Here is a 144,179-nt window from a genome sequence, read left to right as displayed (position 1 = left end):
ACCTTCGGCTATATTTCGTCCTGTCACGAAACAGCTGGCTTTTCGCTATTTACCCTCTGATCGGCCGCCACCCTTCTTTGCGCTTTTGGGAATTTGTGGGGCTTTGTGCGTATTACCGCCTTTTTGTGCCCAATGTTTGTAAGATTGCTGAACCTTTGCAACAACTCATCAAGAACGACGTCACATTTGTTTGGGGCCCGACACGATCCGACGCCTTTCACGACCTTCAGCAACGTATACAGAAACCACTTATCCTTGGTCACATTGACACAGAGGCAAACGCAGAAGTGCATATTGATAATAGTAACGTTGGTCTCGAAGCGACACCCGTAAAATTTCAAGCTGGTGTTGAACGCGTTATTGCCTATGCCAGCCGAACGTTGTCTGCTGCTGAAGAAAACTACTCAGCAACTGAAAATGAATGTCTGGCAGTCGTGTGGGCTATCCAGAAGTTCCAGCTATACTTGTACTGACGCCCCTTCCGCGTCGTCAGCTATCACCACTCTCTCTGCTGGCTGGCGAATCTCAAGGATCTTTCAGGCCGTCTCGCAAGATGGAGCCTTCGGTTGCAGGAATTTGAGGTGACTATCGTCTATAAGTCTGGCCAGAAACACTTGCACGCTGAATGTCTCTCCTGCGCCCCGTCGAAGCCGTACCACTAGATACTGACGACGACTATGGTTTTTTTTCTACTCTTCCGTCTTGAGATCTAGCTCTACAGCAACGCCAAGATTCCGAGCTCCAACCCTTGATTGAATACCTTGAAGGAAGCCGCCAACAACCCCCGCCGCAGTTCGCGCGTCACTTGTCCTCTTTCTGCCTACGCGGCGACATCCTATACAAGCGGATCTGTCACCGCTTCTCTACACGACGACGTTCTATGTGCATGCCACGACGAACTCACGGCTGGGCGTCTTCGTTTCACGCGTACTCTGGCAAGGATCAAGCATACGTACTACTGGTGAAAAGGCACAGAAACCGTGAAGCAGTACGCCAGAAGTTGTTGAGATTACCAGTTGCAAAGTTCCACCAATGAAACCAACCGGTCTGCATCAGCCTGTACGACCTCCTCGCTCACCTTTTGAACAAGTCGGGATGGATTTATTTGGCGCGTTTCCTAAGTCTTCGGCTGATAACAGCTGGATCGTTGTCGCCACCGATTCCCTCACTCGATACTGCGAAACACAAGCCGTTCAGCGAGCTACTGCTTACGATGTAGCCGAATTCTTTGTCCAATATGTTGTCCTTCGACATGGTGCTCCCGCTGTTGTCGTCACAGATTGTGGTACTGCCTTCATCGCGCAGTTGGTCCGAGATATTCTACAGCTGAGTGGAACAACGCTCCGTACGGCAGCTGCGTATCACCCGCAGACTATCGGGTTAACTGAGCATCTCAACAAAACGATTGCAGACATGCTTTCTATGTATGTCACCACGGATCATAAAAATTGGGACGAACTGCTCCCGCATGTGACATATGGGAGCAGTTCATACACTGCGCTTCAAGAAACCACCGGGTTTCCTCCTTTTCGTCTGGTCTATGGACGCGACGCCACCACTATGCTCGACGTAATGCTCCTACCAACTTCATCTTAACCTACCACAACATATACAGACGCTTTTATTCAGTGTGCCAAAGCAGCACGGCACCTTGCACGGCAACGAATTCTATCTCGACAAAGTCAAGATGCTCGTCGATACAACATACGCCATCGAGACGACTCATACAACCTGGGAGATCTCGTATGGGTTTGGACCCCTGTACGTCAATGAGGCCGCTCAAAAAAATTATTGCGCCGATACTTTGGATTCTACATAGTTTTGCATCGCCTAAGTCCCTTCAACTATGCAATTATTCCAGCCGAAACATCGCACTACTCCCGTAGATCACGTTCCTCTGACCTTGTTCACGTCAACAGGATGAAGTCCTACCACTCGCGCTGACTCCCATTCGTAAACTTTGTGGTGCGGCCTCTGTCGTCACGACCGTTATCCATCACATTTGTTTTATTTCCCCCTTGTGGCCTTTAACATCTCCCTAACTTCTTTTTTTGCTTAACTTTCGTCTAGTCGCATCGAGAAGTCGTCTTTCCTCTTTTTTGGGGGGAGGGGGAGGGAGCGGGGGGTAATGGCACGCGCTAGTAACGCTGGAAGCCGAGGATGAAGAAGTGTATGTGGTAGCTGCTGCAGAAATGAACAGTTCGCGTGGAACTGTCCTTTCGCGACAATGTAAAGGAATGCTCACTTGGGAAGAGCTTCACTAGCCTCGTTGTCCCCTTCGGGGGTTAGTTTCAAACAACCTCGCAACTTGCAAAGATGGTATCGCTATAGGTGCGGCTCGGATGACACTCTTGCACTGGTACTCACTGTGAAAAGCTGCTGCGAAGTCGTACGCACGGCCAGTCCAAGCGCTAATCGCAGCTTTCCGTGGTTAAGCACGTCAGTAGACCGAAAGCAGCACTTCTAAAAAAAAGATGTTTGGACTGCTCACATGGCGTTCATTTTCCATAGGACTTCCCATTTAGGTGGGGACGTCCTATGGTTGGGGATGAACACTTCTTTACAAGGGTTGATCTCCCATATTGACCGAGCACCTGGCCGGTAGCGCGCTTCTACCATACTTTACGGGTAGGTGCCCGGGTGCAGCTCCAGTCTGCCTACCACAGGCGCGGTGGATGCTCTTCAACAAGGCCGTCTGTGGTTGGAATAAGCAAGCCATATGACCCCGTACACAATTCTTACAGGCCTTTTTTTTTGAGATGCGAACCCCCCAAGTCGCCAAAGTGGTGACTAGGGACATCTTTGCCATCAGAAAAAACAGCGTGTTTTTGGTGGCGCGGGGGTTGGAACCCTTGTAATGGGAATAACCATTAGATTGATATTCCCCATTAGAACCCGGGAATATCCGTGCAATGGCGGCCAGCATCTTACCTGCCATTTTAGAGGTAGTGCTGTTGCCGGCAGGTCAGAATAATCGAGCGGGTCCGAAAAGTAAGGCTCTGATAAATCGCTCGACGATTATGCGATGTATTTGCATTCTGTTGATACCAGTTCAGTCCTTGATTACCATAAAATTACCTTAATCACCGCTAAAGAAAGTGGGTTCGAGTGTTTTAATAATCTATATCTTAACTAACTGTGCCTTAATTAACTTCGCCTTGATTAACACCAAAGGCCATGGGTTAGACTTCAACCAGAGGTTGAGGGTTCGTAGCTTTTTTGGACCATGGCGTGGTGACGCCAACAATGCCGACGCCGGATTTTCCGTCTCATGAGCCATATAATGCTTTTTTTTATATGAGCCATATAATGCGCGCTTCGTAGACGCGTTTAGCGGATACGAAGCGCGCAAAGGCAAGAGCGGGAGCGACCGTGGCGGCGAAGCAGTGTGGTCTGTCTGGGCGCTATGCGGCACGTTAGGTGCATTGTGCTGGGGATGTCATGTCCCTTGACGGGCCATTTGCGTGTGCCAATATTGGAAGGTCGACAGAGCCCATGCGTTTTCATTCAAGCCGGCCTTGAGAATGTTCAATTTGAAGATGAAGTAGGGTACACGTTGTTCCCATTCGCGCAATCCCGTAAGTCCATGTTGCAATAAATTATATTGAATCTGTCAAAGCAGTGGTTGTCTTCACTGGCATGTAGGAATACGGAAAATTTTGGTTGGGATTTCTTGCGTGTCTGATGGTTGTTGAAGCGAATGGAGAAAGGAGCCTTAGTCTGGCCAATGTGCTGTTTCTTGTATGCGCCGCATTCGAGAAGATATACCACATTACCGGATTCGCAGGTCAGGTTGCCGCAGAGACCGTAGGTGAATTTTGAACTTGAACTGCGCGTGGGCTTGACAGACCGTTTTACATAACCACGAATGAGGCTAAATAAGTGCGGTGCCTTGTTTCGTAGTTCCTATATAAACGCGTATTCTGGACTCTAGCGGCTCGAAATGCCTTTTCGTGAGATTTGTGCTGTACGGAATGCTTCTGAGACAGGATAATGTAACGCTTCTTTTTTTCAATGCCATTCCTTCTTGGCTTTTGTCAGCGGTACGAGTGAAACCCCGCACCACTTTTCGCCGTAATTGGTACGCCGAGTACCGTATATGACAAGGAATAAATGAAATAGAGCAACAGGGATCCTTACTTAATGCAGGAATCAATTGTTCAGCCCGCAATTTGGCTGGTATCGCTAAATATGCGGTGGCATAGAAAGGGTGCTGAGCCACTTTTAATCGAATTCGAGAAATACATTTGACATCCGTACACAACAGACTATTTCAGAAATATACTTTGCGGAAAGGTACTTCGACACGTTCACCATATCTAGGCCGCAGCCGCGGTATCTCTCGGGAATCCCTACCGCGGCCGCGATAGGGATTAACAAACCCTCGGTAATTCAAGCAGCAAGCTACACGGGAAAATAAAGCTTGCAAGACAACAGTCGGAACATAAATATGAAAGCATAGAGTTTATTTACATGGAAACATGGATAGAGGCGCCACTTTCACTGATTCACATCAGATGCAAGCGGAAAATAATCTTATCAAATAATACTTTAATTACATTGCGATAATAGCCATTGCTTGAAAATCAAAGTGTAAATTTTATTGTCCAGGAATATATTTATCGAAAAGCAAATAAAAGTATGTGGCAACGACTAGCTGCGAACTTATGCCTTTTCCATCTGCAACTTATGAACTTATGCCTTTTCCAAATTGCTACTGCGACACCACTGGGACTGCATAGCAATATTTTCCCAAGGGACAAGAGTGATCGGTTCTGAATGTGCATACAAGGCATGCACACAAGGCCCGGGCATATGCATACAAGGCCTGGGCAGCAAGCACGAATATTTTCACTTTAAGTGGTTTTCCTGCCCCTGCTAGCCTTAATTCTAGTGGCGGTGATGAATCACTGATGAACCGTTATGGCACATTCGTGCAGTCTTGTCTAATCACTGCTTCATTTGAGAAAAAACATATATAATCCGTATGATGGAAATAACCGAATATGGCAGTGATATTCTGGCTTAACTGTCAACATTGGAGCTTTGCTAGCATTTTGCTAGCAGTTATGCTCAGTTGTTCTATTACTTGGCGCTTTTAGCGCTGCCAGAGTACTCTCAAACGAACAGCCGCATATGAAGTTCGGCACATTCCCCACGCATTCCCAGCCCACGATGCTTTTTGTGCAGTTCTCAATTTCTCATCCGCCCACGCTCTCGCAACGGTATTTTGCAGTCCTGGTGAAGAAGTAACACGAAAAGAGTGAGCTTAACTGTAAAGATAAACTGACCTTCTGGGAGTGCCCAGGGCTGGTGGACAAGAATATGGTACGTTCACCACTTACAGCAGTAGTACAGTGTTATAATCATGCTGTTGACAGCACGCAAATATACGCACCTTACGCACGTCGAACGATATATATATATATATATATATATATATATGAACGAGAAGGAAGGGGGTTAACCGAGGGGCCCGATATTTATTAGTCATATGATTAGAAGCCAACAAACACCAAGGACAACATAGAGGAAATTACTTGTGCTTGATCAATGAAATTAAGAAACCATAAATTAACGGAAATATGTTTATGGTTTAATTATGGTAAATAATTTGTATATATATATATAAATTTAGATATATAAATTTTATTCTGACGAAGGCCGTGGCACGACCGAAACGGTAAACCATTAAACATGCAATTTTCGTAAGTGTGCCCGTTAGTTTCTTCAAATATATATATACATATGGTTAATTATTATGCACGTATATTGCAAGCGGGATAAAGCAACATGCTACGTCCCAAGTAACGAATTCTGAGAACTACCATATCAACTTTATTGTACGCTAATTTGCATTCTGTATATTTTTTACTTGATGAGTGCCAAGGTTAACACGAAATTTAAATTTTAAATTAGACAGCCATGGGGCGTATTTAAGCGTCAGTTGAAAGAAAGCGTTACTTGGCCTATGTACTTGTACTCCCGTTACTCAGTCTATAGGTTCTCGAACGCAACAAATGATTTGTTTACACAACTCAGGGCGAGATATTTGGCCATCTTGGCATGCCAACTACATAGCCTCGCAGCAAGCATTATGGGCGTCCATACAGAAATACTCATTGACTGCACGGGTGGACACGATCTTTGTCACCAGCTGATGCTATTTTAGACTGGAGCCAGCATAAATGCAGGAATTTATTCACTTCGATTCTATTTCTTTCTAATTATCCACAGATCACGACTGCCGCTCCTGGTTAAGCTGGTAACTACTGAAGACTGCGTAGAGGAGAAGAATCGTACTATATTAGTCGCATTATCGCCGCCTATCTGGTTATTTATACATTGACACTACCTCGCGGGCTCCTGAGGGCATTGCGCAAGAGCAACATACAGAGACGATGACAAGTACTCTCAGGTATCGCATAATGTACAATACTGAGGACTGGCAGCATAACAGTGGCACACAAAAGGCATAAGGAAGAGGCTGAGCAACAAGTTCAACGTTTCTGAATGTACGCATGCAAAAAGTTCGCATTGTACAAGTGAAAAAAACTTGAATGTAAAAGCTTATGAAAGCGAATCAGCACCTACGGACGTGTGCAACGGGGTGACTTAGATATTTATGTTGACGGTGATCAATTACATCGCGCTTTTGAACGCCGGCCCTGTAGTCAGCAGCCGCCGGGTGCAGGTGTCGTGTAGGGTCAAGAAAAAAAGTGAGGAAGCCAGCGAAATGCGAAGACGACGACGTGATTCTCTAATTGAACGCTGGCACTGGCTCCGTCTTCGATGACCGATTTGACAGTGTCTTTTGACTCAAATCGCAGTTTCGTTGTTACCAGTGTATTTGTGAAGGCGCTAGGAATCGCCCGATACCCAACTTTCAACGTAAGGCAAGTTTTTCGCCGTTTTCTGGAACTTGTTCGCCGTCGTCGGTGCGGTGGTGTGCTAAGCCTAGGCTTGCTTCGTGGCCGCCGGGATTGGGCCTGACCCCGGCGTGGAACCATACGACATGGCGTCCGAGATGGAGACGGCCACGTCTCCGCCGACATCGAGCCCTGGCTCCGGCCAGATGTGCGTCGAGGTGCAAGGGCAAGAGATTTCTCCTGAGGAGTTCCACACTGGGATCGGCTGGTGGCAAGTGGGCCAGCGCATAACAGCCCCGGCGAGCGAGGGCTCCGCCGCTCACCAGTCGAGGTCTAAAACAAGAGACCACGTCAACAGAAAAGTGATCGCAACGACAACAAGGGCAGCGAGAATGCCAGACGTGCTGCCGAGAGAGGACACCAAAGTGATCGTGAGGCCGCGCGGAGGCCTAAACATCGTGAGAACGCAGACTGGGATCGTTGCCTCGGCCATCATGGCTGCGGCGAGGGTTTGGAGAGAAGATGGTGCGGCGGATACCTTCTGCCCCAACCTACACCAGAATATCATGGTGGTGAGTACCCCCGATAAGGGGCGTGCTTTGACCTATGCCAAGATTCAGGCCATCCGCATCGGGGACAAGATACACGAGGTAGGCGCGTACCAAACCACACCATATGGCACGGTCAAGGGGATCATTCGAGGCATTCCCATTGAAGATACTCCGGCGGAGATTGACCGCAACGTTGTTAACTCAAGAAATCCATTAGCAAGAGGGGCGCAAGGAATTGGCAATACGACTACCGTAACTGTAGCTTTTGAAGGCCAAACGGTTCCAAATTATGTATGTTATGGCCCTGTGTTAACGAGGTGCAGTCTGTACCGCAAGCATTTCGATGTCTGCAAACAGTGCGGCAAAATAGGCCACAGAAGAGACGTTTGTCCTAACCCAAATATGAAAGTGTGCTTCGATTGTGGGGCCAATAACCCTGTCGATGGCCATGAGTGTACGCCTAAATGCAAACTATGTGGGGGACAATACCCAACGGCCGATAGAGAATGCAAGAACAAATACAAAACTCCCTACGTAGTAACGAAAAGGCAGTGGGAGCGCAAGATGGTGGAACAGCGCGTACAGCAACAACTAGCATCCGGAGAGTTCCCACCGTTGATGACGTCAGCAGGAGTGAGCGGCACAGATGGTCGCCACTAGTCACGCTCGCGCGCGAACAACAGCGAAAGTCAAAGCAGAAGCATGAGCCGCCACCGCCGATCCCAATCCAAAGACAGAGTAGCCTGGGCAGACGTAGTAAAGTCGGGGGTAGCCAAGAAAGAGCAGCAGCAACAGCAGCAGCAGCAGCAGCAGCGACAGCAGCAGCAGTGACCGCCATTTCGAGGTGGTGGAGGGAAATTTAAAGACGAAAGTGAGGCAATGAAGGCGCTAAGAGAAGCAAACGAGGCGTTGCGGAAGAAGAACACTGAACTAGAGGCGACAGTCAATAAGCTCAGCAAGGAAATGGTAGAGATCAATAGAATGATGACGGTCCAGCTACAACAGCAGCACGCACAGCCTTTATCGCCACAACCACAGCAGATGGCAATGACCGAGGATGAACCCGAAGTAGCGGTGAACCCGAGGACAGAGAACGCGGCCTCGGCGGGTCCGGCACCCAAGAGAAGAGCAATTGAAAATCTTAAAGAGCGGAGACTCAGCGATAGGGTAGACAACCTTGAAGATAGGCTCACCCACTTTGAAGAGTATATTCGCACGACATTCACCAAGACAATTACCGACGGTTTCATAGCAAATGAACAGACTTGCCAGCAATTAACGACGACAGTACAGAATTTGGCAACGCAAATGGCTAACTTTCAGCAAACATGGATAGGACATCAACCACCGCAACCACAGCAGCAGTGAAAGGCCTCCTGGTCTGGCATTGGAATTGCAGTGGTTTTGCTGGGAAAAAGGCTGCACTTCAGCAACACTTAGAACAAGTATCAAGAAAGCCAGATATTATCATGTTGCAAGAGACCCTCATTGAGGAAGTAAAACTCTCAGGTTACCGGCCCCACGCCAGCCCACCAAGCTTCCGGACCGCGGCCGGCAGTAGCGGCAGGGGAGTTTGCACTTTGGTGAGAAAAGGCATCACGTACGTCGAGCACGAGTTACTGAGCAAAAGCCCAATCGAGCACACCATGGTAGAGGTGGTTACTGGGAAAAAGCAGAAGGAAAACTCTTTTCTGGTAAACGTGTACAGTAGCCGTTCACACGGAAAGCAGAAATTCAAAGCACTGTTACACAAAGCGTGCAACGTCGCGGGGCCCGACAACAAGCTGGTAATCTGCGGGGACTTCAACGCGCCGAATCAAGCCTGGGGTTACCCCAAAACATTGGCAAAGGGCAGGGACCTACTGCAAGATGCTACCGACTTGCGACTAAATCTAATTACCGACACAGCATACCCTACAAGAATCGGCAACTCGATCACCCGAGACACAACGCCCGATCTCACTTTCGTAAGGAGTAATGGCGGTGGTATGGCGGTCTTAGAATGGCGCAACACGGGCCACGAATTGGTAAGTGACCATTACATTGTGGAGGTCGCTGTCCCGCTCGGTGGTACCGACGAAGTTGGCAGAAGCCTTCGGAAACATAGATTTACTGACTGGGGCGTGTTTCGAGGATTGTTACCCGAGGAGCAAACCGAAAATACGGACATTGAGAAGTGGTCCACTGAGATTGTAAACAAGGTAGAAAAGGCAACCAAGGAAGTCGAGACGGACGAGCGTGTCCACAGGGTCGACAGCCGCCTCGCCCACCTCATCGAAGCCAAGCAGTCCATCCTGTCAAGGTGGAAGACACAGAGGACAAACAGAAAGCTACGTAAGAAGGTCGCCGAACTCAACCGCGAGATCGAGTCCCACAGCCGAGTGCTATGCACACAGCAATGGAATGAGGTTTGTAACACAGCGGACGGCCAGATGCACTGCGGCAAGACATGGAGTATGCTGAGGCATCTTTTGGATGCGACCACGACCAAGTCTCACCAGCACCACAACTTGGCCAAGATCATCCACAGGGCGCTGACCGAGCACGGGGAAGACGAAGTGAAGAAACGCCTCGACGACAAGTACCTCCCGGTCACTCCCACAGACACGCACCCGGACTACCTAGGCGAAGCAAACGAGTGGCTAGATCGAGACATTGAAGTATGGGAAGTACGGGTTGCCCTGCACGATCTCAACAGCAACTCCGCCGCTGGTCCCGACCGCGTTACGAACAGAGCGCTGAAAAATCTTAACGAAGCGGCGATAGAGAACCTCACGGCATACTTCAACACTTGCTGGCGAGCTGGATCATTACCTCGGCAGTGGAAAGCAGCCAAGACCATCTTGATTCCCAAGCCGGGCAAGCCACCCAACATTGAGAACCTCCGGCCGATCTCGCTTACGTCCTGTGTGGGCAAAGCGTTGGAGCATGTACTCATGAACAGGTGGCAGAGGGACCTGGAAGATTCGGGGCTCTACCCAAACACCATCATCGGGTTCCGAAACAAGCTCGGAACTCAGGACGCCATGATACAACTGAAAAATGACATCCTCGATGACACTACCAACACGAAAGACAAGCGAGCCATCTTGGGTTTGGACCTGCAGAGCGCTTTTGACAAAGTAAGACACTCTGCGATTCTGGCCCAGGTGTCACGGCTAAGCATGGGCAAGAGAACTTATGCGTACATCAAGGATTTTTTCACGGAGCGGACTACTGAAATCATCGCCGGTGACCTGCGGCTCCAAAAGAAGAAGCTCGGCAGTGTCGGGACCCCCCAGGGCTCAGTCATCTCGCCATTGCTTTTCAACCTTGTAATGATAGGGGTGGCCGAGCGCCTCTCACGAGTCGCGCGGGTCCGACACACCATCTATGCCGATGACATAACGCTCTGGGTCCCAGGAGGAAGCGACGGACACATCGAGAATACATTGCAAGAGGCGGTTGACGCTATCGAGGAGCAGCTGTACGGGTCTGGGCTCGTCTGCTCCCCAAGCAAGTCTGAGCTGTTGGTGATTCCTACGAAAAGGACAGCTAGGAAGACGAAAGGCAACGAGCCTGCGAGAGAGCAAGACACAATAAAGATCAAGACGAGCGGTGGTCACATGATCCCGGCTGTCGAGAAGATCCGAGTGCTGGGGATGCTGATTGAGCGCAAACGAGTCAACGGCGAGACGGTCAACCGTCTGGCGGCCAAAGTCACCACGGCCATCCGCCTCATTAAGAGGGTGTCGCACAGAACAGCAGGCATGAAGGAAGAGAGCCTCACCCGGCTAGTGGAATCCTTCGCTATAAGCCACATTAGATACGTTGCTGCTTTCCACAACTGGAGGCAGTGCGAACGCAATAAGATCAATGCGCTCATACGCAAAGCGTACAAGGCTGCGCTCGGACTTCTCGACTGCACAAGCACCGACAAGTTCCTGGCCTTGGGAGTGCATAACACCCTGGAGGAAATCGCCGAGGCGCGGAGGACCGCTCAGCTCGCGCGGCTATCAGAAACAAGAACGGGCAGACAAGTGCTGCGTGTCCTAGGCCTGGGACCAAAGGAAATGGGACCCGAAAATACAGAGGTGCCTGTACCGGACGCAATTAGTAGACGGCTATGGGTATGTCCGGTACCAAGAAATATGAACCCTGAGTTCCACAAAGAGCGGCGGGCGGCGAGGGCCAAGGTGCTCATCGATCTCCATGCCAGACAGGGGTACCGTGTTTGTGGACGTGGCAGAGTATCCACATGACAGAAAGGCATTCGCCGCTGCAGTCGTCGGGGCATCGACCGGTGCAACTAGAACAGCGGCGAGTGTGCGGACTCGAGGGGCGCATCAAGCCGAGGAGGTGGCCATTGCTTTGGCCATCGCCGACCCCGAGTGCACGACTGTGCTCTGTGATTCTAGGACGGCAGTGAAAAATTACGCCAAAGCAAGGGTGTGTGGTGAAGCCGCGCGTGTGTTGCGTGTGGTCGATCTCGCGAGTGAAAGTCGGTGTGTGGGGATAAAGTGGTTTACGGCCCACATGGGCAGTGATGTGCCGGATCACGGCAACGCTAACCACAACGAGACGGCGAACGCGGCGGCGCGAGGACTAACCAACCGTGCCGCTGCTACTACAGCCGACCCGTCGTGGTGGTGGGAAACCAAGGACAAAATGACTTCCTACAATGAAATTGTGAAATGGTACCGACTAGAGCGAAGGACTATGCCGCCACCTCATCCGGGCTTGACACGTAAGGAGGCGGTTTTATACCGACAACTTCAAACGGGGCCGTTATTCACCCCGGTGCTGATGAGGCACGTGTGTCCAAGTGTTTATGAAAGTGATCTGTGTTGTGTGTGCCGAAAGGAAAGAGCCACTGCAGCTCAAATCCTTTGGGACTGTGCTAAGAATCCGCATGAAGCTGCAACAATAACAACGATCCCGCCGCGGCTCGAGGCCGCAACGAGATGCTATGACCAAGATGTGCAAACCCAGGCCGTCCAGCAGATCTCGGCGGCCCTCGAAAGGCAACGACCGAGCGAAACCGGAGGGAGGCTGCCACCCCAAAGGAGGGGCAGGCGCGGTCGACCAAAGGGAATAGTGCGGCCTCGGCCGAAGTAGAGGCGCCACACGCCGCGAAGACGTCATGGCCGCGTCACGGTAACGCCTCCCTAACAGGGGAAGGCTAACCGTTCTGCAGGCGTTCACAACAAAGTTTCGTCACTCACTCACTCAGGAAGCCAGCACAATCCTGACGAGATTGCTTGACATGTGGTCAGATAAGAAATCAATAAGCCTTTTCCTAGAGGCAGTATCTTCCCCTATGATTGTCTATAACTGCATATTTATTTCTTATATCGTAAATAACCCAATGCTGCTTTGTACAAACCTTCCTTATGCATTTCAACATAAGCTACAAAGACACTAGGGTTAACTGCAATGCTCCAGAAAAAAATTAGTGTTTATTTTAGACAAAGCACTTATCAATTGTTCTGCTCATGCAGATGATCTCTTCTTTATATATTGTAGGTAACACTAATATGGGTGTACAATGTTGAATGTTAAACATTTGAATGTAAGGTTTACGAAAACATGCAAAAAGAAAACTCAAAGGATACTGTGGCCAGATCGCTGTGCATTTAACGCAGAGACAACCACAAAACTAGAACTATATTCCATTTCTATTCTTGTAGGCTTGGATTTAAAGCATAACCTGCAGACGGCAGAGTTTTTCAGAAATTTAAATGCGTGAAGTCAAGTGGCGAGTACTAACTTGGGTTTTTGCATTTGTTCGAGCCGTGACAGATTGGAACGGCCCTCCTCACGGTTACCATTTTCTGACCATATTTGATTTTACAAAGAACCCACGAACCATTAGGGGCAACATTGTCTGTACATCATTTTCCGTTGCACTAATTTTCTGCTTCTGCATTCTGTATTTCGACCTAACCGAAAGGGGTATTGATGAAAATAAACTATACCTATTTCGTACGAGTATGTAACAAAAGTGGGGGATCACGATGAAAATCTCCCCTGAAACGAAGGAGATACGTCAGCTATGGGCACCTGCTTGGTGCATGCGGGTGCATGGCAGCTGCATACTTCGGTATTTTAGTCTTGGTTTCATGGTAGAAATTAGCCAGCGTTCATTTCTCCGCAGAAGCAAGCAGGGTCACCATTTTTTCTAGAAACGGTTACGAACATTACGGACGACTTGATTCCATCGTCGCGTTATCATCCATTGTCTGGCACTATCGAATGAAAAAAAAAAGTTATTTGCTACAGGTTCTTGCTAGGCTAGTGGCTTAGTACTTTGTTATGATGTGCAAAAGATGCGAAACAATGTTAAAAAACAATAAGAAGAGCGAGAGCGTTTTCCTGTGCTGTCATTTTTTGCCATGAATAGTCTCGCGCTTGCCACTGCAAAATAAAAATTAAGTTAGTAAAATTTTAATTGCTTTACTCGTTGCTACTTTGAGTATTTATACAAAACTGAAGTGGCCTAGAGAAAATTACAAGCATCGTCTTTCCTATATTTATAGGTATTTCGAACACATTTTACTCAACACTTGCGTATATAGGCTTCCCATGTACACTACTAAATGAGTGGCAAGCAAGTTCCAAGACATGATGGTACCCCGTGTTAGTGTAATAATAAATAAATTATGGGGGTTTTACGTGCCAAAACCACTCTCTTATTATGAGGCACGCCGTAGTGGAGAACTGCGGAAATTTCGACCACCTGGGGTTCTTCAAAGTGTATTTAAATCTAAGTACACGGCCATTTTAGCATTTCGCCCCCATCGAAATGCGGCCGCCGTGGCCGGGATTCGATGTCGCGACCTCGTGCGCAGCAGCCCAACACCATAGCCACTGAGCAACCACGGCGGGTTAGTGTGTTAACCGCGGGTTAGTGTGTTAGTGGGTTAGTGTGTAATTCCAACGCAGTTGATGCGAACCAAACAGCGAGCCTCTCATGGAAGAAAGGAAGACACTAGGCAATAAGACGTCAGGCAGCTAATCTCGGTGAGCCAACGTTCTTCGGCAACACCTCTCTATTCCCCCATCCACTCCACGCACTCGGCGGATAGAAGTTACTGCTTGCCTATGATGTGGTGAGGGCCTATTCACCATTAACCTTCCGTTTACATTTTTTATGACTAGGCTTCACAACAGCCACGTGATTCTTCTTCCTAGTAATTGTTGCCTTTCCACCACGGAGCTTCCTCAGCTTCACAGCGTGTTCACAAGTCGGCTTCCTCCTCTTGGAGTGTCGGCATCGGCTCCGGTACGAAGATGAACGCTTCCGGTATGACGATCGTCGCCTTTCGCTCTCTGAATTTGGAGCGGCCGGTGATCCAAAGGCCCACCGTGAAGAGGAACGAGAGTGTGAACATGCCACCCATGAGTCTGAACAGGCCGTCGTAGCTGCCGTAGTTGTCGCGGAAAAAACCTGCGGTAAGCGACCAGCCGTTAGCAGTCGGTAGAGTGCTTGCTCACATTACAACCACTCGACCGTTAGTATAAATGTCTATCGTAACTGTATGGTTAGCGCTACTAGAGTGGCCCGCTCAGCAGCTTTGCAAGTGATACAGCCAAAATACTCTTTGTGGATACACTTGGCGTGGCTGAGCTAGCGTACGCTAGAAGTTTCTAAGGTGCGTTTTGGCGTGCGATTACGAAGGAGGCAAAATCTGTTCTAACGAATGGGTGGGCGAATGTGGTCTCGTTGTAACGTTTTCGGGTTAGGTAAAGAGCTAGGGGGGAGCACCTATTGTGGAGCATTTTTAACCCGGAACGCTGATAAATTTGCCGCAGGTTTTCTTTCGGATAAACTATTAGAAGTTCGCTCTTCGGTCAGGACAGCTGAGAAACGTACACCAAGCCACAGTAGTTTATGGACCACGGGATCTCAGAAAACGTTTAATTCCAAAGGAGCCTGTAGCAGTAGCCAGTAAAACTGTATACGAGAATGTTGTTAGCATATAATAGTCGCGGCCTGAAATGCAAATACCAGGCTGCTTTGCGAGGTTGCGGAGATATTGATTTTTTTCTTAGATTTCATGGTCCGTAATATTTTGTGGCCGGGTGTACATAAGTGGAGTACTAACCTTCGTAATTCCAGAATGGCAGCATCTGTAGAAATGTATACTTTAAATAACTTGCAATTTTTCGCCACTACTTAGCTGAATAAACTGACGAAAGTGCATTAGCATATTCTTTATTTCTACTGCTATACCTATGCAAATATTTATTTTCAGAACAGGCCAGAACTAAGAATTTACGTGGAATTTATTATAGCCCATAACCGGCGACCTCTATTCACACGATCAAGGAGAAAGATAATTTCAACACAGATCCACACATGCACGACGTTGCCTCCAAAATGTTACGTCTTAAAATGGCATTCTTCACGCTACTCTATGGCCTTTACAGGAATTATGCCAAGTTAACCAGATTTATTTCAAGCCAAGTCTAATTCTGGGGCACACGGTTGCAATCGTAAGAAATCAACCGACACGGAACAGAGAGGCCACATATTCTGACCCATGTGTAATACTGAACGGCTTCTTTAACAGTCTCCACAGTTGCATAACGTAATATATTCGCATGGGATTCTATACGAAATACAAACAGCCCATCGATTTCTTGACTGTGAAATTTATTGGGCCTTTTTATTAGAATAGGTGAAGGGGGAAAATTTAAAGGTACAAAATAGGATCATTGTAGTTCCGATGAGATACGATATCTCTGGTATAACTTTGAGGTTCAGTGGTTTTTGCTGCGCCGGAAACGTCGGCTCTGGCTAAACTATAAACAATCAGCTTATTGGTGTTTCGCTACTTTTGTAAGATATTTCAGCCCGTATAGTAGTTTCTAGTTTGATCATCTATCACAAGCTTCCATGTACACTGCAAACACACAATTTAACCGCTATAATGATCTGGAGCCTCCTGCAGCGATCCGGGACAAGAAATCGCATGGCACTATTTAAGGGGAGGGTGGCCAGCGCAGCTGCAAGATATATTTGGGTGTGTTTCTGTTGCTGTATATTTATTTTTATTTTTGCCTTGAAGGTTTTATTTGTACTGCAATTTGCGACCTGCAATAACGCAACAGACCACATTCATTTAGAAGAAAGATTATGATCTGCGGCGTGTGAAGTGGGCGTTCACGTGGACATCTTCCTCTGTCCATAACATGTTACAAACACAGAGGGTACTTCTGCCATTTTCTGATTTTAAATAGCTGAGTAAGATACAGGAAAAAAGAAATTTGTCATGGTTGAGCAGACTTTCCGAATGGAAAACAAACGGTGTTAAAAAATTTGGCTAGCACAGCCACTCTGTCAAAGAAACGTGCAACGTTGAGCATCATATGGCACCAATCCGGGAAAGAAGTTAAACTGAGCATGCAATACTTCTATTGTAAAATTCAAAACCGTCTAGCAACATAGGGAGCGTATGTCAACCTTAACGCTAAAATAATGGCCCCGCGGTTTCCAAAGCCGATGACACTCGTGCAGTTGAGGTGTTGCACGATTAGCAGGTGGAGTCTTCTCGAAGGTGCCAGCAGTGGCTATAGTGTAATAAAGTCTTTGGGAGGTAAATAATTTGTTAGAGCTAAATTTCATAAAGCTTTCATAGCCCAAAACGGTGGCAAAGGGATGCTAGCGTAAGAAGGCTTTGTATGCAAGGCCTTATAAAGCTCAACACAAGCACGCCCTTGTACTCACCGATGACTGGTGGCCTCGCAAAGCCTCCAATAGCCGTGAGCGTTGTCATGAATCCGTAGGCAATGGGGAGGTTCTTCGTGCCGATCTCGGTAGAGAGAATTTCGGGAGCTCCAACAACGATGTAACCAGCCGGGAGACCCAGGACAGCTGACAGGCCCCAGAAGGCTATTTTCCCGTGTATATAAGGCGCCAGCTGCTGCAGTAGTGCCAGGGAAAAATATGCAATGGTGAGCAGGCCGCAGTTAGAGATGAGGCCGTAGTCGCTCAGAAAGGGTACGAGCAAGCGTCCCATGGTATCCGTTGCCGAGAACAATGTCAGCGCGTGCACAGATTCCGAAGGGGGCACCCCGATGTCTTCGGCGAAATCGAACATCACCGTCAGGTAGGAGTCGAGGAAGAAAGACCACGAAACGAAGCTCAAAGCGTGGAAATAAAAGCGCGGAGCCCTCAGCACCTCCAGGGCATTCTTGAGCACCGATTGCGAGCTGGAGACATCTTCCTGAACTACGGGAAGGTCGACCCTGAGTGCATCACCACGCAAGGACGAGCAGTCGAGGCGGCAAGAATTGCTCACACTCACCAAGGTGCTTCTGCGTGCGCACTTGGCGTCGACTGTGGTGGAGCCCCTCGCGATCCTGTTGCTCATGAACAGCGATCCCGCCACGCTTATCATGGTGCCCCTCCTGGTGCGATTCTCGTTCAAGTCGGGAGCCATGAGGATCGAATCACCGCCGTCTCCCATGATACTCGTGACAGTTCCTCGCCTGGACAGGACGGAAGGGTGGTCGGACACGAGGGTGCCGCGCCGGGACGTCCTTGCGTGATCGCCACCGAGAGTTATGATGGTTCCCCTGCGGTTCCCGATGACGCTCTCCCTGTCGTTAACACTGATGATGGTTCCCCGTCTGTAGGTGCCGGTTCCACGGTTCGAGATGCTGACCAAGGTGGCTTTCCTGCTTTGCGGAGACGCCGTACGCGACGGCTCAATTTCCAAGTAGAGTTTGTCCTTGTCCTCTTCTGTACCACCGCACACGACCGACACTCGGCCGTTTGCCGGGGTGTCGTAGGGTGCACGAGAAGATTCGTTGGTTTCCAGACCCACGGGGCCGCGCTCGCCTGCCTCCTTCTCCCACGGAGGCGGGTTGAGGAGCATGGAAAGGGCCAACACGTTTCCCAGCGAACCGCCAATGATGAGGAGAGTGCCGCGAAGGCCGTACTCGGCGATCAGGAACTCGTACAGATTTGGGAAGACGAGAGAGGCCACCGTTGCGCCGGCCATGTTGAGGCCAAGAGCGGTGCCTCGCCGCTTCTCGAAGTATTGGCTCACGCACACTATGATGCTGTTGAGAATTATACCCTGGCCGGCACCTGAAACAAAGATAAAAAAGGCAAGTTTTCACTCAAAAATGAACGTGAATGTTGGAAGCAACCGATGTTTAAGAATACGATTCGAAGTAAATGTCTGCCTGCAACTATTCAGGGACACCAGTACCAATAACGCTGAAACCCAGCGTATTTCGTTTCAACGCGATAAGATGAAGAGGTGGCTAAGAAACACACAGTCTTCATCTGTGAGTTTTCGGGCTGCAACGAAACATTTTGTCACACCCCTTCGTCCAACTCTCGATGCTGGTATAATATTTAACACCATCAAATCCCATTGCATCATTCTTCATATATATAGTTTGATACCTTAAAATTTAGGTTTAGTTCCGATAAAGGTCACGCGGAGTCCGTGGTAGCATTTTTGATATCTTGAAGCGGCACTTCAGTCGTAGGTAGATCATAAATCAATGACTGACTAAACAGTTATCATGTAGGTTAATTTATTCCTTCAAATTATTTTACAGCGTTTTCTCTACGAATGTATCTTCAAGCCCAGAAATAAGGATTAGCAAGTGATTTTAACTTTACGTGATGTACGGTAAAATGGTGTTCGGGCTTTCTAGAATTATTATACAGGGTGATAATTTTTAAGTCTTACGGAATTTTTAGGAGTCGCCTGTGGCGGATAGCACAATACTCGGCGCTGAACTGGATTATTCGAAGATGCGAACCTAACACGAAAAATAGAAACACATATTAAAAAAATTAACGAAAATTCAGGAATTAACTTCCTAAATTACTTTAAGACCGATATTGCAATTTACGAATAGTAGCCATTGAGCTTGCTGGACGTATCCACTTGAAACGAATTTCCAGGATAACACCAGTTTGGAGGTGTTTCCGAAATGTGGGACGAAATACATGGGCGTGCCATTTACTTTTGTGCTTTAGTGTATAAAAAGGCGCTTCGTTAAAGAAAATCTAAGCGGAACAACAGTGCATTTCTATGGACAAGTTTGATGGCGCATATCTCCAAACTCGCGGTATTCTGGAAATTCATTGCAACTGGATACGCCTTGCAAGCTTATCGGCTACAATTCGTAAATTGCAATATGTGCTGTCATTAATTCAAAATCTAATCGGTGAATTTTCGTTAATTAGTTTAATAGACGTTTCGAATTCTTGTGCAAGCAATCCAGCTCGAGGGCGAGAATTTTGTTATCTGCAGCAAGCCATTTTTAAAAATTCCGTAAAGCTTAAAACTGATCACCTTTTATTACTAAAAAACGAACGCTGGGACACGATATTTTGCTGCCGCACAATGCCACGTTCAACTCTCTTCAGCAGTTTATTGTTTTGGTGTACGCGTTCTAACCTCATGGAATCGTTCAACAGCAGCATGCAAAGCATACATCTTGCGAATGCAGGAAGTACGTTCACTAGGCCTGCTTGCTAGACTTTGTTGGTGGAAAGACGAACATTTCATGAATTTGCGCGCTGCATGGGATGAAAGTAAACGCAATCGCACACGTCACGTTAGTTGCATAGGATTTTACACACAGCGCTTGCCTAAAGCTTCGCTTCACATAAAGTTGAGCAGGTGCGATGTATCTGCAGAATTTTGTCGTGATTGTTTATTATTCTTTTGCCACATTCCTCAATAACTTCATTTATTATTTTTTTTGTGATTGCAATAGACGGTGCATCGGTGACCAGCTGTTTTACTTCAATACAACCTGCACCGGGAAAGCATTGTCGCAGGGTAATGGGTACAGTAGAATCAAATCCACAAGTAAGGAAACAGTGTCAACAGCAGTTAGTACATTGTATGATGACAATGTGCAAGGAGGTCTACGTTCAAAAATCACTGATTGCTTGAGAAAATACAGCACTATTGGCTGCCACCCCAGTTGTAAATGATGTTCTTCATTCCGTAATTGTCCACGGAAACTAAAAATAAGGGATAACAACAAACTTCATCTAATTTATATGGCATTGAATAGCCCTTATCTTGAAGGTGCGCTCACGCCTGTATGGAGAAGACGTAATGGGGAGTTTTTAGGGATTCGTTTTCATCAATCCCAGCTGCATTATTAGAAATCGGGTGTAAAATTTTTCGCACTCTTTGCTTTTCGTATGAAGTGGCTCAATGGCGATGCTGTTTTTTTTTCATGCATTACACTTATTTACCATGAGTACGGTTGCGCTATAAACCTAGTGGCACGATTTTGTACACCTTCAAGCTTATCTATGGAACACTGTTGGTAAGGATCCCGTACCGCATTTGTGCATTCCAGATGGGGCCTATTCAAAGTATGGTAGGCTGCTTGTTTCAGCCCATGAGGGGCATCTGTAAGTGTCCTAATGACTAGGCTTAGTATTTTCACAGTTTTATTCAAAAGCATGTCAATGTGCTCGCTAAAAGTCAGGTCCTGATGACGTTTTTTCGGGGTGTGCCACTTGAACTTTTCCTTGATCTGACCATTCATAAAGCATCAACAACAACAGCAACTGCCACAATAGTGCAGCTCAAACAAATGAAAACGCATCATTATCAAACAATGTAAAACGTAGGCGAAAATTGTTTGGTGAAGCTGTCGACGATAGCAATCGTTTAGAAGTCATGAACCAAAGTATCCCGGAGAAGGTCACGAGCATACACTTTCCCAACTATTATCATTAAATTTACGTAGTTAGCTTAAAACAAGACTATAGGGATGTTGCAATTGTGAGCGAGGTAAGCAAATACAAAATAAACGATTTTACGCTGCACGAAAGAACAGTGATCATGCTGACTACACTTAAATTGTTAAATCGATTCCATTCGTTGTTCCTGCAATGTTATTGCGGCACTGGAACTTCTTGAATGTAGGAGAGTTCATTGTGTCCTGATGACCCTCGTAATGGTATAAAAAATAAATAATATAGCGAACTCTTGGAGTACTTGTGCATCAAAATAAATTGACCCAATTGTTCCCTCTATGAGTGTATTTCAACACTCTCTTAGTACATATAGTTATGCATGAATTTTTTTAGACATATATCACATAATTGTTTTCACTTCGACTGTATCACGGGAGCCTCCGCTTCTATGGTTCTGTTCTGTATTGATATTCGTTGGACACACCCGGCGCATTAATTTCCCCTATAAGTGCGTTGCGACGTTGTCTTATTCTCTAGTTTTTACTAAATGTGTATTTGAAACTTTTTCAACTGTGTCCTGTTATTTAGGCAACTGAGTTTTTATGGATACTAAATAAATAAATAAATAAATAAATAAATAAATAAATAAATAAATAAATAAATAAATAAATCCCTATAGCATGGTCTTTCTCCTGCCGCTTAATTTAATGCGGAATAAAGAACAGGGATATTTTTTATGTAGGTGCCGGTTCCACGGTTCGAGATGCTGACCAAGGTGGCTTTCCTGCTTTGCGGAGACGCCGTACGCGACGGCTCAATTTGTATGCATCCATTTGTATGCATTACATGTGCAGGTTATCGGAGCTACCACTTGGAAGTGGCCGCACGTTGCTTTTTAATTAACGTTTATGCTTCTCTCTCGTTTCCGCTCACGCAAGCGCGCACTCTCACCCATCAGGAAGCCCGCCGAAAAGGCGAGGAAGATTGTTCCGTTGGCGAAGATGGAGATGGAGAGCCCGACGATGGTCAGGGCACTTCCGATGGACGATGACTTGCGCACCCCTAAAGCCTGTATCAGGGCGCCGGAGATGAGGCCTGGAAAAGGAAGGGATTCAAGTACCGAGTATTCCAGCGTAAACAATGTGCGCTGGAAACACGCTGCCTTTCTAACTTCGCATGGCCCCAAATAATTGCAGCGAGGGTTGCCTGTGATTTAGAACGTGGTAGGTTACAAGGCTTGCCTGTCCAGTTGCCTGCTTCTACATTACCCGCATTTCTATAGATGATATAGACAAGGCTGCACATGATTTGAAACGCGGTAGCATACCAGGGTTTTGTGGCGGGTTGCCTGCTCCTCAGCTCGCATACTACGTGTTGCCTGCTGTATTAAGCATGCTCCGAATCGGCCGCCATTGCACTGGGTGAAGCTGGATAATGCTCCTAGGGCTGCTTTCATCCATTTAAAAGGATTTCCAGAGGGCCCAGTTGCTGCATATTTGAGGTTATTGTAGGACGCAAAGAAAAAAAAAGAAGGAAAAGACAGACACGGCAAGAAAGAAAACAGTAGATATGGGACAAACACTTCTTCCAATTGTGCCGTTTTCTTTCTGCCGTATCTATTTTGTTTTGAGCTGTTTAATCACACCAACTACTCTTGTGCAGATGCAAAAATACCCAAGGAAGTCAACTGGAGCGTAACCACCGCGGCAGCCTAATTGCTAAAGCTGCGCACACGTATTATGGAAGGTGTAAATTCGACCCCTCCCCCCCCCCCCCCCTGCGGCAGGTTTTCTTTTCGTTCGCTTTCATGGCGCTACTTCTAATTATTTCTACAGTCCGAAAAGAAAAACCCTTAAATTTTATTTTACAGAGGCTTTTGACACCATCATTGTCTGTCTTCTTCGTGGACTTGCAAGTAAGAAAAGTTGTCGTTTCGCCCGTAACGTGAAGCTCTGACGCGACACTGGTCGCATTATTACACTCAGTAATTCTCGCACTTGTTTGTGTGGTACCAGATCGTTTGAAAACGTTCCGAGATCTGCTCGAGATATTTGCCTTCGAGAAGAACAAAACTTTGCCCAATCTAGGTCTGTCGGATTTAAGTCTCACACCTGTTCTCTTCCTTTGTGGAGAGGCGCGCCTCAGTTGTGGACAGGAGACACGGCTTGCTTTGCGTTCTCTATCCAATAATGCTTTTAATATCTTACTACTTGACTCGCTTAGCTTCTTTCACTTCGCTACTGGATCACGGAACAGATGTCGAGCGTGGCGTCGGAAAACCGTATGTCTACAGCTGCATTATTTTTATCTGCTGTGCTTTTTCTTTCGTCTTTCCTGTCCTTCTTCCTATCTTCCACTTCTACGTTTCTGTTTCCGCTTTTCTGACGACTAGGGAGGCGTTGTGTCCCTTCCGGTAGTTTTGCCAGCCTGCTCCTCGCTTTCCCTTTCATGTTTCCCTTTCATGTCATGTGTTTCCCTCTCATGTTCATGTTTCATGGTAAATGTTTATAAGTATTCAGAACAAATAATAATAATAACAGCATCCGCAGCAAGGCGATATTATTGTGGTCTGTTTCACCCTGCGCTGTGTGAAATGTTCACAGATTTGGGCCTCTGCGTTCTTCCACGCAGCACGCTGTAGCAGCTTCAAAGGGAAAATAAAGCAGAACACTAAATGCGCGACTATACTCATGAACTATTGTAGGAAAATTGTCGCGAATTTGTCGTGTTTATTGTTGTGAATTTCGCGATCGTAGGTTATATACTAAAAGACAAAATGAAGGATAAAGTTCCATTTCTTGAATGTCGCGCTGGAACCCGACGGCGGTACGTTAGTGTGACATCACTTGTTTTCGAAGTGTTCTTTTTTCTATTTCTTTATTTTTTTTGTATTTGCACCCCGTCGGCTCGGTAAAAGTTCCCGAAACTTCCCATGTTAAGCCGTTCGCTACTTTAGAACACAATGTAGTATATGTTTACCGCCAAAGATTTAACTGGGACTTCCACGACGTCATGACGTCAATCCATGACGTCACGGCGTGGCTGATGGGAGAACTCCAAGAGGGCCTCGACACCCGTCTTTCCTTCTTGCGTCTCTTCTGGATCACCGAGTGTCTTGTCACGGTAGGAGTGCGCTGTGTTTTGGCATTGTAAAACTGTAATTTAATAATGCGGAAGAAATCGATTGTGGCTTTAGCCTCCCTCTAATACCTAAAACGAACGCAAAGGACGGAATCCGTAATTACGGCACGCTCCGTCCTAAGACTGCTCGCCGCGATCTACAGGGTTTGCCAGCTATCATGCATAGCGGTTTTTTTTCTTTCAAGCAGACAGGCCATTTTATGCGAGATAACCAAGCTCATATTGTTCCCAGTCGCGTAGCGCAGCCGCCAGTATTTTTTCTGTTGATGCTTTTAAATAAATAACGTTACGTATTCTTTTTCAAATTACTGCTCCGAATGCCGCTCTGTCAATCCTTAATTTGTAGGAAATTGCAAGAAGCTTGAAGCAGGCGCGTTTTCAGCCAGGTGCTTTTGGTCCGTTAAATTTTTTCCGACTGGCTAAGAACCCCGGCGAAAAATGAAGAAAAAAATATCACGTGACTGCCCATCCGCCGGCATCAAAAAGCGGCGGCCTCAACCAGGTACATGCACAGCAGTTAGTAGTAGAGCTGGCGCTTTGTATGGCGCGTCCCGTAGAGTTTCCTACAATAATTACTAAGTGGAAACCTGGCGCTGCAATCGGTGAGCCACCATTGTGATGATGCGAAGTACATGGATTTGTCTGAGCTTTGTGCTTGTGGATTCGGACGTTCCTTTGCCTTTGTTTATCGCGCTTTGTGTGCTAAATTTGAGAGCAATCTATACTTTTCGAAGTGCAGAAGACGCTGCGAACACGCTCGAACGCCACTAATTGCAACGTTTCATCTTGTCTGGGCGGTCAAATCGAAACGCGCCAAGCGTTTCAAGGCACTGGCTGGCCCGCGATCAATTCATGAGGGCGTTTTATGTCGCTTGCCGATGGATGCGTCCGCGGCATAATGGTTTCAATATATAGGGCTCCCACGCTAAGATCCTCAGTTCGAATCCTACCATGGGACAATTTTATTAATGTTTATTGTAGAATCTATTGTTGAATGTGACGAGTTTACAAAGTCAAGAAGCCGTTTGAAGTCAGGAGGACGATGTTTAGGCAAATCCGCGAACTTCCCATAATTCCCATGCTGGCACCACCGCTCACATCGCAGCTCTCGCCCACACTAGCGCCAGAGTCCTCTCCAATAGTTATCGTATGAAACTCTAGGGTGCGACCCCCCCCCCCCCCCCCACCACGCCACAGCTCGGCGCTTTCGTTTCGATGAGAAAAGAGCGCGGATAACTGATGGCTGATGTATCGTGGAAAGGCAGCGCTCACTATTTCCTGTGGATCGTGCTCGTATGCGTTGCTTTTTGATATCGTTGAGCTTCGGGGTTCATTTGCTGATTCGTAAAGCGAGCAGGAAAGAAATTTAGTGCTTGTATGTCCATACTACCTGGTGAGAGATTATTAAGAAACACCTTTGGCGAATGTGAGTATGCCACTGCGGAGGGCGAAGTGCTATAAAAACAACACGGCTCGTGTCAAGCGGTGTTTCAAGACAAAATAATAAGCTCCACCAAAAACTGCGCATGTTTCGATGTTTGTTGCACGAACGGCAGAAACTAAGCGCATACTGCATACAGCTTTTTAGCTTGAACAACATTTCGGGTGCAGTAAGTGTATCGATACACAGTGACTCCGGTCTCACCCGGCTCCACCAAAAAACTGCAGTAATTCTGTGACCAACATGGCAATAGTAGGCCTCAATCTTGACAGAGAGTTTGCGCCGGTCGCTACAATCACGGAATGAAAATTAAAAATTAAATTGTTGGGTTTTACGAGCCAAAACCACTTTCTGATTATGAGGCACGCCGTACTTTGGGACTCCGGAAATTTTGACCACCGGGGGTTCTTTAAGGTGCACCTAAATCTAAGTACACGGGTGTTTCTGCATTTCGCCCCCATCGAAATGCGGCCGCCGTGGCCGGAATTCGATCCCGCGACAATCACGGAATGAGGGGAATTGTGCTTTGTGAGTAAGCTTTTATGACAAGGGCTTCATAAAGTATACCGGCTGTTTCAGCAAACACTTTCAAAACTGTCTAGTCTATGATCTGTCTAGCACAGTCCTTGTCTGTGAGCTGGTCTACGCGAAGAGGCGGACATTGCTTACACAAAAAGTCGAAACGCATAATCGGCTAACAAATAAAAATCACTAATTATTTTCAACTAATCCCCTTATGGCACATATTGCAATTTAGAAATTCTAGCTAGGGAGTTCGCAATGCGGATCCACTTGGAACGAGTTCTCTCAGGATGAAACTGGTTTAGAGATATTGACACGTGTACTTGTCTTTATCGGGCGACAAGTTTTGCCGCCTAACAAATGTTATCACACAGCGCGGGACGCGCCTGCATGTATCCGAAGTTTCTGGAAAGTTATCGATGCTTCTATCCGCTGTCTGTTGTCGCCGAACGTTATGTTATCTGATTTCATCGCTTGACACGAATGGTGTAGAACATTTTAGAAGGCATGCGGGTCCCAACGTTTAATCTGGAACATTCGATGATTGCTGTATAAAAGCCGACGCGCTTGAACCGCTGATCAGATTTTCGACGATCGCCGACCGTGTTCGCCGCCATCGTTGTGCTATAAGTGTAACCTCTTTTGTGGGCACAGGTTGGCCCAATAAAAGTTAGTTTTGTGTTTCACAGTATTGCTATTGTGTTCTTTGACGTCACGACCACGTGACATCTGGTGGAGGTGCTGGTGCGTTCATGTACCGAACGCCCCCGCAAAGCCGCGATCAGCAAGTCTGGAGTTCGCCCCGACCCACAGAAGACAGCTGCCATTACAAAGTTCCCGCAGCCTATCGACAAGAAGGCAGTGGGTAGATTTCTTGGCATGTGTGCCTACTACAGGCGATTTGTCAAGGACTTTTCACGTATCGCTGAGCCGCTGACACAGGTAACTAAATCTGACGTCGAGTTCAAGTGGGAAACGCCGCAGGCCGACGCATTTCAAGAATTCAAACGACGCATGCAGTCGCCGCCCGTACTTGCGCACTTCGACGAGCACGCCGATACCGAAATCCACACTGACGCCAGTAGCCTAGGCCTCGGTGCCGTGCTAGTCCAGAGAAAAGATGGTCATGAACACGTGACAGCTTACGCTAGCCGGTCGTTGTCAAAAGCGGAAGGCAATTATTATACAACCGAAAAGGAATGCCTCGCCATCGTTTGGGCTACAGTGAAATTTCGCCCGTACCTATATGGCAGGCCATTCAAAGTCGTCAGCGACTTTGAATGGCTAGCGCTAAAGTCGCTAAAGTCGCTAGCGAATTTAAAGGATCCTTCAGGACGGCTGGCGCGGTGGAGCCTAAGACCGCAAGAATATGATATCACTGTAACCTATAAGTCCGGACGAAAACACTCTGATGCCGATTGCCTATCACGCGCCCCCATTGACTCGCCACCGCAAGATGACGAAGATGACGACGCCTTCCTCGGCATTTTAAGCGCAGAAGACTTCGCTGAACAGCAGCGAGCAGACCCGGAGTTGAAAAACCTCATCGAGTATTTGGAAGGGCAATCCGACGTTGTCCCTAGGGCATTTAGGCGAGGATTATCTTCATTCTCGCTTCAAAACAACCTACTCGTAAAGAAGAACTTCTCACCAGTGCGCGCAAACTACCTTCTTGTTGTCCCGTCAGGACTGCGTCCAGAAGTATTGCACGCCCTACACGACGATCCAACCGCTGGGCACCTTGGATTCTCCCGGACGCTGTCGAGGATACAGGAAAGGTACTATTGGCCGCGCCTGACCGGCGACGTCGCCCGTTATGTCAGAACGTGCCGAGACTGTCAGCGACGCAAGACACCACCGACAAGACCAGCCGGATTACTACAACCAATCGAGCCTCCTTGCCGACCATTCCAGCAGATCGGGATGGACTTGTTGGGACCCTTTCCGACGTCAACAACCGGAAATAAGTGGATCGTCGTGGCGACGGACTACCTGACCCGCTTCGCTGAAACTAAAGCACTGCCGAAAGGTAGCGCCGCCGAAGTAGCGAAATTCTTTGTCGAAAACATCCTGCTGCGACATGGCGCCCCAGAAGTCCTCATCACCGACAGAGGAACGGCCTTTACAGCGGAGCACACCCAGGCCATTCTGCAATAGTCAGACAAGGCACAGGAGGGCAACTGCCCATCACCCACAGACGAATGGTCTTACGGAGCGGCTCAATAAGACCCTCGCCAACATGCTAGCAATGTACGTCGACGTCGAACACAAGACCTGGGATGCTGTCCTGCCGTACGTAACATTCGCTTACAACACGGCAGTGCAAGAAACAACACAGATCACGCCGTTCAAGTTGGTTTACGGCAGGAACCCGACGACGACGCTCGACGCCATGCTGCCGCACGTAACGGACGAAGAGAATCTTGACGTCGCTACCTATCTCCAGCGCGCCGAAGAAGCCCGACAGCTCGCCCGCCTGCGAATCAAGAACCAGCAGAGGACCGACAGCCGACACTACAACCTCCGACGACGCTTCGTCGAGTACCAGCCCGGCGACCGTGTTTGGGTATGGACCCCGATACGCCGACGAGGACTGAGTGAGAAACTATTGCGACGCTATTTCGCACCCTACAAGGTCATCCGACGTATTGGCGCACTGGACTATGGGGTTGTGCCAGACGGCATTTCGCATTCACAGCGACGTCGTGCACGACCTGAAGTGGTCCACGTGGTGCGTCTTAAACCATTTTACGGACGCTAACGAACTTTCCTTATTTTGCTTTTTTCTTTGCTATGAGTGTTGACTTATTACTTTCGTTTGTTTGCAGCATCGGGTCGATGCTTTTTAAGAGGGGGGTATTGACACGTGTACTTGTCTTTATCGGGCGACAAGTTTTGCCGCCTAACAAATGTTATCGCACAGCGCGGGACGCGCCTGCATGTATCCGAAGTTTCTGGAAAGTTATCGATGCTTCTATACGCTGTCTGTTGTCGCCGAACGTTGTGTTATCTGATTTCATCGCTTGACACGAATGGTGTAGAAGATTTTAGAAGGCATGCGGGTCCCAACGTTTAATCTGGAACATTCGATGATTGCTGTATAAAAGCCGACGCGCTTGACCCGCTGATCAAATTTTCGACGATCGCCGACCGTGTTCGGCGCCATCGTTGTGCTATAAGTGTAGCCTCTTTTGTGGGCACAGGTTGGCCCAATAAAAGTTAGTTTTGTGTTTCACAGTATTGCTACTGTGTTCTTTGACCTCAAGACCACGTGACAATATTATATCCAGAACTTTGCGGAGATATGCAATGGCGCTCCTGTTACTTTTTTGCTTCAATGCCTAAAAAGACGTTTTATTGAGCAAGTAAGTGGAACTACAGGGCATTTTTAGCGCAGGCTTCATGGTGCATATCTCGTAAATTGTGCCGTCCATACGATTATTTTAAAGTGGATATGCCTTGTAGCCTCGCACGGCACAATTTGTAAATTGCAATATGTGCCCGAATGCAAATAACCTAGTTCGAAACTACATTAGTGATTTTTGTTAATTAGTCGACCATGCATTTAAATATGTTGAAACGCCGCTTCGAGTAGACCAGCGCATGGAGTAGAATTGTGCTATCTGTCACAGACAAAGAAAAAAAAAGAACGATGTCTTCGCTGAAACACTCGGTTTATACTTACCGAGATCACATACGTCAAACACAACGCGGTGGAACGTTCGTATCGCTTCTGAAGTGGGCAGATGCTTGGCGGAGCTGTTTTTTGAACCTTCACTTGACATTTGCACGTTTTCTGCCATTCGTTATTTTAGTGGTGTTGAAGGCACAATAAAGGGACAGACAACCGCTTAGAACATGAATCGAGATAACCCAGCTGAGAGAAAGATTACTTATTGTATTGGCTAAAACGAGCCCTTCTATATGCTTTTAATTGTTCACTAATATCGAAAAAAATTGCCTTTGGCACTGCACGCGGCAAAGACACGAAGATACACAAATGATCTATCACGTTACATCCTGCTAGTGTGCGGTGTTCCTGGTCTTTTTATTGATACTGAAATGCAGTAGACTCTTTTATATTATGAGTTTTTTCTAACCTACAATATGCAGATAAGCCTTCGTTTGTAGTGAGTAGAAAAGTGGCGCTACTTTCGCATTCGTTTTCCATGAGTTCACTTGGCTCGTCTATCAACAGATTAACGACACTGGGGGCCAGCCAGACGTGACGTAGGCGTCTACTTAGGGATACAGTTATTGAGACCAAAACGCTTATGTGACGCGGACAAGAAAAGACGACCTCCCCCCCCACCCCCAAGCGCCGGTTCTTGTCGTTCTTCCTTATCCGCGGCGATTAAGCGCTGTGGCTTCAATAGCTGTATCAAACCAACTAGCTCAAAAATCTGTGGTACTTGGGGATAAGCGCGGTATGAATATAAAAAGGATCCGTACAGCAACGCAAACATATTCTACCAGCTTCTTATTCTCAAAAGTGGTTGAATATGTCAAAATATAGTCGTTTAACTGCAGTTGCACTCACTGCTGCAAAAGCAGAACGATGCACGACTTTCACAATTTGTGAAACGGGCTATCGGCATCGCTCTCACTTCTCAGCGTTGCTCTGGAGGGACTCTTTCTTTTTTAGAGGTTGCTGAGGTCGCAAAACTCTGTTTTCAAAATATTCACGTGTTTTTGGAAGTAACCGTTGAAGGTGTAAAGACTACCGAGGGTGACTCTTTCGTAGCGCCATAAAAAAAGTAGGTCCTTAAAAAATCGGTTACCAGTTTCTTCAAAGACGGGCAATAGATATGGTGACAAGACACTCTTTGAATACTCTATCTATTGCGAATTTCGTGGTCATAGGTTGGTTACTGCAAAAAATAAGAATAGAATGCAGGTCGAGCTTCGGCATTCTTTTAATTTTGCTCAGGTACTTTGGCGCCGGTGCGTCAGTGTGACGTCATGAATGCCTAAGTAGTATCTCGTATTTCGGTCATTTCAGCGCTGTATAGATTTTTTAAACTTGCTAACTTTAGTCTTTGACTCATTTAGAGCAAAATAAATGCCCACCTTTAGCGATAAAAATGTTAACAAATTTCCTGCAGACGCCCTACGAATGTATGAAGTCTCGGTGAGCTAATGAGAGCAGAATAAGCTTGCGTCGCCACGTGTTTTTGTGTTTGCATTATTTATGGCTTACCATACAGATCTTCTCGCAATAAGTGTTTTTTATTTATTGTGGAAGCACAATTTGGAAGTACAGATCAACATATTTATTTAGTGTCCCTTGCATTGCAAACTAATTGCGACCTTGTGTTGCACTCACCGCTCAAGTTGAAGAAGCCGCCGTAGATTGACAAGGGGAGCGAGGCCTCTCCTCGGGGTACTCTGAACGTGGACATGATGGCGTTGAAGAAGAGGCCCAGACAACGGCAATAGCCCGAGGAGAGCATGTTGATAATGAAGCAGACTACGGCCATCGCCCAGCTGAGCCCGCCGTCAGGCACGGCCATCTTCCTCTTGCTCTTCTTCTCAACGTCCGCTCCATTCTTTGCAAATGCCTCGTCTTTCAGCGTGTCGCCGCCGTCGCCAGCGAGAACGCCGCCAACTTTCTCGGCTGCTGTGTGACCGTTTACGGTGACTGGTCTGGCAACACTGTCGCCTTCCGGGTCCTGTTGTAAAAAGTTAGCATGACGCTCAGAGCTCGCTCTTTGACCGTTTGCTATTAACTAAAGGATTAGGGACGTTGCGGACCAATTAGGCATTACTGAATATTTTCTTGACAACAGAAAATTTAATTTTCCAGCGCCTGCCCTGTGAGCTCGGAGCACGAAAGCCTACTCAGTGCGTCATCCAACTAGTAGTGTCACTTGGCAAGAAGTCTCAGTCATCATGGACTCCTTTGCGTCTGGCCTGAAGAATCAATGCTCGTTCCAAAAGCGTCGACACAAATAATGCCCTGTCTTTCCTTGATACCTCCACGATAAGATTATTTTGCCATCCTCCCGCTAGGCCTCCTGGGCACTTGTATTGAGCAGCGGCTGCAAAGCTAATGCACACGTACAACTCTCTGTAGCAAACAACCCCCCCCCCCCCGTCAGTAAAAGCACACCGTAATACGCCTCTTCCCTCTGCCCCCCCCCCCCCCCCCCGTAAATGCGCAGCATTGAATAAGCCTTACCAGAAAGTTGAAATCGCACTCATGCACATGTAACAACTAACAAAAACAGAGCAGGGCTTGCGGGCTCGTCAAGCTGCCTGCGAGCAGATTTTTTCCCAACGCCCTTGCATCTAACATGTATGATGGCGCATAAACGTTATTGTTATTAAAACCTGCCGGATGAGAATAAATCGGTCTCTTAGAAGAAACACGCACTCTCCTGCACACTTTGTATTTATAGATATCTACGAGAACCTGATGATTTCCCAGAAAACACTCCCTCCCCCCCCCCCCCCTAAGACGCATAGAGCTCGTCAGGGACTTTACCATAATACTCGTCGCAAGTCATTCCGTGTATGTCAGTACGGGCGTGAGAGAAGCAACCGTCATTTTTCTTGCTTGCGACAGCGTTGTTTCAAATGGTCCAGCTAGTTTCAAGCTGGTTTCAAGCTAGTTTCAAGGTGGTCCAGCTTTTCGCGTCTGGACAACTGAAGTTTCGCTACGAAATAAACCAACGGCGCTTTCCTCTATTTCCCATGCACAGCCGTAGTGCATAAATTCATTAAATATTCGCGTTCCTGGAATTGAACTCATGCAAGTGGCGTCAAAGAATTGATATTATTCTTTTTTTTCTTTTGCGGTGTGGCTATATCGCAGCTGCTCCTCTATCCTTCTGCTGCCGAGCGACATCCTCGATTTCGTGCAGCAGGAAGAGCACTCCCACACATTCATCACGATGACCTTTCGACTTGCTTTCACATAAGCTCTGTCTCTTTCATCACGGCGATGACGTGCGTAGCTAAAGCGACTCATGGAAGAAAACATTTTTCTTGGTGCAACGTACTCGCGCGATGAACTGCGTGAGCATATATTTATTTTGCTTAGAAACGCCATATTAGGGAACAGAAAATGTTGGTAAGTGATCACAGTCAATATTTTCCCCGCGCACGTTCTTCAGTCTAGAACGATTCGTACGCTCGGTGATATGAAGAAGCGCAAGGAGCACGTCAGCGTAATATATTCCCCATGATGGCTCATAACCTTCAAGAACGGGATTCCCGAAATATGTTTCTCAAATGGTAAATTCCTAAAGGGTCATTCTAGGCCAAAGGTGCTATATATTGCGCTTGACCCTCTGTGATTCTGGTCTCAAAAAATTGTGGTCAATAATTTTCGTGCGCTGTTTGCCGTCATAAACTACTTCTGCAACAAAAGCTTTTCTTTTTCTGTCCTTTCTGGGTGATTTGAATGTTGGCGTGGTTGGCGAACTCTACGTCGCGAAACAACAACCGCAAAAATACAGTACTACACGGAGAGCCTTTAAAATCTGCTGTTTACTGGTGAAGGAATTGCATTTTTTTATTTTTTCCTAGCGACAGCTAGTTTTTCTCATAATGTGCTTCGCGGCAAAGCACTGCGGTGATTCTGCGCCAATTTTTTTACTATGTTTACAAAATTCTACAAATTCCAGAGGCACAATACAACTGCATGATGCGTTTGAATGACTGGCAATAAGCCTGTCAAAAAAGTATTGAAGTCGAGAGGCGAGTAGTGTCGAAGTACAAGAATGTGCAAAATGCCTCATGTTCAGGTACATGTAGATTTGTGATGCGGTGCAAGCAAAAATGCATTCTTAATAACTTTGGACGGGTGTACAAAAGAAATTTACTTCTGAAAGTTTGATAGAAGTACTTTTTTTAGGCGAGAAAAGTATTTTCTTGTTGAGTGTCCGCCGCGTCCTGGGTGCCAGCTCGCACATTTGCTTCACTGCTCCTTAAGCGCTGATTGGCTGTGGCGCCTCGCTGCCGTGGTCGCGCTGCCCTTCAACAGCAGACGAAGCTTCAACAGCAGTCGAAATGAACGTGTCCACTGAGTGGACTCTTACAGAATACCTGCCCTGTGATCTGTGTTTTCACGCTGCTGGCAACTCGGAAACAGTGCGGCTGGCTGGCACGAGGTTTTGGAAGGTCATCAAAGGCTACCGATACGTACTGGGAGCTGATATGTCATTGCCGCGTCACTAGATTGGTACATGTAAGACAGACGCAGTACAATTTAGGTTGTGCGCCTGGTTTTGTATCTTTCACGTCGTTGCAGTTTTTGCTGCCGCCGTTGACGTATGGACTTCGTCACCAGAAACATTTATGCGGCTGAGTCGACGATGATGGTTCGAAAGGGTGAAAGGTGCGTGAACCTTTCAAGGCGATCACAGTTTCAGATCTTAGTGAGAGTTCAACTTTTTTCTCTTCAACACTTCTTTCTAGCACCCTTAGCACAGACGTACTTTGATATTCTTGTTCTTAACATCTAAAAAGTTGATGAAGTGTAAGTGTACGTTCCTTGTAGGGTCTTGCCCTGCCTGCCAACAGCTTCGCGGTTGTCAAGTGCTCTTGTCATGAGATATTTCAAGCTCCACTTTGAAGCTAAATGAAAGCCGTTTTCATTACAGCATAATTTACAAAATATTTCTTGTTGTTCTGTGATCACGCACTGTCGGAAAAATGGCTAACTTTCCTGACATCAGGAAGGTCGTGTTTGAGGAGTTTCAAGACTTCAGCTTGAAGAGATAGCCACTGCAGCTGTACCACACTCGAGACAGTCGAAAACAACAAGTAGTTTTGCACGGAGGGTCCCATTTCCTTTGGAGCGATCGTATGCGACGAAACGATGTAATGCCGCTTGTGCAGTTAACCAGCGATAGGATTGGGGAGCATCTTACACGAGGCAGCTATAATAACCTGCGAAGGCCAGTTGAGCAATCAACTCTTAATGCTTTGTGTTCGTTTTGAGCCCTCTTAAATATTTCGCTTTCTGCTTGCTCTCGAAGTGGGACATTTTTAGCTGTTGTAGCATGTCCAAGGACTTCTCACAAAATTCGGCTGGACTTATGATTACTGTTTCGAATCTACTGCTGAGACCCCTGATCTAATGCTGAACGTGGAAGTAGTCAACCTTATCTGCACGAGAAACGGGTTCGAGCACCATTTCGATGCCATGTGGGAGGTGTATCGTTTCGCGAACATGGTATAGTGATGGTAGCATGCGGTATAGATGTTCCTCGGTATGATTACACCGCAGTTACCGGACCAGGCCATCTGTTTTGCTGATATATTGCACGTTAATATGTGCCGTTGGTTTCATTGTGTAGCCTTGTGGCAATCCGTAGGTTGAAGCGAAAACGCAGGCAGTTGACTTCCTGAAATGCAAGAAATGGGACATGTGTGAAGAAACATCCTGCTGCCATGTTCTAAAAGGAATACGTAACGCACCACCAAAGTTACGCTAAGTCCACCAATATTGCTGGCGCAAGTGGTTTGGCAGGCAGAGTTTTCATGAGAAAGTGTAGTGAACAGATTCGCAAATTGGAAAACTTATTATTTACATTAATTTTCTATCTCGCCATTACGTATATATTTATATTAGAAACTTGAGGACAAGCGTAATGGAAGACCACTTAATTTTATCTGCTAGTTCTAAGTCGTGGAAGGAACTAGCACATCTCGTGAAGACGAATGCATGAGATATGCCTTACTAGTTCATTCGTAAACTAAGAAATAAAAATCGTTTAAAATTCTTGATGCTTACCTTCAGAGGTACAAGCTTCAAGTGGAGAAGTACTGGCAGGTCCACTGCGACCTCTTTCTTCTATCATGTCAGCCACGCTCGGAGAAGCAGTACCATCGTCGTCTAGCCTCCGTTCAAACCTAGGACCGTGCCTAAACGTATGCTGCCTGCAATGCGGTCAGCTCAGCAATTCTCAGGCGGCATCGTCCTTCTAGATATTTATCCCTTCCGCTTTCAGTAGTACAGACCAGCCTGTTGTCACTGCGAGAGCAGAGGCACACCACGTAAAATATGACAAGACGGTAGAGTACTCACCCTTCGCAATCTCCCCTACTCACCCTCCCGCTCGTTCGGCGGTACGATCCCCGGCACAAAGCCCGCCTCTGCGGAAGAGCCGACCATAAGAAACCGCAGAAGCAGTCACGTCCGAGGCACCAATGGAGCGAGTCGCGTTCAAGTGAGCAGCCCCGAAGAAATAAATATTTCTATCCCCAGTGCTTTATACACTTTTGTTACACAACGATGTATTCCTGGAGGAATCGTCTCTCGTTTTCTCTGACACTTGCTTCTTCGGCGGCAAAGCGTAAAACCGGCGCATGCGCGTCGAAACGTGAAAGCGCAAGGCAGACGATTTCGCCAGCCGCGCGGCCACCGCATGTTTTCGTTGCCCCGTAGAAGCGCGCAGCGCTGTGAAGTGGACTTTTGGGTCGGCGCCGAGGGTACGCGGCGGACGCTCAACATGAATTTTTTGTTCTCACTTAAAACAAATACTTTCAGAAAGAAATCAATTTTCTGCAGCCTTTCAAATGGCATCAACCACTCATTTTCGCCCACCTACTTCGCCCACCTACTTCAATACTTTTTTGACAAACTCAGTTCCAAGTGTCTAGTCACGTGATGCAGTTGTGTTGTGCCTGTAAAGCTTGTGAAATTTAGTTCAGTAGTCGAAATTGGCACAGAATCGACGTATTTCTTCACCACAATGCCCATTGTGAGACAATGTAGCGGCCCCCAATGGGTGTGCATATGAAATTGCCATTCCTTTTGTAGTAACCAGCAGATCTTTAAGGCACTTCGTGTAGTACTGTACTTTTGCGCATGTTTTGTCGAAACCTAGGTTTCGCAAACCACGTAATATTCAAGTCGCTGGAAGAGAAAGAAAATAAAAGGACATTTTCTTGCGAAAAATACTTTACGAGGGCACAAAGTGCATCAAAATGAGAGAACACAATTTTTTAAAATAAATTAGGTCAGAGGGCAAGGTTAGTTTCGGTAACGTAATAGATTATTGGCCGCCTCTGATGCGAGATTGTGGTTCACAAATTAATTAGAATTAGATTAGAATAGAAAATACGGCGATAAGAGGATGAATGCATCTGAAAATATGACGACGTTTGTGGCATCGCCTTCATGTCTCGGACATGGATGTCTGAATACCACATTTATAAAAAATATAAACATGGCCTTTTCTGTCTCCACTAATAAGGAACATGTTTATTTTTGAGCGAATACAGGGACACTTTTTAAAGAGTAATCTACCACACGAGGACTGATTAATACCACACGAGGACTGAGTAATACCACACTGAGTGACCGAGGCAGGTTTAGCTGGGATACTTTTATCTAGATACATGAACACGAGAACGAAGAAACTTGTTTTTTCGGCAACCACTGCGGCGAATGTGATTATGTTTGTAGAACGTAAATGAAGAAGTTCAAATCTAGTGTTTGTAGCAAGCGTATGTGTTGTGTAGGCCTTCGCATTGTTTCTCGCAAAGATTGTTTTACATTGCAAAGTTTGAAAAACTCAGGTACCAAGTTTAAGTTAAAAAAAAGTAAATCGAACAACAGTACATTTTCACGGCGAGTTTGATGGCGCATATCAACAAGCTGATGTCATTCTGGAAATCGATTTCACGTGGATACGCCTTGGAAACTCACGTGTGACAATTCGTAAATTTCAACGTGCTGTTTGTAGGCAAGTAGGAAGTTAATTATGTAAATATTGTTAATTGTATAAATATTGGTTTCAATTTCTCTTGCGAACAATTTTTGCTTCTGAATAACTAAACCCATGGATTAGAATGATGTTATCCGCTACAGGCTGTTTTTAAAATTCCACAGAACTTAGAAGTGATCACCCGGTAATAGCGAATGGGATAGCGTAGTGGGACGCGTCCATGCCTCTTTGTCTTACGACAGATAAATACCGAGATGTTGTGAAAGGCCGCTAAACCGACTGTCGCCATGCGACCTTAACATTTAAAGTCAATACTTTTAGGGTTTCCCTAGTTTCTACGGTATCAGGGCCTATAGCCGATTGCGCGTTTAGGAGCCCAGAAAGGTTTTTTGAAAAGCATTTTGACATGTCTATGCTTTTGTAAGCATAATCAGGCAGTATGCAGAATATAGCAGTAACTACGCACTTCTGATGTCTGCGTTAGCTTTCCATGCCTGTACAGTATGCGAAAGCATGGCCTTCAACATTAGTAGTACTCACTCAGAAGCAGCCGTTATAAACTGTGCGATCTGCGCTTAGTGTCTGCAGCCTTTAGCGCTTTAATGCGCTCGTAAGTTTGTGTGCATCAGCAATGAAAATTTCACTCGTTACAAAGCGGGTGCTTCCCAAGCGAAGCGTTTAGTGGAGGGCTCTCTGAGACGAAGTGTCTTTTTCGAAAAATTATTTTGTGGTCATTGACCATACCGACAGGTCCCCGTTGGTGACTAAGCTTACAACGCAGAGCAGCCGCTATGGTCAATGACTGGGCTATTGCCCTCAACATCGAAAACAAGTCTCATGAAGCTCACATAAAGAGCACTGCCAAGGTGATCGAAAGTTAAACGAAAGTTTACAACACTATCCAGTCCCCACGATGTGGGCAAATAGGGCCAAAACTGCTACGCGTTCCGCCATAAGCGGGAAGGCAGCCATGGCGGAACACCCGGACAGCTTCGGCGGTGAGAATCTCCGATGCCGTATGTTGTAAAATCTCCTTTCCACCGATATTATTCATTTGTCAACATCCGCCATGTCGAGCATGTAATACTAGCGATATTGAGGGAGTGGTTTTGCGTGAGCCCAATGACTAAGGCACGGAAGAGAGAAAGAAAATAAGAAGAATCCTTACCACCTACGCCTTTCGAAGACGCAGTGGCCTGGAATACTTCAAGTATTTAAGATTTTTAAGCTATATTTCGACGCTTTCTTGGCGTGGTTGAACGCGCTTGTTGAGCAATTCGGGGGCGATTTGGCAGTTCAGGTCACATCCGTCAAACATAGTAGGTTACGGACACTCAGACGACGGACAAAAACTCTGACTAGCAGTGTTTCAGATAGTTCATATTCTTCCACTAGGGGAAAGAAAATCTCCGAGATCAATGAATAAGAATCGGTCTGCTTCTATTGCAATATATGCTTATATTTGATGTGCCTTTGCAAAGGCGGTTTGTGGTGGTTGTTCCATAGCAGCATGAGCTTTCATGTAAAATAAATAAGTTTACACCCTAATAGGTCAAACAAAGGTGTTTCGGGTTAGTTGTACCCTTGTAAGCACTTTGATAGCACTTTTTTTACCATAAATAAGTTTTCCAATAAGGAAACACCCTTGCTACACCTCCTTTCCTCGAATTTACGCCCTTATTTGACGGGTCTAAATGATTAAGTCTACAATTGTGTGATCACGTTTGACCGTTGGCAGGTGCCATTTTTACATTGGGTGTACATAAAACACGTTACATCATATCAAAAAAGTTAGGCCTTTACAATATGTGCATGTGCTGGCACAAATGCACTGACTGCGTTACTGCAATATGCCGGGCTTATCTATTGTGGCAGCGGCCTAGAGGTTGAGCGCCAGTCTCGTATGCTGGAGGCACTCGGATCGAATACCAGCGCTTTCGGGAAGCCACCGGTTGCCTTTTAATGAGTAGTGGTGTCTCCTCGCCTGCCGCTCGGATACAAGTGCAAATTTCTCAACTAAGAAAGCGGCCCTACAAAGAATGCCAGGTCTCCGCGCATCCTTTGTCCAACCACCGACGGTTTTATAGTAGCGCACCCGCCGTGGCGTTGGATGGCAGAAGAGAGCCGCCGCGGGATGCCTAGCGGTAAAATATGTACAAGCGGCGCTCCCTGCCAGCTGCTCGGCCATTACTAGGGACCTCAACGCTGGGGAAGGACGCACGCCCGATAGACTATTATCGACCTCCCTTTTAATATTCTTTTTTTTTCTGCGCAAGCCATCAATTCAGAGGATGGTACTGTAGCACCATATTGGCCGCACCGCAGCCAATATCTGCTCGGCGGCTGCGCGCAAGACAGACGACGAGGAGCACAGGGGTACGTACTACGCTGTGGGAATGACGAAACTTTCTCAACATTTTCTGTCGAAAGCGTCACCCACCAGTGCCAACTGTTCGACGGGGAGAACAATTAGGCCACGTTTCGGGAGTTCCCGCTGATACTGAACACGATGGTAGGTGGCTCAGGCAATGAAGCACATAGGACAGTCCATATATATAAACCACATGGCTCTAATAAACTCAAAGGTGTTAGCAGGTGCAACATCCTATTGGAAGGGCGCTGTTCATCTTAATGCGTCTACATTTAAGGGTGTTGTTTATTTAAAACATTTATACTCGCAAAAGGGCATTGTCGCTTTAACACCCTTCTTTCTGGGGAGTGCGGCTAAACGCCGTTTGCTTGGGATGTTGCTAAACACCCAAGAAAGGTGTCAACCATGAGACAAATTAGTTACGCCCTCATGGGTGTGAAATTTTTAGCGTGTACAGCAGACAGTTTCTGTGATCACAGCGCGGCTGAGTTCGAGTGTCCAATACAACGGCCGATATTACTGCCACCCTAGCTTGATGGCCTTGCCGAAGTAAAATTGGGAATTCGCATTTGCACATTACGAGATTAAATAATTGGAAAACAAGCAGAAATTATCAAACTAATTATAAAAATTTACCTTAACAGAAATTAAGAAAATAACAAGCGTATCGTCATATTTTTTATGCGCACAGGGACGCCGAGTCAGCATGAGTGAGCTGAACTTTGTTTTATAAATTCAAATTCGGACGTGGCTTTCACGATTGCTTACAGGTTTGTCCAAGCACACTCGGTCATCGATGCCTGTATGCTGCCGTATGGTATGGGAAAAACGCATCATTCCTTTCTTTCTGTGTGCAGCGCTCACGACTAAGGATTATGCGTCCTGCTTTTCGAACGTCACCACAGCTGGCGCGTTGAAAGAGAGGCTGTTGCTGAGCACCTCTGAGCGTTCCGGTGAGACGGCCGCTGTTGCCTAATGAAGGGAGTGCGCAGTTTTCAGATGCTAGCCCGTGCTTTTGGCTTTGGGCGCTTCTCCAATTGCCTTCACTGGGGGCTCGAAGGAAACTTCAAGCAAGAGAATTATGCTTGCGGAATACCATTAAAAGCGTTAATTCGCTATAGTCGAAGTATGGCGAAAGAAACGGACGAGGCGAAATACGCACGATCAAGCCCTAGCCTGCAAATAGCTTTTATTGAATACGGCGCACGCAATCAAAGCTCACTTTCTCGTGCTCAGCGCCCACAAAAGGCCAATCTTTTTTTTTCTACAGCGGCTCAGATAGTGCGATCGCCTACAATTGTACCGCGGTTGGGGCGCGGCATTTATTGTGCTAACAACACGGCCTTTCTATTCATATAGCTGCCTTCTGAAGTGCCCTCAAGCTATTTCTTTGCACAATTAGAGTCATGAGTTCTCCGACGCGGTGGATCAGCGGGTTTGGCGTTAAGCTGCTGAGCAGGAGGCCAAGGGTTCGAATCCCGGCCGCAGCGGCCGCATTTTGATGGAGTCGAACTGCGAAACGCTCGTATCTTCAAGAACGCCAGATGGTCAACGTCAATCCGGAACCCTCCCGTGCGTTTAATGCATTGCGCAGTTTCCGGATGCATTGCCCAACAATTTTGCATTTTAACACTAATGCGGTAATTACGAATCAGCCCTAAACGATAGCAAAAGAACATTATGGTGCCTCTTAAGGCTCAAATGTGCCTTTAAGTGTGCGTAAGCAGTGACACCTACAGAAAGAGTCGCCGTATTGCATAACATCGCGCACGAACAATGTCACTTCATGAAAGAGCCGCGCACGTCCACGTGCTGATTTTCCGGATTGGCACCTCCTTATTGAAAATAAGAAAATATTACTTGAAATGAACGTGCTTTTCTAAACACTTCACGTGGTATTCCTGGTTCTTACTTATTTATTTTACTTGTTTTCATCGCAGTTTATCACGAAGTTCAAAAATTCCACCTCCCCCCCCTCCCCCCCCCTCCCACGACTTGAAGAGTCTCTGACAAGAGGCGGACTGTGTAGTAGTGAAAGCAATATTCTTCGAATCGCTCATTTACTCAACCCGCCAACTGCTACTAATACGGAGGCGCGTTTAGCGGGACGAAGAAATAAAAGAAAAAGAATTAACGTTAGCCTGCTTCGACGCACGAGAAGGCTACGCTACCGGGAACCACACGAGCTTCGTTCGAAGATGAAAATAATAGCTTCGAAGGTGCGGCTGCCAATGCAGGCGAGAGGAAGTTGTGAGCCGCCGCAAACTAGCTGCGTTTAGTGACAGCCAGGTGTCTGTAGGTTGTTTCCGAGGTGATCGACTGCTAGGTCGTGCACTCTTTGAACAAAGCACCGAAGCGTTGTCTAGTTTGTTTATACATTACGGCACTCGCTAGAGATTCGAATGTGTTCTCAATGTATCTATAACAGGCCTCGTTGCTCATTATCGGAGTGCCATAGCTTTTGCGCCCTTTACGACCGTGAGACAACGCACTTCGACGACTGTCTCTGGGCTTCCTTGCGCAGCGTTTCCTGTCGGGGTTTCAGCGTTTATTGCTGTTTCTTTGTTTTTTGTCCTTCGAGCTCGTCGATTTTCTTTTTCAGTACAACGAAGATCCAAACTGAGGGTTTTTACAGGGGGCACCGGCGCAGTTACTGGTGGGTGATATTTGTAAGAGATGAGTGCTGTCGATAAGCACAGGTAAAGCGCACTGATTGTGCGCTTTTCCTTCAAGCTACTGTAGATGAATCGATAGCGCCAGTAACTTGCTCTCGATGTTATTTCTATCACCTGTAATTTTACTTCGTGAGACCTGCATCCCGTATAGCTACCCCCTAGACAAACATTTACAGACTCACGAGGCTGCAAATAACGAACTCTTGTCAGGCAGGTGAACCTTAGCTTGCTCGTTGGCGTAATAGACATCAAAAATACCCTTAAGGATTGCTGGTTAAGGTCTTGAAACATGTGTTGCACTTGTTTAATTACTGCTGAAGGACAGGAAGTGGCTAGGCTATCCCAATACACTATCAACAAATCGAAGCAACCATATTCCCTAATAGCCAGCACACTCAATCCACATGCAGAGGTAAATCACGTCTATTGAAAGAAAGTACAAATAAAATGAATTGTAATTATCAACAAGGCCAAAAAAACTAATAATAATCTAACCAGAAAAAACTGTGTTTATGCACTCTTGCCAGTAAAGGTTCACGCCTCCTGTGTGACAAGAATAATGTACGTCCTACGTGGGCACATCAATATCACATGGTTCTAGGAGTCCATAGAGCAAACACAAAATGTAAGTAGCATTTGCAAGGATATAACAATCAAAAGAAATGATTGGGTTGCTGTTTACAAGAAAATAACTTTGGGCAATGAAGGGACATCTCTCTATAGCAAGACATGCCAATGGACCAAATGATTTGGTTACATAAGAATCACCTTTATCCAAGTGGCTCTACTTATCGCTCAAGTTGACGCCTTAAGAATCATGTTACGGGCGCTTAATGAGAAGGTGCAGAACAACACCCTCTCGGGTGTCGCAGTAGACCAACTGCTTCTATTTTTCCCGCGGGGCCAGAAGCGAGGTGTGTACGCCACGTCCGGTCGTAAACGGTGCAAAGATTATCACGTTGCCAATTTGACGATTACAAAAAATGTTGGGTAAGTTTTACTCAGTATCGTAATGACTTCATGCGCGCACTTCTGTCGTGCTGCAGTTACTTGCAGCTTCAGATGCAGGTAGCTAGCTCGAACAACGTGATAGCAATAAAACTTGGCGCTGGCTGAGCCGCTAGTAGCTACCGTTAATAGACGAAAGAGGCAGTGCTCACAGGAGAATGTTTAGGGCAGCTTACTACATAGATAGAATGAATGCGTCAATTCGCGTTTGCTATAGGTAATCCGCAACTTGCATGTTACGAGAGAAGCGCTAAAACGACGATCTAGCAATGCTTATAACACCGAGCCATAAAGTGTAACACTGCGTTTGGGCGTGACCATGCAGCAGAGTGTTAGTGTTCTAACCTAGTGCAATTGATCTTGTCTTTCCCTGATGTCAACAACGGTTCTAGAACCTCCCGAGTACGAGCCCAAGATTTAAAAAACGCGGTTTACCATAACGCATTGCAAAATAACTACCAGAAAACGCATTGCCAGTCGAGATGCGGATAACCGCGCAGCGTTCACGCGGTGCGCATGCGAGAGCCCACGTGAGAGTCATTCCCCGAACTCTGAGACGAAGGGATTAATGAGGGCGCGCACTCCGGCGAGCTTTACCTACAGGCTTCCAGCTGCAGGCTCGCCTCATGATGCGCACGGTGCGTGCTCGTCGAAGGCGGTGGACGCCACACGCTGGCGTGCGATCCAGCCGCAGCTGCTTACCGCGCTGCCTGCGTTCTCCGCCGCTGCTCGCTCAAAAAGCCACTGTATTCTGAGCGAGAGTGCTTCGGCTGAACCCGCATATCAACACCTGCTACGCGAGGTGCTGCGTGCAACCTCCTGTTGCTCATTGGCTCGCGAGTGACTAGACTTGAGCCCTTCATTGGCGAACCGCTTCCCTAACACATCCGACGTCTGGTTTCCGATCGAGTGCTCGCGGCGGTGGGAAGGATCCGGACGAGACCGGCGCTAAACGTGGGCGTGTAGGTGCCCTTGTGGGGGTATACGGTGATACCGTATACCCCCCCACTGTTGATACGGTGCTTTGGGCAGGCACCCTTTGAAGCGACCCGTGGCAGCGGCAGGCAATGCCCGCAAAAATACGTGCAGAATGCGTAAACATGTCTCGCGTGTCTGAATGCTAACGCGAAGGCAAACATACGGGATTATTTGGAAACTGCGCGACAAAACGGGCCAAGGGCGAGGCAACATGGGCGCAGCTGCTGCCCGTGTTGGGCTCATGATTTTTTTTGTGCTCTTGTGCAGTTTCCCAAGTAGTTGAGTAAACACGTAAGAACAAGTACAGTTCTCGACGGTCCTGTACAGACATAGTCTGTCAGAAGCTTCTCTGCCAGCGATGTTTGCTATGTGTTCGAGCAAGATATACGGGGTGGTGCGAAACTGCACGTACGAATTTGTTTTTTGTTCGAAGAGGGCTGCTTTAAGGAATATAACGATGCAGTAATAAATATTATATAAACGAGTGGAAGCGTGTTTCGTGCAGGAAGTTCAGCAATGCCTTGGGTGATGGGTAATGTATTCACCCCACGTGCCAAATGTGCATGCAGGTCGCTTTAAAGGCCAATTCATTTTAGTGGACCGTCGATCCGCTAGACAAGTGCACTGTAGGTGGCACACATCCACGTTTCGTATCAGAGTCCACGGAAGACGTGGTGAATGGTTTTATTCTGACGTAGGGGAAAGATAGAAATAGAAAAAGGTTTCCTGCTACAGAATAGCCTTATGTGTGTAAGTGCGTGTTCATTACACATTTTGCAACCTTTGACTCCTATCTTTGAATTCCGTTTTCTGTGATTCCATGCAGAAACTTCTATGCATGTGGGGTGTGCTGTTATACACCAACTCGAGGTAAAATCTAGGAAATATATTGATCAACATTGTCGAATAAGGAATGTCCATGGAGCCAACGTTAAGAAAGGCCATATACGAACCTGAGTACCCTTGTGTGAACGTTCGCGCATCATGGGACGCGCATTAAATGACGACTGTTGATAATCTCAAGTCTCTATTTCCGTGTAAGGACCTCTGCCTTGCGAGGAAGTCACTTTGCAAAACGTATTGTTAAGCAAAATAATTGTTTGTTTAAAGCAAGTTTCACATTATATAAGTTTCTGCAGTGCTATATTTCGCCAAGTGACCATCAAGTTATCTCGAGCAACACAGCGGATAGCTGTGCAATGACACTAGACCACGGTTGTAGCGTGAAACAAGGTTAAATATGAGTGTGCCACTTTCTAAAACCATTATACAGGATTTTCGTTAGAGTTGGCATCACAATGCGTGTAGACGGGTTTCCCATTCTGCTCTGATTTTGCGCAGATGTGCATATTCACAGAAACAGCGCGGATTGACAACGTGAGCATTCTTGAGCAATGTTTGAAGGCGCATAAAGTAAAACAGCATCTATAACGAAGTTATTTGGTTTTCGAAAATCCTTCGTTGCATTGATCAATGTGATCGCATCCGATCACTACCAATAGATCAAGCTAAAGACGACATTTTCTTACATGTAATTAAAATGTTTATTTAGTAAGAGAATTTGCTCCTTTTTTTCCTGACACACTTTGTCTAACGTAATATGTTACTGCAGCCGACCTCATGTGGCGTGGACGATCACGACATACTAATGATGCCGCTCCTCAAAGGTGTTCGGCTGTTCGTGGCATAGGGGGTTTGGGCAGGGGCAACCAGGACTTCTGTGGGCTCGGGACACAGCCTCGTTGCTTGTGTTGCAGTGTCGATCACCGCTCCTGACGCGCACCGCTTCTCAGTGGTACCTGCGAAGGGTAGTGCAGCCATGGCTACGTCCGTTGGCTGTAAAGCAACAAATCAGGCATCCAAGACGCAAGAGAACGGAAAAGTGGGCGCGTTGGTGTCGATTCGTGGCAACGGGCCGCGCGAACTACGAGGACCAGGAACACAACAACAGAAGACGAGCGTCGAACTTCAACGACATTTCTTCGTTAAGAGAAAAGGCCTGTGTAAATGCGAACAGCATTACGTAAACACAGCTATCACGCGACATAACCACTGAAAAGGAAGGGAAACCTCGAAGAAAGTTTTAAGAGTATAAGCAAACCTATAGTTGACATCAGGTACAAATCCTGACACATTGGCTGTACATCGGTTTTCCAAAGATTACGCGCGTTACTAGCGCGGTTCCAAGCACGGTTACTTCCCTTTCTAGAGCCGATGCTGATGTCTGGCTGACACGCACATGCCTGCTTTTATTTATGTGCAGTGCCTCTACTAGCTCGCGCGCCCTCTGATTTTTGTGATTTAAAAGCACCTCGGCTGCATCAAAACCGACGTGCATCCAGAGCTCTTGCAATGCAAGGCAAAATGGGAACGCGCTGCACTTTTCGGTGAGCTGTGGTGCTTTCTTAAACGTATACTCACACATCTTCTAGTGTGATCTGTACATACTCCACCGCAGGAAATTAGTAGATGCTACACCACCCCGCGTTTATGCAATGTACAATCGCCATATGTTGCTTTGCTTTGCAAGGGCTATATGGCGGAGCATTGGTGCTGGCAGGCGCTCTCATTACTGTCTTACTGTAGCGAAGCCTTGTCTGTCGTCATGTCAGGTGATAGCTGTATACCTCAGTCTCTCTTCTCTAGCATACAGGACGTGGAATTGCCCTACTCCGTTTATTTCTCAGAATATGCTATACATTTTCTCATTTAAATGGAACGCTCCTCCCACCGATCCATACTTCTCGTCGTCTTTTCAATTCATTTATCGTTGAGCGTCTTCACGGTTCCACTAACGCCTTTACCTCATTCTTGCCTACTGCTATAGAATAATGGAATAAACTTCCAGAATGTATCGTCCTCGAACGTGATTATGTAAAATTTCGTGATTTATTATCCACGCAACCTATGTAATTATTGTATTAACTACAGTTCACCCTTGTATTTGTTCATTGCAATCATGCTTTGTTTTTCAATTTTGCTTCTCTGCACCAAGAGTTCTTGAATTGTCTTTCGCTACAATGTGTTTATGCTGTGTAATATTATTTTTCTTGTATGTCTTAGTGACCCCTGTTTTACCATGGGTATCCTGCTGTTCTTTACAGAATTTTGTTAATTCAGTGACTTCTGACTTTTTTTTTTTCACTGACCAATTCAGTGTACTTTGTGTGTACTACACCCTCCCCCCCCCCTATGTTATACCCCAAGCAGGGGCCTTTTAGGCAATAATAAGTGATGATGATGATGATGATTTATACAAGCATTTTTTGTGAATAAGATGTAGTTGAAGTTTAGTGCTCGTCCTGTGTAGTACTTTCTTTCTTCTGGGCGTTCGCTCTCCTCTTTGGTTGTACAGACAAATGTGTGGCAGCGGCGTTGACAACACATGCGAAAGATAGAACTTCGGTACGGACGTAGGAAATCATTTATTATACATGACACTTCTATGTGGGTGCGTTTGTTGTAGGGGGGTTCAACTCTTTGACGAAGAAATCTGTCTGTTCTGCGCGGTTGTACGCCCTTTAACATCCCAAGGCCTATATGACAATGTGCTTCAAGTTTTACGTGGCATCACGTTCTTAGGATTTCGCAGCCGTGTAAAGGTGGAGCTATGAGTTACTACTCTGAGACACGGGCCTGAATGCGACACGCTAGGGTTTCCCGTTATCAAGAGTGCTTGTGTATGCTGTGTGTGCATGTGTAATATGTAACGAACGGGTGTTTTTTTCAGTTTACCCTTGTCATGTGAAGCAGCAGGCTGAGTGCGTTGCGAGGTAAACATCTGCAACACCCATCATGTCTTTTTTTTTAAACGAAGCTTTCTTTGTATCTGCTCATATCACCTGCTAAGTCGGCTGCAATAGCATATCACCCTAAACAACGCGCTCGTCGAACAATGAGCCGACTGTATCTTGACGAAACGCCTATAAACTGGGTGCGACAACACCGTTATTTGGGGTTAATTGTGGATGATCGCATCTCTTGGCGTCCTGCCGTTAAATCTGTACGACGCAAATCGCACTCCCTACTTAAGTATGTGGCCGCCTTGACTGCTCGAGGTGCTGGTTGCGACCAAACAACGGCTCTTCAGGTGTACCAGTCATCTGAACTCTCAGGCATACTGTACGCATTACCAGTTTTGAACATACCACCTTGTTTGATGGCCCAACTGGAGCGAGATCATCGCGTTGCCCTTCGACTAATGCTAGGATTATCTTGTGAGGCGCAATCTATTGCATTACTTACTGAAGCGCATCAGTTACCCCTGAGGCTGCAAGCAGATCAGAGAGCTCTATATCATATTGAGCGTCTGCACCGCGCATCGAATGGTCAATCGCTCCTTCATCGTCTCATTCACCGCCCATTATCTCGCATGGGAAAAATGGCGGCGTTATTTATGGATATCACTACTATTTCTGAACATGCTGCTTCAGATACGTCTCCGCCTCCAAAAGGTATCACGAAACACGTATTCTCCATTTTCCTCACAATCCCTGACATGCACAAAAAGTCTGATATGGCTGTTTCGGCAATATTCCAATTGGCTCAATCTCACTTGTTCGAAAAGTTTCCAGATTGTCTTCAAGTTTTCACAGATGCATCTGTACACAACGAGGGCAAAGGCGCCTCTGCAGCTTTTTACTGCCCTTCAACTCAAGTACGACGTATCTTTAAGATACCTCATGCAACTTCGTCAACAACTGCGGAACTAGCAGCGAATAATGCTCCATTGAAATACGTGCTAGAGGAGTTAATTACATCGAAGGTTGTCATCTTTACGGACTCACGTGCTGCCCTTAGCAGGTTACAATGCAGTGAGCTTGATTGTCCGCTTGTGCGCAGCATTAATGACTCTGCGAGCAAAATTACATCACGTGGGGTATCTCTCGTTGCCCAATGGATACCTTCACACGTAGGAATCACCGGAAATGAAGAGGCTGATCGGCTCCCTTCAAGTTGCGTTCAAAACAACTGTGACTGCCCAGAAATTTTGTGCAAGCTTGATGACGCTCGTCTGCTGATTCGTCGCCACCTACTCAAGCAGCATCCAGATCAGCGCGTCGCAAATGGAACGTTCCCGCCCCGTGTTCGTGGTCGAGGCTTGCCTCGTCGCGCTAGAGCACAACTGCTCAAGCTAAGGGTTGGTTGCGTGAACGTGCACGAACGTTTATACAGACAAGGGCGTGCGGAAAGTCCATTGTGTACGTCTTGTGGCTGCTACGAGACACTTCAGCACCTTATATTTGAGTGTCCCGCTTTCAGTGCGTAGCGCATGTCGCTAGTGAGAAACTATCATCTCCTTGGCCTGCGGTGTGCGACACTCGAGGAATGTTTATGCCCCAGTGGCTGTGCATCTAAACGTGATCAGGCCCATTGCGCCCTACTAACCTTTATAGAACTAACAAAGTTAGGTTCACGTTTGTAGCATGAACATTGAACATTTTCAAGTAGCATGACCTTCAGTGACCGGCCCTACTGTGTGTGATCAGTACTGTACCCTAATGCTTCTTCCTTCGAAGATGGGAGGTGGCGGGTTCAAACACCTTATAGTGTATATTGTGAACCGACAAACGGTGAAACGGTGATTACGTGCAGCTTTACTTGGCGTCTCATCGTGGAGAACACAATTTTCCGCATAGCGAACTAGCCATGGATGTGGTTGATAATTGTGGAGGCTGTCCGACGCGGCGTCACTTTAATTCCGGCTGCAGAGTTCTACTTTAGTCGTTAGATTTGTCCTGTTGCAGTGTCCTGTTGCTCTCCTTTCCTCTTTCCTTTTTCCTCCCCTCCTTCCTATCTTCTATTCCTGTGTTGCTGTCACCTCCCTTCAGAAGAGTAGGCAGGCGTTGTGCCCCTTCCGGTGGCAGCTGCCAGCTTGCTCCTCCCTTTCCCTTTACTAATACCTGTGTATATGTGTTCAAAACAAATAATAATAATAATTTCCCACTGTTGCTGCTGTAGCTGTATTGAACACCGCGTTGGGGCAGTTCAGAATGTCACACGAACGGAACTGTGACGTCATGACCTACCCACCTCTTGAGTTCTGAAACGGAAACTGATGCGTACAAACATGTATTATACAAAATTATTTAGTGCGCTCTGGCAGTTGATGACACCTTTCTGAAAGTTTATAGCGTTTAGACTTATAATAACATGATATAAATAAAGATAAAATCTCAGATACGGTGGCAGTACTCCTTTAAATTGACCGGTGATTACAAGCGCAGCGAGTGAATGTACATCCAACAGCAGATAATTGAAACTGTTTAAAAAAATGAAGCAACATAAAATAAGATAAACCTTAACGCAGCTGTAAAATAAGATGCATGACAGATGCTTTCTGTTATATTTGCTAGTTGTCTTCGTGTTCTTTCTAGAGGGTAAACAAGCTGTAAAGAAGTGGCTTTTCCCTCGAAATTTTCTTGTTTCATTCTAGGTTCATCAATGTTGTGTTGGTTTTTGTTTTGCTTCGCAATTGCTTTCTTTTTTTTGCTTGTTGTGCTTGTGTACAGTGAGCGGGGCCTCTTGTTTACAGCGCATGGAATCCGTTCCTTGCGACTTCGTGGTGTGTGGACACGATAGAAGCTAGCGGAATCTGCCTCGAGCCATCAATCTCTCACCCACTGTGTCGCCAGTTGAAACGTCGACGGTTCCAGGAATAGGTGCTGGCAACGTGTTTGTCTCTGGTGAGGTGCGCTCCTGCGTGCGTAGTCGAAATTGACCTTTAGTATTGTCGGGCGCACTCGCAGCAGCGACGAAGAACGCAGTTGTGCTCAGTGCGGCACTAGCTAGGGAACCCGCTCGGAATCGCCGTGCGCCATGCAGTCGCACTGTTGACGCGCACGCGTCGACACCGTGACATCACAATTCACGGCGGTTTCGACACCTGCCGCGGAGCGAACGCGCTTCATGAGTTCGTATAACGTTCGTATAACGGAAAAAAATATTTAATAACGCAATAAGCAGAAGCATGTACTCCGACGTTTCAAAGATGGCTAGAGCTTCCCTTATGCGTAATGTGGCGATGCTCTATACTGACCAATGTACGGATGGAGAGACCCTAGTCAGAGAGAGCCATCTTCTTTGGTCTCTTAATCCAAGGCAATGTATGTCTAAATAAATCGAAAATAAATAAATAAATAGATAAATAAACATCAATAACACCGGCAGGTATGAGCCTGTTTCTGAGCCTAGCATAAATATTGCGGTTAAGAGTGTCATTGCGATTCACTTGCAGCCAGGGGTGTAGCAACAGGGGTGGGCCGGGGGGCCGTGGGCCGCGGGTGCAAGGGGCCAGTGGGGGGGGGGGAGGGGGAGTGGTGTCATATACGCCTGAAGACACCCCTCTTTCGCCGGCTTGACTGGGCGCAAATTGCAAACAATGCTCCGGTAGCCAGTAGCCCGAGCTCATGCGCCCGATGCGTTGCGCCGCAGAATTGTCGGCTGCAGCTCTATCAACACCCCACGAAATAATTGCACGAATGTGCGGGCTAAAAAATTTAATTCGCGACATGGCCGCTAAACTACTCGCCTTAGTGGAACGTTTCATGTGGGGTGCGCTCGTGCTGTGCGTTCGCGCTGGGAGCAGGAGACGCTAAACATACACTGAGGCGTTGTAAGGCGTTGGGGCTCTTGGGTCCCTCTTCCGTTCAGAACGCGCAGCGAAGACGAACAAAGACAGCAGCAAGAGGACGTTCAACCATGGCGCCCGGCGCTCGCGTTAACGGCGAAGCGTTCGTTCAGAGCGACCTTGCATAAGTGGGGCCGTCAAAAGTCGCGAGTGGGATTCTCTGAATCGTCTTCAGGCTCGGTTCGGCCGAAGAGTTTGGCGGTGTATGACTCGGCAGGCTGTAGTCGCGGGCCGGCCGCGATGTCCGGCTCGCTTTTACTTCGCCTCTCCCGCTCGCTCCGAGAAGCCGCTGCGAAACCTGCCGTTATGTTTCACGCTTTCCTTCTACCCTCGAAAGTTTCAGAAAACTGTTGTTGTTGTGTGACTTCATGTCACAAGTACAGTGTTTGTATCATCTGCACATAACTTTATAAAAAAAGGTGAATTTTGTAAGGATATTTCCCGGTTGAGATTCTATGAAGTTATGTCCTTTTGTGATTACTAGGAACTCGGTAGCGCGAAAAATATGGTAGATAAGTAATAACCATATCTTTAATAATTCTGTAATTAGTACTTATAGAGGAAGCACTTGAATTCGAGAATTGAGGACTCATAGTCATATTATTAACTCAACAAAAACTTCTTAAACAAAACCGTTTTGGTTTCTACAGCCTACAGTACTTTGGCACTGCTGGCGGCGCCCAGTTTATGGCAGCAGCGAAAGAAATATGAAATAGTGGACCAATGACGTTGACCCCTCAATCCTCTCCATTGCGAGTGCAGACCAACAGCAGTGCAAGCTTTCGCTGGCACAGGCGTCATCGCGGCCTTTTCTTTCATTTTTTTTTATGGTGACGCCAAGAATCGACGTGAAGCGTGCTCCATTCTGTTCCCAATCTTGCGGTGGTACCGCAGCTCGGATAATTACGTTTGTCCGTATAACAGCAAATGAAAACAAGGCTTCATTGATCAGAATGAAGAGAACTCGTAACTGTCATAGCATTGGCGCCCGCGCAGCGGGGAGGCAGGTAGCGTTTTCTTAGAGGGTGGCGAGATCAGCGTCACTGACAAACAATTTAATTTTCGTTTTCGTTCAGGGCTGCAAACAGACAAAATACTGCGTACCATAGTGCCTACGACGATTCTTCTGAAGTTGTTGTTGGGCAAGATATGAATGTCGGGCTTCAATTTTGCAAATGCAATATTGCCGCTATAATTGGTAAATAAAACTTTAATATAAAGATATTTTTGTTACTTGTGACGTGAGCCATATTTACCGCGATGCCGCATTTGTATTGGCCGCCAAGCCTTACAGTCTGGCAGAAGATGTGCACATGGGCTTATCACACGTTATCAGTGCAGCACCCTGTGTTGTTTGGCGTAGGAAAAACAGCCTGTATATCTGCTGCATTCGCGATCGCTGGGAAAGAAAGCGAAGGAGAGGGGGACCCGGGGAACGTGCGCGGTATCCAAGGCGGCTGTACTGGTGCTGAAACCCGGAAATTGTCGATGTCGTCGCCTTCCTCGACTACATCAGGGGGGGGGGGGTGACAGAAGACCTATGGGTCCCGGGGGCCAGACGACCTAGCTACGCCACTGCTTGCAGCACTGCTATGAAGCACAAGCAAGCTTTTATGACAATCCCAACATGGCCTCCAAGCCAATCGACCAACATCATGAGCGGTGCTGGATATATAATGGAGAATATACATGTAACTAAAAGCGAATTCCTGCAGTCATAATAATAATAATATATGGGGTTTTACGTGCCAAAACCACTTTCTGATTATGAGGCACGCCGTAGTGGGGGACTCCGTAAATTTTGACCACCTGGGGTTCTTTAACGTGCACCTAAATCTAAGTACACGGGTGTTTTCGCATTTCGCCCCCATCGAAATGCGGCCGCCGTGGCCGGGATTCGATTCCGCGACCTCGTGCTCAGCAGCCTAACACCATAGCCACTGAGCAACCACGGCGGGTTTCCTGCAGTCATGCTTTTTGTTTCAGAGAAAGCTTTTGACACAAGCACTCGTTCAGTACTATACCAAGAAGATAAGCAGTCGAAAGCAATATGTGGGTCTATACGCAATCTCTTGTTAGTGTACAGCTGTTGTTACAGGTATAAAAGCAGAACATGATGTTTATTATTCCATGTAAAATACAGAACATGAGTAGTTGGAAAATAAAACAAATTTTTGGCAGTTTGAGGAAGCTCTCACCTCCTGTATACCCGACATAGATGAGCGTTAGGTGACTTACCTGTCTAATGATAGCTCACATCACGAACTACGTACAGTGCACTAACAAATATGCAAGGCATTGTCGAATTGAAAAGAGAAGCAAAGCACAGTAGTTCCGATGAATATGCGATACATTGATTAGCATAATTCATTCCATATACAAAAACAGCTACATAAGTTTTGCACAGTTTTCTATGGGATAAGAGTGAATCGATAATGAATTCTGGAGTTTTACGTGCCAAAACCTCGATTTGATCATGAGGCACGCCATAGTGGGAGACTCCGGGTTAATTACAATCCATAACACACACACACACACACGCACACAAACACGCGCGCGCACACACACACACACACGCACGCACGCACGCACACACACACACACACACACACACACACACACACACACACACACACACACACACACACACACACACACACACACACACACACTAAAACCTGAGCTCGATGTGATACTGTCTTGCCTAAGTTGGTCAATTGCGAAGCTCTCCGTGTTTCACTTTTTTTCACATAAAGTATTCATACTCTACGGATGATGCGGTATGAACTATCTTAACGGTACTTAGTTCTACTGTAGCGCACTTTCCAATATTCGAAGCGTCTGGTGTTGTAGATGTGTGTGTTTTGGTTTGTATACATCACACAGAGCGGGGGCGAGGGCGTAAATAACGACGCTTGTTTCATTTCGTGCCACCTAAAATAGCCCAAGATAGTAAAAGTGGTTCAAGCTAAATAGCTATACTTCCGTAGTAAAGCAGACCCGGATGATCGAGACTGGTACTAACAATAATCTTTATTTGTTTTTCATGCGAATGCGCGTAGTGCACGCCGACGGACCCGCCGATGGACGCGTCACTGGTGGCGGCCTTGTGCAGAACACTCGGGAAAGGAGCCAGACGCGCGTGTTAGTTTGCTGCGTCGTTGATCGTACGTCTCTGTCTCATTCACGTTTTCAGAGCACGGTAAGCAACACCCATCGCATGTGTGGGGCGGCCAAAGCTTCAAGAAATGTCGAAGAATTGTTGAACGGTGGGGGGCTCAAATACCGGCAAAAACATGCCGGAGATACGGTTCTACTCATTCCCCGCAAAGCCTCATCAGCGGGAGAAAACAATGGATCACCGTCAGTCGGCGGGAAATTTCTCGTTCTGATCCTTTCCCTTGACGTGCCGGTGTTTTTTCCACTCGATCATATTTAGACAGGTAAATGACGAAGTTCGTCTGCAGTGCAGCATGCGGTTTAAAGGCATTTCGCTAAAGTTCGGAATGCTGTTTGCCGCTTCATTACCGCGCTGCGCTAGCTAGGCAGCACGATTGCACGAGCGCATAGTGTTGTATGTTAAAGCTACTGAAGCTTGCAAGAACTGAAATTGTTGGTTTTATGCGGCCCGGTAAATCCTTGCACCAGCTGTCGCGCACTTCATGTTTTTGCATTTATTTTATGCAAGGATTCGCGCATGTTCAAATGTTGCTAGTTGCTTCATGCATAACTGTTGCTTTTTTTCAGTTACGAGGTTTTCACCCTGCTTTGTTTGTAAAGCGTCTAAAATAAGCTGTGTCTGTAGGAATGATACCGAGCAAGTGCTTCTTTAACAGCTTTATTCTTTTCGCCCGACCGTATCTTAGATATTGTGTTTTTTGGGGAAATATGTTCAGAGTATAGGTAGTTCAGGACGCGAATTGCTAATAGTTGCTGCATATGGTATTTTTGTTCCATATTCGCTCAAAAGTTCACCTCATGCTTTGGGAAGTCATCACACCTCGATGCTGTCTGAGCAGACTTACTACGCCGAGTGATATATTTGTTTCACAACGTAGTGCCTTTTCGCATGTGAATTTTGTACTCAACTGAATTCTTTGTTATTACTCTTACACCGCAGACGACTAAACCCGGGTCTTGCCGCCAGTGCTCATCTACATTGGCGCTGCTTTGCCTTTAAATATATCATGTGGCATCTCTCTCTAGTAAAATTTAAAAAGAAAGGTACTGAAAAGTTGGTCAGACTTTACCTTTGTACGTTTCCAAGTAGCTCCTTTGGGGAATCTAAAATTGCAAAAACTGCAGAGGCAACAGCATAGGCGTAGCATAGACGGCGCATAGGCGTATGCAGCAGAATTGCATCAGTGGCACAACGCTAGCACGAGCTTTTATTAACCCGTGCGTTTGGTGACTTCATTGACTAGTGCACGCGTTTCGATAAATAAATTCGCTATTACTCTTCTTGAGGCGCCTTTGGCTGCACTTATTCACCGATGTCACATGTATTCATCGGCGAAAAGATCACAACGGCATGTGAAGACATCGCGCCATGCGGATTTGTTTCAGATAAAGTCTGCACTAACGACGGGTGCTTGTTATTGAGGTACAGAAGCAGCATTACGGCAAGGGTAGAACTGAAAAAAAAGCGACTGAGACATCGCATTACTCAACATAATTAAGCGGCTCGTTAACATGAGTTCAACTTCATGTAAATGGGGTTCATGGCGTTTGTCTGCGGGACGCACCTGGCACGTATGTGGGCCAGGTTTTCCCATACACCGGTAACATCCATCCATCCATCCATCCATCCATCCATCCATCCATCCATCCATCCATCCATCCATCCATCCATCCATCCTCTTACGCCGTACCAGTGACACAAGTTTACCTGCGTCGGCCACTACGTGCTCAAGGTCGTGATGCAATCGTGGTCGTTCCATTGTCGTCATCTGGGCGTCGTGATGTGTCAGTTTCGTCGTGCAGTTATCGTGCTGTGTTCTAACACGACCCAGGGATCCAAGTTGTCTAATAGGTTGGGCCAAATGGCATGGGCTCGCGGTCTTATGGGGTTGTCGTAGCATCGTCGTCTTCCTACTTTGTCGTGCGGCACATGGGCATGGTTTTAGTTTGGGCAGTTGCTGAATTCCATGCCTACTTATATGGCCTCACATATACTGTGGTTACCGATCACCAGGCCTTGTGCTGGCTTGCCTCACTTAAAGACCCTGCTGGACTATTGGGTAGACGGGCGCTATGGCTGCAAGAATATTTATTTTCTGCTTTAGACAAGTCAGGTCGTTTGCACAAGGACACCGACTGCCTTTGCGGTCATCCTGTTGACCACCGTGAACATGAAGCGCTTGACAATGACTCTTGCATCCTCGCCATTTCTGATCCGCACGACATCCGCACTGAACAACGGCGTTATTACTGTTTACGTGTTCTCCTCGATCGTCTCAATTCTGGACATTCGGAGCCCACGTTAAGCATGTTCGTGCTCCGCGACGACGTTCTCTACCGTCGCAGCTTACGTCCTCAAGGCCCAGAATTTCTACTCGTTGTACCACGCGATCTCCGGACGTCAGTTCTTGGACAGTTGCATGACGCCCTTACTGCAGGCTACCTCGGTGTTTCGCGTACTTACGACCGCGTACGGCGCCGCTCCTACGGGCTAGGCCTGTACCGCTCTGTGCACTGCTACGTTGCAGCATGTGCGCTCTGTCAGCACCGCAAGAAACCTGCTGTGCTGCCCGCTGGACGGCTTGATCCTATCGATGTGCCCTCAGAACATATTTCACGTCGGTCTCGACACCGAAATCTGGCAATAAGGGGGTAGTTGTCGCGACTGATTACGCGACCCGGTACACGATAACGCGAGCTTTGCGCACTAGCTATGCAACTGCGGTCGTAGATTTGCTTTTACATGACGTCATTGTCCATCACAGCGCACACCGCGAACTTCTCATTGATCGCAGCCGCACTTTCTTGTCTCAAGCAGTTGAAAACCTACTTCGCTCTTGTTCTGCCGAGCACAAGCTTTCCACCGCCTACCACCCGCAGACAAACGGACTGACGGAACGGCTCAATCGCACGTTGGCAGAAATGCTGTCTGTGCGCTTTTATGACGAGCACAGTGATTAGGACAGCACGTTACCCTTCGTGACCTTCGGCTATAATTCGTCCTGTCACGAAACAGCTGGCTTTTCGCTATTTACCCTCTGATCGGCCGCCACCCTTCTTTGCGCTTTTGGGAATTTGTGGGGCTTTGTGCGTATTACCGCCTTTTTGTGCCCAATGTTTGTAAGATTGCTGAACCTTTGCAACAACTCATCAAGAACGACGTCACATTTGTTTGGGGCCCGACACGATCCGACGCCTTTCACGACCTTCAGCAACGTATACAGAAACCACTGATCCTTGGTCACATTGACACAGAGGCAAACGCAGAAGTGCATATTGATAATAGTAACGTTGGTCTCGAAGCGACACTCGTAAAATTTTAAGCTGGTGTTGAACGCGTTATTGCCTATGCCAGCCGAACGTTGTCTGCTGCTGAAGAAAACTACTCAGCAACTGAAAATGAATGTCTGGCAGTCGTGTGGGCTATCCAGAAGTTCCAGCTATACTTGTACTGACGCCCCTTCCGCGTCGTCAGCTATCACCACTCTCTCTGCTGGCTGGCGAATCTCAAGGATCTTTCAGGCCGTCTCGCAAGATGGAGCCTTCGGTTGCAGGAATTTGAGGTGACAATCGTCTATAAGTCTGTCCAGAAACACTTGCACGCTGAATGTCTCTCCTGCGCCCCGTCGAACCGTACCACTAGATACTGACGACGACTATGGTTTTTTTTCTACTCTTCCGTCTTGAGATCTAGCTCTACAGCAACGCCAAGATTCCGAGCTCCAACCCTTGATTGAATACCTTGAAGGAAGCCGCCAACAACCCCCGCCGCAGTTCGCGCGTCACTTGTCCTCTTTCTGTCCACGCGGCGACATCCTATACAAGCGGATCTGTCACCGCTTCTCTACACGACGACGTTCTATGTGCATGCCACGACGAACTCACGTCTGGGCGTCTTCGTTTCACGCGTACTCTGGCAAGGATCAAGCATACGTACTACTGGTGAAAAGGCACAGAAACCGTGAAGCAGTACGCCAGAAGTTGTTGAGATTACCAGTTGCAAAGTTCCACCAATGAAACCAACCGGTCTGCATCAGCCTGTACGACCTCCTCGCTCACCTTTTGAACAAGTCGGGATGGATTTATTTGGCGCGTTTCCTAAGTCTTCGGCTGATAACAGCTGGATCGTTGTCGCCACCGATTCCCTCACTCGATACTGCGAAACACAAGCCGTTCAGCGAGCTACTGCTTACGATGTAGCCGAATTCTTTGTCCAATATGTTGTCCTTCGACATGGTGCTCCCGCTGTTGTCGTCACAGATTGTGGTACTGCCTTCATCGCGCAGTTGGTCCGAGATATTCTACAGCTGAGTGGAACAACGCTCCGTACGGCAACTGCGTATCACCCGCAGACTATCGGGTTAACTGAGCATCTCAACAAAACGATTGCAGACATGCTTTCTATGTATGTCACCACGGATCATAAAAATTGGGACGAACTGCTCCCGCATGTGACATATGGGAGCAGTTCATACACTGCGCTTCAAGAAACCACCGGGTTTCCTCCTTTTCGTCTGGTCTATGGACGCGACGCCACAACTATGCTCGACGTAATGCTCCTACCAACTTCATCTTAACCTACCACACCATATACAGACGCTTTTATTCAGTGTGCCAAAGCAGCACGGCACCTTGCTAGGCAACGAATTCTATCTCGACAAAGTCAAGATGCTCGTCGATACAACATACGCCATCGAGACGACTCATACAACCTGGGAGATCTCGTATGGGTTTGGACCCCTGTACGTCAATGAGGCCGCTCAGAAAAATTATTGCGCCGATACTTTGGATTCTACATAGTTTTGCATCGCCTAAGTCCCTTCAACTATGCAATTATTCCAGCCGAAACATCGCACGACTCCCGTAGACCACATTCCTCTGACCTTGTTCACGTCAACAGGATGAAGTCCTACCACTCGCGCTGACTCCCATTCGTAAACTTTGTGGTGCGGCCTCTGTCGTCACGACCGTTATCCATCACATTTGTTTTATTTCCCCCTTGTGGCCTTTAACATCTCCCTAACTTCTTTTTTTGCTTAACTTTCGTCTAGTCGCATCGAGAAGTCGTCTTTCCTCTTTTTTGGGGGGAGGGGGAGGGAGCGGGGGGTAATGGCACGCGCTAGTAACGCTGGAAGCCGAGGATGAAGAAGTGTATGTGGTAGCTGCTGCAGAAATGAACAGTTCGCGTGGAACTGTCCTTTCGCGACAATGTAAAGGAATGCTCGCTTGGGAAGAGCTTCACTAGCCTCGTTGTCCCCTTCGGGGGTTAGTTTCAAACAACCTCGCAACTTGCAAAGATGGTATCGCTATAGGTGCAGCTCGGATGACACTCTTGCACTGGTACTCACTGTGAAAAGCTGCTGCGAAGTCGTACGCACGGCCAGTCCAAGCGCTAATCGCAGCTTTCCGTGGTTAAGCACGTCAGTAGACCGAAAGCAGCACTTCTAAAAAAAAGATGTTTGGACTGCTCACATGGCGTTCATTTTCCATAGGACTTCCCATTTAGGTGGGGACGTCCTATGGTTGGGGATGAACACTTCTTTACAAGGGTTGATCTCCCATATTGACCGAGCACCTGGCCGGTAGCGCGCTTCTACCATACTTTACGGGTAGGTGCCCGGGTGCAGCTCCAGTCTGCCTACCACAGGCGCGGTGGATGCTCTTCAACAAGGCCGTCTGTGGTTGGAATAAGCAAGCCATATGACCCCGTACACAATTCTTACAGGCTTCTTTTTTTTGAGATGCGAACCCCCCAAGTCGCCAGAGTGGTGACTAGGGACATCTTTGCCATCAGAAAAAACAGCGTGTTTTCGGTGGCGCGGGGGTTGGAACCCTTGTAATGGGAATAACCATTAGATTGATATTCCCCATTAGAACCCGGGAATATCCGTGCAATGGCGGCCAGCATCTTAGCTGCCATTTTAGAGGTAGTGCTGTTGCCGGCAGGTCAGAATAATCGAGCGGGTCCAAAAAGTAAGGCTCTGATAAATCGCTCGACGATTATGCGATGTATTTGCATTCTGTTGATACCAGTTCAGTCCTTGATTACCATAAAATTACCTTAATCACCGCTAAAGAAAGTGGGTTCGAGTGTTTTAATAATCTATATCTTAACAAACTGTGCCTTAATTAACTTCGCCTTGATTAACACCAAAGGCCATGGGTTAGACTTCAACCAGAGGTTGAGGGTTCGTAGCTTTTTTGGACCATGGCGTGGTGACGCCAACAATGCCGACGCCGGATTTTCCGTCTCATGAGCCATATAATGCTTTTTTTTATATGAGCCATATAATGCGCGCTTCGTAGACGCGTTTAGCGGATACGAAGCGCGCAAAGGCAAGAGCGGGAGCGACCGTGGCGGCGAAGCAGTGTGGTCTGTCTGGGCGCTATGCGGCACGTTAGGTGCATTGTGCTGGGGATGTCATGTCCCTTGACGGGCCATTTGCGTGTGCCAATATTGGAAGGTCGACAGAGCCCATGCGTTTTCATTCAAGCCGGCCTTGAGAATGTTCAATTTGAAGATGAAGTAGGGCACACGTTGTTCCCATTCGCGCAATCCCGTAAGTCCATGTTGCAATAAATTATATTGAATCTGTCAAAGCAGTGGTTGTCTTCACTGACATGTAGGAATACGGAAAATTTTGGTTGGGATTTCTTGCGTGTCTGATGGTTGTTGAAGCGAATGGAGAAAGGAGCCTTAGTCTGGCCAATGTGCTGTTTCTTGTATGCGCCGCGTTCGAGAAGATATACCACATTACCGGATTCGCAGGTCAGGTTGCCGCAGAGACCGTAGGTGAATTTTGAACTTGAACTGCGCGTGGGCTTGACAGACCGTTTTACATAACCACGAATGAGGCTAAATAAGTGCGGTGCCTTGTTTTGTAGTTCCTATATAAACGCGTATTCTGGACTCTAGCGGCTCGAAATGCCTTTTCGTGAGATTTGTGCTGTACGGAATGCTTCTGAGACAGGATAATGTAACGCTTCTTTTTTTCAATGCCATTCCTTCTTGGCTTTTGTCAGCGGTACGAGTGAAACCCCGCGCCACTTTTCGCCGTAATTGGTACGCCGAGTACCGTATATGACAAGGAATAAATGAAATAGAGCAACAGGGATCCTTACTTAATGCAGGAATCAATTGTTCAGCCCGCAATTTGGCTGGTATCGCTAAATATGCGGTGGCATAGAAAGGATGCTGAGCCACTTTTAATCGAATTCGAGAAATACATTTGACATCCGTACACAACAGACTATTTCAGAAATATACTTTGCGGAAAGGTACTTCGACACGTTCACCATATCTAGGCCGCAGCCGCGGTATCTCTCGGGAATCCCTACCGCGGCCGCGATAGGGATTAACAAACCCTCGGTAATTCAAGCAGCAACCTACACGGGAAAATAAAGCTTGCAAGACAACAGTCGAAACATAAATATGAAAGCATAGAGTTTATTTACATGGAAACATGGATAGAGGAGCCACTTTCACTGATTCACATCAGATGCAAGCGGAAAATAATCTTATCAAATAATACTTTAAATACATTGCGATAATAGCCATTGCTTGAAAATCAAAGTGTAAATTTTATTGTCCAGGAATATATTTATCGAAAAGCAAATAAAAGTATGTGGCAACGACTAGCTGCGAACTTATGCCTTTTCCATCTGCTACTTATGAACTTATGCCTTTTCCAAATTGCTACTGCGACACCACTGGGACTGCATAGCAATATTTTCCCAAGGGACAAGAGTGATCGGTTCTGAATATGCATACAAGGCATGCACACAAGGCCCGGGCATATGCATACAAGGCCTGGGCAGCAAGCACGAATATTTTCACTTTAAGTGGTTTTCCTGCCCCTGCTAGCCTTAATTCTAGTGGCGGTGATGAATCACTGATGAACCGTTATGGCACATTCGTGCAGTCTTGTCAAATCACTGCTTCATTTGAGAAAAAACATATTTAAATCCGTATGATGGAAATAACCGAATATGGCAGTGATATTCTGGCTTAACTGTCAACATTGGAGCTTTGCTAGCATTTTGCTAGCAGTTATGCTCAGTTGTTCTATTACTTGGCGCTTTTAGCGCTGCCAGAGTACTCTCAAACGAACAGCCGCATATGAAGTTCGGCACATTCCCCACGCACTCCCAGCCCACGATGCCTTTTGTGCAGTTCTCAATTTCTCATCCGCCCACGCTCTCGCAACGGTATTTTGCAGTCCTGGTGAAGAAGTAACACGAAAAGAGTGAGCTTAACTGTAAAGATAAACTGACCTTCTGGGTCACGCACGTCGAACGATATATATATATATATATATATATATATATATATATATATTTATATATATATATATATATATATATATATATATATATATATATATATATATACGAGAAGGAAGGGGGTTAACGAGGGGCCCGATATTTATTAGTCATATGATTAGAAGCCAACAAACACTGACACCAAGGACAACATAGAGGCAATTACTTGTGCTTGATCAATGAAATTAAGAAACCATAAATTAACGGAAATATGTTTATGGTTTCATTATGGTAAATAATTTGTGTGTATATATATATATATATATATATAAAAATTTAGATATATAAATTTTATTCTGACGAAGGCCGTGGCACGACCGAAACGGTAAACCATTAAACATGCAATTTTCGTAAGTGTGCCCGTTAGTTTCTTCAAATATATATATACATATGGTTAATTATTATGCACGTATATTGCAAGCGGGATAAAGCAACATGCTACGTCCCAAGTAACGAATTCTGAGAACTACCATATCAACTTTATTGTACGCTAATTTGCATTCTGTATATTTTTTACTCGATGAGTGCCAAGGTTAACACGAAATTTAAATTTTAAATTAGACAGCCATGGGGCGTATTTAAGCGTCAGTTGAAAGAAAGCGTTACTTGGCCTATGTACTTGTACTCCCGTTACTCAGTCTATAGGTTCTCGAACGCAACAAATGATTTGTTTACACAACTCAGGGCGAGATATTTGGCCATCTTGGCATGCCAACTACATAGCCTCGCAGCAAGCATTATGGGCGTCCATACAGAAATACTCATTGACTGCACGGGTGGACACGATCTTTGTCACCAGCTGATGCTATTTTAGACTGGAGCCAGCATAAATGCAGGAATTTATTTACTTCGATTCTATTTCTTTCTAATTATCCACAGATCACGACTGCCGCTCCTGGTTAAGCTGGTAACTACTGAAGACTGCGTAGAGGAGAAGAATCGTACTATATTAGTCGCATTATCGCCGCCTATCTGGTTATTTATACATTGACACTACCTCGCGGGCTCCGGATGGCATTGCGCAAGAGCAACATACAGAGACGATGACAAGTACTCTCAGGTATCGCATCATGTACAATACTGAGGACTGGCAGCATAACAGTGGCACACAAAAGGCATAAGGAAGAGGCTGAGCAACAAGTTCAACGTTTCTGAATGTACGCATGCAAAAAGTTCGCATTGTACAAGTGAAAAAAACTTGAATGTAAAAGCTTATGAAAGCGAATCAGCACCTACGAACGTGTGCAACGTGGTGACTTAGATATTTATGTTGACGGTGATCAATTACATCGCGCTTTTGAATGCCGGCCCTGTAGTCAGCAGCCGCCGGGTGCAGGTGTCGTGTAGGGTCAAGAAAAAAAGTGAGGAAGCCAGCGAAATGCGAAGACGACGACGTGATTCTCTAGTTGAACGCTGGCACTGGCTCCGTCTTCGATGACCGATTTGACAGTGTCTTTTGACTCAAATCGCAGTTTCGTTGTTACCAGTGTATTTGTGAAGGCGCTAGGAATCGCCCGATACCCAACTTTCAACGTAAGGCAAGTTTTTCGCCGTTTTCTGGAACTTGTTCGCCGTCGTCGGTGCGGTGGTGTGCTAAGCCTAGGCTTGCTTCGTGGCCGCCGGGATTGGGCCTGACCCCGGCGTGGAACCATACGACATGGCGTCCGAGATGGAGACGGCCACGTCTCCGCCGACATCGAGCCCTGGCTCCGGCCAGATGTGCGTCGAGGTGCAAGGGCAAGAGATTTCTCCTGAGGAGTTCCACACTGGGATCGGCTGGTGGCAAGTGGGCCAGCGCATAACAGCCCCGGCGAGCGAGGGCTCCGCCGCTCACCAGTCGAGGTCTAAAACAAGAGACCACGTCAACAGAAAAGTGATCGCAACGACAACAAGGGCAGCGAGAATGCCAGACGTGCTGCCGAGAGAGGACACCAAAGTGATCGTGAGGCCGCGCGGAGGCCTAAACATCGCGAGAACGCAGACTGGGATCGTTGCCTCGGCCATCATGGCTGCGGCGAGGGTTTCGAGAGAAGATGGTGCGGCGGATACCTTCTGCCCCAACCTACACCAGAATATCATGGTGGTGAGTACCCCCGATAAGGGGCGTGCTTTGACCTATGCCAAGATTCAGGCCATCCGCATCGGGGACAAGATACACGAGGTAGGCGCGTACCAAACCACACCATATGGCACGGTCAAGGGGATCATTCGAGGCATTCCCATTGAAGATACTCCGGCGGAGATTGACCGCAACGTTGTTAACTCAAGAAATCCATTAGCAAGAGGGGCGCAAGGAATTGGCAATACGACTACCGTAACTGTAGCTTTTGAAGGCGAAACGGTTCCAAATTATGTATGTTATGGCCCTGTGTTAACGAGGTGCAGTCTGTACCGCAAGCATTTCGATGTCTGCAAACAGTGCGGCAAAATAGGCCACAGAAGAGGCGTTTGTCCTAACCCAAATATGAAAGTGTGCTTCGATTGTGGGGCCAATAACCCTGTCGATGGCCATGAGTGTACGCCTAAATGCAAACTATGTGGGGGACAATACCCAACGGCCGATAGAGAATGCAAGAACAAATACAAAACTCCCTACGTAGTAACGAAAAGGCAGTGGGAGCGCAAGATGGTGGAACAGCGCGTACAGCAACAATTAGCATCCGGAGAGTTCCCACCGTTGATGACGTCAGCAGGAGTGAGCGGCACAGATGGTCGCCACGAGTCACGCTCGCGCGCGAACAACAGCGAAAGTCAAAGCAGAAGCATGAGCCGCCACCGCCGATCCCAATCCAAAGACAGAGTAGCCTGGGCAGACGTAGTAAAGTCGGGGGTAGCCAAGAAAGAGCAGCAGCAACAGCAGCAGCAGCAGCAGCAGCGACAGCAGCAGCAGTCACCGCCATTTCGAGGTGGTGGAGGGAAACTTAAAGACGAAAGTGAGGCAATGAAGGCGCTAAGAGAAGCAAACGAGGCGTTGCGGAAGAAGAACACTGAACTAGAGGCGACAGTCAATAAGCTCAGCAAGGAAATGGTAGAGATCAAGAGAATGATGACGGTCCAGCTACAACAGCAGCACGCACAGCCTTTATCGCCACAACCACAGCAGATGGCAATGACCGAGGATGAACCCGAAGTAGCGGTGAACCCGAGGACAGAGAACGCGGCCTCGGCGGGTCCGGCACCCAAGAGAAGAGCAATTGAAAATCTTAAAGAGCGGAGACTCAGCGATAGGGTAGACAACCTTGAAGATAGGCTCACCCACTTTGAAGAGTATATTCGCACGACATTCACCAAGACAATTACCGACGGTTTCATAGCAATTGAACAGACTTGCCAGCAATTAACGACGACAGTACAGAATTTGGCAACGCAAATGGCTAACTTTCAGCAAACATGGATAGGACATCAACCACCGCAACCACAGCAGCAGTGAAAGGCCTCCTGGTCTGGCATTGGAATTGCAGTGGTTTTGCTGGGAAAAAGGCTGCACTTCAGCAACACTTAGAACAAGTATCAAGAAAGCCAGATATTATCATGTTGCAAGAGACCCTCATTGAGGAAGTAAAACTCTCAGGTTACCGGCTCCACGCCAGCCCACCAAGCTTCCGGACCGCGGCCGGCAGTAGCGGCAGGGGAGTTTGCACTTTGGTGAGAAAAGGCATCACGTACGTCGAGCACGAGTTACTGAGCAAAAGCCCAATCGAGCACACCATGGTAGAGGTGGTTACTGGGAAAAAGCAGAAGGAAAACTCTTTTCTGGTAAACGTGTACAGTAGCCGTTCACACGGAAAGCAGAAATTCAAAGCACTGTTACACAAAGCGTGCAACGTCGCGGGGCCCGACAACAAGCTGGTAATCTGCGGGGACTTCAACGCGCCGAATCAAGCCTGGGGTTACCCCAAAACATTGGCAAAGGGCAGGGACCTACTGCAAGATGCTACCGACTTGCGACTAAATCTAATTACCGGCACAGCATACCCTACAAGAATCGGCAACTCGATCACCCGAGACACAACGCCCGATCTCACTTTCGTCAGGAGTAATGGCGGTGGTATGGCGGACTTCGAATGGCGCAACACGGGCCACGAATTGGGAAGTGACCATTACATTGTGGAGGTCGCTGTCCCGCTCGGTGGTACCGACGAAGTTGGCAGAAGCCTTCGGAAACATAGATTTACGGACTGGGGCGTGTTTCGAGGATTGTTACCCGAGGAGCAAACCGAAATTACGGACATTGAGAAGTGGTCCACTGAGATTGTAAACAAGGTAGAAAAGGCAACCAAGGAAGTCGAGACGGACGAGCGTGTCCACAGGGTCGACAGCCGCCTCGCCCACCTCATCGAAGCCAAGCAGTCCATCCTGTCAAGGTGGAAGACACAGAGGACAAACAGAAAGCTACGTAAGAAGGTCGCCGAACTCAACCGCGAGATCGAGTCCCACAGCCGAGTGCTATGCACACAGCAATGGAATGAGGTTTGTAACGCAGCGCACGGCCAGATGCACTGCGGCAAGACATGGAGTATGCTGAGGCATCTTTTGGATGCGACCACGACCAAGTCTCACCAGCACCACAACTTGGCCAAGATCATCCACAGGGCGCTGACCGAGCACGGGGAAGACGAAGTGAAGAAACGCCTCGACGACAAGTACCTCCCGGTCACTCCCACAGACACGCACCCGGACTACCTAGGCGAAGCAAACGAGTGGCTAGATCGAGACATTGAAGTATGGGAAGTACGGGTTGCCCTGCACGATCTCAACAGCAACTCCGCCGCTGGTCCCGACCGCGTTACGAACAGAGCGCTGAAAAATCTTAACGAAGCGGCGATAGAGAACCTCACGGCATACTTCAACACTTGCTGGCGAGCTGGATCATTACCTCGGCAGTGGAAAGCAGCCAAGACCATCTTGATTCCCAAGCCGGGCAAGCCACCCAACATTGAGAACCTCCGGCCGATCTCGCTTACGTCCTGTGTGGGCAAAGCGTTGGAGCATGTACTCATGAACAGGTGGCAGAGGTACCTGGAAGATTCGGGGCTCTACCCAAACACCATCATCGGGTTCCGAAACAAGCTCGGAACTCAGGACGCCATGATACAACTGAAAAATGACATCCTCGATGACACTACCAACACGAAAGACAAGCGAGCCATCTTGGGTTTGGACCTGCAGAGCGCTTTTGACAAAGTAAGACACTCTGCGATTCTGGCCCAGGTGTCACGGCTAAACATGGGCAAGAGAACTTATGCGTACATCAAGGATTTTTTGACGGAGCGGACTACTGAAATCATCGCCGGTGACCTGCGGCTCCAAAAGAAGAAGCTCGGCAGTGTCGGGACCCCCCAGGGCTCAGTCATCTCGCCATTGCTTTTCAACCTTGTAATGATAGGGGTGGCCGAGCGCCTCTCACGAGTCGCGCGGGTCCGACACACCATCTATGCCGACGACATAACGCTCTGGGTCCCAGGAGGAAGCGACGGACACATCGAGAATACATTGCAAGAGGCGGTTGACGCTATCGAGGAGCAGCTGTACGGGTCTGGGCTCGTCTGCTCCCCAAGCAAGTCTGAGCTGTTGGTGATTCCTACGAAAAGGACAGCTAGGAAGACGAAAGGCAACGAGCCTGCGAGAGAGCAAGACACAATAAAGATCAAGACGAGCGGTGGTCACATGATCCCGGCTGTCGAGAAGATCCGAGTGCTGGGGATGCTGATTGAGCGCAAACGAGTCAACGGCGAGACGGTCAACCGTCTGGCGGCCAAAGTCACCACGGCCATCCGCCTCATTAAGAGGGTGTCGCACAGAACAGCAGGCATGAAGGAAGAGAGCCTCACCCGGCTAGTGGAATCCTTCGCTCTAAGCCACATTAGATACGTTGCTGCTTTCCACAACTGGAGGCAGTGCGAACGCAATAAGATCAATGCGCTCATACGCAAAGCGTACAAGGCTGCACTCGGACTTCTCGACTGCACAAGCACCGACAAGTTCCTGGCCTTGGGAGTGCATAACACCCTGGAGGAAATCGCCGAGGCGCGGAGGACCGCTCAGCTCGCGCGGCTATCAGAAACAAGAACGGGCAGACAAGTGCTGCGTGTCCTAGGCCTGGGACCAAAGGAAATGGGACCCGAAAATACAGAGGTGCCTGTACCGGACGCAATTAGTAGACGGCTATGGGTATGTCCGGTACCAAGAAATATGAACCCTGAGTTCCACAAAGAGCGGCGGGCGGCGAGGGCCAAGGTGCTCATCGATCTCCATGCCAAAGACAGGGGTGCCGTGTTTGTGGACGCGGCAGAGTATCCACATGACAGAAAGGCATTCGCCGCTGCAGTCGTCGGGGCATCGACCGGTGCAACTAGAACAGCGGCGAGTGTGCGGACTCGAGGGGCGCATCAAGCCGAGGAGGTGGCCATTGCTTTGGCCATCGCCGACCCCGAGTGCACGACTGTGCTCTGTGATTCTAGGACGGCAGTGAAAAATTGCGCCAAAGCAAGGGTGTGTGGTGAAGCCGCGCGTGTGTTGCGTGTGGTCGATCTCGCGAGTGAAAGTCGGTGTGTGGGGATAAAGTGGTTTACGGCCCACATGGGCAGTGATGTGCCGGATCGCGGCAACGCTGACCACAACGAGACGGCGAACGCGGCGGCGCGAAGACTAACCAACCGTGCCGCTGCTACTACAGCCGACCCGTCGTGGTGGTGGGAAACCAAGGACAAAATGACTTCCTACAATGAAATTGTGAAATGGTACCGACTAGAGCGAAGGACTATGCCGCCACCTCATGCGGGCTTGACACGTAAGGAGGCGGTTTTATACCGACAACTTCAAACGGGGCCGTTATTCACCCCGGTGCTGATGAGGCACGTGTGTCCAAGTGTTTATGAAAGTGATCTGTGTTGTGTGTGCCGAAAGGAAAGAGCCACTGCAGCTCACATCCTTTGGGACTGTGCTAAGAATCCGCATGAAGCTGCAACAATAACAACGATCCCGCCGCGGCTCGAGGCCGCAACGAGATGCTATGACCAAGATGTGCAAACCCAGGCCGTCCAGCAGATCTCGGCGGCCCTCGAAAGGCAACGACCGAGCGAAACCGGAGGGAGGCTGCCACCCCAAAGGAGGGGCAGGCGCGGTCGACCAAAGGGAATAGTGCGGCCTCGGCCGAAGTAGAGGCGCCACACGCCGCGATGACATCATTGCCGCGTCACGGTAACGCCTCCCTAACAGGTATAAACTTTTTTAAAACAGGGTTGAAGTGCCTCAGACAGGCTGGCTGAGGCTGGCTGGCCAGCCTGTCTGAGGCACTTCAACCCTGTTTTAAAAAAGTTTATACCACAGTGTGCCATTCCATCTGCCAGCCCCTTTCTTGTTTTTGGCCTCCCTAACAGGGGAAGGCTAACCGTTCTGCAGGCGTTCACAACAAAGTTTCGTCACTCACTCACTCAGGAAGCCAGCACAATCCTCACGAGATTGCTTGACATGTGGTCAGATAAGAAATCAATAAGCCTTTTCCTAGAGGCAGTATCTTCCCCTATGATTGTCTATAACTGCATATTTATTTCTTATATCGTAAATAACCCAATGCTGCTTTGTACAAACCTTCCTTATGCATTTCAACATAAGCTACAAAGACACTAGGGTTAACTGCAATGCTCCAGAAAAAAATTAGTGTTCATTTTAGACAAAGCACTTATCAATTGTTCTGCTCATGCAGATGATCTCTTCTTTATATATTGTAGGTAACGCTAATATGGGTGTACAATGTTGAATGTTAAACATTTGAATGTAAGGTTTACGAAAACATGCAAAAAGAAAACTCAAAGGATACTGTGGCCAGATCGCTGCGGAAATTTCGACCACCTGGGGTTCTTCAAAGTGTATTTAAATCTAAGTACACGGCCATTTTAGCATTTCGCCGCCATCGAAATGCGGCCGCCGTGGCCGGGATTCGATGTCGCGACCTCGTGCGCAGCAGCCCAACACCATAGCCACTGAGCAACCACGGCGGGTTAGTGTGTTAACCGCGGGTTAGTGTGTTAGTGGGTTAGTGTGTAATTCCAACGCAGTTGATGCGAACCAAACAGCGAGCCTCTCATGGAAGAAAGGAAGACACTAGGCAATAAGACGTCAGGCAGCTAATCTCGGTGAGCCAACGTTCTTCGGCAACACCTCTCTATTCCCCCATCCACTCCACGCACTCGGCGGATAGAAGTTACTGCTTGCCTATGATGTGGTGAGGGCCTATTCACCATTAACCTTCCGTTTACATTTTTTATGACTAGGCTTCACAACAGCCACGTGATTCTTCTTCCTAGTAATTGTTGCCTTTCCACCACGGAGCTTCCTCAGCTTCACAGCGTGTTCACAAGTCGGCTTCCTCCTCTTGGAGTGTCGGCATCGGCTCCGGTACGAAGATGAACGCTTCCGGTATGACGATCGTCGCCTTTCGCTCTCTGAATTTGGAGCGGCCGGTGATCCAAAGGCCCACCGTGAAGAGGAACGAGAGTGTGAACATGCCACCCATGAGTCTGAACAGGCCGTCGTAGCTGCCGTAGTTGTCGCGGAAAAAACCTGCGGTAAGCGACCAGCCGTTAGCAGTCGGTAGAGTGCTTGCTCACATCACAACCACTCGACCGTTAGTATAAATGTCTATAGTAACTGTATGGTTAGCGCTACTAGAGTGGCCCGCTCAGCAGCTTTGCAAGTGATACAGCCAAAATACTCTTTGTGGATACACTTGGCGTGGCTGAGCTAGCGTACGCTAGAAGTTTCTAAGGTGCGTTTTGGCGTGCGATTACGAAGGAGGCAAAATCTGTTCTAACGAATGGGTGGGCGAATGTGGTCTCGTTGTAACGTTTTCGGGTTAGGTAAAGAGCTAGGGGGGAGCACCTATTGTGGAGCATTTTTAATCCGGAACGCTGATAAATCTGCCGCAGGTTTTCTTTCGGATAAACTATTAGAAGTTCCCTCTTAGGTCAGGACAGCTGAGAAACGTACACCCAGCCACAGTAGTTTATGGACCACGGGATCTCAGAAAACGTTTAATTCCAAAGGAGCCTGTAGCAGTAGCCAGTAAAACTGTATACGAGAATGTTGTTAGCATATAATAGTCGCGGCCTGAAATGCAAATACCAGGCTGCTTTGCGAGGTTGCGGAGATATTGATTTTTTTCTTAGATTTCATGGTCCGTAATATTTTGTGGCCGAGTGTACATAAGTGGAGTACTAACCTTCGTAATTCCAGAATGGCAGCATCTGTAGAAATGTATACTTTAAATAACTTGCAATTTTTCGCCACTACTTAGCTGAATAAACTGACGAAAGTGCATTAGCATATTCTTTATTTCTACTGCTATACCTATGCAAATACTTATTTTCAGAACAGGCCAGAACTAAGAATTTACGTGGAATTTCTTATAGCCCATAACCGGCGACCTCTATTCACACGATCAAGGAGAAAGATAATTTCAACACAGATCCACACATGCACGACGTTGCCTCCAAAATGTTACGTCTTAAAATGGCATTCTTCACGCTACTCTATGGCCTTTACAGGAATTATGCCAAGTTAACCAGATTTATTTCAAGCCAAGTCTAATTCTGGGGCACACGGTTGCAATCGTAAGAAATCAACCGACACGGAACAGAGAGGCCACATATTCTGACCCATGTGTAATACTGAACGGCTTCTTTAACAGTCTCCACAGTTGCATAACGTAATATATTCGCATGGGATTCTATACGAAATACAAACAGCCCATCGATTTCTTGACTGTGAAATTTATTGGGCCCTTTTATTAGAATAGGTGAAGGGGGAAAATTTAAAGGTACCAAATAGCATCATTGTAGTTCCAATGAGATACGATATTTCTGGTATAACTTTGAGGTTCAGTGGTTTTTGCTGCGCCGGAAACGTCGGCTCTGGCTAAACTATAAACAATCAGCTTATTGGTGTTTCGCTACTTTTGTAAGATATTTCAGCCCGTATAGTAGTTTCTAGTTTGATCATCTATCACAAGCTTCCATGTACACTGCAAACACACAATTTAACCGCTATAATGATCTGGAGCCTCCTGCAGCGATCCGGGACAAGAAATCGCATGGCACTATTTAAGGGGAGGGTGGCCAGCGCAGCTGCAAGATATATTTGGGTGTGTTTCTGTTGCTGTATATTTATTTTTATTTTTGCCTTGAAGGTTTTATTTGTACTGCAATTTGCGAACTGCAATAACGCAACAGACCACATTCATTTAGAAGAAAGATTATGATCTGCGGCGTGTGAAGTGGGCGTTCACGTGGACATCTTCCTCTGTCCATAACATGTTACAAACACAGAGGGTACTTCTGCCATTTTCTGATTTTAAATAGCTGAGTAAGATACAGGAAAAAAGAAATTTGTCATGGTTGAGCAGACTTTCCGAATGGAAAACAAACGGTGTTAAAAAATTTGGCTAGCACAGCCACTCTGTCAAAGAAACGTGCAACGTTGAGCATCATATGGCACCAATCCGGGAAAGAAGTTAAACTGAGCATGCAATACTTCTATTGTAAAATTCAAAACCGTCTAGCAACATAGGGAGCGTATGTCAACCTTAACGCTAAAATAATGGCCCCGCGGTTTCCAAAGCCGATGACACTCGTGCAGTTGAGGTGTTGCACGATTAGCAGGTGGAGTCTTCTCGAAGGTGCCAGCAGTGGCTATAGTGTAATAAAGTCTTTGGGAGGTAAATAATTTGTTAGAGCTAAATTTCATAAAGCTTTCATAGCCCAAAACGGTGGCAAAGGGATGCTAGCGTAAGAAGGCTTTGTATGCAAGGCCTTATAAAGCTCAACACAAGCACGCCCTTGTACTCACCGATGACTGGTGGCCTCGCAAAGCCTCCAATAGCCGTGAGCGTTGTCATGAATCCGTAGGCAATGGGGAGGTTCTTCGTGCCGATCTCGGTAGAGAGAATTTCGGGAGCTCCAACAACGATGTAACCAGCCGGGAGACCCAGGACAGCTGACAGGCCCCAGAAGGCTATTTTCCCGTGTATATAAGGCGCCAGCTGCTGCAGTAGTGCCAGGGAAAAATATGCAATGGTGAGCAGGCCGCAGTTAGAGATGAGGCCGTAGTCGCTCAGAAAGGGTACGAGCAAGCGTCCCATGGTATCTGTTGCCGAGAACAATGTCAGCGCGTGCACAGATTCCGAAGGGGGCACCCCGATGTCTTCGGCGAAATCGAACATCACCGTCAGGTAGGAGTCGAGGAAGAAAGACCACGAAACGAAGCTCAAAGCGTGGAAATAAAAGCGCGGAGCCCTCAGCACCTCCAGGGCATTCTTGAGCACCGATTGCGAGCTGGAGACCTCTTCTTGAACTACAGGAAGGTCGACCCTGAGTGCATCACCACGCAAGGACGAGCAGTCGAGGCGGCAAGAATTGCTCACACTCACCAAGATGCTTCTGCGTGCGCAGTTGGCGTCGACTGTGGTGGAGCCCCTCGCGATCCTGTTGCTCATGAACAGCGATCCCGCCACGCTTATCATGGTGCCCCTCCTGGTGCGATTCTCGTTCAAGTCGGGAGCCATGAGGATCGAATCACCGCCGTCTCCCATGATACTCGTGACAGTTCCTCGCCTGGACAGGACGGAAGGGTGGTCGGACACGAGGGTGCCGCGCCGGGACGTCCTTGCGTGATCGCCACCGAGAGTTATGATGGTTCCCCTGCGGTTCCCGATGACGCTCTCCCTGTCGTTAACACTGATGATGGTTCCCCGTCTGTAGGTGCCGGTTCCACGGTTCGAGATGCTGACCAAGGTGGCTTTCCTGCTTTGCGGAGACGCCGTACGCGACGGCTCAATTTCCAAGTAGAGTTTGTCCTTGTCCTCTTCTGTACCACCGCACACGACCGACACTCGGCCGTTTGCCGGGGTGTCGTAGGGTGCACGAGAAGATTCGTTGGTTTCCAGACCCACGGGGCCGCGCTCGCCTGCCTCCTTCTCCCACGGAGGCGGGTTGAGGAGCATGGAAAGGGCCAACACGTTTCCCAGCGAACCGCCAATGATGAGGAGAGTGCCGCGAAGGCCGTACTCGGCGATCAGGAACTCGTACAGATTTGGGAAGACGAGAGAGGCCACCGTTGCGCCGGCCATGTTGAGGCCAAGAGCGGTGCCTCGCCGCTTCTCGAAGTATTGGCTCACGCACACTATGATGCTGTTGAGAATTATACCCTGGCCGGCACCTGAAACAAAGATAAAAAAGGCAAGTTTTCACTCAAAAATGAACGTGAATGTTGGAAGCAACCGATGTTTAAGAATACGATTCGAAGTAAATGTCTGCCTGCAACTATTCAGGGACACCAGTACCAATAACGCTGAAACCCAGCGTATTTCGTTTCAACGCGATAAGATGAAGAGGTGGCTAAGAAACACACAGTCTTCATCTGTGAGTTTTCGGGCTGCAACGAAACATTTTGTCACACCCCTTCGTCCAACTCTCGATGCTGGTATAATATTTAACACCATCAAATCCCATTGCATCATTCTTCATATATATAGTTTGATACCTTAAAATTTAGGTTTAGTTCCGATAAAGGTCACGCGGAGTCCGTGGTAGCATTTTTGATATCTTGAAGCGGCACTTCAGTCGTAGGTAGATCATAAATCAATGACTGACTAAACAGTTATCATGTAGGTTAATTTATTCCTTCAAATTATTTCACAGCGTTTTCTCTACGAATGTATCTTCAAGCCCAGAAATAAGGATTAGCAAGTGATTTTAACTTTACGTGATGTACGGTAAAATGGTGTTCGGGCTTTCTAGAATTATTATACGGGGTGATAATTTTTAAGTCTTACGGAATTTTTAGGAGTCGCCTGTGGCGGATAGCACAATACTCGGCGCTGAACTGGATTATTCGAAGATGCGAACCTAACACGAAAAATAGAAACACATATTAAAGAAATTCACAAAAATTCAGGAATTAACTTCCTAAATTACTTTAAGACCGATATTGCAATTTACGAATAGTAGCCATTGAGCTTGCTGGACGTATCCACTTGAAACGAATTTCCAGGATAACACCAGTTTGGAGGTGTTACCGAAATGTGGGACGAAATACATGGGCGTGCCATTTACTTTTGTGCTTTAGTGTATAAAAAGGCGCTTCGTTAAAGAAAATCTAAGCGGAACAACAGTGCATTTCTATGGACAAGTTTGATGGCGCATATCTCCAAACTCGCGGTATTCTGGAAATTCATTGCAACTGGATACGCCTTGCAAGCTTATCGGCTACAATTCGTAAATTGCAATATGTGCCGTCATTAATTCAAAACCTAATCGGTGAATTTTCGTTAATTAGTTTAATAGACGTTTCGAATTCTTGTGCAAGCAATCCAGCTCGAGGGCGAGAATTTTGTTATCTGCAGCAAGCCATTTTTAAAAATTCCGTAAAGCTTAAAACTGATCACCTTTTATTACTAAAAAACGAACGCTGGGACACGATATTTTGCTGCCGCACAATGCCACGTTCAACTCTCTTCAGCAGTTTATTGTTTTGGTGTACGCGTTCTAACCTCATGGAATCGTTCAACAGCAGCATGCAAAGCATACATCTTGCGAATGCAGGAAGTACGTTCACTAGGCCTGCTTGCTAGACTTTGTTGGTGGAAAGACGAACATTTCATGAATTTGCGCGCTGCATGGGATGAAAGTAAACGCAATCGCACACGTCACGTTAGTTGCATAGGATTTTACACACAGCGCTTGCCTAAAGCTTCGCTTCACATAAAGTTGAGCAGGTGCGATGTATCTGCAGAATTTTGTCGTGATTGTTTATTATTCTTTTGCCACATTCCTCAATAACTTCATTTATTATTTTTTTTGTGATTGCAATAGACGGTGCATCGGTGACCAGCTGTTTTACTTCAATACAACCTGCACCGGGAAAGCATTGTCGCAGGGTAATGGGTACAGTAGAATCAAATCCACAAGTAAGGAAACAGTGTCAACAGCAGTTAGTACATTGTATGATGACAATGTGCAAGGAGGTCTACGTTCAAAAATCACTGATTGCTTGAGAAAATACAGCACTATTGGCTGCCACCCCAGTTGTAAATGATGTTCTTCATTCCGTAATTGTCCACGGAAACTAAAAATAAGGGATAACAACAAACTTCATCTAATTTATATGGCATTGAATAGCCCTTATCTTGAAGGTGCGCTCACGCCTGCATGGAGAAGACGTAATGGGGAGTTTTTAGGGATTCGTTTTCATCAATCCCAGCTGCATTATTAGAAATCGGGTGTAAAATTTTTCGCACTCTTTGCTTTTCGTATGAAGTGGCTCAATGGCGATGCTGTTTTTTTTTCATGCATTACACTTATTTACCATGAGTACGGTTGCGCTATAAACCTAGTGGCACGATTTTGTACACCTTCAAGCTTATCTATGGAACACTGTTGGTAAGGATCCCGTACCGCATTTGTGCATTCCAGATGGGGCCTATTCAAAGTATGGTAGGCTGCTTGTTTCAGCCCATGAGGGGCATCTGTGAGTGTCCTAATGACTAGGCTTAGTATTTTCACAGTTTTATTCAAAAGCATGTCAATGTGCTCGCTAAAAGTCAGGTCCTGATGACGTTTTTTCGGGGTGTGCCACTTGAACTTTTCCTTGATCTGACCATTCATAAAGCATCAACAACAACAGCAACTGCCACAATAGTGCAGCTCAAACAAATGAAAACGCATCATTATCAAACAATGTAAAACGTAGGCGAAAATTGTTTGGTGAAGCTGTCGACGATAGCAATCGTTTAGAAGTCATGAACCAAAGTATCCCGGAGAAGGTCACGAGCATACACTTTCCCAACTATTATCATTAAATTTACGTAGTTAGCTTAAAACAAGACTATAGGGATGTTGCAATTGTGAGCGAGGTAAGCAAATACAAAATAAACGATTTTACGCTGCACGAAAGAACAGTGATCATGCTGACTACACTTAAATTGTTAAATCGATTCCATTCGTTGTTCCTGTAATGTTATTGCGGCACTGGAACTTCTTGAATGTAGGAGAGTTCATTTTGTCCTGATGACCCTCGTAATGGTATAAAAAATAAATAATATAGCGAACTCTTGGAGTACTTGTACATCAAAATAAATTGACCCAATTGTTCCCTCTATGAGTGTATTTCAACACTCTCTTAGTACATATAGTTATGCATGAATTTTTTTAGACATATATCACATAATTGTTTTCACTTCGACTGTATCACGGGAGCCTCCGCTTCTATGGTTCTGTTCTGTATTGATATTCGTTGGACACACCCGGCGCATTAATTTCCCCTATAAGTGCGTTGCGACGTTGTCTTATTCTCTAGTTTTTACTAAATGTGTATTTGAAACTTTTTCAACTGTGTCCTGTTATTTAGGCAACTGAGTGGTTATGGATAATAAATAAATAAATAAATAAATAAATAAATAAATAAATAAATAAATAAATAAATAAATAAATAAATAAATAAATCCCTATAGCATGGTCTTTCTCCTGCCGCTTAATTTAATGCGGAATAAAGAACAGGGATATTTTTTATGTAGGTGCCGGTTCCACGGTTCGAGATGCTGACCAAGGTGGCTTTCCTGCTTTGCGGAGGCGCCGTACGCGACGGCTCAATTTGTATGCATCCATTTGTATGCATTACATGTGCAGGTTATCGGAGCTACCACTTGGAAGTGGCCGCACGTTGCTTTTTAATTAACGTTTATGCTTCTCTCTCGTTTCCGCTCACGCAAGCGCGCACTCTCACCCATCAGGAAGCCCGCCGAAAAGGCGAGGAAGATTGTTCCGTTGGCGAAGATGGAGATGGAGAGCCCGACGATGGTCAGGACACTTCCGATGGACGATGACTTGCGCACCCCTAAAGCCTGTATCAGGGCGCCGGAGATGAGGCCTGGAAAAGGAAGGGATTCAAGTACCGAGTATTCCAGCGTAAACAATGTGCGCTGGAAACACGCTGCCTTTCTAACTTCGCATGGCCCCAAATAATTGCAGCGAGGGTTGCCTGTGATTTAGAACGTGGTAGGTTACAAGGCTTGCCTGTCCAGTTGCCTGCTTCTACATTACCCGCATTTCTATAGATGATATAGACAAGGCTGCACATGATTTGAAACGCGGTAGCATACCAGGGTTTTGTGGCGGGTTGCCTGCTCCTCAGTTCGCATACTACGTGTTGCCTGCTGTATTAAGCATGCTCCGAATCCGCCGCCATTGCACTGGGTGAAGCTGGATAATGCTCCTAGGGCTGCTTTCATCCATTTAAAAGGATTTCCAGAGGGCCCAGTTGCTGCATATTTGAGGTTATTGTAGGATGCAAAGAAAAAAAAAGAAGGAAAAGACAGACACGGCAAGAAAGAAAACAGTAGATATGGGACAAACACTTCTTCCAATTGTGCCGTTTTCTTTCTGCCGTATCTATTTTGTTTTGAGCTGTTTAATCACACCAACTACTCTTGTGCAGATGCAAAAATACCCAAGGAAGTCAACTGGAGCGTAACCACCGCGGCAGCCTAATTGCTAAAGCTGCGCACACGTATTATGGAAGGTGTAGATTCGACCCCTCCCCCCCCCCCCTGCGGCAGGTTTTCTTTTCGTTCGCTTTCATGGCGCTACTTCTAATTATTTTTACAGTCCGAAAAGAAAAACCCTTAAATTTTATTTTACAGAGGCTTTTGACACCATCATTGTCTGTCTGCTTCGTGGACTTGCAAGTAAGAAAAGTTGTCGTTTCGCCCGTAACGTGAAGCTCTGACGCGACACTGGTCGCATTATTACACTCAGTAATTCTCGCACTTGTTTGTGTGGTACCAGATGGTTTGAAAACGTTCCGAGATCTGCTCGAGATATTTGCCTTCGAGAAGAACAGAACTTTGCCCAATCTAGGTCTGTCGGATTTAAGTCTCACACCTGTTCTCTTCCTTTGTGGAGAGGCGCGCCTCAGTTGTGGACAGGAGACACGGCTTGCTTTTCGTTCTCTATCCAATAATGCTTTTAATATCTTACTACTTGACTCGCTTAGCTTCTTTCACTTCGCTACTGGATCACGGAACAGATGTCGAGCGTGGCGTCGGAAAACCGTATGTCTACAGCTGCATTATTTTTATCTGCTGTGCTTTTTATTTCGTCTTTCCTGTCCTTCTTCCTATCTTCCACTTCTACGTTTCTGTTTCCGCTTTTCTGACGACTAGGGAGGCGTTGTGTCCCTTCCGGTGGCAGTTTTGCCAGCCTGCTCCTCGCTTTCCCTTTCATGTTTCCCTTTCATGTCATGTGTTTCCCTCTCATGTTCATGTTTCATGGTAAATGTTTAAAAGTATTCAGAACAAATAATAATAATAACAGCATCCGCAGCAAGGCGATATTATTGTGGTCTGTTTCACCCTGCGCTGTGTGAAATGTTCACAGATTTGGGCCTCTGCGTTCTTCCACGCAGCACGCTGTAGCAGCTTTAAAGGGAAAATAAAGCAGAACACTAAATGCGCGACTATACTCATGAACTATTGTAGGAAAATTGTCGCGAATTTGTCGTGTTTATTGTTGTGAATTTCGCGATCGTAGGTTATATACTAAAAGACAAAATGAAGGATAAAGTTCCATTTCTTGAATGTCGCGCTGGAACCCGACGGCGGTACGTTAGTGTGACATCACTTGTTTTAGAAGTGTTCTTTTTTCTATTTCTTTATTTTTTTTTGTATTTGCACCCCGTCGGCTCGGTAAAAGTTCCCGAAACTTCCCATGTTAAGCCGTTCGCTACTTTAGAACACAATGTAGTATATGTTTACCGCCAAAGATTTAACTGGGACTTCCACGACGTCATGACGTCAATCCATGACGTCACGGCGTGGCTGATGGGAGAACTCCAAGAGGGCCTCGACACCCGTCTTTCCTTCTTGCGTCTCTTCTGGATCACCGAGTGTCTTGTCACGGTAGGAGTGCGCTGTGTTTTGGCATTGTAAAACTGTAATTTAATAATGCGGAAGAAATCGATTGTGGCTTTAGCCTCCCTCTAATACCTAAAACGAACGCAAAGGACGGAATCCGTAATTACGGCACGCTCCGTCCTAAGACTGCTCGCCGCGGTCTACAGGGTTTGCCAGCTATCATGCATAGCGTTTTTTTTTTCTTTCAAGCAGACAGGCCATTTTATGCGAGATAACCAAGCTCATATTGTTCCCAGTCGCGTAGCGCAGCCGCCAGTATTTTTTCTGTTGATGCTTTTAAATAAATAACGTTACGTATTGTTTTTCAAATTACTGCTCCGAATGCCGCTCTGTCAATCCTTAATTTGTAGGAAATTGCAAGAAGCTTGAAGCAGGCGCGTTTTCAGCCAGGTGCTTTTGGTCCGTTAAATTTTTTCCGACTGGCTAAGAACCCCGGCGAAAAATGAAGAAAAAAATATCACGTGACTGCCCATCCGCCGGCATCAAAAAGCGGCGGCCTCAACCAGGTACATGCACAGCAGTTAGTAGTAGAGCTGGCGCTTTGTATGGCGCGTCCCGTAGAGTTTCCTACAATAATTACTAAGTGGAAACCTGGCGCTGCAGTCGGTGAGCCACCATTGTGATGATGCGAAGTACATGGATTTGTCTGAGCTTTGTGCTTGTGGATTCGGACGTTCCTTTGCCTTTGTTTATCGCGCTTTGTGTGCTAAATTTGAGAGCAATCTATACTTTTCGAAGTGCAGAAGACGCTGCGAACACGCTCGAACGCCACTAATTGCAACGGTTCATCTTGTCTGGGCGGTCAAATCGAAACGCGCCAAGCGTTTCAAGGCACTGGCTGGCTCGCGATCAATTCATGAGAGCGTTTTATGTCGCTTGCCGATGGATGCGAACGCGGCATAATGGTTTCAATATATAGGGCTTCCACGCTAGAGGTCCTCAGTTCGAATCCTACCATGGGACAATTTTATTAATGTTTATTGAAGAATCTGTTGTTGAATGTGACGAGTTTACAAAGTCAAGAAGCCGTCTGGAATCAGGAGGACGATGTTTAGGCAAATCCGCGCACTTCCCATAATTCCCATGCTGGCGCCACCGCTCACATCGCAGAACTCGCCGACACTAGCGCCAGAGTTCTCTCCAATAGTTATCGTATGAAACTCTACGGTGCGCCCTCCCCCCCCCCCCCCCCCCACGCCACAGCTCAGCGCTTTCGTTTCGATGAGAAAAGAGCGCGGATAACTGATGGCTGATGTATCGTGGAAAGGCTGCGCTCGCTATTTACTGTGGATCGTGCTCGAATGCGTTGCTTTTTGATATCGTTGAGCTTCGGGGTTCTTTTGAGGATTCGTAAAGCGAGCAGGAAAGAAATTTAGTGCTTGTATATCCATACTACCTCATGATAGATTTTTAAGAACCACCTTTGACGAATGTGAGTATGCGACTGCGGAGGGCGAAGTGCTATAAGAACCAGCCGTGTCAGCCGTGTCAAGCCGTGTTTCAAGACAAAGTGATAAGCTTCACTAAAAAAGTGCGCATGTTTCAATGTTTGTTGCACGAACGGCAGAAACTAAGCGCGTACTGCATACAGCTTTTTAGCTTGAACAAAATTTTGGGTGCAGTAAGTGGAACGATACACAGTGACTCCGTCCTCACCCGGCTTCACCAAAAAAACTGCAGTAATTGTGTGACCAACATGGCGATAGTAGGCCCCAATCTTGACAGAGAGTTTACGCCGATTGCTACAATCACGGAATGAAAATTAAAAACGAAATTGTGGGGTTTTACGTGCCAAAACCACTTTCTGATTATGACACACGGCGTAGTGGGGGAATCCGGAAATTTCGACCACCTGGGGTTCTTGAACGTGCACATAAATCTAAGTACACGGGTGTTTTCGCATTTCGCCCCCATCGAAATGCGGCCGCCATGGCAGGGATTTGATCCCGCGACAATCACGAAATGAGGAGAATTGTGGTTTGTGAGTCAGCCTTTATGACAAAGGCTTCATAAAGTATACCGGCTGTTTCAGCAAACACTTTCAAAACTGTCTAGTCTATGGTCTGTCTAGCACAGTCCTTGTCTGTGAACTGGTCTACTCGAAGAGGCGGACGTTGCTTATACAAGAAGTCGAAACGCATAATCAGCTAATTAATTAAAAGAGTAACGCATTATATTTACCTAATCACCTTATGGCACATATTGCAAGTTAGAAATTCTAGCTGGGGAGTTCGCCATGCGGATCCACTTGGAACGAATTCTCAAGATGAGACTAGTTTAGAGATATTAAATCCAGAACTTTGCGGAGAAATGCAATGGCGCTCAAGTTACTTTTTTGCTTCAATGCATAAAACGACGTTTTATTAAGAAACTAAGTGGAACGACAGTGCATTTTTAGCGCGAGTTTGATGGTGCAGATCTCGTAAATTGTACCATCCACACGATTATTTTAAAGTGGGTATGCCTTGTAGCCTTGCACGCCAGAATTTGTAAATTGCAATATATGCCAGAATGTAATTACCTAGTTCGAAACTACATTAGTGATTTTTTGTTAATTAGTCAATCATGCATTTAGTATCTTGAAATGCCGCTTCGAGTAGACCAGCACATGGAGTAGAATTGTGCTATCTGTCACAGACAATTCAATATCAATATCAATATTAATATCAGGCGTTACAGCAGACTAACCAACTGGCAAGCTTTTCGGTACCGCCTAACGGATCAAATTAACCAACATGCAACAGTGGAAAAATTTACAGAATTTTTGCAGGATAATATGACCATATGCACAAAGAAGGTCCCAATACCAAAAGACTATGCTGCAGTTGACGGAGAATATGAACACCTAAGAGCCATCCGACGCCGATCCGAAAGAGCTTACCGACGGAGCGGAAGTTTAGAAGCATACAGAAACGCTCAGAAAATACACAATGCAATGCGCAGACGAATGGAAAGCTTAGGCAAACGGCGCTGGCGCGATTTCTGCGGCACGCTGTCTCCTCACACGGCTGTCCCACGAATTTTTCTAGTAATTCGTTCTTTAAGCGGACCTGTAACACAAAGCTTCCCATTTCGTGCTCTCGCTGTAGCCCGGGACACGTGTGAAATAATAGTTGCAGATGAATTTTGTGAGCTCATTTCCAGATCTGCCTTTTCATAACAATGTGCAGAATTTGATATTTCAGTAGAGTTGGCTAAGCGAAAAATTACTGCTTGCTACTGGGCCCAACATCCTCAATTAGATCACACTTTCACATTAAACGAGCTCCAATGTGCAATTGCATCATGTCGCCAAAAGTCCGCTGCTGGGCCGGACGGCATTACGTACAATATGCTAAGAAACCTCGGACCGACAGGTACAAATGCGCTCTTAGACATCTTTAATAACTTATGGATAGAGGAAGCTGTACTTGACTCTTGGAAAGTCGCTCGAATCATACCAATTTTAAAACCTGGTAAGACGCCCTTGTGCCTTGAATCCTTTCGTGCCGTTAGTTTGACAAGCTGTTTATGCAAAGTAATGGAGAAAATGCTTGACGCGCGACTTCAATGGTGGTGTAATGAAACGAAGGTGCTGTCCAACTACTTAGTAGGTTTTAGAAAACATAGATGCACAATGGATGCAATATTAGATATAGTAACCTGTGTGGAGCACGAGCGTGCACGTGGAAAGATGACTATAGCAGTATTCCTAGACATCAAGAGGGCATTTGACACCGTTAGTCACGTTCATGTTCTGCTAAGCATGTCGGAACTTAGTCTGTCTGGCAGGTCCTTGCGATGGATTTCTGAATTTTTATCAGGTCGCAAAATATTTGTTCACACGGGTGAAGGAAAGAGTGCAGAACATATTGTCAAACAGGGAGTACCACAGGGAAGCGTACTCAGCCCCTTCCTTTTTAACTGCGTCATGGCTGATTTAATGCGAAGACTGTCATCACAGTTAAAGTTTTCACTGTATGCAGATGATGTGTGTATTTGGACATCTGGATTGGATTGGAAAAACTTTAATAAAAAGTCCTGCAGGACGCACGTCAGCGCGCAGTGGGCGTCTCCCACGCAGGGACCGACAGGGAATACCTGGCGGCCGCTGCGCGAGCCTGCTGGACGGCCCATTGCTGGTCTTGTAGGAGCGGGCTTCTTAGGGTCTTCTCCCACCTGTCGGAGGTAGAGTCGGGCGGAGCGTTTCTGCACTCCCAGAGCACGTGTGCGAGTGTCGCCGTGACCCCGCACGAGGGGCACGCATCGTCTGGGTAGACGTCCGGGTAGATTATGTGTAAGGTGGCCGGGTTTGGATAGGTATCCGTCTGTAATAAGCGTAGCGTGAGCGCCTGCGGCCTGTTTAGTTTGGGGTGCGGGGGCGGAAAGAGGCGTCGTCCCAAGTAAAAGTGTTTGGTTATTTCATTGTAAGTTATTGGGGCATCCCTGTTCGCCTCCAACTCATCGAGACGTAGTTGCCCGGGGGTGACGGCGCGGTCGGTAAGCGCGCGCGCAGCGTCGTGGGCTGTCTCGTTGAGGTTGGGCGGGGCGCCCGGAATCCGACCCAGGTGGGCGGGAAACCAGATGACGGTGTGGTGTTTGAGGGTGCTTGGATCAGCGCCGCGGAGGATGCGTAACGCCTTGACGGAGATGACTCCTCTCTCGAACGCTTTGATGGCTGGTCTCGAGTCGCTAAATATTGTGGTTCGCTTATCGTCGAGCATTGCCAGGGCTATGGCCACTTGCTCCGCCACCTCGGGATCACGTGTGCGTACCGTGGCGGCGTTTAAAGTTCGTTGCGAGGACGAGACCGCTACCGCGGCGAAGGCTCGGTTGCATCGGTAGGCGGCGGCGTCCACGAAAGCGACGTCATCCGCTTTCTTGTTTACTCGTTTGAGGAACGCGGTGGCCCGGGCTTGGCGCCTGCCTCGATTGTGTTCCGGGTGGACGTTTCGCGGAATGGGCGCGATCGTGATCAGGTCGCGGAGCTCGCGGGGAACCGGCGTAAGCTCCGGTGGATCCTGGGTGTTCAGTGGGAAGTACCCGAGCTCGCGCAAGATGTGACGGCCGGTCTTCGTCATCGTCAGTCGTATCATCTGCGCTCTCTCCTGAGCCTCAGCGATCTCTTCGAGGGTATTGTGCACCCCGAGCTCGAGGAGTCGATACGTCGGCGTCGTGATCGGGAGCCCAAGGGCCCGCTTCACTACCTTTCGGATTAGTGTATTGAGCTTGTCACGCTCCGATTGTTTCCACTTATGCATTGCTGCGACGTAGGTGAAGTGACATAGGACGAACGCATGTACGAGACGCAGCAGATTGTCTTCTTTGAGGCCGTAGTGACGGTTGGCCACCCTGCGTACAAGTCGTATTGCGTTCTCCGTCTTTGTCGTCAGCTTGTGGACCGTTTGGATGTTGGATCCACCTGCCTCGATAATCATTCCCAGTACTCGGATGGAGTCAACCCTGGGGATTGGGCGACCGTCTCTGGTGCGGACAGTGATGTTGCGCTCGGTGGGTGGTTTCCATCCGTTAGGCCTTTTGCCTCGTCGTTTTGGGCTGTACAACAACAACTCCGATTTGGCGGAGGAGCACTTGAGGCCCATGTGGTCGAGGTAGGATTCGGCAGTTTCGACTGCCTCCTGCAGAGCGGATTCGATAAAGCCATCCGACCCCGCGGAGCACCAAATGGTGATGTCGTCCGCGTATACCGTATGGTTGAGGCCTTGTATCTTCGACAGGCGTTCGGAGAGCCCAATCATCACCAGGTTGAACAGCGTCGGCGAGAGGACGGAGCCCTGGGGGGTGCCACGCTGTCCGAGCTCGACTTCTTCCGACGTGAGGTCTCCGACACGGAGCACGGCCTTGCGACGGGTTAGGAAGGAGCGGACGAACTCGTAGAACCGGCGCCCGAGCCCTAAGGCCGTGATCGCCTTTAGTATTGCCGAGTGCTGGATGTTATCGAAAGCCTTCTCCAGGTCAAGGCCAAGTATGGCGCGGGTGCCCCAAGTAGCCCCGGCGTCTATGATTTGGTGTTTCAGGAGAAGCATCGTATCCTGAGTCGAGAGCCCGGGTCGGAAGCCGATCATGTGGTGGGTGTAACAGTCCTGGTCTTCGAGATACCGGCCGACTCTGTTGAGTACGACATGCTCGGCCACCTTACCCACGCACGACGTTAGCGAGATGGGGCGCAGGTTATCGACGCCAGGCGCCTTGCCCGGTTTCGGAATGAGGATCGTCTGGGCTAGTTTCCAGGCATCAGGTAACTCGCCCCGCCCCCACACGTCATTGATGGCGTCCGTGAGGTACACGACCGAGGGGTCGTCTAAGTTCCGCAGGAGCTTGTTGGTTATGCCATCGGGGCCTGGGGCGGAACGGCCGTTTAGTTCATGGAGAGCCCGGCGTATCTCTTCGACGGAAAAATCGGCGTCTAGGAGACTGTTGTCGGTACCGGTGTAATCGGGATATAGGGTCGGCGGGCCTTTGGGTATCGGCAGGTACTTATGCACAAGCGTCTTGACGATGTCATCCGGCGAAGCGGTGCCTTTGGCCTGGTGAAGGACTTTGGTGAGCGAGTGGCGCTGGTTTGTGCGGGTGTTGGTGTCGTCGAGCAGGTGTTTGAGGAGGTTCCACGTCTTCCCGTTGCGGACCTGTCCGTCGACGGAGTTACACACCTCGTCCCATTGCTGTTTGGATAGGGTGCTGCAGTGTTCCATTATGGTCTGGTTCAGTTGTGCAATGCGTTTGCGGAGCCTGCGGTTGAGACGCTGGCTCTTCCATCGTGTCATTAGAGACTGTTTGGCTTCGAGCAAGTGGGCGAGGCGGCTGTCCATCTTCTCGGTTGGCATATCCGTGCTGAATGTTTTCGTGGCCTTAACGACGTCGGCCTTGAGCTGAGCCGTCCACGTCGCGAGGTTCGGGGCAGTGTCTGGAGGGAGTCGTGAGGCGCGAGTCTTGCGAAAGAAGTCCCAGTCGACCCACGTGTACGACTTGGGCTTCCTGACGATGCTGGGTAAGTGCACGGCCAGTATGAGATGGTCGCTGCCAAGATCCTCCGCAAGATTGGACCAGCGGGCATCGGCTGTGTTCTTCACGAAGCAGAGATCTGGAGTGGTGTCTCTGTGCGTGGATGTGCCGATACGGGTAGGGAACGCCTTGTCTGTCACTAGGGTGAGATCGAGCTCGTTCGTATGCTGCCACAGCGCGGTGCCCTTGGGGGTGTCATATACGTAACCCCAGGTGCGATGCGCAGCGTTGAAGTCGCCAGCAATGACGAGCGGGTTTGAGCCAGCAAGACGTATGGCTCTCTGGAAGAGGCGTCGGAAACGGTGACTCGTTTGTCTGGGGCTGCTGTACACGTTGAGTATGTACACACTTTGTCGGGACGCGTCGCTTGGGAGAATCTCCGTCATGACGTTGTCCACCTCGGACGTGCCGAGGTCATGCGCGAGGCAGGTGAACTTTTTAGAGACCAACGTTGCAGTACCACGTCCTCCCGCGAGGCCTGGTAACCACTGGTAACCGGTAAACGTGGTGGTGTGTGTTAAAGTTTCTTGCAGAAGGATTACGTGGGGCTTGGCATCGTGGCTACGTAGGTATTGCTGCAGGGAGGCTTTCCGTGCAGTGAAACTCCTGCAGTTCCACTGCCAGATGCGGAACGCTTCATCTCGCCTGGCCATCTTGATGCTTGTGGGGATCGGCCCGGGCGCTTGACGGTTGGAAGGGGGCCGCGTGTGTGGGTGGATTGAGCGTGGGGTGTTGTGTCGAGACCGGCTTAGTAGCGTCAATGGCGGGGGCTACGACGTTTTCGAGATAGTGTTCGACTATCCCCAACCGATTACCGTGGGCCGTGAGGGTTGACTGTACGCGGGCCATATTCTCTCCGAGAAAGCGGAGGCTCTCTTTAATTGCCGACAGCGTACTTTTAATCTCTTCTAACTCGGGTTTCAGTTCTGGTATGGCGCGAGCTACGGCGCGTTTCTTGGGCGCGCTCTCGCCGTCCGCGCTATCAGCGCTAACAGGGTGTGGCGGTGGTGACGGGGCTACTGCCTTCGCAGCGTTTTCGGCGGCGGGCATAATGGCTGCGCGCGCGCTCCTGTCGTTCTGTAGTTCGGCAATCGCGGCCGTAAGTTTGAGGATTGTCTCTTTCATAGCGGCGTTTTCGCGTTTGAGTAACGCTATCTCGGATATGTTGGTGTCTGTAACGTGCTCTGGGAGTGAGCCCGACCCTACCTGTGATGTGATGTCGTTCCTTCTTCCCCGGACGACATCTGTCCAGGTGAGGGAACCTCGTTTCTTGTTGCTTGTTGGTGGTGCCGGTGAGCTTGGCAATCGTTGACAAGAGGGCTCGGAGCGGGATCCAGAACGGGACCCGGGCCCGGACTTGGAGCGAGAAATGGAGCGGTGCCGAGATGCGCCGCGCGGCGCACCGCGGGAGCGCGCCCGTGGTCGGCTCCGGGATGTCGATGCCCGCCTGGAGCGGCTCCGAGACCGGCCCCTGGATCTGGACTGGGATCGGTCGTTGTCAGCGGCCCGGGCACTGCCAGGGAGTTGCGGGTAGGCGTCTTCGGTGGTAGCGATGGCGGACTTGGGCATTGTAGTGCAGTCGTCACCGGTCCTCGTCGAGCGTGCTCTCTCCCATCGCCGTCGACGGACCACGTATGGCATGTGGTAGCGTTCCTTGCAGGCTTTGTCGGCGGTGAGATGGGGGCCACCGCATAGCTTACATTTGGGTGCACAGTGGTGCTCCCGAGTGGGGTTTGGGGCACCACAGCCTCGGCAAATAACGTCCCCAGGGTTTGGGCACACGTCCGCACGGTGGCCGAGCCGACCACAGGCGTAACATATGTCGACCTGCCTGCGGTACAGCGTGCAGTGCATGAGGACCGAGCCATAGCGCACGAAATTGGGCACTCGATGGCCATCGAATGCCACGATTGCTGCGGTGGTAGTGCCTATGCGCTTGGCGGCCAATGCCAGTGGATTTCTGTCATTGACGATTTTCGAGTCAATGTCCGTCGGCCCATCTTCCACGGGGACCCCGCAGATGACTCCCTTACAAGTGGACTGTGGTGCCGCTTCGTAGGCGCTGATCTCGTGGGTGACGCCTTGGATGCAAATTTGCTTTACCCGCCCGTAGCGGTTAGCATTTTCTCTGAGCGGAGTGCTTGCCACTAAGATATTCTGTTTGTTGTTGGGGCAAAGCGTGTCCGAGTGTTGTTGTGCCGGGCTGAGGCCAGCAGAGGCGGCAATGGCGTTGGCAACCACCGCAGGGCCAACCTTAGCTATGTTAAGTCCCCCACGAGGCCTTATAATAATACGGATGGCATTGCAAGACGGCATAAATATCATCAACCAATTTTTGAGAGAAAGAGGAATGGTACTATCACATGCAAAGACTGCTGTATTGCCCTTCACTCGGAGGCAGTTAAAACATTTCACTCTTAATCTGGAAGGACACCCTCTAATGATTGTCACACAGCATCGATTTCTTGGCATAATACTTAGGCGGCTATCTTGGGCACCCCACTTAAAAAAACTCGAAAACGAGGCCAATGCCATAGTGACTGTACTTCGCAGACTTGCAAGGCACATCATGGGGCGGATCAGTATCGTCCATGCTGTCTGTTTACAATGCATTAATACGACAAAAAATTGCATATTCCGCGCCCATCTTACACGGACTTTCCCACACGTCAGAAGAGAGACTTCAAAGACATTTAGCTAGAGGACTACGCCTATGCCTAGGAGTTCCACGAGCGACTTCGAGTTATCTTGTAATAGCTGAGGCTCGCCAATCACCATTTCCAGTTATGCGAACAACAGAAACATGCCGACATTATTTCCGTCTTCAAACCCAGCATAAAAACCACCCATTGGCTCTAGACATAATGAAACGAGATAGAAGTTATGTTCATATAGAAATTCAAAAAAAGCTTCACATATTGCCAGGAAATGAATTTTGGAACTCAGACATCGAATATCCTCCATGGCTGCTGACAGTTCCAAAAATCGAATTGTCAGTAGAAGGGATATTCAGCAAAAGAGACATGTTCATTCAAGCTGCTCAACGACTAGCGCTATACCAGATATATATGCAGTATTCAGGATACACACACGGCTATACAGACGGCTCCAGTACAGCAACCTCTTCAACTTCATCATTCATCATACCGCACTTCAACACACAAGAATCATTTAAGTTATCTCGTGCGACTTCGTCCACAACGGCTGAACTGCTCGCAATTCTATGTGCAGTAAAATTTATATTGGCAGTAACAGAAGCGCAAAAATGGGTAATTTTCAGCGATTCACAGGCGGCTCTAACATCACTCTGCAGCACAAAGGGGAAAACATTCAGCGAAAGTATAATATATGAAACACTTAAATACCTCACAAAGGCAAGCGAAGCGAAACATGCAATAGCATTCCAGTGGATACCAGGGCATTGCAACATTCCTGGCAACACAGCAGCCGATGAAGCAGCACGACAAGCGCACCTGAAAGATGATACGGCTCCGCTCCCAATATCAAAAAATGAATTACGCTGCATTATAAGGACAACGTCTTTCAACATGACTAGAAACACTTGGTTTGACCAGAATTTTAAGAGCTCTGACTTATATCATATTAATCCATTAATTGAATTCGAATTTTCATTGTCATTAGATAGAACTATGGAAACGCTTATTCATCGATTAAGGCTAGGCACTGCCTACACAAAGCATTTCTTACACAGAATTGGCCGAGCGGAAACCCCCGAATGTGATTGCAGATTTGTAGATGAATATATATATCACCTCCTTCTAGATTGCCCACATCACGACACACCAAGATGCCGACTTAAATCAGTGCTAAGTAAATTAGACCACAGACCTTTCAGTTTAAGGAAACCTTTGGGCCCTTGGCCAACAACGGCCCTGCAGAAGAGCGCTTTAAAAGCACTAAATACTTTTTTTGAAGACAGCGGCATCGCTGGACGTTATTAGTGCTTTCATTGTTCTGTTCATTTCAATGTGACTCTATATATCCATCTGTTTGGTAATTATGTTATGTTGACTGCTTTGTTGTGACTGTATGTGTTTGTACTGTATCGTTTGTACTTTTGAGACTTTCGACTACATAAGTGTGGAGACATTTGCCATGTATATTGTATGTACCCGCTGACCCGCTGACTAGAAAATGTGTTATTAGGCGACAGTATCGTTTCTACTTTTGAGACTTTCGACTACATAGGTGTGGAGACATTTGCCATAGTCTTCCTGTGGAAATGATGCCTTATAAGTCCTGGTGCTTGTGTGAAACGATTATTTGATATGTAACCGTGAACCCTGAATGATGTATAACAGAACCACCCAAAAGATAAGGAGTAGCCGGCGCCTTAAATTGCGCGCCAACATCTCCATATCATATCAATAAAAAAAAAGCTGAGTATTCGCTGAAACACTCGGTTTATACGTACCGAGATCACATACGTCAAACACAACACGGTGGAACGTTCACATCGCTTCTGAAGTGGGCAGATGCTTGGTGGAGCTATTTCTTAAACCTTCACTTGACATTTGCACGTTTTTTGCCATTCGTTGTTTTAATGGTATTGAAGGCACAATAAAGGGACAGACAACCGCTTAAAACATGAATCGAGATAACCCCGCTGATAGAAAGAATACTTATCGTATTGGCTAAAACGAACCCTTATATATACTTTTAATTATTGACTAATATCGAAAAAATTTACCTTTGGCACTGCACTCGGCAAAGACATGAAGATACACAAATGATCTATCACGTTACATCCTACTAGTGTGCGGTGTTCCTGGTCTTTTTATTGGTACTGAAATGCAGTAGACTCTTTTCTATTATGAGTTTTTTTCTAACCTACAATATGCAGATAAGCCTTCGTTTGTAGTGAGTAGAAAAGTGGCGCTACTTTCGCATTCGTTTTCCATGAGTTGACTTTGCTCGTCTATCGACAGATTAACGACACTGGGGGCCAGCCAGACGTGACGTAGGCGTGTACTTAGGGATACAGTTATTGAGACCAAAACGCTTATGTGACGCGGACAAGAAAAGACGACCTCCCCCCCCCCTCCTCCCCCCCAAGCGCCGGTTCTTGTCGTTCTTCCTTATCCGCGGCGATTAAGCGCTGTGGCTTCAATAGCTGTATCAAACCAACTAGCTTAAAAATCTGTGGTACTTGGGGATAAGCGCGGTATGAATATAAAAAGGATCCGTACAGCAACGCAAACATATTTTACCAGCTTCTTATTCTCAAAAGTGGTTGAAAAGGTCAAAATATAGTCGTTTAACTGCAGTTGCACTCACTGCTGCAATAGCATAACGATGCACGACTCTCACAATTAGCGAAACGGGCTATCGGCATCGCTCTCACTTCTCGGCGTTGCGCTGGAGGGACTCTTTCTTTTTTAGAGGTTGCTGAGGTCGCAAAACTCTGTTTTCAAAATATTCACGTGTTTTTGGAAGTAACCGTTGAAGGTGTAAAGACTACCGAGGGTAACTCTTTCGTAGCGCCATAAAAAAAGTAGGTCCTTAAAAAATCGATTACCAGTTTCTTCAAAGACGGACAATAGATATTGTGACAAGACACTCTTTGAATACTCTGTCTATTGCGAATTTCGTGGTCATAGGTTGGTTACTGCAAAAAATAAGAATAGAATGCAGGTCGAGCTTCGGCATTCTTTTAATTTTGCTCAGGTACTTTGGCGCCGGTGCGTCAGTGTGACGTCATGAATGCCCAAGTAGACTCTCGTATTTAGGTCATTTCAGCGCTGTATAGATTTTTAAACTTGCTAACTTTAGTCTTTGACTCCTTTAGAGCAAAATAAATGCCCACCTTTAGCGATAAAAATGTTAACAAATTTCCTGCAGACGCCCTACGAATGTATGAAGTCTCGGTGAGCTAATGAGGGCAGAATAAGCTTGCGTCGCCACGTGTTTTTGTGTTTGCATTATTTCTGGCTTACCATACAGATTTTCTCGCAATAAGTGTTTTTTATTTATTGTGGAAGCACAATTTGGAAGTGCAGATCAACATATTAATTTAGTGTCCCTTGCATTGCTAACTAATTGCGATCTTGTGTTGCACTCACCGCTCAAGTTGAAGAAGCCGCCGTAGACCGACAAGGGGAGCGAGGCCTCTCCTCGGGGTACTCTGAACGTGGACATGATGGCGTTGAAGAAGAGGCCCAGACAACGGCAATAGCCCGAGGAGAGCATGTTGATAATGAAGCAGACCACGGCCATCGCCCAGCTGAGCCCGCCGTCAGGCACGGCCATCTTCCTCTTGCTCTTCTTGTCAACCTCCGCTCCATTTTTGGCAAATGCCTCGTCTTTCAGCGTGTCGCCGCCGTCGCCAGCGGGAACGCCGCCAACTTTCTCGGCTGCTGTGTGACCGTTTACGGTGACTGGTCTGGCAACACTGTCGCCTTCCGGGTCCTGTTGTAAAAAGTTAGCATGAAATTCAGAACTCGCTCTTTGTCCGTTTGCTATTAGCTAAAGGATTAGGAACGTTGCGGACCAATTAGGCGTTACTGAATATTTTCTTAACAGAAAATTTAATTTTCCAGCGCCTGCCCTGTGAGCTCGGAGCACGAAAGCCTACTCAGTGCGCCATCCAACTAGTAGTGTCACTTGGCAAAAAGTCTCGGTGATCATGGACTCCTTTGCGTCTGGCCTGAAGGATCAATGCTCGTTCCAAAAGTGTCGACACAAATAACGCCCCGTCTTTCCTTGATACCTCCACGATAAGATTATTTTGCCATCCTCCCGCTAGGCCTCCTGGGCACTTGTATTGAGCAGCCGCTGCAATACTAATGCACACGTACAACTCTCTGTAGAAAACTCCCTCCCCCTCCCCCCCCCCGTCAGTGAAAGTACACCGTAATACGCCTCTTCCCCCCCCCGTAAATGCGCAGCATTGAATGTGCCTTACCAGAAAGTTGAAATCTCGCTCATGCACATGTAACAACTAACAAAAACAGACCAGGGCTTGCGGGCTCGTCAAGCTGCCTGCGAGCAGCTTTTTTCCCAACGCCCTTCCATCTAACATGTATGATGGCGCATAAACGTTATTGTTATTAAAACCTGCCGGATGAGAATAAATCGGTCTCTTAGAAGAAACACGCACTCTCCTGTACACTTTGTATTTATAGATATCTACAAGAACCTGATGATTCCCCAGAAAACACTCCCTCCCCCCCCTAACCCGCATAGAGCTCGTCAGGGACTTTACCATAATACTCGTCGCAAGTCATTCCGTGTATGTCAGTACGGGCGTGAGAGAAACAACCGTCATTTTTCTTGCTTGCGACAGCGTTGTTTCAAATGGTCCAGCTAGTTTCAAGCTGGTTTCAAGCTAGTTTCAAGCTGGTCCAGCTTTTCGCGTCTGGACAACTGAAGTTTCGCTACGAAATAAACCAATGGCGCTTTCCCCTATTTCCCATGCACAACCGTAGTGCAGAAATTCATTAAATATTCGCGTTCCTGGAATTGAACTCATGCAAGTGGTGTCAAAGAATTGTTATTATTATTTTTTTTTCTTTTGCAGCATGGCTATATCGCAGCTGCTCTTCTATCCTTCAGCTGCCGAGCGACATCCTCGATTTCGTGCAGCAGGAAGAGCACTCCCACACATTCGTCACGATGACCTTTCGACTTGCTTTCGCATAAGCTCTGTCTCTTTCATCACGGCGATGACGTGCGTAGCTAAAGCGACTCATGGAAGAAAACATTTTTCTTGGTGCAACGTACTCGCGCGATGAACTGCGCGAGCATATATTTATTTTGTTTAGAAACGCCATATTAGGGAACAGAAAACGTTGGCAAGTGATCTCAGTCAATATTTTCACTACGCACGTTCTTGAGTCTGGAACGATACGTGCGCATGATGATGTGAAGAAGCGTAAGAAGCACGTCAGCATAATATATTCCTTATGATGCCTCATAACCTTCAAGAACGGGATTGCTGAAATATGTTTCTGAAATAGTAAATTCCTAAAGGGTCATTCCAGGACAAAGGTCCCATATCTCGCGCTTGACCCTCTGCGATTCTGGTCTGAAAAAATTGTGGTCCATCCTTTTAGTGCACGGTTTCCCCTCACAAACTACTTTTGCAATAAAAGCTCTTTTTCCTGTCCTTTCTGAGTGATTTGAATGTTGGCGTGGTTTGCGAACTCTACGTCGCGAAACAACACCCAGAAGAATACAATACTACACGGAGAGCCTTTAAAATCTGCTTCTTACTGTAAAGGAATTGCATTCTTTAATTCTTTCCTAGCGGCAGCTAGTTTTTTTTTTTTGCATTGTGCTTCGCGGTAAAGCAATGCGGTGACTCTGCGCCAATTTTTTTACTATGTTTACAAAATTCTACAAATTTGAGGGCCACATTAAAACTGCATCATATCTTTGGATGACTGGCAATAAGCCTGCCAAAAAAGTATTGAAGTCGATAGGCGAGTAGTGTCGAAGTGCAAGAATGTGCAATATGCCTCATGTTCAGCTACATGTAGGTTTGTAATGCGGTCCAAGCAAAAATGCATTCTTAATAACTTCGGAAGGGTATACCAAAGAGATTTTCTTCTGAATGTTTGATAAAAGTACTTTTTTGGGCGAGAAAAGAATTTTCTTGTTGAGCATCCGTCACGTCCTGGGCGCCAGCTCGCACGTATGCTTCACTGCTCCTTAAGTGCTAATTGGCTGGGGCGTCTCGCTGCCTTCGACGCACAGCCCTGTGCAGCCAATCAGAACTTCAACAGCAGATGAAATGACGTGTCCACTAGGTGAACTCTTACAGAATACCTTCCCTGTGATCTGTGTTTTCACGCTGCTGCCAACTCGGAAACAGTGCGACTTGCTGGCACGAGGTTTCGGAAGTACTGGGAGCTGATATGTCATTGTCGCGTCACTAGATTCATACATGCACGACAGACCCAGTGCAAGTTAGGTTGTGCGCCCGGTTTTGCATCTTTCATGTCGTTGCAGTTTTTGCTGCCGCCGTTGACGCATCGACTTCGTCACCAGAAACATTACTGCGGCTGAGTCAGCGATGATGGTACGAAAGGGTGAAAAGTGCGTGAACCTTCGAGAGAAATCGCAGCCTCAGATATTCGTGAGAGTTCAACTTTTTCTCTTCAACACTTCTTTCTAGCACCCTTAGCACAGACGTACTTTGATATTCTTTTTTTTAACATGTAAAAAGTTAATGAGGTGTAAGTGTTTGTTCCTTGTAGGGTCTTTAAGACTTGCCCTGGCTGCCAACAGGCACGCGGTTGGCAAGTGCTCTTGTAATGAGATGTTTCAAGTTCCACTTTGGAGCTAGACGAAAGCCGTTTTCATGACAGCATAATTTACAAAATATTTCTTCTTGTTCTGTGATGACGCACTGTCGGGAAAATGGCTAACTTTCCTGACATCAGGAAATTCATGTTTTAGGAGTTTCAAGACTTCAGCTTGAAGAGATAGCCACTGCAGCTGTGCCACGCTCGAGACAGTCCAAAATAACAAGTGGTTTTTCATGGAGGGTCCCAGTTCCTTTGGAGCAATCGTATGCGAAGAAACGATGTAATGTCGCTTGTCAATTTAATCAGCGGTATGATTAGAGAGAATCTCACGCGAGGCAGCTTTAATAACCTGCGAAGGCCAGTCGAGCAATCAACTCTTAATCCTTTATGTGCATTTTGAGCTCTATTAAATATTTCGCTTTCTGCTTGCTCTCGAAGTGGGGCAATTTGAGCTGTTGTAGCATGTCCAAGGACGTCTCACAAAATTTGGCTGGACTTGTGATTAGTGTTTCGAGTCTACTGCTGAGATCACTGATCCAATGCTGAACGTGGAAGTAGTCAACCTTATCTGCAGGAGGAACGGGTTCGAGCACCATTTCGACGCCATGTGGGATATGTACCCTATCACGAACATGGTGTACTGATGGTAGCATACGGTAGAGAGGTTCCTCGGTATGGTTACACCGCAGTTACAGGACACGGCGATCTATTTCGCTGATATCTTGCACGTTAAATATGTGTCGTTGCTTTCATTGTGTAGACTTCTGGCAATCCGTAGGTTGGAGCGCCAACGCAGGTAGTTGACTTCCTGAAATGCAAGAAATGGGACATAAATGTGCGGAGAAACAACCTGTTGCCGTGTGCTAAAAGAAATACGTAATGCGCCACCAAAGTTACGCTAGGCCCGCAAATATTGCTGGCACAAGTGGTTTGGCAGGTAGAGTTTTCACGAGAAAGTGTAGTGAACAGATTCGCAAATCGGAAAATTTACTAATTACATTATTTTTCAATCTCGCCATTAGGTATATATTTCTCTTAGAAATTTGAGGACAAGGGCAATGAAAGACCAATTAATTTTGTCTTTTAGTTCTAAGTTGTGGAAGAAACATGCACATCCCGTGAAGACGAAGACAAGACCTTATTGATTCGTTCGTAAACTAGCAAATAAAAATCGTTTAAAATTTTTGACGCTTACCTTTAGAGGTACAAGCTTCTGGTGGAGAAGTACTGACGGGTCCATTACGACCTGTTTCTTTCATCGTGTCGGCCACGCTAGGAGAAGCACTACCATCGTCGCCTAGCCTCCGTTCCAACCTAGAACTTTTTTTAAGCGCATAATGCCTGCGATGCCGTCAGCTCACTGATTCTCAGGCGGCATCGTTCTTCCAGATCTTCATCACTTCCGCTTTCAGTTGTACAGACCAGCCTGTTGTCAGTACGTGAGCACGGGCATTCTGCGTAAAATATGACAAGACAGACTCAGCATTCGCAATGTTCACTCTACGCGCTGCCAAGAGATGCGGCCGAAAAACGGCCCGCGGATCCCTCGCACTCGTTCGGTGGTGCGGTCCCCGGAACAAAGATCGCCTCTGATGAAGAGCCGACCGTGATACCCCTGTCAAGCGGGCAAGTTAAGTGCACTTATGGAGAGTGCACTCGGTTTTAGGTGCACTTTACCAAATCTAAACGTCGCAAGCTGAGTGTACTCGCAGAAGAGTGTGCTTCGGTCGGAGTGCGTTCACGGAACGCACTTTGCTGTTCGAGTACGTATCCTCGCCGCCAGCGGTTTCAACGGTACGAAATGTAATGCACAGAAATAGGACACAGAAGTTAATTCTAGCTGTTCAACAGCTTTTAACAAAATAATCAGAGCATAACTCGCTGATATTGTTCTACCAGGATCAAGTGCCGCCTGGTCGCACGCCATCAAGCTTGTTCTGGATTGGCTAGGCATTCGTCTTGGCCGGCCTGGACTTGCAACACTCTTATGATAAAAATACTTACGTTTTTTTTTTCTTGAGTAAATGTAGATTAAGATTGTTTGTTTTATTTATAATACAACTAAAGCAATCGCTTTTCAGTAGTTTTTTTTTTATTTTAATCTACATCTTCAAAAGAACATGGTTTTAGTCTGTCGCCATTTCTTTAGTGCGAGTGCCGTCTGTTTTCCTGTTTAGCACCGCGTAGCTTAAAGTGTCACTGAAGGTCCCGAAGTGCACTCTCAGTAAGTGCACTTAACTTGCGCGCTTGACAGCGGTATAAGAAACCGAAGAAGCAGTCACGTCCGAGGCACGAATGGAGTGTGTCGCGCTCAAGCGAGCCGCCCAGAAGAAATATCCCAGTGCTTCATACACTTTTGTTACACAACGATGTAATTCTAAAGGGATCGTCTCTGTGCCACTTCTTTTGTAGTAACCAGCAGATTTTTAAGGCACTCCGTGTAGTATTGTACTGTTGCGTGTGTTTTTTCGCAACCTAGGTTTCGCCGGCCACGTAATATTCAAGTCGTTGTAAGAAAAAGAAAACGTACATTTTCTTGCGAAAAATATTTTATGCGGGCACAATGTGCACCAAAATGATAGAACACAATTTTTTAGGACAGAATCGGACAGAGTTGAGGGCAAGGTTAGCTTCGGCAGCATAATAGAGTATTGGCCACATCTGATGTGAGATAATGGTTCATAAATGAATTATAAATACATTAGATTAGAAAATACGGCGATAGGAGGATAAATGCATGTGAAAATAAGATGACATTTGTGGCATCGCTTTCATATTGCGGACATGGATGTCTGAACATCATAGTTAAAAAAATAAAAATATGTCCTTTACTGTCTCCGCTAATAAGGAACATTTTTCCTTTTTGAGTGAATCCAGGAACACTTTTTAAAGAATGATCTACCACACGAGGACTGATTTTGCGTTCCTCTTCAGGAATTTTTAGCTGCGGAACTCCTATCTAAATACATGACCACGAGAACGAAGAAATTGTTTTTTTTTCGGCAACCACTGCGCCGAATCTAATTATGTTTGTAAAACGTGAATGCAAAAGTTCAAATCTAGGGTCTGTACCTAACGTATGTGTTATGTAGGCCGTCACTTCGTTTTTTGCAAAGATTGTTGAAAATTGCAAACTTTGAAAAAGTCAGGTATCAAGCTTAAAGTATAAAAAAGGAAGTGGAACAACAGTACATTTTCACGCCGAGTTTTACGGCGCACATCAACAAGCTCATGTCATTCTGAAAATAAATTTCACGCGAATACGCCTTGCAAACTCACGTGCAACAATTCATAAATTTCAAGATGTATTGTTATGTAATCAATTAAGAAGGTAATTATGTAATTATTGTTGATTATATAAAGATACCTTTCCATTTCTCTTGCAAGTAATTTTGCCTCTCTGAATAATTCAACCTATGGACTAGAACGATGTTGTCTACTACAGGTGGTTTTTGAAAAATTGGAGGACGCTTAAGCTTCGCCTTCAAGAGTGGAACGCGACAGCGTTCCTATTGACCCGCCAAGGGGTGTAAGACAATGCGCTACGGCGCAGGGATCACTTACGAGGCGCCCCGCATCGGACTTTGCGGCCACCACACGGAGAGCGTCGAGCAACGCAGCGTTCGGCGCGGCAACGAAACGTGCGCCTGAGCAAATGGTACGAACCAAAGAACTCGGTGTCTCGGAGGGGGAAACGATCTACGCCAGCCAAACGTCGTGATCGGCACGGGCAGAGAGATAGATAGATAGCAATCTAAAGAAAGGAACGGCGCTTGATTCTGCAACCTGCGTGGGAGCACGGCGAAGCGTCGTCAGGGGAGAGGGAGTCGGGGCAACGACGCGCCTGGCACCGGTCCGCGCACAGCGCGCCACCTGTCGGGGCAGCGCCGTACATTGAGAGTAGGGGGTCTTCTGTGTTTGCCGCAAGATGACTCTGCGTGTGCGGTAAGCGCAGAAGAAATGTAGCGGAAACGTACTTCGCTACTCGGGTAAATGCGACTTCTGTAAGTTACATGCTCATAATTACCGATATACACCGCAGTATAACTTTCTACGGCACGTTTTTAAGGCAACACCGGGTTCACTAGAAGCGCGTTTGTACCGCTTTCAAGCATCGAACTCGTGGCTGAGTGGTAGCGTCTCCGTCTCACATTCCGGAGACCCTGGTTCGATTCCCACCTAGCCCATCTTGGAAGTTGCTTTTTATTTATGAAGTGCCTGCCGTGATTTATCGCTCACGGTCAACGCCGCGGACGCCGACGACACCGGCTTTTCTGCGACACGAGCTCCTTCACGCTATCGCGTTAAAATAACACAGAACTTAGAAGTTATCACGCGTGTATAGCGAATGGGATACCGCGGCGGTACACGTCGATGCTTCTTTGTGTTACAACAGATAAATACCGAGATGTTCAGAGAGGCCGCTAAACCGAGTTTCGCCCTGTGACATAAAAATTCAAGATCAAGACAAATTCTTTTAGGGTTTTCCGAGCGTCTACGGGATCAGGGCCCATCGCCGATTGCGCGTTCAGGAGTCCAGAAAGATTTTTTTTGAAAAGCATTTTGACATGCCTGTGCTTTTGTAAGCATTATCATGCAGTATGCAGAATATGACAGTAACTACGCACTTCTGACACCTGCAATAGCTTTCCATGCCTACACACTATGCAAAAGCATGGCCTTCGACATTATTAGTAGTCACTCAGAAGCAGCCGTTATAAACTGTGCGATCTGCGCTCAATGTCTGCATCCTTTAGCGCTTTAATGCAATTGTAAGTTTGTGTGCGTCAGCAATGACAATCTCTAGGCCTTTTGCTGAGCTAAACTGTGATAGGCGAAAGCCTATCTATGACTGCCTCTGTTGCTGTTGTCTGAACTGTTCTGCGAAAGGACGCCGCCGTGGCCGTCAGGATAAGATGCAATCACAGCCATATGGCTGCAAGGTTTGTCGCCGATGTGTGCGCACACCCACGCGCATGCCCGCGCTCTCCCACGCGCCCACTCGCACAGCGCCACTGGCATATGGCACCTCCGCTCCTTACTCCCCTCGCCGGAGTTCACCGCTTTCCTGCGTCCACCACGGATTGCGCCTGGACACTCATGAGCCACTAAAGGCTTACGCCTTAATATTTGAATCGTTGAAAAGCGGGTGCTGCCCAAGCGAAGAAAAGAGTTTACTGGAGGGCCCTGTAAGCCGAAGTGTCTTCTTCAAAAAATAATTTTGTGGTAACGCATGAACCCACATCGCACCAAGTCACTGACCGTACCGACAGGTCCAGGTTGGTGGCTAAGCTTTCAACGCGGAGCAGCCGTTACGGTCAATGACTGGGATATCACCATCGACATCTCAAAGACCAGCCCCAGGAAGCTTGCCGATATGATGCGTCAACTGCGCTGCCAAGGCTATCCGAAATTACACCAAAGTCTGCAACACTATCCCGTGGCCGCGATGTGGGCAAATAGGGCCAAAACTGATTTCCGCCCTAGGCGGGAAGGAAGCCTAGGTGGACCATGACGATGTTTTCGCGTTGTCCCGATGCCGGAAGTCTGCGGAAGACCCGAAAAGCTTCGGCGGTGAATCTCCGATGCCGTATGCTGTAAAATTTCCTTGTGCCATGCCGAGTGTGTAATACTAACGATATTGAGGAAGCGGTTTCGTCTGAGCGCAATGGTGAAGGCAAGGAAAAGAGAAAGAAAATAAGAGGAATCCTTACCAAATACGCCTTTCGAACGCATCGTTGCCTGGAATATTTCAAGTATCGAAGATTTTTTAGCTAGATTTGGACGCTTTCTTCACATGGTTGAACGCACTTGTTGAGCAATTCACGGACGATTTGGCACTTCAGGTCACATCCGCCAAACGTCGTAGGCCACGGACACTCAGACCACGAACAAAAACTCTGACTAGCAGATAGCGCAAGTTCTTCCACTAAGGAAAAAGAAATCTCCTCCAAGATGAATGAATAAGAATCAGTCTGCTTCTTTTGCAATATATGCTTACATTTGATGTGCCTTTGGAAAGGCGTTTGCTGGTGGTTGTTCCACAGCAGCACGGGCTTTTAGATAGAATAAATAGGTTTTCACCCTAATACGTGAAGCAAAGGTGTTTCGGGTTGGTTGTACCCTTGAAGCACTTTTATAACACTCTCTTTATCACAAATAAGGTTTCCAATAAGGAAACGCCCTTGCTACCCCTTACTTCGAATTTACTCCCTCATTTGACGGGTCTAAATGATTAAATCTACAATTGTGTGATCACGTTTGACCGTTGACAGGTTCCATTTTTACATTGGGTGTATATAAAACACGTTACATCATATCAAAAAAGTTCGGCCCTTGCAATATGTGCATATGCTGGCACAAATGCACTCACTGCATTACTTCAAGATACGGGGGTTATATATCGTTTTGGTGGCCCAGAGGTTGAGCACCAGCCTAGTATACTGGAGGCGCTCGGATCGAATACCGGTGCTTTCGGGAAGCCACCGTTTTTCTTTTTTTAATGGTTAAAGGTGTCTCCTCGCCTGCCGCTCAGATACTTGTGGAAATTTCTCACTTCCAAAAGGGGCCCTACAAAGAATGCGAGGTCTCCGGGCACCCTTTGTCCAACAACGAACGACTTTATAGTAGCGCACCCACCGTGGCGTTGGGTGACAGAAAAGAGCCACCACGGGATGCCTACCGTTAAAATAGGTACCAGCGGCGCTCCCTACCAGGTAGTCGGTCATTACTCGACCTCAACGCTTGGGGAGGACGCGCTCCTAATAGGCTATTATCGGCCTCCCTTTTGTTTCTTTTTTTTTCTACGCAAGCCCGCAATGTAAATGATGGTAGTGCAGCGCCAGAGGCCGCATCGCAGCAAATACCTGCTCGGCAGCTGAGCACTAGCGCTCCGCAGAGAAAGACGACGAGAAGCACAGGGGTACGTACTACACTGTGGGAACGATGAAACTATCTGCACATTTTTTGTCGAAAGCGTCACCCGCCAATGCCAACTGTTCGACGAGGAGAGCAATTAGGCCACGTTTCGTGAGTTCCCGCTCATACTGAACCCTATGGTATATGGCTCTGGCAAGGGAGCACATAAGGCATACCTAATATAAACCGCGTGACTCCAATGAACTCACCCGCCGTGGTTGCTCAGTGGCTATGGTGTTGGGCTGCTGAGCACGAGGTCGCGGAACCGAATCCTGACCACGGCGGCTGCATTTCGATGGAGACAAAATGCGAAAACTTTCGTGTACTTAGATTTAGGTGCACGTTAAAGAACCCCAGGTGGTCGAAATTTCCCGAGTTCTCCACTACGGCGTGCCTCATAATCAAACAGTGGTTTTGGAACGTAAAACAACATGTTTTTAATGAACTCAAAGGTGTTAGCAAGTGTAACATCCATTTGGAAAGGTGCTGTTCATCTTAATGCATGTACATTTAAGGGTGTTGTTTATATAGAACCTATATATTTGTCAAAGGGCGTTGTCACTATAACATCCTTTTTTTTGACGTGTGGCTAAATGCCCTCTGCTTGGGAAGTTCCTAAACACCCAAGAAAGGTGTCAACCATGGGACAAATTATTTACACCCTCATGGGTGTGAAATTTTTAGAGTGTACAGCACACATTTTCTGTGATCACAGCGTGACTGATTTCGAGTATTCAATATAACAGCCGATATTACTGACGCCCTAGCTTGATTGGCTTGGCAAAGAAAAATTGGTAATTCGCATTTGCACATTATGAGATTAAATAAACAGAAAACAAGCAGAAATTAACAAGCTAATTATAAAAAGTTTACCTTAACAGAAATTAAGAAAATAGCAAGCGTATCGTCATATTTTCTCTGCGCACAGGGACGCCGAGTCAGCATGTGTGGTGAACTTTGTTTTATAAATTCAAATTCGGACGTGGCTTTCACGATTGCTTACAGGTTTGTCCAAACACACTCGGCTATCGATGCCTGTATGCTGCAGTATACTATGGGAAAAACACGCCATTCCTGTCTTTCTGTGTGCTGCGCTCACGACTAAGCAGTATGCGTCGTGCTTTTCCAACGTCACCACAGCTGGTGCGTTGAAAAAGAGGCTGTTACTGAGCTCCTCTGAGCGTTCCGGTGAGACGGCCGTTGTTGCATAATGAAGCAAGTGCGCAGTTTTCAAATGCTCGCTAGTGCTTTTGACTTTGGGAGCTTCTCCAATTGCCTTCACTGGGGGCTCGAAGGAAACTTCAAGCAAGAGAATTATGCTTGCGGAATAGCATTAAAAGCGTTAATTCGGTATAGTCGAAACATGGCGAAAGAAATGGACGAGGCGAAATGCGGACGATCACGCCCGAGCCTGCAAATAATTTTTATTGAATACGGCGCGCGCAATCGCCGCTCGCTTTCTTGTGCTCAGCGCCCACGAAAGGCCAATCCTTTTTTTTTTTCTACAGCGGCTCAGATACTGCGATCGCTTTCAATTGTACCATGGTTGGGGCGAAGCATTTATTGTGCTAAAAACACGGCCTTTCGATTTATATAGCTGCCTTTTGAAGTGCCCTCAAGCAATTTCCTTGAACAATTATAGCAATGAATTATCCGCCGCGGTGGATCAGTGGTTTTAGCATTACGCTGCTGAGCAGGAGGCCAAGGGTTCGAATCCCGGCCGCAGCGGCTGCATTTTGATGGAGTCGAACTGCGAAACGCTCGTATCTTCAAGAACGCCAGATGGTCAACGTCAATCCGGAACCCTTCCCTTCGTTTAATCCATTGCGCAGTTTCTGGATGTATCGCCCAATAATATTTTTTGTTTTAACACTAATGCGGTAAATACGAATCAGCCCTAAACGATAGCAAACCAAAATTACGGTGCCTCTTGAAGTCTCAAGTGTGCCTTTAGGTGTGGGTAAGCAGTGACACCTAAAAAACAGAGTTGACAGGTTACATAACATCGCGCACGAAGAATGTCACTTCAAGTCAGAGCCGCGCACGTCCACGTGCTGATTTTCCGGATTGGTACCTCCTTATTGGAAGTAAAGAATTGTTGCTTTATAAACGTCCTTTTCTAAACACTTCATTTGACGTTGCTGGTTCTTAGCTTTTTTATTTTACTTGGTTTCATAGCAGCTTATCACGAAATACATGTAAAATGGAGTATTATTAGAGCATTAGGCTAACAAAAACAATGTCGTACATGCACGCAAGCATTAAGTTTGGTGGTAGCCCGACGTAATTACTTTCTCCCGCCCCTCTCCCGCCCTCGGTTTCAAGAGTCTCTAAAACAAGGCGGACTGTGTAGTAATGAAAGCAATCTTCTTCGAATCGCTCATTTACTCAACACGCCAAGTGCTACTAACATCGAGGCGCGTTTAGCGGGACGAAGAAATAACAGAAAAAAAAGTATTAACGTTAGCTTGATTGGACGCACGGGATTGCTGCACTACCGGCAACCCCACGAGCTTCCTTCGAAGATGAAAATAATAGCTTCGAAGGTGCGGCTGCCAATGCAGGCGAGGGGAAGTTGTGAGCCGCCGCAAACTAGCTGCGTTTAGCGACAGCCAGGTGTCTGTAGGTTGTTTCCGAGGTGATCGACTGCTAGGTCGTGCACTCTTTGAACAAAGCACCGAAGCGTTGTCTAGTTTGTTTATACATTACGACACTCGCTAGAGATTCGAATGTGTTCTCAATGTATCTATAACAGGCCTCGTTGCTCATTATCGGAACGTCGCAGCTTTCGCGTCCTTTACGACTGTGAGACAACGCACCTCGACGACTGTCTCTGGGTTTCCTTGCGCAGCATTTCCTGTCGGGGTTTCAGCATTTATTGCATTTTCTTTGTTTCTTGTTCTCCGTGCTCGTTGTTTTTCTTTTTCAGTGCACCGAAGATCCAAACTGAGGTTTTCTACAGGGGGTTCGGACGCAGTTATTGGTGGGTGATATTTGTAAGAGATGAGTGCTGTCGACGAGCACAGCTAAAGCGCACTGATTGTATGCTTTTCTTTCAAGCTACCGTTAATGAATCGATGGCACCAGTAGCTTGCTCTCGATGTTATTTCTGTCACATGTAAGTTTACTTCATGTTACCTGCATCCCGTACAGCTACCCCCTAGACAAACATTTACAATCTCACGAGGCTGCAAATAACGTACTCTTGTCAGACAGGTGAACCTTAGCTTACTCGTTGACGCAATAGACATCAAAAATACCCTTAAGGATTTCTGGTTAAGGTCTTCAAACATGTGTTGCACTTGCTTAATTACTGCTGAATAACAGGAAGCTAGGTTATCCCTATACACTATCAACAAATCGAAGCAACCACGTTCCCCTAATAGCCAGCACACTCCTATCCACATACACAGATAAATTACGTCTATTGAAAGAAAGTATAAATAAAATGAATAGTAGGTATCAACAAGGCCAAAAAAACTAATAATAAACTAACGAGAAGAAACTGTCTTTATGCACTCGTGTCAATAAAGGTTCACGCCTCCTGTGTGACAACAATAATGTACGTCCTACGTGGGCACATCAATATCACATTGTTCTCGTAGTTCATAAAGCAAAGACAAAATATAAGTAGCGTTCGCAAGGATGTAACAATAAAAACACATAATTAGGTTCCTGTTTACAAGAAAATAACTTTTGGCAATCAAGTGACATCTCTGGTTAGCAGGACATGCCAATGGACCAAACGATTTGGTTACATAAGAATCACCTTTATCCAAGTGGCTCTACTTATCGCTCAAGTTGACTCCTTAAGAATCATGTTACGGGCGTGTAATGAGAAAGTGCAAAACAAAACCCTCTCGGATGTCGCAGTAGACGATTTGGTTCTATTTTTCACGTGGGGCCAGAAGCGAGCTGTGTACACCACGTCCGGTCGTAAACGGCGCAAAAAATATCACATTTGCAATTTGACGATTACAAAAAAAAAGTTGGGTAAGTTTTACTGTAATGACTTAATGCGCGCACTTCTGTCGTGCTGCAGTTACTTGCAGCTTCAGAAGCAGGTAGCTAGCTCGAACAACGTGATAGCAATAAAGCTTGGCGCTGGCTGAGCAGCTAGTAGCTAGCGCTAAGAGACAAAAGAGGCAGTGCTCACAGGAGAATGTTAGCGCAGCTTACTACATAGACAGAATGAATGCGTCAATTCTCGTTTGCTATTGGTAATCCGCAATTGCATGTTACGAGAGCAGCGCTAAAACGACGATCTAGCAATGCTTATAACACCGAGCCATAAAGTGGAACACTGCGTTTGGGCGTGACTATGCAGCAGAAGGTTAGTGTTCTAACCTAGTGCAATTCATCTTGTCTTTCGCTGATGTCAATAACGCTTCTTACGTCAAAACGCTGTTTACCATAGTGCGTTGCAAAATAACTACCAGAAAACGCAATGCCAGTTGACATGCAGATAACCGCGCAGCGTTCACGCGGTGCGCATGCGAGAGCCCACGTGAGAGTCATTCCCCGAAATCTGAGACGAAGGGATTCATGAGGGCACGCACTCAGGCGACCTTTACCTACTGGCTTCCAGCTGCAGGCTCGCCTCATGGTGCGCACGGTGCGTGCTCGCCGAAGGCGGTGGACAAGACGTCACACGCTGGCGTGCGATCCAGCCGCAGCTGCTTACCGCGCTGCCTCCGTTCTCCGCCGCTGCTCGCTCAAAAAGCCACTGTATTCTGAGCGAGAGTGCTTCGGCTGAACCCGCATATCAACACCTGCTACGCGAGGTGCTGCGTGCAACCTCCTGTTGCTCATTGGCTCGCGAGTGACTAGACTTGAGCCCTTCATTGGCGAACCGCTTCCCTAACACATCCGACGTCTGGTTTCCGATCGAGTGCTCGCGGCGGTGGGAAGGATCCGGACGAGACCGGCGCTAAACGTGGGCGTGTAGGTGCCCTTGTGGGGGTATACGGTGATACCGTATACCCCCCCACTGTTGATACGGTGCTTTGGGCAGGCACCCTTTGAAGCGACCCGTGGCAGCGGCAGGCAATGCCCGCAAAAATACGTGCAGAATGCGTAAACATGTCTCGCGTGTCTGAATGCTAACGCGAAGGCAAACATACGGGATTATTTGGAAACTGCGCGACAAAACGGGCCAAGGGCGAGGCAACATGGGCGCAGCTGCTGCCCGTGTTGGGCTCATGATTTTTTTTGTGCTCTTGTGCAGTTTCCCAAGTAGTTGAGTAAACACGTAAGAACAAGTAGAGTTCTCGACGGTCCTGTACAGACATAGTCTGTCAGAAGCTTCTCTGCCAGTGATGTTTGCTATGTGTTCGAGCAAGATATACGGGGTGGTGCGAAACTGCACGTACGAATTTGTTTTTTGTTCGAGGAGGGCTGCTTTAAGGAATACAACGATGCAGTAATAAATATTACATAAACGAGTGGAAGCGTGTTTCGTGCAGGAAGTTCAGCAATGCCTTGGGTGATGGGTAATGTATTCACCCCACGTGCCAAATGTGCATGCAGGTCGCTTTAAAGGGCAATTCATTTTAGTGGACCGTCGATCCGCTGGACAAGTGCACAGTAGGTGGCACACATCCACGTGTCGTACCAGAGTCCACGGAAGACGTGGTGAATGGTTTTATTCTGACATAGGGGAAAGATAGAAATAGAAAAAGGTTTCCTGCTACAGAATGGCGTTATGTGTGTAAGTGCGTGTTCATTACACATTTTGCAACCTTTGACTCCTATCTTTGAATTCCGTTTTCTGCGATTCCATGCAGAAACTTCTATGCATGTGGGGTGTGCTGTTATACACCAACTCGAGGTAAAATCAAGGAAATATATTGATCAACATTGTCGAATAAGGAATGTCCATGGAGCCAACGTTAAGAAAGGCCATATAGGAACCTGAGTACCCTTGTGTGAGCGTTCGTGCATCATGAGACACGCATTGAATGACGACTGTTGATAATCTCAAGTCTCTATTTCTGTGTAACGACCCCTGCCTTGCGAGGAAGTCACTTTGCAAAACGTATTGTTAAGTAAATTATTGTTAAGTAATTGCTTGTTTAAAGCAAGTTTGACATTATGTAAGTTTCTGCAGTGCTATATTTCGCCAAGTGACCATCAAGTTATCTCGAGCAACACAGCGGATAGCTGTGCAATGACACTAGACCACGGTTGTAGCGTGAAACAAGGTTAAATATGAGTGTGCCACTCTCTAAAACCATTATACAGAATTTTCGTTAGAGTTGGCATCACAATGCGTGTAGAAGGGTTTCCCATTCTGCTCGGATTTTGCGCAGATGTGCATATTCACAGAAACAGCGCGGATTGACAACGTGAGCATTCATGAGCAATGTTTGAAGGCGCATCAAGTAAAACAGTATCTATAACGAAGTTATTTGGTTTTCGAAAATCCTTCGTTGCACTGATCAATGTGATCGCATCCGATCACTACCAATAGATCAAGCTAAAGACGACATTTTCTTACATGTACTTAAAATGTTTATTTAGTAAGAGAATTTGCTCCTTTCTTTCCTGACACCAGGCACGTACCCAGGGGGGGGTGGCCGGGGGGGCCCGGGCCCCCCCCGAAATCAAGTGGCATACCCCCCCCCCTCCCCACCCACGCCACCACTCCTCACACATTCCTAAAGCGCCGCCAGATTAATGTTGAGACTTGGCAGCTGTTTATCGGTCAGCGTTACGCTGCCTTTTTCACTCCTTTTAGATGGCGGTAGTTATCGGCATCTCTTGTAATGTGAAGGACAGTTTTCTCATAGATTCCGCACCCGCGCGATTAACTCGAGATGCGTTCAGTTGTCACCATCTATTCAACCGTCACGCGCATAGCTGTTGCTTTTGTTAGTTCAACCTTCTTTGTTTAGGCTGATCCTGGGACCAGGAGAGGGATGCGGCTGTTACTTAGCTGGTCTGTATACTCTCATGGAACGAGTTGCGGCCGGACAAAACGCCAATTGCGTTTAACTTTTCCCTTTGCTTCATTATTTCCTTGAGTTACGGCTCCCCGCGACGCTGGCAGATGCCCGGAACCATATACACGTGATATGGGTTAGATAATTAAGGTGGGAAATAAAATAATGTGAAAGAGCGTCCATCATGAAACCCTGCAATAACCCTTAAACCCATAAGCAAGATGACTGTCGCCCGTTACCTCGTCGGTTTTTCCCTAATTGTATAGCACTTTTCGTGCAAAATTGGCAACTGGAAACAAAAATCGCAAGGAGTTGAGAAATTAAGCGATCTACTAAGGGAGAGAGCCAACGCAACAACCAAAAATGTTGACCGTTGTTTATGAGAATATTTATGGATCAACATCTTTTTATTTAAAAAGGAAGTAGAGGAAACGCCGCCGGAAGTGGAGAATAATTACTTGCTTTGAAAGACGCTTCTACAGTTATCGGTCGAACCGCCTCACGTAGCCACTTCTCTGCTGTGCTTATGTGGGTGTTTTTCTAAGCTTTCGCGGTGAGCGCAGTACGTCTAGAATCGCAGAGTCCTGCGCTCTACGCGGTTGTATGGGACTGGCGGCCGCACAGCGTTACGCAATTCGCGGAACTATCAAAACTGATCCACAAGTCGAAAATAACTGATATTCGAAACTATAACATGTGAAAGACGGAAGAAGCCGTAAAAGAATGAACGCAGCCTGAAATCAGTAAAAAAGAAACCTGGCATAGGACAAACCATGATGTATGCACTAAATGACAAGAAGGATAATATCATAAGCAATCTCGAAGATACACTAAAAGCAGCGGAAAAATTCTAAGCTGACCTGTATACAGTACCCAGAGGAGTCACGATACCTCACTTAGAAACAGTAATGAACAGGATACAGGAACTCCCCTATAACTAGCGATGAGGTCAGAAGGGCCCTGCAAGACATGAAACGATGAAGAGCGGGAGGAGAAGGTGGAATAACAGTCCATTTAATCGAAGATGGAGGAGACATAATGCTTGGAAAACTGGCGGCTCTTTATACGAAGTGTATATCGACTGCAAGGGTCACAGAAAACTGGAAGAATGCCGACATTATACTAATCCACAAAAAAGGAGACGTTCAAAATTGAAAAATTATAGGACCATTAGCTTGCTCCCAGTATTATATAAAATATTTACCAAAATAATCTCCAATAGAATAAGGTTAACACTGGATTTTGTCAACCAAGGGAACAGGCTGGCTTCAGGAAGAGATACTTTACAATGGATCACATCCATGTCATCAACCAGGTTATCGCGAAATCTGCAGAGTACAATAAGCCTCTCTATGTGGCTTATATAGATTACGAAAAGGCATTTGATTCAGTAGAGATACCAGCAATCGTAGAGGCACTACGTAATCAAGGAGTACAGAACGCTTACGTAAAAAGCTTAGAAAATATTGCTACATGCGTGAGGTATCTGTTTGTTTGAACGAGGCGCGTAGGCGCCATCACTCCAGAAAAGAGAAGGAAGAACGAACTGGACTCGCGCTGTGAATCTAACCTGTCAGCGCTGCCACCGTTGTTGTAAATATAATCTGTAAATAGTTTCTCGTCTTACTGACTCGTCTTTCGCGTTAGAATATCTACGAGGTTCTACAGCTACCTTAATTCTACACAAGAAAAGCAGGGAGATACCTATAGAGAAAGGGGTCAGACAGGGAGACACAATTTCTCCAAAGCTATTTTCTGCGTGCTTAGAAGAATTCAAGCTATTAAACTGGGAAGGCTTAGGAGTAAAGATCGACGCCAAATATCTCAGCAACCTTCGGTTTGCCGATGACGTTGTTCTATTCAACAACAATGCAGACGAGTTACAACAAATGATTGGAGACCTTCCCTTACGAAAATGGGTGTTGAATTTCCATTGTCGATTTGTTGTACTATAATTGAGTCAAGTCAAAGTACATGGAATTTCAACACCAGTTGACTCACCACAACGAGAGTTCAACGGAATTTCCGTTGTCCACTGCCAATGATTTTTCCGTTGAATGCTTTCCAATTGATTTCTCGTTGTATTTTCACGTTGCGATTACACCGGTACCACATGGTCACTTTCAATCGTGATCTTGCTCCATTAGGATCAATAATACGCGCATCGCGTTCGAGCCTCTTTATCGCGATCATAGGCTGACTACCATTTGTTTGATACAGTGTCTCGATGCTTAGCCAAAGGTTAGTGTGGATCCAAGCACTATAAGTAGCATTGAATTTTTTTAGGACAATTGTTTACATACTGAAGACTACTGAAATCATAAATATAGAAATGAAACAGAAAACTAAGAGAATGAAGGAATAGCATAATTGAGCGAATAATAATGAGGAGCAAGAATATGTCGAGAACAGTGTCATACAATCAGCTGATGATAACGGCCCTATTCACAATGACAAACGAAATATTTTCCTTTAAAAAATGTTTTATGTTGAAATTTTTACAGCACATTAGACAAATTTGACAAGTCCCTTGGACCTGCAACACCTGAAACTCCATGAACATCACTTAATTGGACAGTGTTATCAGCTGTCACTGTCAATTGCAATCAAATTTGATCCATATCAGGCTTGATTGCAATCGAAAGTGGCTCTGTGACACCAGGTATTAGATGGAATGACGAAAGCCAGGCGTTCTTCAGCTTGTGGCTGTTTGGGTTTGTTGTTCCACATGTTGACAAACTGAGCAGAGAAAACACAGACAGAAAGAATGATACGAATGCTTGTTTGTCATCTAGTTTCTTTTGTCTGTCCATGTTTTTCTGCTCTACATTTTCTCAACAGGCATCCATGTTTTCTTAATATTCCAGAGGTGTAAATTAGGATAGAGTACAGGCACACTGCAACAAGGCAACAGCAACTATCTGCAAATTACTGACAACCATCGTGATTGTTGCCCGAGGATCAGCTAGGTCACACTCGTTACAGTATGAGTATGCATCCTATCCTAAAGGGAGTCAGGATAGCCGTCTGCTACAATATGAAAGAAAATACACCTCTGACTCTATTGCACTGCTTGTTTCTTATTAAATGTAAGTGTCTATATGCAGATTTACAAGCCCCCTGCTTGTATTGATACAAGTGCAATGCTGTTTAATGATGTTTGTTAGCATGCTGCAAGTGTACATTTCAATTACCCTAGCTATTTCACTAAGTGATTGTTGAATAAGAAACGTGTTTTTGTCCTCATATGAAAAAGCTCATTTGAAATATGTCACACTGTTTGGACTTATAATATATTACCCAATAGACCTATATTTTGCAAGTTAGATCTAGCATGCAAATGATGACTGCTGTTGGCCACACAGTGTTGCTGCACCAATTTTCAGATTTGCAGACGTGGATAAGCAAATGAAGAGAAAATGAAACGCATGTTCTGTGCCACCCCATGATTTCAATGTATTGCTTGTGATAATATGAGGGGCCACTCGTGAACCTGTGTGCTACTCCCCCAAGCAGCGATTACTCAAGGAACCAGACATATAATGCTCTTTATTATTTACAGGCATCGCAAAAGTGTACAAAAGCATACTATACATGAAAAAAATCTGTATATATCACTTTTGCTCACAGCACACATCATAACAAAGCATAAAAATGTGGCACAACATCACGTAATAACTTAACAAAAGCAAGCATGGTTAAATAGGATGTGCTTAATTCAAAAGAGTCCATAGAGCTTTCCAACAAAACTGAACTCTGTTGCAAGGTAATGTAACATTTTCTATGGTGTTGGAAAATCAAAATGCAGCTGCAGTATTCATTTTGTAACAAGCGATGAAAGTGACTGTAAGGTCTTGTGAGCAACTTCCAGACAGCGAATAGCTAAAGCAAGTCTAAAGCCCTTTGATGGCATCTCATATTACTCATCTTTTATTATGTAGTTTAAGGAAAATGTTACTTCACCATGCCATTTCGACAACTATCACTCACTTATCTCAAACAAAATATTACGCAAACATCTAATTTTGCCAGCTACAGTTGGCAATCTGAAATTGTGGATATCTGATGCCATTGACTTAGCGTCGAAGTGTACCATTCATAAATTCAAATGGAAAAAGAGGGTGACTCCACAAAGGACCCCAGTTTACGGCACTGTCGACAACATGCAAAAGAGGAGAGCATTATATGTCACGTACGTGATACCGTACAATTCCTGGTACTCAAGAAGAAACTTCTTCATCTTTCTCCTAACTGTAGCAAGCTCCTGAATGCAGATGCAAGGGTCAAGAAGGTAATGCATGATCACAAAGAATTTCAACTAATGGTTGTACTGTCTTTCTAGAATGCGTCCTATTAATGTGACTGGGGAACAAAACAGCAGCCGATTCCTCCAACCGGCAGCTTTTCACAAACTGTATCAAAAAAGAGTTCATTGATGGCCTCCCTGTGCCAAACCACAGCCCAGACAACAAAAGAGTCTGTGCACATTCTTTGCATGGCAGTTCACTAATCATCAAAAGAAGAGACCACATGCTCGCATCAGAACTTTCGAAAAGGGGCACACCGTCAGTATTCAATGTCAATGTAATGTCATTCGAAGTCACAGGCAACTTGTACTGATAGCTTTTTGTGATGTCACACACATCAAAGGAAGTGCCTGTTCTACTGCATTGCAGCTTTCCTGATTCTAACACATCTGGAATTTGGCCCTTCAGATCCATTACAAGAAAAAATGATGAGCTTTTCAGTAAGCTGCCACTCGCATAGTTCACATTGCACCGACTGCCAACCACATCATTTCCTGGTAATTCTGGTAGTTCACCAATATACCCAAAGCACACACTACAGTATAAGTGCTTAGCATACTGCTTTTCGGATCCGGCAAAGTGTCAAAAAAGAAGTATACTTTGATGTTGGGTACGCGACACCTTCTGGCAAGTGAGCTCTGAGAAGCTGCACTAAGCTATCGGTGGCTTCTTTTGAGCAGCCATGGCGCAAGCTGTGGGCCATGACCATTAAGAGGCTTTCGGCTTTCGTAAGCTTGGCTCCAGGAAACAGGTCTTCATCCTAAGCAGAGAGGAATGGTAGCAAACAATGGTGGTGTTAGAAAAAGTACAACATTACAATCATACACTTGTAGATGCCTGTTTTGTTACCTGCACAGTAAATTGGACAGAAAGTCCTGCCATGACAAGGGCTTCATGAGTTATCTTGTGGCACTGAGTTTATACTGGCTAACATGTTACTTAACCTGGCAACTAACTTTAATGCACCATTTTAAGCTACCCCTTTTACTTTGTGAACCTGCCTCGAAATAATGCAGGTGCCAACTGTGCATGTTGAACACCAGATGGCCACCAAAGAAACCTCTTTAAAGCAGCCATGGTATACATGCAGCACAGTGAGACTAAGCACTGTCTTGCCATGAAATGTGTGCTTCGGGACAGCAGATATTTTTAACATGTACTTTTGGAGTACTATTAAATAACGACAGATGTTCAAGGAAGATTTGAGGGCTTCATTTGCAAACAACCCCAAAAAAAGCAGGCTTTGGCCACAACACGACAAAATTACACACACACACACACACACACACACACACACACACACACACACACACACACACACACACACACGAACGCACGCACGCACGCATTATGTATATATGCTAGAACAGGCGCTAAGATAACGCCTGAACGTTAAAGGAAAACCCTAGGAAATTCCATCAGCACATTACGTATTCTAAGGCTCTGCGGTGCTCTTTTCCTGCCTCAGCTCCACGTTACCAGCACCGGTTTACTAATGCTTTACCATCAGTAAACACAGTTTACTGACGTAAACTGTGTTTACATCAGTAATATGAATTTAACAGCGCGGTTTTCTCCTTAATTGGGAGAAATAACTGCTGCGAGCAATGACCGCATCGGTACGCTCCCTACTTCATTCCATCACGTCAATATTTTCACTATACGACTCGGTCACTACGCTGCATAAGCTTCAGGAGATGACCTGCGGCAGGCGTTACAGCGGGGCAAAATAAGACGTCACAGCAACAAAATAATATCTGGAAATTACGCCTGACACCACAACGCTTACCAAGTCATCCTTCCAGGCTCTCGGAAAATGCTGCTCGCCGGGGTCAGGATACACGTCAGCGCAATCAGCGTCACATTCCGATTCGCTGCTCTCAGACGACGAGGTAGACAAGGTTTCATGCGTGCTTTCCAATGGATGACAGTCTTCAGTTGCAGCGTCAATTGAAGGGAATGGTGCGATGTGGCCTGCGTCTGCTTCGTTTTCGCAGAAATTCTGTTCACTTGCATCAGTACAACCCAGTTCACTGTCCAACGCGGCAGACGAAGCACCGACTGATGTACGTTTTTGAACCTATTTTGAGCGTATGGGCACGTCGATGGACGGGTCCCATAAGTAATTTCCGAATTGTCTTCTCGGCGACATTATTCGTGAACGGCGCTGGGCCTTGCACGATTACTTTACGATAAAATATAGAGCGCAACACCCAAGTAAAACATAGCGAACAGCGAATGCGGAGTACAGCGGAGTAGTCATACAATCACGTAGTAGTGCACCCGCTGGCTAGAAAACCCATAGAATTACTATACTGACTCTAGAGGACAAGCTACCCATAGGGCCCATGCATTAAAATCGGGAACCTCAAGAGCGCCGCCATGTTGCTACGCGCCGAGGTTGCCAGCTCCTGAGACGCTTGCTAGACTTGGTGACAGTAGTCAGTTTTAATCCGGCAACAGTAGCAGCGTAGCAGCGTGGCGTCTCGCTTGAAGTGTTGTGATGTGTGCGTGCAGCCGTGTGTTTGGGCTTCATAAGTCGGTTCTTTATTCTATGTTGCGGGATGGTGTGGGTGTGGTCCATGTTGGCCGTAGAGCTGGCAGTTATGCAACCGAGGGATGATCCTGTTCAAGCTTCTGGCGGTATGCGGTTTTCAGCGGTCACGCCTGTTGCAGGAGTGTCACTCGACGACGTTACGAGTTGGAAGCTGTGGTCAGATTCCTCGTTGGCGTTCCGTAATTATCTTCGCACGGGCGCGGTATGTTGCAAAAGCCGCTTTCGCGATCTATCGTCGTGACGATAGATCGGGTTTTTTATTATTATAAGTAATGATCCAGCTGTAGGGCACATGTAACCGACAAACGGAAGTCTCAGGAGAGCACCTGAGATGGTAGTAGAGCAGGCGGCGCAGGAACTCCAGGGCACCCGAGGGACAGTGGGGGGATCAAAGCTCGAAGCAGAACGGTACGTAGGTTGGGGCCGCCAAGGCAGGTGTGTGCCAGGGAGTGTTCGCACGGACAGCTCCCCTGGCACGCGCAGCCGTGCCTCGCAAGGTCGAGATACTTTAAAGGCACCTGCGCCCATGGTCTTTCTTTTGCCTCGACGCAGAGAGCACGATTAACGAGAATAATGTGGAGGGCATCCGGTGCAGTCGCGAATGCATCATGACAAATGTAGCTCGCGTCGCCTGGCGTCTGTAGTAATATCAGAGTTGGTTGTATGAACTTTATGCATAATACGTTTTGTTACGGTACCTCAACGGAATGGGTCTAGAGGACGGTGTTGGTACATTTTTTCGTACAGCCCTAATCCTATACCCCCACTACAAGCACACACATACATACCCCCCTTTTTTTATGTATACATACAATTCCTTGCCATGACGGATCATAGCCTCCTTTATTTTTGAAAAATAGAGGCGGCTATGGACCGATTGACCAGTTCAAGTTGTCAACTTGTCAGTAACTGTCGTAGGAATCACTGTAATAAACATAATTCCACGATCGGATTGTTTACTTTCATTTTTTGTTGTAACACTGAGGACTACATAGAACTTTATTTTGTATATGTGAGAGAAGTATGTGGATATCACGAGCTTAAGCCAATGTGCGATACACAGACAAAGCAGCTGCTACAACATGAACTGCATTGAGGGCCACACAACACATACGTAATTAAAGGTGCAAAATATAGGGGGAAGCTTCAAAATACGCTCTGTAGCACTGCAAAGTATAACATATATTGTATGTGTACAATAAATGTTCAAAAATACAATGCATCAATGTACCATTTGCCTTCAAGTTTATTATGAAGTTCAAGTTTACTGAAGTTTATTATGAGCATATGTACAACAGGGATCAACTAACACACCCGCAGTCGAGGTGGCTGTTCGAGGTGTGCTGGCTGCCTCAGTGTAAGAAAAAGAAATTGGGTAAATGTCGACACCAGTGCCACTGCTTCTTGCCTCTGACCTGCATGTGCCTCTGCGGCATCTTTGTGCACAAGTGTGCTGGCGTGGTGAGGCGTAGGAGTCATCCGAGAGAAAGAGTATTGTTTACATGGAGGAGTGGCTGTTCACATTGCCTGTCACTTTCCCTCAAATGTTTCCTTGGCGACTAGGGTGACACACCCGCAGTCAAGGTGGCTGTTCGAGGTGTGCTGGCTGCCTAAACGAAATAAAAAGAAATTAGATGAATGTCGATACCAGTGCTATTGCTTATTGCCTCTTACCTGCATTTGCCTCCACGGCCTCTTGGTTTGCGGAGTCTGTATGAGGTAGCTGCTGTGGCTAGGCGTAGGCATTGTCTAAGCAAAAAGAAAAGGCCATTTAAATGGGGAATTATGGAAATAAATGCAGTTATGTCTGCTTCTTGCACTCTTCTTGCCTAAAAGTTTTCAAACATAGTGTCCAGAACACACCAGCACTTTGACTGCTTCTGCTTTTTACCTGCAGGTGTTGTTGCGAGATCCTTAGTATGGCTGCGTGCAGCATTGTAACACTTGGTGGAGGCATTTGAAGTGGTAGCCAAAAATATAAAGAATCATCCTTGTCTGCACGAATGCTTTCAATTTCTAAATGCAGTGGTAACTATCACTATTGGTGCAAGGCCCCCCCACATCTATGCGGCAAGTGCCATAGCTCGAAACTGAATTGTTCCTTTATGTTTCACAAGGCATCTGATATGTCCACATTAGATGTGATGTGTTTGTTTTTATTTATCCCAGTGTGGAGAGAGCATCATTAAATGGCTGAAGTACTATAGCGCCAAACAGACGACACAAGAAGAGACACGGACGAGCGCTTATGTCCGTGTCTCTTCTTCTTCTGTCGTCTGTTTGGCGCTATAGTACTTCAGTAATATGCACCAACTAGCCCAACAAAAAGTTCTGCTGAAATATCATTAAATGTTTTGTTTATTTTTGCGTGTCTTGTTTTTTGGTTTATTTCTGAATTTATCATGATGCTAAAGTGACTTATGTAATGGCAATCAGCTTTTGTTTTGCAGAAAAACAATGCATTTCCTGACCCATTGTTTGACATCCCCTCACTCGCATAATTTTGCAGAGTATTCTACCTATATTGACTTGCTTGACCTCCACTAAAGGGTCTTGCATTTTTAAATACGACTCTTTCCTTAAAATCATTCGACACTTCTCATAATTTCTGTACCTTGGGCTTCTGATACTCTGCATTCACTATTTTTGCTTGTTTCTGACTAGAAATGTCTTCTTTAATTTAGAGCTTAAATTTTACCTTTGGAACACACGGAAGGGCTTGCCATTGCATATCTGCATAAAAGGGAAACATGTTTCATTAAACATTTGCAAAATCCCATTGAAGATTGATGAATGCAGCTTGCAGTGTGATATGACTGAATGAGCCATAAAAGTAACTCATCTCACTTGGTAAATGAAAGCACATATTAGTGTGATGCACAAGATACGTTACACTAACGTGGTGGGTTCTCTTGCTTATAAAGCAAAATAATCGGTGCGCGAGAAAAAAAATTATTTTTGCATAACCCTTGTACACACTGACTTAAGGAAAATGAGCTGGAGCTGTCCACATGATGTACTTATTTTACCTGCGAGTATGGTCAACAAAAATGTGTCCCAGCTGCTTAGTGGTATTCCGGATTATGTCAGTATTGCATATGTGCCTGTTGTCGAAAATAACTGAATTTTGAAAGTGCTCGCAGGGATCTGATGTGCATATCTGCAGTTTATGGGTACATGTAAAAGACTCAGCATCAAGTGCAAGTGAACGGTCCCACAGGCCCGGAGTCGATCATGCAAATAGATTCGCTGCACAAATTTGTGACCAGAAAAGATATGCCACATGAAATGGCATGCAAGGAAGTGTTGAAAATATTGCACAGTTAATAAAACGCCTAAGCTATTAATATGTGGCTTGATGCACTCGTTATGCAAAACGGAGGTGAGGCGTGCAGACAGGAAACAAGAGTAGAGTATTTACAAGCAAACAACACGCGCGCCGCCCACTTCTCTACTCTTGTGTCCTGTCTGCACGCCTCACCTCTGTTTTGCATAATGAATCCTTACGAACTAGCTCAGCTTTCTGTCGTTCTAAGTCTCGATGCACTCTATTTCGTCCGCATTAGGCACTCGCCTCTTGATTACTTCGTGGCACAGAAATACTCGGTCATCAGGCTGTTTTTCTGCTGTGGCCTTTGTAGAAGCATGATTGTTCAAAGTGCAACAATTAAACAGATTCTTTGAGTTGCTTGTGGCTTCGCCAGTACAATTCCGGTGCGCTGGTCCGCCTGTCCAGCAATTTCCTACTGAAGGGAAACCTGCAAATAAAAACACCGCTCCGCATGCAGAAAAATGCTCTACTGTGACGCTTCTCGAACGATTGTGATGTACCACAAGAGCTGCCTACTCGCGTGATATTCTCAACAAGGAGATAAATTCGTTTACTTACATGTGAAGGTATATGCCAGACCACTTCGGGGCTTCGGTGGCACATAAGGCACGAGTGTGTCATAGCGTCCGATGTCGACGCGCGATCGCATGTCAAAGCCATCAGGCCATCAGGTATGCGTTTTTAGGTGACAAAGCATAAGGTGACCTGTACTTGTTCTCAGCTCTTTCAATAGTAATTGCGCTGGCCACATTGACCAGTAGCAAGAGGGCGGCGCCCTAGAGGTTCCCACTTTTCCATAGAGTTAGTAGAACAACTCTAGAGGAAAAGCTGGGACGGAAAAGTGGGAACCTCTAGGGCGCCGCCCTGTTGCTACTGGTCAATGTGGCCAGCGCAATTACTATTGAAAGAGCTGAGAACAAGTACAGGTCACCTTATGCTTTGTCACCTAAAAACGCATACCTGATGGCTTTATGAAGGTGGTACGTTAATATTAGGTTTACAGAAAGCGATCGCTAAGTCCGTGACTTATGTAAATCACGATGTACGCATTCATGCAATAAAGGATGACACGAATTTCGGTTTCGAATCTGTTTTTTGGATGCGTAGTAGTTTCGTTTGACATGCGATCGCGCGTCGACATCGGACGCTATGACACACTCGTGCCTTATGTGCCACCGAAGCCCCGAAGTGGTCTGGCATATACCTTCACATGTAAGTAAACGAATTTATCTCCTTGTTGAGAATATCACGCGAGTAGGCAGCTCTTGTGGTACATCACAATCGTTCGAGAAGCGTCACAGTAGAGCATTTTTCTGCATGCGGAGCGGTGTTTTTATTTGCAGGTTTCCCTTCAGTAGGAAATTGCTGGACAGGCGGACCAGCGCACCGGAATTGTACTGGCGAAGCCACAAGCAACTCAAAGAATCTGTTTAATTGTTGCACTTTGAACAATCATGCTTCTACAAAGGCCACAGCAGAAAAACAGCCTGATGACCGAGTATTTCTGTGCCACGAAGTAATCAAGAGGCGAGTGCCTAATGCGGACGAAATAGAGTGCATCGAGACTTAGAACGACAGAAAGCTGAGCTAGTTCGTAAGGATTCATTATGCAAAACAGAGGTGAGGCGTGCAGACAGGACACAAGAGTAGAGAAGTGGGCGGCGCGCGTGTTGTTTGCTTGTAAATACTCTACTCTTGTTTCCTGTCTGCACGCCTCACCTCCGTTTTGCATAACGAGTGCATCAAGCCACATATTAATAGCTTAGGCGTTTTATTAACTGTGCAATATTTTCAACACTTCCTTGCATGCCATTTCATGTGGCATATCTTTTCTGGTCACAAATTTGTGCAGCGAATCTATTTGCATGATCGACTCCGGGCCTGTGGGACCGTTCACTTGCACTTGATGCTGAGTCTTTTACATGTACCCATAAACTGCAGATATGCACATCAGATCCCTGCGAGCACTTTCAAAATTCAATTATTTTCGACAACAGGCACATATGCAATACTGACATAATCCGGAATACCACTAAGCAGCTGGGACACATTTTTGTTGACCATACTCGCAGGTAAAATAAGTACATCATGTGGACAGCTCCAGCTCATTTTCCTTAAGTCAGTGTGTACAAGGGTTATGCAAAAATAATTTTTTTTCTCGCGCACCGATTATTTTGCTTTATAAGCAAGAGAACCCACCACGTTAGTGTAACGTATCTTGTGCATCACACTAATATGTGCTTTCATTTACCAAGTGAGATGAGTTACTTTTATGGCTCATTCAGTCATATCACACTGCAAGCTGCATTCATCAATCTTCAATGGGATTTTGCAAATGTTTAATGAAACATGTTTCCCTTTTATGCAGATATGCAATGGCAAGCCCTTCCGTGTGTTCCAAAGGTAAAATTTAAGCTCTAAATTAAAGAAGACATTTCTAGTCAGAAACAAGCAAAAATAGTGAATGCAGAGTATCAGAAGCCCAAGGTACAGAAATTATGAGAAGTGTCGAATGATTTTAAGGAAAGAGTCGTATTTAAAAATGCAAGACCCTTTAGTGGAGGTCAAGCAAGTCAATATAGGTAGAATACTCTGCAAAATTATGCGAGTGAGGGGATGTCAAACAATGGGTCAGGAAATGCATTGTTTTTCTGCAAAACAAAAGCTGATTGCCATTACATAAGTCACTTTAGCATCATGATAAATTCAGAAATAAACCAAAAAACAAGACACGCAAAAATAAACAAAACATTTAATGATATTTCAGCAGAACTTTTTGTTGGGCTAGTTGGTGCATATTACTGAAGTACTATAGCGCCAAACAGACGACAGAAGAAGAAGAGACACGGACATAAGCGCTCGTCCGTGTCTCTTCTTGTGTCGTCTGTTTGGCGCTATAGTACTTCAGCCATTTAATGATGCTCTCTCCACACTGGGATAAATAAAAACAAACACATCACATCTAATGTGGACATATCAGATGCCTTGTGAAACATAAAGGAACAATTCAGTTTCGAGCTATGGCACTTGCCGCATAGATGTGGGGGGGCCTTGCACCAATAGTGATAGTTACCACTGCATTTAGAAATTGAAAGCATTCGTGCAGACAAGGATGATTCTTTATATTTTTGGCTACCACTTCAAATGCCTCCACCAAGTGTTACAATGCTGCACGCAGCCATACTAAGGATCTCGCAACAACACCTGCAGGTAAAAAGCAGAAGCAGTCAAAGTGCTGGTGTGTTCTGGACACTATGTTTGAAAACTTTTAGGCAAGAAGAGTGCAAGAAGCAGACATAACTGCATTTATTTCCATAATTCCCCATTTAAATGGCCTTTTCTTTTTGCTTAGACAATGCCTACGCCTAGCCACAGCAGCTACCTCATACAGACTCCGCAAACCAAGAGGCCGTGGAGGCAAATGCAGGTAAGAGGCAATAAGCAATAGCACTGGTATCGACATTCATCTAATTTCTTTTTATTTCGTTTAGGCAGCCAGCACACCTCGAACAGCCACCTTGCCTGCGGGTGTGTCACCCTAGTCGCCAAGGAAACATTTGAGGGAAAGTGACAGGCAATGTGAACAGCCACTCCTCCATGTAAACAATACTCTTTCTCTCGGATGACTCCTACGCCTCACCACGCCAGCACACTTGTGCACAAAGATGCCGCAGAGGCACATGCAGGTCAGAGGCAAGAAGCAGTGGCACTGGTGTAGACATTTACCCAATTTATTTTTCTTACACTGAGGCAGCCAGCACACCTCGAACAGCCACCTCGACTGCGGGTGTGTTAGTTGATCCCTGTTGTACATATGCTCATAATAAACTTCAGTAAATTTGAACTTCATAATAAACTTGAAGGCAAATGGTACATTGATGCATTGTATTTTTGAACATTTATTGTACACATACAATAGATGTTATACTTTGCAGTGCTACAGAGCATATTTTGAAGCTTCCCCCTATATTTTGCACCTTTAATTACGTATGTGTTGTGTGGCCCTCAATGCAGTTCATGTTGTAGCAGCTGCTTTGTCTGTGTATCGCACATTGGCTTAAGCTCGTGATATCCACATACTTCTCTCACATATACAAAATAAAGTTCTATGTAGTCCTCAGTGTTACAACAAAAAATGAAAGTAAACAATCCGATCGTGGAATTATGTTTATTACAGTGATTCCTACGACAGTTACTGACAAGTTGACAACTTGAACTGGTCAATCGGTCCATAGCCGCCTCTATTTTTCAAAAATAAAGGAGGCTATGATCCGTCATGGCAAGGAATTGTATGTATACATAAAAAAAGGGGGGTATGTATGTGTGTGTTTGTAGTGGGGGTATAGGATTAGGGCTGTACGAAAAAATGTACCAACACCGTCCTCTAGACCCATTCCGTTGAGGTACCGTAACAAAACGTATTATGCATAAAGTTCATACAACCAACTCTGATATTACTACAGACGCCAGGCGACGCGAGCTACATTTGTCATGATGCATTCGCGACTGCACCGGATGCCCTCCACATTATTCTCGTTAATCGTGCTCACTGCGCCGAGGCAAAAGAAAGACCATGGGCGCAGGTGCCTTTAAAGTATCTCGACCTTGCGAGGCACGGCTGCGCGTGCCTGGGGAGCTGTCCGTGCGAACACTCCCTGGCACACACCTGCCTTGGCGGCCCCAACCTACGTACCGTTCTGCTTCGAGCTTTGAACCCCCCACTGTCCCTCGGGTGCCCTGGAGTTCCTGCGCCGCCTGCTCTACTACCATCTCAGGTGCTCTCCTGAGACTTCCGTTTGTCGGTTACATGTGCCCTACAGCTGGATCATTACTTATAATAATAAAAAACCCGATCTATCGTCACGACGATAGATCGCGAAAGCGGCTTTTGCAACATACCGCGCCCGTGCGAAGATAATTACGGAACGCCAACGAGGAATCTGACCACAGCTTCCAACTCGTAACGTCGTCGAGTGACACTCCTGCAACAGGCGTGACCGCTGAAAACCGCATACCGCCAGAAGCTTGAACAGGATCATCCCTCGGTTGCATAACTGCCAGCTCTACGGCCAACATGGACCACACCCACACCATCCCGCAACATAGAATAAAGAACCGACTTATGAAGCCCAAACACACGGCTGCACGCACACATCACAACACTTCAAGCGAGACGCCACGCTGCTACGCTGCTACTGTTGCCGGATTAAAACTGACTACTGTCACCAAGTCTAGCAAGCGTCTCAGGAGCTGGCAACCTCGGCGCGTAGCAACATGGCGGCGCTCTTGAGGTTCCCGATTTTAATGCATGGGCCCTATGGGTAGCTTGTCCTCTAGAGTCAGTATAGTAACTCTATGCACTTTTCCGGCCCAGCTTTTCCTCTAGAGTTGTTCTACTAACTCTATGAGAAAACCTAAAGCGTTGCCAGACGGTCAACTGCCTCGACGCTCAATGACTCAACAGTGAAACGTTAGATCAGCGTATCCAAGAGGTAGGTCTGGAAAATGCATTTTATATTATTAGGCAATAGTGTGTGGCTCACAGGGCCGCAAACATTTATTAAAGTTTTGTTTCAAGCTTTTGTTATGAGTTTTTAAAAAAATAATTTTAAGCCAAACACAGCCATATCTAAAAAGTGAGCAGGAAACACTGATACCATCTCTTTCGTTTGCGTATAGTTTGCGTCGTGTTTGCATTTTTCCGTCGCCATTTCGTACGTATTTTTGTTAGTTGCCTCCCGTCAAGTTGGTTCTTTATTTTATGTTCCGGCCTCGGCACGTGCGTTTGTTTGCTCGGACAGCTGGAGCGTAAGATGTCTCACGTCCTTGCGAAGTGAGTTGACGATAACAAGTGGGACGTGTATCCCGTGAATGCTTTGGCCGACACGGATGTGGCCTTCCGTCTCATATCGCAGCAGGGGTCAATTAAAGAAGTATTCAACTCATCAGTTGGAAAGAAGGAGCGCCACGGGACCCGGCAGTACTCCTTGCCTTCGGTGAGTACATCTCGTGTTTTTTGACGGCTGTCCCTACTAAAGTAACATATTTAACAGGGAGAGGCGAGCTAGTTGGTGGTCGATATTGGAATGCATCATGTAACCGCGAAAACGACAACGGACGATGAAACATCCGCGCCTGTCCTGTGTGTTTCTTTCCTCGTCCGTTGTCGTTTGCGTGGTTACATGATGCATCCCAACTAAAGGCACGTTACACGGAACCTGTCTCAGAAAAGTTTATGCGCTGTCCAGGTTGCCGGTGTAGCGTGTTGCACGTACAATCAATTGATCACTAAGACACGGAAAAAAAACATCTCATAGCGAATATGATCGACGCGACCAGTTTGTGTGCTAGACCTTGACATTTTTCATACGTATGCCCGAGCAGCGCAATGTAATACAGCCTAGCCACAAATTCGTGCCAGCTTGCCCGCTTATCAGTCATTCTGCTCGATATTTCAGCAAAGTTCTGACTGGTGTCGCATAAAAGTCGCGGGCCGCTTTTATCGTCGCGACGAGAGATTGGAGAATTTTTACAAGCACTGCTCCCGGACGGGACATGTAACCGGCAAACGAACGCTTCAGAAGAGCACTTGATATTATAACAAAAGAGGCGGCGCAGGTTCTCCAGGGCACCCAAGGGGTGCGGGAGGATCAAAGCCGGAAGCAGGGCGGCCCGTGAGTTGGGGCCGCGGAGGCCGAAGCGTGTCAGGGGCATTCACACTGCAAGGCATTCGTATTTCGAGCTGCCGGTCTTCTACAGGTGGATGGTCACGCATTTATGAAAAAGAAGTAATATTTATTTATTTACAATATCGCAAAGACCCCAGTAAAGGGATTTTACATGAGGGGTGGGCTATTTACAAATGCATTAAGTGTTATATACAATTTTTTTTATTACTGTATTGAAGTCGGTGCTACTGGAGAGGAGCGCAACGTCAGAGGGAAGGTAATTCAAATCTTGCAATGTTTTGACAAAAAATGAAGAAAGATTCACAGTGGTTCGAGCAGATGGTGGGTATACAGCTGTTTCGTGATTGGTGCTGACTTGATGGCAGGAGTACAAGGTGACGTGTGATAAAACTTGAACAATAGGCACAGACGTGCTATTCTGCGGCGTGCTGAAAGACTTCCAAGGTTTGCACGAGATTTTAGTTCGGTGAGACTAGAATGGTATGAGCATTCTGAGAAAATGAATCTGGCTGCATGGTTCTGTACAGATTTTAGCATTTTATTAGGGTTACTTTGGTGAGGGTCCCAAACAGTACATGTGTATTCCAGTTTGGTCTGATTATTGTGTGATAGGCGAGAAGTAGGACAGAAGGATGTGGTAGATAAAGGTTACGATGTAAACAACCAAGAACGCGGTTAGCTTAATTAGTAGTGTGCATTGTATGAAAGGACCGTGTTAAATGTGATGACAAATGAACACCTACGTACTTGTACGCACTTACACATGAAATTGTGAAGTTATAGATCAAATAATTCAGTGATGAGTAATATTGCTGGCAATGAAAAGAAAGTAGTGATGTTTTATTTGTGTTTAGTGACATGAGCTACTCGTTGCACCAGATTTCGATCCGTTGAAAGTCAGACCGAAGGGAGTGAATGTCAGACAGGTTGTTAATTGGACGATATATGTAGCATGCAGTCGTCTGCAAAAAGTGTGATGTTAGAAGAAATATCACTCGGTAAATCATTGATATATATTAGGAATAATAGTGGGCCTAGGATCGTGCCCTGAGGCACACCCAAGCTGACAGGAAGGTAGGCAGAAGACTGTTTATTGGCGTGCACGAATTGCTGGCAGTTAGTTAGAAAGTCACAAATCCATTCAAAAGCAAAAGAATTAACGCATGAAAGTTTTAGAAACGGGCGTTCATGAGGAACGTTATCAAATGCTTTCTCGAAGTCCCCCCCCCCCAAAAAAAGGACACACACTCACACGATATATCTCACGTGCTCCTTTCTTCCGCATTCCAAAGAAAGCCTGCGAAATATAAAAAAAATACCATGTGACGGGGCAATGGTGCACTGTTATTGTGTTGCTTGCTCTCAAGCGTGCGATGGATGAAGACGTCGGCTGCAGCGAGACTGGCCCGTGACAGGGCGTTACGTCTGGTGTAGGTGTCTGGGCGTGCGGCTTTTATCGCATGACGGCACAAATGCGTGCTGCTGGCTGAGCGGTGCCGAAGCGATAAAGCATCTAAGGAGACGAAAGAGAACAAGAAGATAGCTTTATTTCTTTTTTATTCTTGAAATGGACACGAGCTGGCGGCCTGTCGATGGAGTGTAATGGGGTTGGGCGGGGAGGCGGCGTTAGGGCCGGAATGATTTTGCAGTGACCTTCAATCCAAAAAGTGCCTTTCGATTATAATGCGTGTTCGAAGAGGTCACCATCTCATAGGCACATTTTCCAAGCCGTTCTTGATCATGGTATCAGGGATGGAGTTGCAAACTTGTCTTACTTTTTCTTTTAGGTTCTCTGATGTTGTAGTTGGTGTCCGGTATACTTGATCCTTGATGTAGCCCCAGAGAAAGAAAGCAAGGGAGTTAAATCTGGCGACCATGCTGGCCAAGCAATGAGCCCATGCTGTCCAATACACTGCTGCGGGAATAATTCATGCAGCCATTTGCAAGCTTTGGTGCTGCCATGTGCATGAGCACCATCATGCTGATACCAAATATCCTAGCCAATGGAACTCGGCAAAGAAAATCCTCAGGCGCCCCATCAAGGATGTCATTCATATGTTTCGCCTGTAAGCATGTTATTAAAAAACAGGGGGCCAATGATAGTGCCACCGTAAATTCCACACTACACGTTAACCGACCGCTGATATTGGTAATGTCTTCAAAACCCAGTGAGGGTTTTCGTTGCTCCAATAATGTGTGTTGTGGATGTCCACGTGGGCATTACATGAGAAGGTAGCTTCATCAGTCCACAATGTTTTGTTGGCAAAGCCCGGCTGAAGATAATCTTCCACCTTGATTATAATCCAGTTTGCCAAGTGCTTTCGATTTTTGAAATAGCGGGGCTCCAACATCTGGTGCAGCTGCATGTGGTATGGATGAGGCTGCCTCTTCTTAAGTACTCTTCACATTGAAGAATTTGGCACTCCAGCTTCAGCACCCACACTACGAGCGCTTGCATGTGGGTCTGAAGAAAACTGACACAGTATCTATCTCCACGTCCTCGTCCAGGATTGAAGATTTATGTTGCTTCTTCGTAAAAGTCCCAGTCTGTCTCAGCGTTTCATATGCATGCACAATCATCATTGAGCTCAGATGCTTACCTGGATGCCAGTGTGGAAATAGCTAAAGTGCCCGCCTTCTATGTCCACTTGACGCACCTAGAGCCAAAACCATATCCTCCCTTTCCTCATTGGAGTAAGCCATATCCGCTGCTCAACGTTGGTCACAGCTGAATAGTGTTGCTGTAGAGAACACGCAGGGATATGTGTGCCTGAGGAGCTCTGGATATTGGGGGCGAGCTCCACCACTGGAAAAGCTCATGCCACCATCGGCGTGACGTGACATATGAGAGGTCACGTGAACACAGTGGCCGCATCGGCTGCATTGGAAGCACCGAAGCGAGCTGAAAATGAAAGTTTAAAGTGCCACCTGTGCTACAGTTCTGATTAAGTGGTGAGGCTTTACCGCTTGACAACATTTGAAAGTACTCTAATAGGTAGTGGCTGCCTTTGGAAGCGTGCAGCAAGGTAGGCTGCTGCTCGGTGCCGTTGTGCCGGACGTACGCAGTGGAGCCTGGTGTCAGCCTTATTCACACGTAGCCACAGAACAAAGAGCCACATGAAGCTTGACTTGCGAAACTTAGAAGTGGCAGACAGCCATCACCTACAACTCCGGTATGCAGCAAACAGGTGCGAGGAAGATTTCTGCTATGGTGTCAGGACTGCGCGATGTTCGGTGAGTAGCAGAAAACGCACACCGAGACGCTTGCCCGCGCCCACTGCCTAGCTAATGTCATGACGGTTTTGGTCTATGAACTTGTTGACGCTAGATACTGGCAAGTTCACTGGAACGGAAAGGGAGCGGCAAGAAGCACATTAAAAAAAGGCATGGCATATGGTCACGTTTGTGTTATGAATTATTGCACTGGATTACGACGAAGAAGCACAGGGAAATCGCACGCTGAGAAGACCGATAAGCATACAGTGCGATGCAACTTGAGAAATAATATTGGAACGTTCAAGAATTCAGAAGACAAAAAAAGATTTAATCGTTGCGATGGCACATCACAGTCACCTTAGGTGTCGAAATCTCTATCACAAAATTATTTTTGAACAGTTGTGATAGCGTCCATGCAACAAAGATTGCCATTGTACTGTAAAATGCTCATATGCTGCAGCCTAAAGCTCACGGCACGGTGCGAAAACGCGCTCACAGCGAAAGCAAAACATTGTTCACAGACATGCATGCAGACGTGCAGTCGGTCGCCGCGAACCCGTGCGATCGCTGCATTGAGGCTTCATTCTGTTGTGCCCCATTTGGTTACACAGACAGCCCACTATAAGAACATATTTCGCATAGTTTATTCGCAGCATTTGCCTACCTTTCACGCAATTAGGGAGACTCCATCCTGGCGACCGCGTGCAGTGGCGCTCACTGTACATATGTATTCGGCAAAGAGATAGCGTCTGTAAACGATTCTGTGCTTTCAGTTTGCCCAAGATTATTATATCGACAGTCAAAAACTTCCCTCGTTGTGAGAGTACTTACATAAATGTTGAGGAGGGCCGCCACGTGGGGTTTTTTTAGCGCTGTAAGCGAAACCTGTGAGGAGCGTGCCGCGTGATCTCATACTACGCAAGGGAGGAGCTTCTGACAGATGGCGACTCCGTAAGTCCTCGCCCCCAACATTGCAGTTCGCTGGAATTGGTTCAGACGAGGTACATAAGGTATGATCTACATCCGCTAAACTGGAACAGCCTGTGGGCGCACTCTCTCGGGGACTGACACGCTGGTGACGGTGCACAAGTGTGAAGCCAGACGCGGCCACCCGATACTGCGACCACAAAGTGATGTGCATCCGTGGGGTGCGAGATAAAAAAAAAAGTCTGGTAGACAGTAAGTGCGAGAAGGAGAGCAGACGGGGCCAGTATGGAAAGAGTTGCCTGAAGAATACATGTGTAATCTTCCTTGAATATAGCCAAGGTTTTTTTACCATTAGTTAGTTTTGTCCGCATGCGACTTATCCGCTGTTATTCGAGCCCTAAGGTTTAAAATTGTAGCATCATCGTTCAATTTCAAAACTTTTACAAGGTCATTTGTGTATAAAGGCAAAATTCCAGCAGCAGTAATTGCTTTCCATCATTCCCACGCACTTCGCCCTTTCCTTCTTTCAAGCAGAATCAAAATGGTGCTTTCATCTTTTCTCTTTTGTGGCCTTAGATGCTTTATTGCTTTGGCAACATTTGGCCAGCAGCATGCATTTGCACCGTCCTGCAATAACAGCCGCATGCCCGGATACCTACACCAGGCATAACACCCTCTTGTGGGCCAGTCTCACTGCAGCCGACACTGTTCATCCATCGCACGCATCAGAGCAGCACAATAACAGTGCACAAGTACCCCGCCACGTGGTATTTTTTCATATGTTGTGGGCTTTCTTTGGAACGCGGAAAAAGGGGCCATGTGAAATATACCGTGTTGGAAACAATTTATTGAGAGGTTTCTGTAAATGCTCTACAACTTTGCATCTCACACTTGAGGTCTGCAGCCAATGCTTAAAAAGTTGATTAATTAAACATAAATAATCCGTTAGTTAAGGGGAAAATAAAAAAACAGCCTGAGTAACTCTAGAACAGTGCCAACATTATGAATTTGGTTCAACTTGCGTCCGGAGTGCCTTTCATTTTGAAAACTTTGGCTCAAGCTATGTGGGACAAGCTGTATATATAGTACAGGAGGGAGATTGAAAGGTTAGATGACATAGCTGGCTGTTCATTACACTATTACCAAAAAAGTTGTTTGTAAATTTAATAACTAACCCTCATTTATCACTAGTTGCGAATAAGCTCATTATGTAAACTAGGTTGGTACTTAACCAGACTTACTTAGTCAAGACAAGCATGGGCCGGTTTTTGTAGCAATGCCTTTTCCCATGGAGGAAAGAAACAAAGTAGGAGGGCTTGACGTCACATTTTTGAAGAAGTGACTAGCGCAAGGGTGGACATGAGACAATGAGACACTAAAAAGATGACAAGGACAAGCGCCTGTCCTTGTCGCCTTTTAGTGTCCACTCTTGCGCTAGTTACTTCACCATGGAATACCAACTAGCCCGGTCTCGCACCCCACATTTTTGAAGCCGGAAATGCAGCCATGTTGGTGTGCCATCTCCCTTTGTGCCTCCACTCAGTTCGCCAGAACAGTTAGGCACGAGCTTTGAACTTGCATTGCTATGAGCTGCCAGAAGTGTGTGCTGCTGATGCGCATCAGAACAATGCCTGTGAAACTTCTTGATCAGTTTTAGTGAAGCAGACGCGATCCTGTGCCCATCTGGGGCATGTTGAAGAAGATGACAAAGACCTGCACCGCAGATACTTGAGTACGTCTGTTGCTGACACTTGCACTCACAGACCCAAAACATCTTTCGAGCTTACACACCTCGCTTCAAAGTCAGCTTGTCTTGCGAACATAATGTGCTGCGAGAAAGACGCGGGTCGAACAAGCTTATTTCACTTTTCAGAGGCCTAGCACAGCAGCGAGAGCTTAAGGGGCATGGTTGCTATGGCAAGGTTTTCATTTGGGGCACCATTACCAGTGCTGCATTGCGAAAAACAGCATGCGACTTCCGTCACACTACCTCCAACACGTCTGTGTTGGCCGGCGCCTCTCCTACGCTCTCCTTCCTCCATGCCTTTTCCCGATAACAATGCCTTTCAGTGTTCTTCGCTTTAGTGAGTGGTCAAGCGAGGCTGTGTATCAGGCGGAGCTTTAAAAGAGGCCACTCATAAATGCGAAAAGCACTGAAAGGCATTGGCATCGAGAAAAGGCATCGCTACAAAGTACTGGCCATGCTCGCCACTTCTTTCTGTATAAGTAAATACAAATAAAAATTGGCTCACAAATGTACAGGACTTGACACAGCATAAGAATTGGGGATAAGAGTTAATGGAGAATAGCTTAGTAACTTGCGAATCGCTGATGATATTGCCTTGCTTAGGAACTCGGGGGACCAATTGCAATGTATGCTCACTGACCTGGACAGGCAAAGCAGAAGGGTGGGTCTAAAAATTAATCTGCAGAAAACTAATGCTTAACAGTCTCGGAAGAGAACACTAGTTTACGATAAGCAGCGAGATACTGGAAGCGGTAAGGGAATACATCTACTTAGGGCAGGTAGTGACCGTGGATCCGGATCATGAGACTGAAACAATCAGAAGAATAAGAATGGGCTGGGGTGCGTTTGGCAGGCATTTTCAGATCGTGAACAGCAGGTTGCCATTATCCCTCAAGAGAAAAGTGTGTAACAGCTGTGTCTTACCAGTACCCATCTACGGGACAGAAACCTGGAGGCTTATGAAAAGGGTTCTCCTTAAATTGAGGACGATGCAACGAGCTATGGAAAGAAGAATGATGGGTGTAACATTAAGGGGGATAAGAGAGCAAGTTGGGTGAGGGAACAAGCACAAGTTAATTACATCTTAGTTGAAATCAAGAAAGAAATGGGCCTGGCTAGGGCATGTAATGAGGCGGGAAGATAACTGATCGTCATTAAGGGTTACGGACTGGATTCAAATAGAAAGGAAGCGTAGCAGGGAGCAGCAGAAAGTTAGGTGGGCGGATGAGAGTAAGAAGTTCGCAGGGACAACATGGCCACAATTAGCACATGACCGGGGTAGTTGGAGAAGTATGGGAGAGGCGTTTGCCCCACAGTGGGCGTAGCCAGGCTGATGATGATGAAGCAAGTGATCATTGTTAGCATTGTGTTCAGTGGGGCTGGTTGGTTCATGTTTAGAATAAAGACAGGGACAGCACATCACGGAGTACAGGACAGCGCTCTGTGCTGTGCTCTTTACTCGCTCGCCCTGTGTTGCGCTGTTCCTGTTTTTATTCTAAAGGGATCATTGTCTGTGTTTATATATTTTTAAATAAGGTTTCCATTGAAACCGTTCAACGGTGTGGAGTAAACAAAAATATCGGCACATCTGAACATTCGAATATTATTCATCAAACAACCATGCAGGCTGACTGATCACTGGTTGTCCAGTTTTAATCTTTGAATAAGTTGGGAATCAAGCAACCGAACAACTGGTATTGCCAAAGGCCTGATTTAATGGTGCTTTTATAGTTTGTCAACTACCATTGGCAATATTGAATTAAGGCGTGTTTGTAAGAAGGCATTATGTTGATAACTTCGATGACAGTCTGTGAAAATGCACTGCCCACAGATAATTTTCGTGCGCGTGATACTGCTAAACCAATTGTTCTTGTATGTCTTTAAAAAAATAGATGCTTTCTTTTATTTCAGATATCAACCCATGCAGCACCTGTACTGTTCAGGTAAAGGCACTTCAAGAAGAAAATCGGGAATTAAAAGATGAAGTGGAACATATGAAGCGGATGGCAGAAAAACACGATTACATTTATGGTAAAAAGCCTTTAAACATATGTTGCCACAACATTATACAGTCAGCAGCTGTCCTAACCTTGGTGCTTGACCACCTGCCATTGCTTTTGAAAAAGTTGAAGACCCTTCAAAATAAGAAAGAAGTTAATTTCATGAAACATGTTTTTCAACGGAAAGGTTTTTGCTTCCGTTATTACCATGTGAACTTGGTCACAAAGTGCCAAACTATGTCATAAAAGGCGCTGGTAAGAACACTCTTCCTTTCCTATGAAAGCACAACAAAATTTTTCAGGTAAATGAAGAGAAAGAAGTTTTACACCATAATGCATTCGTCGATTATCAGCCATTTCTAACATATTTATAGGCCATTGAAAGGCAGTACAATGGCCTGTATTTAGGATTTTTTCCAGTAAAAGCTTAAATTTTGCATCAGGCAAATGGTCAGGACCTGTACAATGCTGAAAAAAAAATGCTTGGACGGAATATGGTACAATAGTGTACACATGTGACGACCATTCAAGAAAGCTGATACGGTGTGCTAATTTAACAATGAATTGAAAAATATGCAAACACTGCCTCTTGTGATAGCTCATTGTGTTATTAAACTGAGAAAGCTTTGTTAGAATAATTTTTTGCTTAAAGGGAGAAAAAAGGATATTGAAGTGCTATTCCACCGATCTCAAAATGTACAATACATCTCACTTCAGGAAGCCTCTTGGCGCCAAAGACGGAATGCATGGATACGAGCGCTCCTGTGTCAATAAATAGAGGTTAGTCTAAACTGATTTTAAGGTAATTGCTTCATTGCTAGGGTGGTTATGAGCCTCTTCAGTCAAGCAGGGCTGCTAGATTACTTGTGTTTACCAGCATGTCACTGTCTGCTAATTTCCTGCTTGGTGCCCTTACACAGCATTGGGCAGTGCATTGATACCGACGTATTTGCTACCCGACTACTTGTGCCAGTCTAGTTAGAATTGGGCAGAATGCAATAAATAAAATAATAATAATAATTGCAGATTCTCGTAAATATCAAACGAGTAAGTTGGTGGGAATGAGCTGCCCAGGATGATGAGCCGGCCGTTAGTAGACAGCGACATGCTACTAAATACACGTAATCTAGCAGCTCTGCTTGACTGAAGAGGCTCGTAACCACCCCAGTACTGAAGGAATCAACATAAAATCAGTTTGCACTACCCTTATGGCACAGTAACGCTCGTGTTTAGTACTACAGGCTCAATATATAACAAGAGATCAAAGGACGAGAGAAAAGAAATAAAATGTGCATGCATCCGCTAGCACAAAAACTTGGAAAAGGACAGCAGAAGCACAATGAGATAAACAAAGTGGCGAGTGATCGCTTTTTCATTCTGCGTAACTTGTGCATTTATCCACTTCCAGTTTCATTTCACATGCTGCCATGGCTCAGTGGCTGCATTTTGACTGTGGTGCAATCCAAAAGCACCTGTCTGTTGTGATATACTAAAGAACCATAAGTGATTGCTTTCATAATTTCGTAACCAACTTATTTTGCAGAAGCACCCAAATTAGTCAAAACGAACTAAAACGGCACTTGGCAAGGTTGTAAATCAAGCCAAACAAACAGTTGGACCTTTTGTTGCTTGCCCAAAGGTGTATATATCTATCATATCCTCTGTCTTAGCTAGCTAACATAAATGCATGAAATGGTACTGTTAGAAAAATGAATTTTTCGCACTATCCTTAAACTTGTTCTCTGCAAGCTCCAAGTCTCTTCAAGTCAAAGGCAGGAACATGCACATTGGTATAGCAATGCATCATCAGAAATCGCTGTTTATTTAAAAAGGCAGGATGACCTCTCATTGATAGGCTGCATTTTTCATATCAATTTTGTCTGTGAAAGCACACATTAGGGTTGATGCCTGAGGAAACTTGTCACTGTCTTCACTGTAATTATGCATTTATGTTTCTGGCTAGAAACGTCATTTATAGTCCTAATATAATGTGTGCTGTGTAGCATCCATGTCTGAACCTGTACTTACTATTGCCAAAAAGCACTCGTCCTGTCTCCCTTTCTCATCCGTGTTTTCTTCGATGAATTCATAACAGTGAGCTTGCGTTTGAATCCTTTTAAGCCACTGATAACTTACACCATCACCAGACAGTAACTTTATTGTCATGAGCTTGTACAATTTCACTTGATGGAGCTCACTTTAGTGTTACATGACAAAAAAGTGTCACCTTATATTGAGGGCTATGGTGCTTATCAGAGTAGTATGCACTTGAGCTTTTCCTGTGCCTTTATGCTGTGTGTAGATGTCATAAATGGATATGAAAGTGCCAGAAAAACCAAACTTGCCTCCGGTGGGAGCCAAACCCACAACCTCTTCACTACAAATTGCGTTACCGCGGCAACTGTTCCAACTTCTAGATTCTTGGGTATTTTGTTTATGTGTAACTGTGGGTGTGTTAGCCAGTTCTATTCATGCCAATCCATTGGACGTGGACCATCCTTTTGGCCAATGGTGACGCATATGTGAACTTTATGAGCAGGCAGCTGACCAATAAACTCTTGTATGCTATTTGAAGACATCAAACCTGCCTTATTCAAGACCCTCATTATGAAATTAAAGACAAAGGGAACTGAGGGGCCCAATTTTGTTAAACACAATCATGTGAAACCAACAGATAATAAGCCAAATAGAGCATAAAGGAAGTTATCGGTATTTTTTTATTTAAGTGTAGAAATGATAAAGCAAAATGATAGTCGATGAAAAACAACTTGCTGCTGTAAGTCATGTCAGTAACTGCTGCAGGTTACCGCATTGTTTCTCTCCTTTAAACTTAGCTATTTGTTCCTAGATGTGTCACCCGCTGTGGTTGCTTAGTGGCTATGGTGTTGGGCTGCTAAGCATGAGGTCGCGGGATCGAATCCCGGCCACAGCGGCTGCATTTCAATAAAGACAAAATGGAAAAGCGCCAGTGTACTTAGAAACAGATGTTTAAAAACCCCAGGTGGTCCAGATTATTCAGGAGTCCCCCACTACAGTGTGCCTCATAATCAGATCGTGGTTATGGCATGTAAAACAGCATAACTTAATTTTTTGTTAGGTATGTCATTGCCAGCAAATTCTGAATCTTACTCTGCAAAAGGTTAAGATATTTTTTTTTTCATGTTCCCAGGTGGACATTGGGGCCGGTGTGAGTGTTGAACAAGGCACCCTAGAGAAGCTATGCTGAGCATGCGAAAGTGGCCTTGGCAAATTTGCCAGGGCTCTTTTGTGGAATGTATTCACCCCTGAGGAGCTACGGGACGAACCGCTCCTGGGTGAGAAGAGCATCTTGCACTTAAACCAGCCATTCAAGGAGGCCTTGGACCCTATTCGTATCCGAGCTGTGATTGGTATGTACGTCAGTCCTAGTGGTACAACTCCAAATTCCAGTCTTGGAACATTATTTTAAAAATTCGCATCTCCTCGTGCGTTACTTAGCAAGAGATATGCGCCAGCACAGCAATATTAGCTTTTAGTTTGACTGGTCAAGCTCGGCACCACCAGGTAGCTGGACCGTACAGAGCGATCAGGCCACTCACGGACGTCTAGGCTAAAAGCTCCTTATCACAGCAATAGTAGCATGGAGAGGATTTAGTGTACGCCTCCACCTATCCATCAAAATCTCCAAATCTTGCCTGTGGTTAACAGAAAACCAAACACGCTTGGCATTGCGACAGAATGCTTGCAACACATGCTGCTTCGAAAGCTCGCTTGGGATCGACTGCCAGTCAGCTGGCAGAGAAGTTTGAGAGGCTTGGTGCGCTGGCTCAAGACAACTAGAAGGAGATGACAGGATGTCCCATCACGATGCAGAGCCAGTGAAGGCGGAGCTTAGCCTGGCGAATGAGTTGGAGAAAAAGCATGGCTATGGAGGTGGGTAACTTGTAATTGGCTAAAGTTCTCTTAAAGGGCCCCTGAAACAGTTCGGACAAATTTTGTAGACGCGTAAGATACGGCTAAAGTTAATCATTCACACCACAATTTGTGTGAAGCCTTGCTTATTAAGAGAGCCACTGACGATTACAAGTTACCCTCCTCCGTAGCCATGCGTTTTCTCCTCAACTCGTTTGCCAAGTGATCAGGGCTAAGCTCCGCCTTCACTGGCTCTGCGTCAGGATGGCACGTCGTGCCGTCTACTTCCAGTTCTCTAGGACCCAGTGCGCGAAGCCTCTCCAACCTCTCCACCAGTTGCTTGGCAGTCGACCCCAAGCGAGAGCTATCGAAGCAGAGTGCATTCTGAGCAGTCTGTCGCAACGCCGAATGTGTCTGGCATTCCGTTAACCACAGCTGAGCGGACTGATTCGTCTGCACGGTCTAGCCACCTGTTGGCGCAGAGCTTAACCAGCCAAACAACGAGCTCATATTGCTCTGTCTCGGCGTAAAACAATTTAAGCATTTACAAAAACATGTTAACGATTACGCTCGTGCAAAATATTTACACCAGCAGTAAGGAAGAATACACTTTGTTACTGTTACTGTTTTTGGTCAAGCTCTGTGCCATCAGGTGGCTGCGCCGTGCAGTTTGCGCTTCTGCTCATCCTGTGAAACGGCACAGTCAAACGGCCAGGCCCTGTCTCCTTGTGCTTGCATTTACACAAATACCGGACTCGCGAAACACTATTGTGGTTTTTAGTAATCCTCCGGTGTAAAGTGACGGCTGCAAACGTGCAAATCCTGGCGCCGATTCGATATCGACAGTCCGACGCACTGCAGCCACTTCGCTCGTCTGCTGCCTTGCAGAGGGACATGGTGTCGCAGCTTGACATTGCCAGTTACGTTTTCAGCCTTCAACGTAACAAAGGCGAATCGTGTTTCTTGCGAAAGGACTGAGACCGACAATGACTGCGGAGCTCTCGTAAAAATGGAGCACGTTGCAACACAAGCAGATGACACTTGCTGTGCGCCAGAAGTGTAGTGACAAATTTTTCTTGTGCATTCTTTTTCTGTTACTTTCTTTTTATAGAAACAAATTAACTAACATTCCAACTATTAAGAACAACATTGGTTCACCATAAAGTTAAAAAAATTATTGATGAAGCGCGCTGGGCGGTCAGTCGGATAGCTTGCCCTACCAGCATCATTAGGACAGTTTACATCAAATGGTTAGATGCGGCTGAAAATTCAGCCGAGTGGTGTGCTGTGATCGGCAGCAATGTAAATTTTTGAAATCTTATAATAAATTATGTACTTTAACCGGAGCACCTACATGTGTCAAATAATGATCAGAAGGACCTATCCTCTAATGGCTCAGTATGTTTGTACAGAATCATCAAAATCATTTCGGGGTCCCTCTAACGTAAGATGCTTTACACAGATTGTTGTGCGAATGTTTTACTGTAGCTGTGCCCCACGTGCCTACAAAATTTGTCCGGACCATTTCGGGGACACATAAGTGTGTCTTAGCAACAAGGCTGTATGTCAACGCTTATTAGCCTTCATATAGCTGTGATACTTTAGTGTTGCTATCATTGCTTCCACTTTTGGGTGAAGCTTCAACTGTTTTTGTCATTGAAATTCATTTTTTCTGATTGCCCGATAATTTGATAAGGTTTACGCACCCTTTTGGGTAAGAGAAATTTGCTGTGAGGATAAATGAATTTATAAAAGGTCAAATTTTCATTCAACGAAATTTTTATACAACGAAGTAAAGTGCTGGTTTTACTGGCTTCGTTATAGAGGATTACCTGTACGTGCAAATGAATTATATAAAATTCCAATGAATAGCTGCTAACACACTGACCTGTTCTTTATGCATGCCAAAGAGCTTGGTGCCAGTACTGAGATGTTTATCTTCATTCTGCCTCTGCTCTTTACAATATTGTGGTGCACACTTGATAACTGCAGACCCTGGCTCAAAGTACACAACGTAGCTAAATTACTCTGTGATGATGTTTTATGACTGACACTAGCAGTGTGGCCTGCACTTAAACATAGCATAAGGCTTCAATTTGTTATTATTTTATTAGACAGCTAGAAAATCCTGTATGCATCGGTAATCTTATGCTGTATTTCTTTTCCAGACTACACATGCTCCAAGTTTCCCTCTGCCAGCCTCTCCTACATAAAGAACATCATCTCCCCAGTACTGGCAAGAGAAATGAAAGAGCCTGAAGCTCAATAAATTTGTGGCCTATTGTATAAAAGGAATGATTCACATGCTTTTTGTTAATCACGAAGTTGTTTCTTTTCATAACACCACAGGGAAAGAGGCCTTGCAATGGAAAGCTAGAAAATGCACCTTGAAGATGTCCCGAGGCCAAACCATGCCTCAATGGCGAATATCAACATTAGTTAATTTCATGTTGCATTGCACCTTAAAATCCATAAATTTAATATTGCATTCCACTTTACAATCCATAAACTTAATGTTGCATTCCACTTGAAAATCCATAAACTTATTGTTGCATTCCACTTGAAAATCCATAAACTTATTGTTGCATTCCACTTTACAATCCATAAACTTAATGTTGTATTCCACATTACATTTCATGGAAATACAATTGTTCGTCCATGGGAATTCCATAGAAAGTCAAGGCAATAACTGGTAAATGAAATTACAATGGTTTCACGGTGGCCACTTTTCAATGCTGGTCAACAAATCTGCAATAGTGGGACAATGATATTTCAACAAAAATTTTGTTGATTGAGCAATAGGACGGCAATGGAATATCTACTAAAATTCAACACTAATTTTCATAAGGGTTAACAGAGAGAGTGTAAGAGTGGGGTTGAATATTAATATGCAGAAGATGACGATAATGATAAATTGCCGAGCAAAGGAACAAGAGATCAGGATCGCCAGTCGGCCACTAGAGACTGTGAAGGAGTACGTTTACCTAGGTCAATAATTCACAGGGAACCCTGATCATGAGAAGGAAATTCACAGAAGAATAAAAATAGGTTGAATTGCATACGGCAGACATTGCCAGCTCCTGACTGGAAGCTTACCATTATTATTGAAAAGTAAGGTGTGCAATCAGTGCATTTTGCCCGTGCTGACATATGGGGCAGAGACTTGAGAATGAGTTAAGAACCGCGCAAAGAGCGATCGAACGAAGATTGCTTGGCATAACGTTAAGAGAGAGAAAGAGAGCCGTTTGGATCAGAGAGCGAACGGGTATAGACGATATTCTAATTGACATCAAGAGGAAAAAATGTAGCTGGGCAGGTCATGTAATGCGCCGGATAACTGTTGGACCATTAGGGTTACAG

At 46.4% G+C, this 144,179-nt stretch overlaps 3 protein-coding genes and 3 long non-coding RNA genes across 8 annotated transcripts; 2 read left to right on the top strand and 4 right to left on the bottom strand.

Moving 5' to 3' along the window:
* Positions 1-12,908: 12,908 nt before the first annotated feature.
* On the bottom strand, positions 12,909-44,814 carry LOC135908995 (monocarboxylate transporter 9-like). 2 transcript variants are annotated; one of them, XM_065440860.2, is made up of 5 exons: positions 44,545-44,814; positions 31,532-31,877; positions 22,053-22,196; positions 17,133-18,500; positions 12,909-14,849 (listed from the first exon to the last, which is right to left on the bottom strand). In XM_065440860.2, the coding sequence occupies exons 1-5, from the start codon at positions 44,569-44,571 to the stop codon at positions 14,641-14,643; spliced, it is 2,094 nt and encodes a 697-aa protein (XP_065296932.1). In that variant the 5' UTR covers positions 44,572-44,814; the 3' UTR covers positions 12,909-14,640. The 2 variants fall into 2 exon arrangements, with proteins under 2 accessions (XP_065296932.1, XP_070389735.1); XM_070533634.1 differs by having other exon boundaries at positions 12,911-14,849; positions 44,541-44,812.
* Positions 33,910-36,404, bottom strand: LOC135909053 (uncharacterized). Its single transcript, XR_010566543.2, has 3 exons — positions 36,268-36,404; positions 35,951-36,190; positions 33,910-35,561 (listed from the first exon to the last, which is right to left on the bottom strand). It is a non-coding gene; the product is annotated as an uncharacterized lncRNA (long non-coding RNA).
* Positions 44,815-64,140: 19,326 nt separating the features above from the next.
* On the top strand, positions 64,141-67,483 carry LOC135908996 (uncharacterized). The gene has a single exon (XM_065440861.2). It carries the CDS (start codon positions 65,711-65,713, stop codon positions 67,481-67,483), a length of 1,773 nt encoding a protein of 590 aa, XP_065296933.1. The 5' UTR covers positions 64,141-65,710.
* A 3,907-nt stretch (positions 67,484-71,390) lies between these two features.
* On the bottom strand, positions 71,391-110,123 carry LOC135908997 (monocarboxylate transporter 14-like). Its single transcript, XM_065440862.2, has 5 exons — positions 109,789-110,123; positions 95,104-95,449; positions 79,831-79,974; positions 74,899-76,266; positions 71,391-72,615 (listed from the first exon to the last, which is right to left on the bottom strand). Exons 1-5 carry the CDS (start codon positions 109,813-109,815, stop codon positions 72,407-72,409), a joined length of 2,094 nt encoding a protein of 697 aa, XP_065296934.2. The 5' UTR covers positions 109,816-110,123; the 3' UTR covers positions 71,391-72,406.
* Positions 110,124-120,246: 10,123 nt separating this feature from the next.
* LOC135909054 (uncharacterized) lies at positions 120,247-120,735 on the bottom strand. Its single transcript, XR_010566544.2, has 2 exons — positions 120,693-120,735; positions 120,247-120,628 (listed from the first exon to the last, which is right to left on the bottom strand). It is a non-coding gene; the product is annotated as an uncharacterized lncRNA (long non-coding RNA).
* Positions 120,736-127,897: 7,162 nt separating this feature from the next.
* On the top strand, positions 127,898-143,208 carry LOC135909055 (uncharacterized). 2 transcript variants are annotated; one of them, XR_010566545.2, is made up of 4 exons: positions 127,898-128,345; positions 136,840-136,959; positions 140,098-140,317; positions 142,988-143,207. It is a non-coding gene; the product is annotated as an uncharacterized lncRNA (long non-coding RNA). The 2 variants fall into 2 exon arrangements; XR_011511749.1 differs by lacking the exon at positions 127,898-128,345 and adding an exon at positions 129,305-129,518 and having other exon boundaries at positions 142,988-143,208.
* The last annotated feature ends 971 nt before the right edge of the window (positions 143,209-144,179 follow it).

The sequence above is a fragment of the Dermacentor albipictus genome, chromosome 2 (genome assembly GCF_038994185.2).
Source record: "Dermacentor albipictus isolate Rhodes 1998 colony chromosome 2, USDA_Dalb.pri_finalv2, whole genome shotgun sequence".
Taxonomy (NCBI): domain Eukaryota; kingdom Metazoa; phylum Arthropoda; class Arachnida; order Ixodida; family Ixodidae; genus Dermacentor; species Dermacentor albipictus.
The sequence above is the reverse complement of the archived record's forward strand: the minus strand, read 5'-3'. Positions and strand labels throughout refer to the sequence as shown.

Excerpts from the sequence above, each read along its gene's own strand:
- LOC135908995 (XM_065440860.2), bottom strand. The coding sequence starts at position 44,571 with ATGAGGCGAGCCTGCAGCTGGAAGCCT. Across the intron at positions 31,878-44,544 it reads GAGCCTGCAGCTGGAAGCCT|GACCCGGAAGGCGACAGTGT; the intron begins GTAGGTAAAGCT and ends TTTTTACAACAG. Across the intron at positions 18,501-22,052 it reads TTCGGCGGGCTTCCTGATGG|GTGCCGGCCAGGGTATAATT; the intron begins GTGAGAGTGCGC and ends TCTTTGTTTCAG.
- LOC135908996 (XM_065440861.2), top strand. The coding sequence starts at position 65,711 with ATGGCGTCCGAGATGGAGACGGCCACGTCTCCGCCGACATCGAGCCCT.
- LOC135908997 (XM_065440862.2), bottom strand. The coding sequence starts at position 109,815 with ATGAGGCGAGCCTGCAGCTGGAAGCCA. Across the intron at positions 76,267-79,830 it reads TTCGGCGGGCTTCCTGATGG|GTGCCGGCCAGGGTATAATT; the intron begins GTGAGAGTGCGC and ends TCTTTGTTTCAG. Across the intron at positions 72,616-74,898 it reads TGCGAGGCCACCAGTCATCG|GTTTTTTCCGCGACAACTAC; the intron begins GTGAGTACAAGG and ends CGCTTACCGCAG.